Below are 136,916 nucleotides of genomic sequence, written 5' to 3' on the forward strand. Positions count from 1 at the left end.
AGAGCACTTTATATTATTTTAACAAGCTGTACCTAAACCAGGCTTCGTTTGGGTCCAATTCATTTCATGAAAAAAGTAACCAAATTAAAAGAAATAAAAGAGGCATTTTGTGAAACTATTCCACACCCTGAATGCATGTTTTACTTCAGTAGTTTTAAATGCAGGCAGCCCTCAACTGAGAAGCATTAGTTTAGCAGCTCTTCAAAGTCACAGTGGCCCTGAAAAAAGCGATTTGCAACAGATTTTTGGGCATCTTATCACTGTTACAGCACACACAACCCGCACATACACACATAGCCACGTGATCAAAATCTGGCAACTGGCAGATATCTATCAATGGTTGCAGTGTCCTGTAGTTTAAGTTAAGGGCTACCTATAATATTACTCACATAAATAGTTGAAGTTCAATTAAAAATGAATTGAACAGTGATGACACATTTCAGATTCAAAGCTCTATTCAAAATATTTATAAATATTTTAAAATAACCTTATTTATATATTTTAGAAATTGGAGATAAATCTCCAAGTGGTTCACATTCTGACTTTACTGATAGGTACAAATCACATATATACATTAAATATAGTTTTAAAAATGGCCACCTGAGAAGTTAAATTCAGTTTTGATTTGGGATTGGATTCATTCCAGAATTCATCTTTTTCATGCATTTTCCAGAACCGTCTGAAACTGTCCCACGTGACGGAGCTTGGGTTTCCCTTGGCTTTAAATTAACCCATTCCCTGTTCCCTCCACACGAATGGGATTTTCATTAGGCTTTACTTAGCAAACAGCCAGCTTGCCATGGAAATTTTGTCTTTGCCCGAGGGAGTGAACAGGTTTCGAATGAATTGATAGAATGAAAATTGTGAACAGTGGAGCCATGGAAACCCAAAATCCATGCTTGTTGTGAAACCCAACCAGTGGCATTGTCACACTCATTGAAATAGACCAGTCACCTGTACTTAAATGTTAGGTGGCCTGTAGAAGAAACCTCAGCCTTGTGTTTTCTGCATCCCTGTCTTGGCCACACTAAGCTTCTGTCTTGGATTATTAAACCTCCGTTTGTGGCGTTATTATCCAGTACAAATCCTAGGTGAGAGTAGCTAGTGGAATATGAAATTATCCCATGGACTATAAACTGATGTTTACTGCCACTAATCCTAATACCAGTAAAAGTAGCTACGTTTTTCACAAACATTAGTAAGCAGAGCAGACAGCTAATTAAAAAGAGAAGCCAAAGCTGTTGAATCTGGCAGCAGTGCCAGGGGGGGTGGGGGGGGGAGCATAAATCCCAAGGGTTCTCAGAAAACATCCCCATATCACCAAACGGGTATTTATTTAAAATGTAAAAACAGGAATTTCTAAACAAAAAAATGCACACGTTTTAGCACTTTCTCAGTTGCTATTATTTTTAGAATTGGACGGTTTTAACCCAGGATGGAAGGCAGTTCCTTAGGGTGCTTGTTGAGCTTTCCTGGAGGATTTAAATCCTCAATGTGTGAAAAGGCTCCGTGCTCCAGTAGGGTCCAGTCTTGGCAAGGAATGGCACAAGTTGCACTGGCATTATTGGGGATTGACAGGATAGAGCTGTGATTTAACTAATTATTGGCACTCCTGTATGGAGATATTTCCCCCCTAAACATATAACAATAGCTTCCTTTAAAAAAATTTGGTAATAACAGTAGCCCTTTGACTTATGTACTGCTCCATAGTGTTTTACAGCACTCTTGAGAGGTTCACAAAGGAGTGAGTGGTTTACAAGATCAATGGAGCAATGCAACTATGTGGCCAATAATTCTGGGTCTAACATAAAACTAGGCCTCTGCTGTCCAGTGGGGAAAGTTTTGTATTCTTATCAGGGAAGCTGATTTTTAGACATGACTGGAATATCATTAGGGCTGCATTGGGATTGCTCTTACAGCTATCGTTTATTTGTTGCTATGTGGCAACATAAGCTTTGGTGATCCAAGGCAGAGCGCAATTTGAATAGACCGATGGCTTATGTTCACAATATGGGGAATAACAGGAATACATTTCCTCAGTTTACCACGTTAAGTGGTATGTTTTAAACTTAGATTCTTCTTTTCTGAGAGATTCCTAAGAGGTCTAGTATCAGGTATAGAAATATTATTAATCTTTGTATACCACCATTACGTAATTGACCAAACAAACAAACAAACAAACAAACAAATAAATAGAGTTCTTAAATAGTGGCTTAAATAAGTAAGCCAGGTTACATGCATACAAAAGAGTTGTTAAAAATAACATAGGAATGTCTTTAGAGGCGGGGGGGGGGGGGTAGGAGATTGGTCTTAATTTGCCATAAATAGAAATCGTGAGACCTATTATTTGTGGAGGTTTTTTGATTTTATAAACATTGCAGAAATGTGTTGAATTTCTGAGTGTACAACTTTCATTTTTAACTGTGTTACCTCTTCAGCCATCCATGATAGCAAATAAGGTCGTATAAGTCAGATTTCAGAAGACTGGAGCCGAACCCTTCTGGTATGCTTTCAGAAGCATTTGCCAAGACACTTGAAAGGATGCAAGAATTGTTGGCTTCATTCTAGCAAGTGTCCCTAGCTGTTCAAAAGTCAACTGGTACACCCAGTAAAAATTAAATAATGAAAATGACAGGTGTGTTATACATCCTTAGGCAGCAACATGACTTATATGTTTTAAAAATAGCTGCCATGTTGTGAAAACATCCATATACGGATGTTAATTTTAGCTGATTTGGTCATCTTGATAATGTATACACTCCTTTTAAAAGCCCACTTAGTATGGAAGGATATATTGCAGCTAGAACTGTTTTGAATTCCACCTCTGATTGAACATGAAACTATTTTTAAAGCTAGATGCAATAATTACTAGTATCATATTAAATAACCAGATCTAGTTAAACATTGCCATTCTTGATGAGTGTTCATTTCCTCCCAGCCAATTAAGCATTTTCCCCATTAACTTTTTTGCTTTTATTTGTGTTTTGAATTGTCTTTAGCTTCCATAGGAGACATGCCTTCAAATATTTGAAGTAGCATATGAGCCTTTTATTTCCATTGTGTGTTACTTAAAAGCACAGCAGTCCAAAAGTGAGAATGTTGATGGGTTAATTCTTCAGAAACAGGTTTGTAGATGAATACACAGGTTGGGTAAGATCTTTTACGTATTTTCTGCCTTCTAGCTGTGGCAAAAGATTGTAGAAAGATTGACGTTTTGTTGCTGTTGCTAAGGTACTTGTTCTCAGGTTCAGGTGTTAAACAATGCAAAAGAAGCTAAGTAATCATGGGCCACACAGCACCAAACAGGATCTTTTCCAGATGGTGTGATGAAACCTTCCAGGAATAACGGCTTGAAATATCCCCTCTCTTTACTCATAGATACCTGGACGAACAAAAAGCTGAGAATGGGAAGGACAAAGAGCAGAAATTGACCAATGTGGAAAAGGACAAAATGAAAGAGAAAGGAAGCTTTTCTGAGATGGGGTTAGCGGATGGTAAAACAAAGTTGGATCCTTATGCCTCTAAGGCTGATGCAGAGAAGATGTATCGCGGGAATCAGTCCCCAAAGCGCTACAAGGCCCGAGATGATTTTGAAAAGAAAATGGCTGAGTTCCACAAGGAGGCCCATTATGGCAAAGAGGATCCAGAGGAGCCAGAGAAGAAGGTCAAGGGCAAAGGACGGAAGGAGTCCAATTTTGATGAGGATGACGATGAGGAGCCCAAGTTTGTGAAGACGGTGCCTGCTTCCAGCAAAGGCCTCCAGGACGAAGACCGGGCAGGCAAGTGGGAAGGCCTGGTGTATTTACCTGCAGGCAAGGAGAAGCCCAGGAAGGCGGAAGAGATGGCGGAGGAGGCCTATGCCGACTCCTCCAAGAAAGACGAGAGGCAGGCGGCCAAGAGAGCAGAGGCCGGGCACCGGGGGTTCGTCCCAGAGAAGAATTTCCGGGTCACCACCTACAAAGCAGGCCCGGAAAAAATGGCCACTTCCCCCCCACTCCGAAAGGTCCCCGAGAGCAGAGAGAAGCCGGGCCTGCGGGGAGAGGGCCTGGCTGCGGGCAAGTCCTCCTTTTCCATTACTCGTGAAACCCAGGTCAACCTTCGGATGGATTCTTTTGACGAGGACCTTGCTCGGTGAGGCATTCGTTCGGCCGTCTGGCTTTTTAGGGAAAGGAAGAAAACGGGGGGGGGGGGGGGGGAGGAGAGAGGTTGGGGAAGATATATGGATGTTTCTCCTATTCCCTCTCTCAATAGGATAGATCAGGAGCCGTTTAAAAATAAGCCTAAATTTATATTTATAGAGCACTGTACTCATTCTTGCTGCTAAAAATAAATGGGTGCCAGTTGCTTCGTAAAGAAAGTAGTATGAACTAAATATAACATTTAGTGTTAACACAAAAAATGGGGGCTTTTTTAGCACGCAATCAAAAGTAAAATGTTGGCCAAGGAAAAGTTGCGTGGACCTGGGTTACACTCTGTTTAAAATGAAAACTGAAAAAGATCCTTACTGAAGCCCCATAAGAGGGGCTATTATTGTTTTATTTACTTGATTTAAATAGCCATTCATTGACTTACATTAAAATACATAAAACATTTAAAAACCGATGTCGGAGCTCTACCAAGCAAGCCATGGAAGGGACCTCGGAGGTCCTCTAGTCCAGCCCCCTACTCGAGCAGGGGACCCTAGGCCAGCGGTGGCACGTGAGGCATCGGCCACTTGTCAGACCCAGGGCGCGTGGGCACGCGGCTCAGCTGATTTCCAGCCGTTAGGAAAACCTCCTGGGGATGGAGAAAAACAGGCCAACCAGACGCCTGAGGCTGGTGCGCATGTACGGGAGGGGGGGCAGTGCAGAGGTGGCATGCATGTGCGGGGGGAGGGCTTGGCGTTATGGGGGTGGACACGCACAACCCAAAAAGGATGTTTGCCCTCAGTGCCACAGGGACACGGCCATTTCAGAGGGAGGGAGGGGCTGTCCCGTCTCTTCCTAAAAGCCTCCCGCCATGGAGCACCTTCCGGAGGGAACCTGTCGCTCTGGTTGATTGTGCGCAGTGTCAGGAGGTTTCCCCTCAATCCCAGGCGGCTCCTCTCGTTCGCTCCTTTCCACCCATTGATTCTTGTCCTGCCTTCTAGAACTTTGGAAAATAAAATTGATCTCCTCCTCTTTGGAGCAAACCCTGGGGTGCTGCTGCCCTGCCTCCCCTGGCCCCCCTTTTCTCCAGGCTACCTGGACCCAAATCCTGAGACTGTCCTTCGTATATTTTAGACTCCAGACTTTAGAAATAGCCCAGTTGGGAGGGACCTTGGAGGTCTTCTAGTCCACTCCCCTGCTTAGGCAGGAAACCCTACACCATTTCAGACAAATGGTTATCCATCATCTTAAGGTACCTCTAGTCACCTTTGCACTTTTTCCAAAGTCCCAACATATTTTTTGTAATGTGGCCAAAACTGAATGCAAGATTCCAAGGCTTTATAGAGCGGTACTAGTAGTAGCTCTCACACCTGGAATTCCACTCTTGGTTTAGTTATAGGTAAATTATGCATGTCTAAAAAAAATAACCAATGCCTATTATTTCCCTTTTGAAATCTGAACTGATGTCATGGTTATACACACCCACTCTAATGCTTCACTTACCTTTTTATACTAAAGCAACACTGTGCTTGTTGTTTACCGAAACAACACATAAGTCTAAATGCTGTTGCTGGTGGCTTAATGGGCAGCGTTGGTCCCTAAGGGCTGTGAAATAAAAGCTCTTAGTGTGGGTCTTGATTTAGAGAAATAATGCCAGAAGAATAATCCTCAGAAGCTGGGTATACCCTAAACTCTTGACCTTTATATAGAGTGCCACGTTTTACTTGATTTCTCGTCTGGAAGTGGCCCTCTGTGGCAGGTGTCACTGTTCATACATGATCTTTTACGTGTGTCTTCACAGCCCAAGTGGGATTTTGGCACAGGAGCGCAAGTTGTGTCGTGATTTGGTGCACAGCAATAAAAAGGAACAGGAGTTCCGTTCCATTTTCCATCACATCCAGTCGGCCCAGTCTCAGCGAAGTCCCTCGGAGCTTTTTGCTCAGCACATAGTGACCATCGTCCATCACGTGAAAGGTGAGTCCCCTGGACTTTGTCGGCCATCCCAGCACTGCTGCTTCCTCAGTGGTCTGCAAACTTTCCTGTGTCTTTTTGGTGGAACAAACGGAGAAATTCTTCCATAGGGAGATTAGATTGATAACTGGCCAGGGCAGTGGGTTGGACTAGAGGACCTCCGAGGTCCCTCCTGGCCCTATAATTCATTTCTATATTTTATAGGAAGTATTTCTGAAAGATTCTGGAACAATTTCTTCATTTTACCTCTTAGATTATTTTGATTCAGTTCCAGTTGAACTTCTATTTAGTTGTTCTAAGATGAGTCAAACAGAAATAAATTAACCCAAATCATATTATCTATTCCTGATTATTGCAAATTATTTATGTATTTACAGTTTTCATATATCAGTATTTTAGATAGAAATCACAGCAGTAGTTGAGGGTGTTATAAACTCTGCAGAGGCTGTTTTGAAAAGAAAGTCCGTAGTCTGAGGTTGCTGGCCCGGCATCCCAGCCTCTCGGACGAGGGAGTTTTATGCATCGTTCTCTTTGAAAGAGACTAGAAATATCTGGGAATGAAGCTGTAAAAATATCACAAGTTAAGACTCGTATTTTGAATGGTGTTCATAAACCTGGAGGCAGCCATTGTGGCATCTGTAAAACCACAGTTACTCACCCGGCAGCTGTAGGCCACACCAACCTTTGTGCTAATTGAACTTCCCCAACAGTCTTGCGAGTAGCTCGACTAGTGGGAGCCAATAGGAAAGAGCCCGTCCAGAGTGGGGGCGTGTGGAATGTGGCTGTTTGGTACTGACAGGTACGGTGACCTGCCCCGGAACTGAACCGCTTCACACCCCTAGACATGAGGACCTTTGTGGACAATTGGTCACAAGGAGAAGACTGGCGGCTGAGAACCTAGGTAGCCCTGAAGATGCACAGTGCAGGATTCTGAAGCCTTGAACCATTGAGCTGCAGCAGCCTCATTAGGAAAGGCAATAATATGGAACGGAACAGAACAGAGCTTCATTGTTGCTTTAAATGTGCAATAGTCAGCGTACATGAAAAGGAAATTTCTTTGTCTTCCGCTCCCAAAAGACAACCATTATACATAGACCCACATACACACACACATATATGACCCAGAGAGAGGGATTAGGGTGGGGAAAACAGCTACTGGCCTGTCGCCCCAGGGAGCAGCTGGCCTTCCCTGAGCCAAGAGAAAGAGAATGAGTATTTACACATGGTTTGGCATTATTGTTCCCCTTCTTCTTTGTCTGCTTCTACCTAAGCAGTGAAAAGATGGATTAGAGTGACTGGAATAAAAAGTCTAGGAGCCAGGATGGCTGCGCAAGGGGAGAGGGGCCGGAGGCTCCCACTCCACGTCACACTGGGCAGCATCAGGTGGCCGTAGTGCCGGGAGGAGCGTCCAGTGGAGAGACCTTTGCGTGTCTAAGCAGTGAGGCGGATCCTCTCCCTCTTCCTCTCCTCAGCCCCCTCTTCACTTCTCCACTGTTTGCTTCTTGAATCTGTTGCAGAGCCCACTTTTATCTTGTCCTAAAGTCTGTGTACAATATTAATAATGTGGTGTTTCCTCATCGCAAACCCACAGAGCATCACTTTGGGTCTTCAGGAATGACGTTGAATGAACGCTTTACAAAATACCTCAAGCGGGCAGAGCAGGAGTCGGCCAAGGGCAAAAGCCCTGAAATCCACAGGTGGGTGGAACCTGGCATGAAGGCAGAGGAGGGGGCTCGAGTGGGAGGGCGGGGGGAGCTTGCATTAAAGTGGGACCCAGGGGGCCTTTTAAAAGGTGCAGAACTGGGCGTGTGAGGGGGAAAGGGTCGGGGAACCGGGGAGACGGCGGACTGCTGGGGGGGGGGGACCATGTACACGCTCACACAGAACTTTCAGCAACCTCATAACCGAAAGAAGCCCACACAAACCCTATGAAAGCTGGTCTTTTGAAATAATTTCTGAAACAAAATTTAAATCATGAAAAATACTAAGAAATAGTAGTAAAAAGCAGGAGAAGTTATATGCCTAGTATTTGATTTTACTTTACAGTTGAAAATCACGAAGGCTTTGAGAGCCTTTGTGGTCCTTGCACAGCACAACCAGCCGGTCAGTTGACTGCTTGGTGTTAGGCAGCTGACCAGGAGCAAGCACCGCTTGACTGAAGGAGCATGTCGGGGAGAGGTTGCGTTTGTGTGGGGAGATGTATTTTTACCTGATTGTCCTGACCTGCTCTTCCCAGACCCAACACCTCACAGGTTAAAACTCCTACCACCGGGGCCACAGATTCTGTGCAAAAATGTCAATAATTGGATAAGAAAGTGCTGAATGAGGGCTGAAGCTCTATCAAATCCCCTGTACATTTCGCAGGATGAATGGCATTCCCATAAGTTGAGACATGTTTTCCCAATGTGAAGGACCGAAAGCAAACAGAGACTTCAAGGAAGCCCAATTCTGGAACATTTGGTCGTTCCATGTTCTGTGTTCATAAGCTTTGCAGCATCGCAAGAAAATTCACAATATTTGCCTTCCCCCCAGGTTTGGCAATGGCAGCTTCTCCGCGGCCATGAGGGGTCTCACAATCAGGGCCCCAAAAGATGGCCTACCACCCAGGGTTATAGGTACCCTTATATGAGCTCATTTATTACAGTCCTTTGTATCTACCCGCTACAAGATACCAGGTGGTTCAGTCATTCAAACCTCATAAGATGCTATAAGGCTGAAGCTCATTCCAGCCAGACCTCTGGGGCTGCAGGCCATCTAGTCCCAGCTCCAGCTGTTGCTCAGCTTCCCAGATGGGCCCAGTGCAGAGTCTTGCTCAAGCAGAAGTGACCAAGAAAGCTTTTGCCCTTTCCTGGGTTATTATGTGGCTCTTTTCATAGTCCCTTATGGGATGTCTTGTTTCTGGATTGCAGGTAGTCCTTAGCCCATCTACCTTCCTTTGGTGAAGAGGTCATTTTTATTCTCTTGGTTGTATTGTTTTTAACCATTGGAAGGCACTGGGAGATACGCATCAGTGCACAACCCTAGCAGTGGGGAAAGAAATAAGGACCCCCCCCTCCCACCAAAGGCCCAACATAACAATCTCAATGAAAATGCAGTTAACATCAAAGAGGTATACACTGAAAATCAAGTCATTAAAACTAAACAGCCTCCTAACTTCCCGTAGAGCTATGGCAGCTTAGATTGAGACAGGGGGTTTGCTGAAAAACAGTCTGAAGGAAGCCACCTCCTCCCTCCGCCCTTCAAGAGTGGGAGGAGAGTTGTTTCCCTCTGAGATGACTTTACTCCCAGTCTTAAAATCCCCCAAAATGCTGGTAAGAGGGTGGATCAGGTTTGTTCATAATCTGAACATCAGAAAAGACAAAACACAAACGTGTCCCTTAATTGTGGCTTGCCTTTCTTGTGTTTAGGAGGATAGACATTTCTCCAAGTTCTTTTAGAAAACATGGATTCTCACAAGAGGAGATCAAAAGTTCCAAAGAAGCAAGCTACAAGGTAAACAAATGCTCTTGATCTGGGTTCATCTGTGTGCGTTGGGCATGAACTTTGGGTTTTTTAAAAAAAGTAATTTTTTTTTAATTTAACTTGCTCTCTACTTAAGTTTGTGTTTTTCTTTCAAGGATGGGCATAATTCTAAAAATGAACTACAAAGGGTTAATTTTTATTAAAAAAAAATGTATCAACAACCTTTGTGAAGTGGTTAGAAATATGGTAAATGACCACAAAGTCAATTGAGGTTGAGCTTGAGCTTGAGACAAAAAGTGGATTTTTGGAAACAAGTGACCTTGATGATGGAAGAGACTTTTTGTGATATTTTGATGCTTGTAAGTATAACTAAATCACTTGTCTTACCCGTGATATTTCCCAACCATGTTTTTAAAAAGACATGCATGTCAGAAAGAGGAAATTAAATCAAATTGTAAATAAGCCAAATCAAAGAACGTTTTTGCTAATGTGTCATTTCCTGTTGAATTCTATTCATTTATTTTAAAATGCTGTTGAAAATGGAAGCCTTTTACATATGCACCGTGAAATTTCAGTAGGCCCTTTATTTTAATACTGTTTACAGTTTTTAAACAAAAGTATTTCATCTTTAAGCATTGTCTCTTCACCTCCATGCAAGTTTGTTTTCAAGTATTTTATAACAATGCTATGAAACTGTTTACTTTCCTTTCATGCCTGTGTTCTCTGTTTATGGAAACCCTGTTGCTTCTGAGAGACAATAGATGAGCCTCGAAGGTGAACGCAAAGGTTAAGTTATGTGCAGGTGGACACAGGAATAGGGACGTTCTTCTGATTTGCAAACAGGAGCTTCTTAGCTCTGTGAGGAATGGAATGGATGGAATAATGGCTACATCTCCCGGTTTGGATGGTGACATTGGGTGACAAACCAGTTTCCACTGTGATGATAAAGCCATCTTTGTCTTCTGGACTGCAAAGGGTTGTTTTTCACCTGTGGAATTCACAAGCGCAAAAAAAAACAAAAACCCCTCCCAAGAACAACAAGTGCCATTTTTGTGCTCTGGTGGGGCTATCCTACACTTTAGCCGGGAAGGGCACTAGAGTGTAAGTCCTCCTTTAACAACCGAGAGCCTCTACTGCTTCTCTGCTCTGGCCTGTTCTTATGCAGTCTTGCCTTGTGCCAGAGTGGAAGCTGCTAAGGCCCCGCGTGGATCAACCGTTCCAGTAATGAGCAGCAAGATTTGTACACATCTAAAATGATTCCTTGGATGGGTAATTGCAGTGCTTCCTGTGAAGGCTGGGCTTTGCCATAACATTTAATGTTTTCGGCTATAGTACTTTCTCTGGTCCTTGCTTATTCCTTTCTCCTTTTCTGCTCTGGAGAAAATCTCTCAGTCTCCAAGGGTCTCTGACAGTTACACGCAGTTCCATTTATTACGCAGGTGCTAAATAAACATGACAATATTTAAGCAGCAGCAGTTAGTGGCATATTTATTGTACTTTCAAAGTTCAGAGTCTCAAAGAAGTTCTATGTCCAATAACAAATAGTAGTTTTGGCAAGAAGGAAGCGAGGGGAGGGAGGATCCAGGGGTCTTTTGGGCAACAAACGCTGCCTCCTGGGCCCAGGCTGCGGCCTCCCTCTTTTCAGGCCTGTTTTTGTGTGCGTGTGCTTGACATATTGTCTTGTGCTTGCAGTGCACAAAACTGAGCTTAAGTGGTGATTCTTAGCAAGAGTCTTCAAAATGCACAAGTGTTGGAGAGAGAGTGGACCAAAACACGGGCTTGTTGGGTTGCTCCCACACACCAATCGATCCAGGGCGGGACTTTCCTGCTCCCCTTTCTGGTTTCCTCTCAGTGTCCACAGCCAGGCCAAGGTATCTTCTTTTTAGGAAGAGGGGGATTCCATGGGTTTAAATCCATTTCCTGCAGCCTATGACAAGTATTTCCCCCCTGCCCCAAATAGAAGTGATAGGCGGCCCCTGAGGTTGCACAGAAGGGTCTTGGCTTTGGCTGAGCTTCTCTCTCACCTGACCCGGTTTCATCACTTGGCCAAGACCTTCCTGTCCTCCGGCTGGGAGAGAAGCGAGTGCAGCAGAAAGAGGGGGGGGGGAGTTCCCCTGTTTTCAGACAATTTGTTTGCAAGCAGCAACATCCTCGGTGGTTCCTCTCCCAAGTAAGATCAAGTATTGGATTTATTGTATATTGTTCATGATTGTTGTTAGCCGCCCCGAGTTTTCGGAGAGGGGCGGCATATAAATCCAATAAAACTTGAAACTCAAGGCTGCTGCGTCTGTGGAGAAGCTGCTAAAGGCCGGTTTTAAAACCCTCCCCCTTGCTGTTTTTCTTCTTCCAGGCTGAGAGCAAATACAAAGATGACCCAGTTGACCTGCGCCTGGACATTGAAAGACGTAAAAAACATAAGGAGAAAGATAAGCGAGGGAAGTCGAGAGAGTCTGTGGAGTCCCGGCCTTCCAGTCACTCCAGAGAACGGTCAGCAGAGAAAACAGAGAGGCCTCACAAAGGCTCCAAAAAGAAGTAGGTTGCCTACTCACCCCCTTTGCCCCCCCCCCCTTAGAATGAATCCCTCCATGTGTTCTTTTAAGAACTTGGATATTGAAGGACCTGTAAAGAAGACCAAGTGACAGGCTGCCTTGCGCAATACATGCGCCCTTTTTTACTTCAACAGCTGCTTTGCGGCCCTGAGGAGCTGCTTTCAAGCGGAACGTGGGGCTCTCTGGGGACCCCTGCACTGGGTTAAAGCAGCCGTCCATGGGGGGGGGGGGCTCTGATGACATGCAGGTTTCATACATGAGCAGTACAGACCACAGTCAGTTCCTTCCCTTCCGTAGCTATGAAAATAAAACGTTGACGAGGAAGAAGAGAAAAGCCCAGTGTTTCTGCTCAGGTTCCTCAAGACTGGGATTAGAACAAGGAGAACCCGAGACCTAAACTTCCTGGCCCATTTGTTCCTGCGGTGCCGTCTATAGGAACATTGGCACCTGTGGACTTATTCTGGATGCTGTAGAAGGAAGAGGGTTGACCGAGTGGTGGTGGTTTTGTCTTCAGGAATTAGATCTTTTCCTTGGGAGAAAGAGGGGCCGAGGCAGCTACCTACGCCTGGCTCCTCTTGACCCCAAACCGGGTCACCCAAGTGGTGGGTGCGCGACCAAAGCCATATTTTCTCCCTCCCCGCTGCCTTCCTCGTCTGCAGGGTCGGCTGCTCTAGGCTTCAGTTTCCCCCAGGACAAAGGGCAGTGTGGGCCCTGACCCGTTTTTAAGGCAGCCCCCCCCCCCCCCTCTGCAAAAGTAAAGGGGGCGACGGTGGTTGTGCCTGGAGCCAGCTCTTCTGTGTCTTTCTTTCCCAGGAAGCACCGCCGTGTCCGGGAGAGGTCGAGGTCAAGCTCTTCGTCCTCACAGTCTTCTCGCTCCTATAAAGCGGAGGAGTATCCTGAGGAAACTGAGGAACGGGAGGAGGCCCCCGCCCCTGGCTTTGACAAATCCCGCCTTGGCACCAAGGAGTTTGCCGGCCCGAGTGACCGGGGCAGAGCCCGAGGAACCTTTGTGAGTGACCTTTGAGAGAATTGTCTTATCAGCTGCCACTAATTCCTTTTAATTAAACTTCATCTAGATTTCATCCGGGCCCAGCCTGCTTTCTAGTGCTCCTGGCCGGGTGCCACCCTGGGCCCTAAAGGGGCCTCGCTCTTTAAGCCCCTGCGTGAAAATATCCCAAGGTCTCCAAGTTCTGGTGGAGCACAGACACGGACAGGTCACCCCAGAGGGGGTTTCTTTAAAGTGGAACCTAGTCAAAGCAGCCGGTGACTTCCAGGCGTCTTGAGGTTCTTTCCAGAGGCGCCCCCCCCCCCCAGGTCTAGGTTTCCCTTTCCCTTTTAAGTAACTGCCCCCCCCTACCCAAATCCCAGAGCAACTGGGCAGAGGGGGCGCTTCTTCAGCCCTGCTCTGCCCCCTCCTCTCTAGCAGCAGTTCCGGGCCAGAGGCCGCGGCTGGGGAAGGGGCACCTTTTCCGCCAACACCAACACCAACAACAGCGGCACCAGCGCTGACTTCCAGAAGCGAAGCCGGGAGGAGGACTGGGACCCCGAATACACCCCCAAGAGCAAGAAGTACTACCTGGTGCGTGAACTCCTCCTCCCGTGGGGGGGGGGCAGGCGATCCTGACCGGTTTGGGCAGAGCCTGCCTGCTTGCGCTTGAGGGCCCCCCCCAGCCATAGCCAGGCTCCCGTTTGCGTCGGAGGGCAGAGGAGGACTGGGGGGGGGGAGTGGGGGGTCCGAGTGGCCAGAGCTTACCAGCTGACTCCCTTTCCTCCTCCAGCACGATGACCGGGAGGGCGAAGGGGGCGAGAAGTGGGCCGGCCGTGGCCGTGGCCGTGGCCTCTTCCCCCGGGGACGGGGACGGTTCCTGTACCGCAAGTCCAGCACCAGCCCCAAGTGGGCCCACGACAAGTTCAGTGGCGAGGAGGGCGAGATTGAGGACGACGAGAGTGGGCCGGAGAACAGGGAGGACAAGGAGGCCCTCCCACCCGTGGCCGAGTAGGGCAGGGGCGTGTGTGCGTGCGCGGGGTCTTCAGTCTGATTGTCTAGTTGGATGTTTCCCTGCTCTTTGATTTCTCAGTGACCCTGGAGGGGGCAGAGCGGTGCCCCCTGTTTTTGGCCATCAGTTCTGTCTTTTTTTAAATGTGGTGATAGAGACGAGTGACGTCTTGCTCTTTCGTTTTACTTTTCCCTGTTGGGGATTCAAAAAAACCCCTTTAAGCATTTACATATATATATATATTACCAATATGCCCCTAAATGGTTAATTTCAGAAAGGTCTTGACGAGCATCTAGACACGTGTAGTGGAGGGAGAGAATAAACCCCGAGTGGAAACTATTGGGACCAAAAACTCTGCAGTGTTTTTAATTTACAGGAATTTCCCCCCAACTGAATTTAGAATTATATCTTTTAAAGGTCCCCCCCTCCCCCCCTCTTTTCTGCTGAAATTTTAAAGGCAGCCTGGCACAGTGGGGAGATTCACTTCCCTCCGTCCCCCCAATGACAGATCTCTTCTTGAGTGACATTGGCACCTTCCTTTCATTCTTTCCCTCCCCAATGTCAAATTGAACAAATTTTCAGGATCTGAGTTTTGTAAGAAACTTCTGAATATATAGTAGGTTTAAAAAAGGCCTGTAGCATGAATACCAATGAGAATTCTTATCCTATTAGTCTTTTTTATAAAGCAGCTTTGATTTACTTGTGTGGTGGCCACGGTCACTTGCTGACCATGAGCTTTTCATCCTTTTCAGCTTTAAGTCTGCAGCGCTTTAGAGACGCTCGGTAGAGGTCCCGGTTCTGCCCCCCAGGCCCACGAGAGGGAGGGGTCCCGGTCGCTGTGTGGAGAGATTACTCCCCCCCCCCTTTGAGTTCATTTTGTGGGACGGGGGGGCCAGTTCCTGCTTAGCAGAGCAAATTCTTAGCAAATTCCTGTTTTGCCTCCTTGTTAAAATAAAACTACGTTGGATTGGACTCGGTGCCTCTTCATTCTGCTTCCGCAGCCACCGTTGTGCTTCTTCACGGCTGCTCTTGACCAGTCGCCTGGCAAAAAGGAAGGACCCCAAAAAGGTCCTCGGAAGTGGTGGGCGTGAGGCTTCCTTCTGTGCCCCCAGTGACCGGCATCCCCCCACTGGGTGGTGGAGCACGACCCCCCCATGGCCACCCCCCACCCGCTGCTGGCCTTCGGGGGCTTGGTCGGGCTTCTTTCAATACTTGTGCCACGCAAGGCTCAGTGGCAGAGCCAGACTGGCCCAACCACCGGGCTGCCATGGGTCCCCGGAAAGTTGCGGCAAGGGAGGGAAGGTGCAAATGGGCCAAAACTCCCTTTGGCAAAATAAATTTTGGGCACAATTGTAAGTTGAGGACTAGCTGCGCAAGAAATGAGGTCAACTGTTTGCTGTGCCAGGAGAGTTTTGACAAGAGGAGCCAGGGTGTATTCCTGGGGGGGGGGGAAAGAGGACCTGGGTGAGGACTTGAGACCACCCAGGAATCCAGCCTGCACCAATGGTCACAATGGAATCCTGCAAAGGGGGGGGGGGTCTTGCGTTTCCTGAGGCTGGGCCTGGTGGCCTCCTTTCCCGCCCCAGCTCAGCCAAGGGACCCCGGAAGAGCCCCATTCCGGCCTTCCCCTCTGGCCAGCCTTTCACGCCTTCCGTGGGAGCCGAAGTAGCCCTTTGACCCCCTTCCCCTGAGGCCCCTGGGAGGGGGGGTGGAAGCCCCAAGAGAAGAAAAACGAGAAGCGCAAGATGGAGGCTCTCTGGGCGGGGGGGCTCCAGCCTCCTGGACCCTCTTGGCAGGAAACGGAAACATCTGGCCAACATCTGGCTCCAGTTACCACAGGAGGGAGCGGGAAGGCTATTTTTAACCCAGGGCTCTGGGGGAGGGAAGGGGGGGGCTTCTTTATCCCAGGAGCAGCGAGCAACACCCCCCCAACCTCCTCCAGCCCCCCCCCCCCCCAGAGAAAATTAACTGCCGGTTTCCCAAATTCTGAAAATAATTTTTTCTACAGCTACTTATTTGCATGAACTGCGCCTGGACACGCTGTACACACACACACACACACTCACACACGCCTGGTCCGTCCTCTCCCTGGCTGGGAAACCGGAATCTCTGGGAGGGGGTGGGGGTCCCCCTGGGTGGGAGGAGCAGAGCTGGCCTCTCACAGACCAAGGCGGCTCTGTCCATCTGGGGGGGGGGAGGCATCCACCCCCCCCCCCAATGAAAGCCTGGGAAGAACCAAAGCTTCTCAGGAAAGTCTCCTGTGTCCCCCACGGAAAAGGGGGGGGGGAGGCTGGACCGGCCCGATTCAAGTGTCGTTGTGCTATACGAGCCCCCTTGGAAGGCCGGCACGGAGGCTCCTCTTTGAAAGCCATAGGAAACTGGGGGCTCTCTCCCCTCCCCAGCCCTGGGCCTGCTTGACAGACGAGAGCCCCCCCACCCCACCCAAGCCGAAGGGACCGAGCGCTGAGCCCCACAACTGCTGCTGCTGTCCTGGAATGATTCCGTTTAATAAAAGTGAAGGCAAAGTTTTCCACACTAAACAAACTGGAGTGCTGTGCTCCCCTGCGTCCCACCCCTGCCCGCCCACCTTTGCTCCACAAGGGGGCGCTTTCGAGAAGAGCCAGATAGCGGGGGGGGGGGCACAGGGCGCAGAGCCCACCCCGGGCAGGCAGCTCAGCTAGGATTGGCCCTGGGCTCTTCGTCCTGAGCTCAGCTGCTTCCGCGGTTGGAGGCCCTTCGCCCCAAAGGTCTTGCGTCCTCCCACCGAGGGGACCCCAAGGCCCTCAAGCCTCCTCCCAGGCCCACCGGGGATGCCGTCAGAACTCTCTGGGAGCTGTGAGAGACCCCCTTCTTCCCCACCCGCCCGCCTGGGGGCCAGAGGGGCTGGGAGCTGACACAGTCCTCCTGCCCCACTGACCCTGGAAGCTCCCACTCAGACCCACCCGCCTTGGTCCCTCTGAGTCCACGCCCCATGGCTGCCGCAGGGCCTCCAGGAGGGCAGGGCCGTGGAGGAGGAGGCTGGTCAATAGTAGTGGACTCTCCCGATGGTCCCAGTGCCCAGGACGTCCGGCTGCCCATTGCGCCAGATTTCCCGGAGGATCCTCTCGCGCTCCTCCAGGCGCTGGGCCCGCTCCAGCTCCTCGGCCGAAGCAAAGACGTTGAGGGCGAGGGTCCCGTCGGGGGTGCTGGGGGAGTCCCCCAGGGGCAGCTCCGTCATGGCCAGGGGGGGCACCGAGAGCGCGTGGTCGGTGGTGTCTTCCTCCTCCTCCTCCTCCTCCTCCTCACTCAGGTCCTGTGGGCTCTTTGGGCGCTTGGCCGGGGGAGGCGGAGGGTGCCAGGAGATGTGGATGACCAGCAGGCAGAGGGTCAGCACCAGGCCAAAGCAGACGCCCAGCACAAAGTAGAGGCCCACGCTCTCCAGGTTATCTAGGCGAGACAAAGAGGAGACGGTCAGAAAGGTGGGGGAGGGGGGCTCCCTGGACAACTCTTTCCCCATCGGTGCCTGGACGGGCCTTCTGGGCAGTGAAGGGTGACCAAGGGTGGGCGGGGCTTATGCACTTCCTTCCAACATCTTTCAGTGCAAATTGTTTGCTCTGGGGTGGAGCTCCATTTTCACTACCCCACTGCGTTCCCCCCCCCCCCAGCCCTCCCGGGCGTCTTTCCAGGCCGCCCTTCAAGCAGGCTGCAAGGAGGGAACAGCCCCCTCCCCCTGAAAACGAAAGGAGGACTGAAGGGATTAAGCCCGGCTGCCCCCCACCTTTTCTCCCCCCCCCCCGGGGAAAGACTTCCCAGAGGAAAATCCGAAACAGCCTCCAAACCACAACAAGAGGCAAGTTCGTTTCAAGACTCGGGGAAGCAAAGCCACGGCCACGGCCACTTTTGCCCCTGAAGCAGCCGCAGCCCATCGGTGGGTGAAAAGGGGGGATTTTCCAGGGTCTCCGGAGAAACAGTGAAAACTGCCGTAATCCAAGCAGGGGCTGCAACGCTTCCACTGGGCCAAGGCCCCCTAGGCAAGGCTGCCACCTGCTTCTGGGGTGGTCCAGGGGAAGAGAGCCCCCCGTCCAGGGTCACAGCAGGGGGCCTATCACCGGGGCTGCCGGAGGAGGGAAAAGCAAGGGCTCCCCATCCAAACCTTTGGGGCCTCTTAGGGGTTCAGTTAGCGCTGCACAGCATTCCCTGCCTGGAGGGAAATGGGTGCATAACTCCAGGCCACTGGATGGCCTCCCCAGCAGTTTAGTTTTAAAGAGGGGAGCTCAAAAAAGACTCAAGCCCGGGGGGCCCCCACTGCCAGGCTCTGGGACGGGGCCCAGCTGCGAAGGAAGAACTCTCACCCCAACACCCCCCACCTCCATGCCAGTCCAGGAAGGTACCGCATTTGATGGTACCCAAAGGGGCCAGGAGGGCCAGAATAGTTGCACCGGCCTCCTCCGGTGCCCTGGACGTCATCTGCAAGAGCCACAAGCTTCAGTTTTGTAACCTGGTCTGACTTCAGAGTGAACGTGATCGACCCACTGGATTCCACCCAGGGCTTTGTAGTTGAGGGCCCGCCCCCCGCTGAGGGACCCTGCCTATCCAGGGAAGTGTGGAGGCTGGTGGAAGTTGTCTCCCACTCCTGGGGTAGGACGTCCTCTTGAGGAAGGGTCCAACGTGGCCTCCTTCAAGACAGGTGGTGGCACCCATTCCCCTCGCAAAGAGGCACTGAACCACCGCACAGCCCAAATACACAACCTCTCCTGGCATCCCCATCAACCAGGAGGGGCAGGGGTCCATGGGGCCGTATAGCCACAAGGGCCCTAGAATTGGGCCCAGTCCCTTCCGAGAGAGCCTGCCAAGCCAGACCGAGGACGTCGCGCAGCCACCAGGCGCTGGCAAACAGGATCTGGTGGGGGGGCAGACACACCTCTCAACCAGGGAAGGGCTGCAAGAGCTTTTACTACCACGCGGTGGGCGTGGCTTATTTTGTGGGTGTGGCATGCCGGCCACGTGACCAGGTGGGAGAGGCTTAAAGGTCACGTGACTGGCTTAAAGGTGGCCAAGTTGACGTCACTCTCCTGGCCTCAAAGAGACAAAATCTCCCTCTCTATTGACTATGACGGAACATGAAAACACACTCTTTCATTCTATGTATATGTGCCATACATATTACACACACACACACACACACACGCAGTTCTTCTTAAATTCAGCCTCATTTACTCTGATAGGAAAAACGCACCCAGAGCCCAGAAGGGGGAAAAGACAAAAATTCAACATTTTTCTGCCTTCAGTCGTAGGGGCCCCTCCCTGCTCCCAGCCCAGGCCCCGTGTCCCGCCTACCTCGGATGTGCGCGTAGGCTGCCATGCTGCTGCTCAGCAGTTCCATTTCCCCTTCGCCGTCGGCTTCCATGGCGGATGCCCTGGTGGTACCTGGAGGGGGGGAGGTTTGTGGTCACGCTGGGCCTTGCAGAGCCCCCGCCTGCCTTGTCTTTTAAAATAAAAGGTCATCTGCTCCTTACGTGTCCCTCCGTGGCTCAGGGGAGCTCAGGGGCCGATGGCCTTTCGTGGGATCCCGAGCGGTGAGGCAGGTGGGGCGGCTCAGAGAAGGCCAGGAGCCTCCGAGGCTGAAAGTGGGTGGCAGGTGAGCGCAACGCTTCACAGGGAATTAAGATCTGGAGTTAATGTTTTACCTCCTGGCCACCAGATGACCATCAGCTGAGTTCTGAATGCGGCCATGCTTACTGGGGGGAGGGGGAACCTTGGAGGGCCCCCAGGGACCCTCTGCCACCTAGTGGCCAGGCAGGGTCAACTCAGCCATTCCGCAAAGGTGACTTTTTTGGGGGGGGGTAGTGTACGTTATTTTCTTTTGTGTTACAAAAGGGGCAGAATGGGGGCACCAGGCTTCCCGCAAGGCCAAACGCATCCTCTGGCGCAGGGGTGGGCAACTCCGGCCCTTCCACCACCAGGCAGGCTCCGGGGGCCGAGATCCGCCCCTTGAAGTGAAGGGGATCCCCAGTGGAGGGGCTGCTTTCCTCTCTTCACGCAGGGAGTGCTGCGGCAGGGGCTCCCTCCCACCTGCCCGTCCCAGAGGGGGGGAGCTGGGCCCCAACCACAGTGCAGCCTCTGACCAGGGAAAGAAGTCCGGCCAGTCAAAAGTACGCAGCCACTTTTTCCGTAGCGCTCAGTGGAATAAAAGGAGCTTTGAAGCCAGGATGGCAGCAAAACAGGGTCCTTTTAACCAGCAAGTACAGCCCGACCCCCCTCCCACATCCGCCCCCTTCCCCCCCCCTGCAGAGGCGTCATGGGAGTCCTGGCAGAGGCGGCCAAATCCTGCCACAGCCGCCCAGCCCAACTGCCCTCTTCAGGCAGGCCAAGAGGAAACCGAGGCCAGCAGCCAAATCGGGCAGGAAGTGGATTATTTGAGCCCTTGAAAAAGTGTTTTCCGAGCTGCAGCTGCAGAGCAGGCAAGGGAGGGCGGACGCCTCTGGGAGCTTCCTGGCTGAAGTGGGATCCGAAACAGCCCCTGCCGCCCTGCCAGCGGCCCTCGGAGTCGCCCCTTTGTGGCTGGACGATGGCCCTCCCCCGGCTTCTCTAGCCCACACCTCCTCCTGGGGCTTCCCGTCAATGCCTAGGAAGGGCTCCATCTCAGAGGGACAACAACTGGCTTGGGGCTGAGGCTTCTGTGCCTGCTGCCTGCACATCTGCCCAACATGTGGCAGAACCTTCCGTGCCCCTGTGGGCCTCACCAGCCTCTGCAGACACACTGTGGGCAGCCCACAACCCGCTAGCTGTCCAGGTCCCCTTCCAAAATGGTAGAGACGGACGGACCCCCTCCGCCTGCTGCCACCCAGGCTGGGTCGCGTGGCCGCGTGTCAAGGACCCTTACAGAACAGCCTGGTGGCAACAGATGTTGCTGCGATGGCCACTGCAAAGGCCAGGCCCCCCCTCCCCGGTGGGCTTTGGGACCTGGCTCGAAACATCTCCATTCAAGAAAGGGAAAACGCTACAAGCTCAGTTCATGGGGAGGAAGGGCTCGTAGGGGGCGGCAGGGCTCTGGGTGTGACGTTGAAATGGCCTGGGCTCTGCTGCTGCCTGAGGAAACCTCCCAAGTCCCGTCCAGCTTCGCTTCTCTCCTTTTGTCCAGAAGACCTCTGGATCTGTGGCCAGCAGAGTTTCAAGCGGCCTCTGCCAGGGCCGGGGATGGAGACACGGGAGCCCTTTGCATAAGGACGTGTGGCACTGCAGGAGAGAGACAGTAGCCGAACTCTTAGGACCCTCTGTGGAAACCAAGGAGGAGGAAGAAGAAGATGGTGAAGTAACAAGGGTTGTGGCTGTCACCTCCACTGTAATGCTGAGAGGATGGGAAGGGTCATTCCAGGAAGAAAGAAACATTTGACGGGTGTCACAAATTTGGCAGGATGATCCCAATGGTTAGAATTCAGCAACTGAGCAGCATCACTGGGACAAAAGGGAACAGGGGGGAGGACCAGAGATTGCACTATATATTATAAATATGTTATATTATCCTATTCACACTCCAGAAATCTAAGGATGCCTCAGTCAGACAATGGTGGGGTGAGTTAAAATTAAGCCATGGGCCAGTTAGATACATTACCTGGCAAACAAAAGATGTGAAAGATGTTGTAGATCTGTCAAAGAAGTAGGAAGGAATCTCCATGCAGGACAAAGGGCAACTTCAAACTCCCCCACCTCACTCAGGGCTCAGCTGCCCTTCCACCCACGCTGACCAGCAGGGAAGAGCCCAGAGCTGCAGGAAACAGCAGGAAGACTCCGCACTCGACAGCAGACGGAAGAGGGTGCAGGGGAAAGGGCCGCAAAAGTCCCTAAAAAGCAGGAAAGGGTTAAGGAGACGCTCGCAAACTACTCCAGCCAGGGAGGGGGGGGACGAGGGAGCCCAGGAAGCGCCGCCTCGACGGCAACCAGGCCGAGGGTCGGGCCGCCAAAGACCCCCACGGACGGAGGCCCCGTGCCAGGGAACGGCTGCAGCGGCGGGTGGGCGAGCGCTGGCGGCCGGGCCGGGGAGGAGAGCCGGGCGGGGCGGGGGGCGCGTCCCTGCTGCGGCCGCCTTCCCCCGCCCGAGCCCGCGCCTTCCTCCCCCGCGCGCCGCCGCCCCCAAAGCCCCCAGAAGAGGCGGCGGAGCGCTCCGGGGCCGCTACTGTCCAGGCCCCGCGGCAGCCTCGGCAGCGCCCCACAGCCGACGGCGACTTCTCCTGCGCCCCCAGGCGGCGGGGCCTCAGCTGGGACGGGCCGCGGGACGGGCGGGCGGGAAGTCCCCGGCAGGGAAGCCGCCCAGAGCCCGAGCGGGGGACGGGGCGCCTCTTGGGAGGCTCCGGGGAGCGTGGCGGCCCCTCCAGGCGGCCCGGGGGGGGGGGGCGAGAAGGCGCGGGCGAGCGGCTGCTGGGCGGGAGGAGGCCGGGGGGGGGGCAGCCTGGCCTTCGCCGCCCCCGCCCAACGCCCGCGGCCCCATCCGACAGGCGAGCTGGTCCGGTGGTGGTGGAGGGAGCCCGCCTGGCCACGTCCGCCGTCGGGGCAGCCTTGGCGGTCCTGGAAGGCGCCCCTCGTCTCAGCGTCCCGGGCCTTACCTGATGCCTTGGGGGCTGCGGGCGGGGGCTGCCCGGGGCGGCGCGGGAGGCTCCTGTGGGCGGCGAGGCGCTCGGGGCAGCCGGGGGCGGGAAGCGGGCGGGGAAGAGAGGCGCCGGCGCCGCCCCGGAGCCCCTTGCAGCCGCCTTTCAGGACGGGAGCCCCTCCTGCCGCTTCGACGGCCTCCGGGGGGCGCTGCCCGCCCGGCCCTGCCCGGCCCTTCCCCTCACGCGCAGCCGGGGAGCCTCGTGGGGGACGGGGGAGAAGGCGGGCTCGGCCCCTGCGGCCCCCTCAGCCGCCGCCACGGCCCTTCCGGAGGTCGCGTCCCCGAGGGGCCTCGGCGACTCCCAAGCGAGCCCGCCGCCCCCGGCTGGACAGAGCAGGCCCGGGCCTCCTCGTCCTCGCTCTCCCGTCGGGCCCAGGCCCCCCAACCGGCTCCTCTGCTTCGGGGGAAGCTCCGGGCGGGGCAGAAGGGAAGGGGCGGCTCCTCCGGGAGGCCTCGGCCTCGCCTGGACTAGGGGGCCGCGGGGAGGGGGACCGTCTTGGGCTGCCGCTTAAATGGGGTCCCGGTTCCCCAGTTTGGGCCCAGCCCTGACCTGCAGCAAGTGGAGCCCCATCCACAGGAGGAGGAGGGGGGAGAAAAGCCTCCCCCCCCAGAGGTCCCCGTTGAGGGAGGGGCTCTAACATACACAAGGCCCTTAATGGGCATAAATAGGAAGCCAGCTGAGTGGGGGGGGGGTCCGGGGAGTCTCTCTGGTGCCTGCCTGCAGTTTGGCCCCTCAGGCTCCAGGGGGTCTCAGCCTTCCCTCCTTCCGAGGGGGGTCCGGTGAGGGCCCAGGGGGTTAGGGGCCAGGAGGCCAACTCTCTGCCAACCGCTTAGAGGAGGCTGTGGAAGCACCGTGCAGCGGTCCAAAGTCCACACACTGTTGCCATTGTCCAGGGTGGACACGCCTGCCCTGGAGGTCCTGGAAGTGGGAATTCCGGGAAAGCCGATCAGAAAGACCCCCTGCTTTCCCTTCAGGGAGGGGAGGGGGAAGCCAAGACTCTCAAGGGGGACAGGAGCCTCCCCCCCCCCCAGCTGCTTACCTGGGGGCCTAGGAGGAGAAGGACCTAGAACGCCCGGACTCTCCCCGCCGTCCGTCCCCTCCTCCGGAATGCAGAAGGAGGCTCCGGGTTGGGGTCTGGTTTGCATTAAGGCTGCAGAACGTAACAGGAAATGGCTGCTGGTGGGGGCCAGAGCCCCCCCTCCTCTTCGATACTGGCCTGGTGGGAAGATGCTTTGCCTTAGAACTTGGGCAGGACCCACCCACTCAGCAGCTGCCAAGCGAAGCCAAGCGAGCTGGACAAGAGCCCCCGCCTCAAGCCTGCTCCTCAGCCGGAAGGTCAGTTGTGGCCTTTTTGTTAAAAGCCCTAAAGGGCTCCTGTTAATTGAGATGGAAGTCGTCCCCCCCCCCCGCTCAGATCCCCCTCCAGGGCTCCAGGTAAATCTCCCTGCGGACCCGTCTTCGGGGGGGGGGGGCTTTGTGGCTTTCAGTGCCCTGTTTTCTCTTTTGGGGACCGTCCTGCAAACAGGACTCTGTCCTGCCTGCCAGGCCGTCCAGCCCTCCGGGGCTCTTTTGGGTCTAAAGAAGGTCCAGCCTTCCAGCACTGGGAGGGGAAGAATCCTGGAGGGCAGCAGGCGGGGTGGGGGGTGTCCAAAGGAGACCCCAGAGAGACAGTGGTCCTGGATCAGAGGTGGGATTCAGCCGGGCCTTGCAGACCAGTAGCGGAGACTTTGCCTGGTTTGGAGAACTGGTAAATGCCACCTCTGGCTAGCCCCGCCCACCCTGCCCCGCCCCTTCCAGGACTCTCCCCCCCCCCCCCATGCACCGCTTTGGCTCCCAGGTGAGCAGTTGGCACTTGATGCTGCTAAGTGAAACGTCTGTTAAGTGAGTTTGCCCCATTTTACAACTTTCTTTGCCCCAGTCGCTAAGTGAATCGCTGCCTTTGTAACACATGCAGGGGGTAGAAAAGGTGGTGGGGGGACAATCCTTTTCCCTATCACTCAACACTAGGACGAGGCCCCTCCCCAAAGCTCACAGGTGAGAAAGGGAGGGCAAATCAAGGGGGATATTTTTCCTTCCCCCAGAGGGTCCTGGGTTGGTGGGATTCCCTTCCAGGAGAGGTCGTGACAGCTGTCAGCCTGGAGAGCTTCAAGGCAGGATGAGACAGATTCAGGGATGCCAAGCGTATCATAGGTGGTGATTGGAAGGGATGTCCAAGTGCCGCCTCTATGTGGGTTGAGGCAGGCAGGGTTCCCTTGGGTCCCATCAGTTGGGGGTCAAAGGAAAGGGAAGGTCTTGCCTTATCTTTCTGCTCAAGATCCCCCTGGACAATTGGGGGGCCACTGGGGGCACAGAAGGCTGGACTCGATGGGTTCTTAGCTTTTAAGAGAACCCAGATTCCCCGTTGGCTTTGCTTGTCAGAAGGTTGCGAAAGAGGACGACGCGACCCTGGGACGCTGTGATGTCATAAGTCTGAGCCAATCACCAAGCGTCTGGTTTTAACCACGTGACCCCGAGGAGGCTGCAGCGGGCGCGGGAGGAAGGGTCCTGAGTCACTTTTTCTACTTTGCCATTGCGGCCAAACGGACACTAAGTGAACTGATGCCGGCGGAGGGCTGCCTGCAGCCGTTGTCGGTTGGGGAGATGCCATTGGCCTCCTGTCTTCCACAGAGCCCTCGGTGGGTGGGACGGCAGGACTTTGTGGGCGCTTAGCCTGGACCCCTGGCCAAGCTGGTGCTCTTCCCCCTCACATAACTACAACTGGGAGAAAGACGGCTATTCCGTCGGAGGAGGAGCTGCTTCGGTGTCAGAGCGAAGCAAAGGAGGGAAAATGGGATGCAGGCAAACAGAAGGAAGTTTAACCAGAGAAATTAAATGTATAGGAAATTTAAAAATCCAGACTCATAGGAGCAGTGTTGTTTGGCTTCAGTTCTGACCAAACCTGTGAAAAATCTCTGGAAATGGAAGTTAATTTCAAACAATGTGTAAGCAACATTAAGCTGAGTAAGAAATAGCTCAAAAAAACTAAGGCATGAGAGAAAAGAAAATATCACTAAATCTAATTTGCACTATTTACCCTTATTTAGCTTTCTAGTTTTGAATCTGTCATGTATCTGCCAATCTGTTTTCTGGTTTATCCTTTAAGTGTCTCCCCCTTTTGTTAGGCTCATCCACCCTGTCCAGCCACGACTTTGATTTATTGCTTCCTTCACCCACTAACCTTCCCCCCCATACTTTTTTGCAGCCCTTTAAGCCCTTGATAGAAACATAGAAACATAGAAGTCTGACAGCAGAAAAAGACCTCATGGTCCATCTAGTCTGCCCTTACACTATTTTCTGTATTTTATCTTAGGATGGATATATGTTTATCCCAGGCAGGTTTAAATTCAGTTACTGTGGATTTATCTACCACGTCTGCTGGAAGTTTGTTCCAAGCATCTACGACTCTTTCAGTAGAATAATATTTTCTCATGTTGCTTTTGATCTTTCCCCCAACTAACTTCAGATTGTGTCCCCTTGTTCTTGTGTTCACTTTCCTATTAAAAACACTTCCCTCCTGAACCTTATTTAACCCTTTAATATATTTAAATGTTTCTATCATGTCCCCCTTTTCCTTCTGTCCTCCAGACTATACAGATTGAGTCCATGAAGTCTTTCCTGATACGTTTTATGCTTAAGACCTCCCACCATTCTTGTAGCCCGTCTTTGGACCCGTTCAATTTTGTCAATATCGTGTTGTAGATGAGGTCTCCAGAACTGAACACAATACTCCAAATGTGGTCTCACCAGCGCTCTATATAGCGGGATCATAATCTCCCTCTTCCTAGCTATGCAGCCAAGCATCCTACTTGCTTTCCCTACCGCCTGACTGCACTGTTCACCCATTTTGAGACTGTCAGAAATCTGACAGTCTGATCTGATCTGACTAAGCAACCTCCTCATCTTCCTTCTTTCAGTTTGATAATTCAATTAACATCCATTCAACCTAGGCTTCTTGTTTCAAGTGTCATTCCTTGCCTACAGACTTTGCAAATTTTACTACATCTTAATTGTACTCCATATTGCCATATTTAGTAAACATTGCACCCAGATTTACAGTTCCTTCTGCACTTTTGTTAGATATTCTGATCAATTCTTTTGTTGAAAAGTTTTACCTGGCATTATTAGGATAGAGAAGTAGATAAAAATATATACAAAGGGTTCTGATTAAAGAAATTGATATATACTGTTCAAACAAATAAAGGAAACACTTAACACAACATAACTCCAAGTAAATCAAACTTCTGAGAAATCCAACTGTCCCCTTAGGAAGCAACACTGATTGACCATCAATTTCACCTGCTGTTGTGCATATTCAACTCTGTACAGAACAAAGGATTCTACGGGAATACGTCATTCATTCAGACCGAGGACGGGTTCTTGGAGTGTTTCCTCTATTCTTTTGAGCAGTATACATTGGCTATTTCAAGATAATGTGATTTTTTAATGATTTTGGTCTATCCTAAGAATCGTACAATCAGTGTAATGTTTGTTTCAGCCATGGGTCCATCTTTGGTCAGACTCTACTACAGGGTGGCCCCAGTGGGAACGGGGGAGGAGGGCAGGGAGTAAATCTTACAACACTCTTGCATGAGACCCGAAACCTGAGGCTGCTGGCACCTGGAGGAGAGGAATCCTGAGGGCAGGCGAAAGAGGGCCGGGTGCACCCATCCCCTTACATGCCATAGAGACATTAAACCGCCCCGAGAACCTCGTGGTGCAGACTTGTCGGACTCATTGCTCAGGGCGGGGCTCCACTGCTCCGTCTTTGTGCAGCCCCCCCCCCTCCCGACGGTGCTGGCTGATCCTGGTTGTGCCTACCCGGAAGGAGGGTCAGCAGTGCTGGTGTCCCTTCAGCTTTGGCACTTTCCCCAGGTCTACTTACTGGACACACCAGCCGCAAGTGTCTCCTCTGTGCTTCCTCCTGATGGGTGCGTGTGTTGTCGTCGTCCCCCCCCCTGCCAAGAAGGGAGCTGCTCTTCCCAAAGGTTGCTCAGGGGTCAATTTTTTGGACCCCTTCAGTTCAAATTCTGCCTGACCCCTTGGAGGCCAGGGAGCTTTTCCTTTTCCTAAGGGAAAGGCTGCTAGAGGAGAAGGAACAGTTGGGACCAAACAAGGCACAGGAAGTGCTTCGGTTCTGATCCAAATGAGTTGTTCAGGAAGGAGAAAAGGGCCGAAGCGAAGCTTCTTCTAGCAAAGTGAACAGAATTTAAAAGTTCTAAAGCTTTGTAGCCAAAGAACGGAGGTGAACTGAATGCTATCAACAAAGCAAAGAAATACTGACAGAGGATGTTGGAAATGCCACGAGAGGATTAAAAAGGAAAGATTGTGGAAAGGCCACACAACCAGAGAAACGACAAGATGTGGGTGGGTGCGACTGGCCGGATCGGCTCGGGACGAGGCGGCGCTGCCCGGCAACCTGATGGGATCCTGTTGTGGCGCTTTGGAGTTGGCACACTTCGCTTTCTCTCTCACATGGTTAGTTTTATTTTAATTGAATTTTAAATTTATGACCCATATTTAATGTTTTGTAGTTCATTTTAATTGAATGGAAGCCACAGAGATTGCAAGATGGGCAGCATGCAAGTTTTTAAAAATAGATTAAAACTATTAAAAGATCAGGGTGTCCAGCAAAATCAGGGAATTATCAGGGAATTCATGAAAAAAAATGGAATAAATCAGTGAAAAACCAAACTATTAAAATGTTTAAAATTCGGAGTCTTCGGAGAGGGGCGGCATACAAATCTAATAAATAAATAAATAAATAAATAAATAAAATCAGGGTAAATAATGTAAAAAACGCACAAAACCACGGCTGAAGCAAAAATGAGCACAACTGTGGCAACAACTTGCTTCCTCCACGGCTCAGCCGTGTGGTAGGACGTCATCTACGGCCGTGGCCTTCACTATCTCGCCTGTTACAGGGAAATGTCAGGGGATTTCAAAATTGTTTGTTTGTTTAGATTTGTATGCCGCTCCCCCACCCACCGGGCACTCTGTAAAAGGCACAGACATTATAAAAACCACCTGCCCCTAAATGAGGCTGCCCTCCTGCAGCCCCCTCCCCATCTCAGCACTTGGGTGAAGAAAAGCTGTGAGCCCCCCCCCTGTGATTTTGGGGAGGTTAAGAGGCCTTGAGGGACATGAGACGCATGCCTCCGTTGCCCCCACTAGGTGGCAGTCTTCAAGGGCGAGGAGCCCGCCCTCTCTAGTAGTTCCATGGCAGGGCAAGGCAGGGGGGGGCATGGCCCCTCCAACCGCCACCTTGGAGATGAGTGCTGCCACCTGCCCTTCTCCAGAGGTGCAGAAACAGCTGTGAAGAGGAGGGGAAAAGCTCTTGCAGAGGTGAGCTCTCCATCCCTCAGCCTGCCCAGTGTGTGTGTGTGTGTTTTCTTTGGGGGCGGGGGCTGTTCAAATAACCACCAGAGTTCTGAGTGAGTGGATTCTACATTATGAAACTTTATTGCTGGCATGCTGGAGTAGGTGGGTGGAATACAAAAATAGGTCTCTATACAAACGTTCTTTGAGAGTTTTTTTTACAGTAGGGATATTTTGTCTGTGGGGTCTCCCCAAGCCAACCCAGCAGCCCCCTCGCCCCCCCCTGCAGGGCCCCCCTCGGTCTCTTCCCAGCCAGCTCTTTATTGCAGCAGATGGTGGAAACCCCCCCCCCAACCAGTGGAGTATTGCTATTTGTGTGGGGGGAGGACCGGGCCATTCAGGCGCATCATTAACTCCCTTGGGGAAGGGGGCCAGGAAGGGAGCAGTCCAGGGGTCACCTCCCCCCACGCCCCCCCCAGTGCCTTCAGGGGAAGATGGGAACTGGGGGGTGGAACTTAAAAGCAGGCCGGGAAGGCCCCCAGGGACCCCCCCCAAGGACTCTGTCTGCGTGGGCCCCACATCCGCATCTCACAGCTGAGAATCAGAGCCGTGGGGGGAAGAAGCAGCAGCAGCCCAGGGTCCAAGCCCACCGCTTCCCACTTTACGTCTCGGGCCACGGGGGCTGCGGCTGCCGGGAAAGGAGGCGGCTTGATGGCCCGGAGTCCACAGCTGCCGAGAGAGGAGGGGTGCGTGGGGGAGGGTCCCACCAGATTCCCAGACCTTTGGGCAACTGTAGTTTCTCTCCTGTGCAAGAGAGTCAGAAACCTGCTTGCACCCCCTTCAGTCGTGCGGACCCTCCCCTCCCCTCGGGGGAAGGGGCTTTCTGCCGCTTCCGAAGGGTCCCTCTGCTTACCCCCCCCCTTTCCAGGAAAGATGGGACTGCGCCAGCCCCCCCCCCCCCAAGGGCCGCACGCTTGGAGAGCCCCCGTTGCTGGAAAATGAGCCACTCAGGGTGGGGAAGGAAATGGGAGGCTCGGAACAACACTGACCTCCACGGGATGCTGCTGTGCGCGTGACGTATCTGGCAAGAAAGGCATCCGGCCCCCCCACCCCCCCCAAGGCTCAGGCATCACACAGACCCTCCCCCTGCCCCGCAACCCAGGGGAGGGCTGCGACCAGAGACAGTGGGGGGAGCGTGCCAAGGGCTGAGGTGAGGTCTGTAATGGGGGTGGGGGGGTGGGTGGGGTGGAACAGAAGGAAGAGGGGAGGGACGACTCCCCCTTTCACATTATCAAAACATTATCCCTTCGAACACGCCTCCTCCTCCTCCTCCTCCGTGGGGCAGGAGATCGAAACAGAATTAATGCAACGTAGCTGCACTTTCCAAAAGCGACCATTGAAAAATGTCAAAACCAAAAGGAAACACCCGGAAGTCCCAAAACAACGGAGACTTTGGCCTCCAGGAAAAGCTACATTTTAAACAGCTCTGGGCCGAAACCTCCCCAGCTGGAATCCGCAAGCAAATTTTCTCAGCCCCAGAAGCTCAGAGGGAAGACGGGGCACACTGCAAGGCGGTCAGCACATCGGTGTCCAAAATTAATGCCTGCACAGATGAACTCGACCTGGGGCTCAAAGTGGAAACGGAGCCCGGGGCGCTGAGGACAAACGGGCGCTTGGAGCCGGGCTGAAGGACGAGTAAGCTTATTCAAACCGCGTGGAGCAAACTGCAGCCCCCCTGCTTCCCAGAGTGTGTGTGTGTGTGTGTGTGTGTGTGTGTGTGAGTGAGCAGAGGAGCCTTGGTGGCCACAACCGCCCTCCGCCTCGGCCGGGAGAGCAACAGGGTCAGAAAAGGCAGAGAGGTAGATTTCGGAGTCACGAGTCAAAGCGGGCGACCATCTGGGGGGGTGGGGGAGGAGTTCAGGTCAGGAAGTGGTGGTCCAAGCCGGGGGTCTCTTCCGCTTGTCCTCTCGGGGCAACCCTGGCAAGCAAGCCCCCCCCCCCCCAGCACCGACAGGCGGCTCCCTCGCTCGGCTCCTGTGCCAGGCTGGGCGGGAGGGAGGGGTGTGACTCCCACCTGCCAGGGCAGCTACTTCCGCAGGTAGCGCTGGGCGAGGACGGCCGCCTCCAGGGCGCTCATGGGCTGGGCGTCGTGGCCGAGGCGCCTGACGGGCGGGACGCTGCCGAAGTGCCGCTTGTGCAGGGCGCTCTTGGCCTCGTGCAGCAGGCTCTTCTCTTCCGCCAGCAGGAGCTGCTGCCGCATGTAGGTCTCGAACTCGTACTGGGAACACTCCTCGGCCACCTTAGCCTGCAGGGAGGACAGCGTCCACTGGGCCCCGGGCGTGGCTCCGGCCCTCCCTGCCTTTGGCCCGCAGGAGACCCAACACCGCTGCCCCGAGCGCTGCCTCGGCCCCCGGGAACAAGCAGGGCGGGCAGCCTGACCAGGAGCTTTCAGGGGACCCCGGCAGCAGAGGGGGCAGCCTGCGGGAGGAGGTGGGGCAGCAACAGGCACAGGAACCTCAGCCGCTGGGACCAACCCCCGGCTCCCCCTGCAGCCGCACGGAAGGGACCGGGAGCAGACGGGCCAGACCAGCCGCAGCAGGTGGGGGGCAGGCCTTACCTCGTGTGTGTGTTCTGGGCTGACCACCTGATCGTCGACATCGGGCACCACCTGCAAGGGCCCACTGAGGGTGGACATCGACTGCCTGCGGGGCAGACAAAGTCTTGCAAAAGCCACTGGGCTCAGGCCAGGGAGCCTCAGAGCGCGGAAAGGGGGGGGGGCTCCGTAGCACCCCTCCCTCCTTGTCCTCAGGGGGTGGGGTGGGGGTCTGGGACAAGGCCCTGGGCAGAGCAACCCAAAGGCTGGCATCCTGCCTCCCACTGAAACTCTGCTACCCAACCACAAACGCGCTGAGACCCGAATCTCCTTCGGCCGCTTGGCCGGAGACCCCCGGAGTAGCTCTCCTGGTTCTTCCTCTGCCAAGGCAGCCTCGGGGGGTGGGGGGTGGGGTAGAAAATGGCCCCCTTGCAGAGGAAAAGGTGGGAGGAGGGGGACGCCAAGCGCTGTGGAGGATTCCTCCTCAAAGAGGCCCCTTCAGATGGGCAAAGGGGGGGCAGCCCACCCCCCCACCCTCCATCCAGTAAGGCAGACTGGGCAGAGCCGCTCCAACCCTCCCGCCCCCTCCCCACTTACCAAGACGCAATGATGGCGCTCAGGGACTCCAGCACTTCCGAGGCCGCCAGGCGCTGTTGCGGATCCAAGACCAGCAGCTTCCGGATCAAGCAGACGGTGTTTTCGGACACCCGCCCGTCCCTGCTGGAGGAGAGGGAGGAGCTGGAGGGGCAGCTGGGGCCTGAACCCCCTCCCGTCAGAGGCAGGGGGAGGCGGGAGGAGGAGGGAGGAGGGTGCGGGGTGGCGGTCACTCACTCTGGGATGGCGTACTCGGCCGCCTTGATCTTGCGGAAGAGCTCCTGGGGGACGCTGTCGTAGAAGGGGAACTGCCCGTAGAGCATGGTGAAGAGCACCACCCCCAGCGCCCACATGTCACTGGGCTTGCCGCGGTACGGCCGACCTGCCGGGCAGAGGAGGGGGGTGGGGAGGCACCTGCAGGCTAGCCTGGCCCTCTAGCAGGCAGGAGCTGCTGCCCCCAACCCACCACACTGCCTCCCTCCAGCCTCTGTGCCCCTCCCTCCCTCCCAGCCACAGCCAGCGGGGGTCTCTCCTCCACCCACCAGGCTGCCACCCAGCCCAGCAAAAGAGGGCAAGCGGGCAAAAGGCCTGGGAGTGTCCCCCCCCACTCCCAGGCACCCGAGAAGCTTCAGAAACGGGAGCCCAGGGCAGAGAGGAGCCTGGGGGGCTACGTACCGCTGAGGACGTCGGGGCTAATGTAGGCGGGGCTCCCCCGCTGGTCCTTCAGCAGGTCATCTTCGCTGACCAAGTGCTTCCCGAGACAGAAGTTGGTGATCGTAATTCGGTGGGTCCTGAAGCAAAGGCAGAATTGGGGGGGGGGGGGGGGGGGGGATTCAGAGGCCAAAGACTGACGGAAGGCAGGGAAGCCGTGATAGCCACGTGTCAATCACAGAGAAGACAGTTGTCAGCTCTTTTCCAGGACCACCAGAAATTACTGATGCCAGCTGTGGTTGCCTCGATCTCATTTAAATGGAAGAGTCTGTCCATGGGGATTATGGGCTTGGAATCTCTCTGATCCTCGGGGTCCCTCCCAACTCTATGGTTCGATGGTTGTGGGACACATAAGATCCTCCAGCCTCCTTCCTGGGGGCGGGGGGGGGGAGGGGGGAGGCGAAGACCACCTTTCTTTCCAGTTCACACCGCTGGGGGCAAATCGCTGCCATATAAACGCGGCACCTTTAGCCAGAATTCCCCAAGAAAGACCCTCGATGCGAGTCTGAACTGAAGGACCAATGGGAAGGGTCCACGCGAGGAGGAGGAGGAGGAGGAGGAATATTCTGGCCTTCCATCTCCACCTCCACTCGCTCAGAAAGGAGAGAAACTCAAGGCAAACCTCCCACCAAGCAGGACCAGGGGTTTTTTCCCCCAGCTACGGGGTCAGAACCAAGGAAAGAGCTGCTTCTTCAAGGGCGGCCGAGGGATCAAACGCACACGGACCGAGATTTCTGCCATCCAGGACGAGGCCAGAATTCAGCCACAAAGAGGGTCCAGATTTCAGGGGCTGCCAGAAAGCGCCCCCCCCCCCCACGGAGCCAGAGGGAAACCCAGCCTTGTGACCCACTGCAGATAGGTGCCCGGCCTGTCCGAAGACCTCCAGGGGAGGCCAGCCGAGAGCCCCTTGACCCTCCTTCCCTGCAGGCGCCAACCCTCCACTCACTGCCCCTGGCCCGGAGGTCCACCCTCCTCCCTGTCCTGCCCTTCCTGCCAGCAAGGGGAGTGGTGGGCTTCTCCCCTGGGCCCTTCCCTCCTGCAAGGCCATCCTGGCCAGCTGCTCCCCCCCCTCCTTCACTGGGGGGCCCAGAGGTCTCCTCAGAAGAGGCTCCAATGCAGCCGACACACGGAAGCCCACGAGAGAGACCACCACTCACCACTCAGCTGAGAGGGGGGGGCCGCCCTGCAGCCTCCCTGGTCTCAAGCGGCGGGGAGCCCTCTGTGCTGCTCAGGGGCCCCCAATCTTCCGGGCAGCTTCCCCAGAGAGCAAACTGGCTGCAGCCACCTTGCCTGTCCATGGCCACCAACGGGGCCAGAAGAAGTGGCAGGGGGCCCCCGTTGGCCTGGGCTTCTCTTCTCTGAGGCTGGGACGGGGGGTTGGGGGCCCTGCTTGCCCACCCCCACAAAGGGGCGAATTCCAGCCTCTAAGGAAGAACAGCTGCTTCTTCCTCCAAAGCCCCCCGGGAGCCCCCCGCCTCCTGCCCAAGGCCATTCAGGAATCCTTACGGTCCGGCTGGGGGCCCCACCAGGTCTTCCCGCCCAGGGTCCTGCGAGGCTTTTGGGGTGCTTTCCCCACCGGTCCCTCACTTGGCCTGCCTGCAAGACCCCCCAGCCCCCCTGCCCTTCCTCGGGACCGGCCGTCGCCCTCAAAGGGTTGCTTGACTGAAGGCACGTCCACCGGTCAGTGGCTGAAACAAGCCGTCTGTCCGCCTGCATGAAGGACAGGAGCGCTGACGGGGCCAACCTCCCAACGGGCTCTTCCGCTGCCCCTAACGGCCCCCGACGGAAGCCTCACCCGCGCGGGGACTTTGCCCGCCAGAGAAGAGGACGAGGGGAGGCAGGCCATCTGCCCCGGGGACGGTGGGCCAGCTGAAACCTTTCGGGGGTGGGTGGGGTGTCTCTGCAGAAGACCTGCCACCCCCGTCCCCAGCTGCGTGCAAAGGGTGAGGAAAGGAACCCCGGAGACCCCCCCCCGCCCCCCCATGGCTGAGCCATTGGCGGAAGGAGGACACACCCACCTCTTGTTCAACACCATGTTGCCCAGTTTCAAGTCTCTGTGGACGATGTTCTTCTGCAGAAACAGAGCCCCCCTCCTGTCAGCACAGCGGAGGGGATTCTGCCCCGTGCAAGGAGAGCCGGGCGAAGCAGGCAGCCCACTCCCCCGAGAGGCCAGTCTGGCTCTGGCTCCGGTCCCGGGGGGGGGGGGGGGGGGGGAGGGGAGAATCGGCTCTCGGCCTGCCCTCAACGGTGCTCTGGCTCCACCAGAAGACAGGGGGGAGGGGGAGGGGTCACCTTGTGCAAGGCCTCCACCACCCGCACGACGTCGTAGAAGATGACCACTGTCTCCCGCTCGCTCAGCCGCTTCTCCTTGATGACATAGTGCTGGAGGTTGATGAGTTCGGCCGTCCTGTCGCTGAAGTCGTGGGCGCAGAGGGAGTCCAGCACCAGGCAGAGGCGCTTCTTCGTCTTGCGCACCATCCGGCCGGACTCCAGGTCTTCCACCAGCTCACAGGTCCGGTCCTGCGCAGGTCACAGGGGGCAGAGTTAGCGGAGACCCTCCCCCCCCTCTGGGCCGCAGGTTTTGCACCCGTGCACCGTGGCCGCTCCTCACAACCATCCATGGAATCCTCAGGGATTTCGGGAGGGAGTGGGGTGGGTGGGGGAGGTGTTCAAACTCTTCCCAGACCCTCCAAGGTCTCCCCGAGGGCAGCCCCCCCCCCCCGGCCTGGCTTGAGCAACTGTGACTCCACTGGCCGCACTGGAGGGGCAGAACCCCAAGGCTCTGGGGCCGGGGCAGCTCCTGCAAGCAGGTCCCCCAAACCGCCCCCCCCCGGCCCGGGCTGCCCCACTGGACGGGGGAAGCAGGCCCCTACCTGGAAGAGGCCATGGTGGTGGACCACCCCGTCCTGGCTGTGCAGCAGGGAGAGGAGGGAGAACTCGGTGTGCAGAAGCATTTTGCCCTGTCGCTCCTCCTGGGTCTCCGCGGCCTGGTCACTCTTGTCCTCCAGGGTCAGGATCTGGGCGAGGGAGGCAAAGGCAGCGGAAGCCCCACCCTCACCCACGAAGGCCCAGCAGGCCCCTCCCTCGGGGCCCCTCTTTCCCCGGGGGGGGGGGGAAGGCCAGCCTCTGGACCAACCTCAGCGGGTCAAAGAGGCTGCCATGGCCTTGGGGGCCGGGCAGCTGCAGAAGGTGTCCCTCCTGGAAAGGACTGAGCGCCCACCAAGGCTTGGATTGCGGGGCCACCACTGCAGAAGGCCGACCGTCGGGCCTTGCCTGCCTGGCTCCTTTTTAGCGAACTAGCATTTGGAGGACCCAGATGGCCGGGGGGGTGGGGTGGGGTGGGCCAAGGCTGACCCTGCGAGCGGCTCAGAGAGGGCTGTGAAGCACGAGGAAGCGGCACAGACTGTGTGTTCTTTCTCTCTCTCTCCCTCCCCGCCTGGCCTGCCCCCCCCCCCCAAATTGCGCCCCACCGCCAGACGCCTGTCGCTCTGTCACGTTCCTGGGTGTTGTGGCCACTGTCCAAGAAAACTCCCCGGGTTCCAGAAGTTTGATTGAACTCGCATGAAGCCCCCCCCCCCCCCATGGGCTTCTCTGGACGCAACACACAACACACACATCCCAGGCAGGAGGTGCGTCTCGCGGCCCGGCGTGTCCCACCTGCCAGAAAGGGGCCTCGGTGGGACTCGGCAAGGGTTGCGGTGCAGGTGTGAGTGGCAGCGCTGCCGCCCGGTTCGGCACACCGGCACAGCACCCGCTGCGAGGGGCAGGAGGCCTGGGGGTGCCAGTGGCAGGAAGCTCGCGGCAGACCGGGGGGGGGGGGGGCGCGAGGACAGGGAAGGGAGGCGGCAGCAATGGGACATAAAACCCCATGGTCGCTGCCTGCTGCACCCCCAAAACAATCAGGGGTTGAAAAGAAAATAAGACCCCCACCTTATTATCGGGGAACCTAGCAACAACGTGTGTCCTTCACTGCGCGTCCAGTAAAGCATTATTTGCACGCCCCTCCCCCACACAATTTGGTCTTCATTGTCCTGACTTCAGAAGGCTGCAGCCCCCTTAGGACCCAACCCCCGGCTGTGGGCAGAGTTGGTCTGCAAGGCTAGGTCACCCAGGCTCCGGCCAGCATTCTCTGCGTCCGATTCCACCTGCAAAGACTCTGCAGTCCGGGGGGGGGGGGGGAGGGGGGAGTAGTCTTTAGGGCCTGAGGGCTCCTCACCTTCAGCTGATAGAAGTCGTCCGTCCCATCCTTTCTTGCCAAACACTGGACAATGCTGGGCACTGGGGAGTTGCCCAAACGTGGGCCTGGGAACATAAAAGCGGAACACCTGCCCTGTGAGCCTTTCCCCCAAAGCCCCCTCCCTGCCCAGCCAGCTGCGTTTTCCCTCCAGCCACCAGGAAGTGGGAAAGGAGGCAGCCCTGGTGTGCAACCCCGGCCGGGCACAAGAGTCGGACAACGCCCTGGGCCTCTGCGCTGGAACCGGAAGTGTCAGGCACAACCAAAAGCCTAGACACCGTCAGCGCGTGGCTCTCCTCCCTGAGAAAGTGCAACTCGTGGTGACCTTGGTGGTGGCAAGGTTAGTGGGGCCCCGAGGGACAACGGTGCCTGCAGTGAGCCCAGCCGAAAGGGACTCAAAACCTTGGCTCACAAATGCTGCGAACAGAGACAGATCCTCAAACCGGAAACGGGCCCGGAGGCCTCCCAGGAGTTCTGCAGGTCCTGGCTGAACAGACGGTCGGTTGGGAGCCGGGAATTCCGCCCTGTTTGACGGCCGAAGTCCTTGGGCCAAGGGAGCCTCCTGCCTGCCCGAGGGTCTCACAGCACCGAGTGGGCCAGGCAGGCAAGTCCCGGTGCCCCGGGGGTGGTGGTGGTGGTGGGGAGCATCCCTCCTTACTCACCCAGGATGAAGGGTCCGGCTCTTTTGGTGCTGCTGCTGCTGCTGGGAATCCCCGGGCAGAGGAGCTTGGCTGACGTTTCCCCTCCGCCCCTCTCGGAGGCTCGGCGCTTCATCCTGAGTTCTGCAAAGGAAAGGCCGGCACGGCTTCAGGCCCCACTCATTTCCTCCAAGGAGCCTCACACACGCACGCACACACGCGGAAGCAGCGCATAGACTTGCACACCGTTCCTTGCCCACAGATGGCCTCGAGGGAGGAGGAGGAGGGGAAGAGCGGCTGGCCAGAGGAGCCCCCAAAGTGGGTGAGACTTCAATGAAGGGGGACCATGAGGGCAGGGAAGACCCTGCCAGTGCAGAAGACTTCTGGGGAGGAAGGACACAGGTCAGCCTCACACGCCCCTCTGCCCGCGCGAGATTGCTGGAGCGCAAGAAGAAGGTGCCCAGATGCCCAGGGAAGACCCTGCCAATGCAGAAGACTTCTGGGGAGCCTCACATGCCCCTCTGCCCGCGCGAGATCACTGGAGCGCAAGAAGAAGGTGCCCACATGCCCACGTTTCCCTGCGTGTCCCTTTTAAGGACTTCATTGCAGCAACAAAGCGTCCCAGCTGGAGCACAGGAGCATCGCCTGCAGCAATGTCATAGAAAGGCCCACACAGGCACCACAAGCCCTAAAGACCCCCCTCCTGGGAACACTCAATGGAACGCGGACGTGGTTTTGAGGCTGAGCGAAGCACAAAAGCTCGCTGGGAACAGCAGGCCTGGCCCTTGCTCCAAAGTCACCCAGGGCAGCTAAGCGAGGGTGCGAAGGGCAGGAGTTCAGGCTGCGCTGCTTCGATAGCTTCTCAAATCTCATGTGGGACAGCAGCGCAAGGAGGCGCAGGTCTTAGCTGCTCTGACCTCTGAGTGCAGAAAACCCACAGCTGAGCTATGTGCAAATGCCGGCACACGAGAGCAATGAACTCCAGTGAATGCCAGATATTCTCCAAGTTTTGATCTTTGCTCTGGGCCTGGTTGTGCCCAGTACACAAATTCAAACCTTTGCTTTGCCGTATGGCCCACAGCCAAGATGCAAAGCTCACTCTGCTCCGGAGCCTTCTCTGCGATGGCCGAGTGGCCTCTTTTAAGTCTGGGCAGGTCAGACAGTCGTCTGGTCCGATGCAAATGACAACCGATTAGAGGCTGCACCTTGGAATTGGAAGAGAGAGAGAAAAAGAGAGAGAGGGAGAGAAAGAGAGGAACAGAGAGAAAAAGAGAGAAACAGAGGGAGAAAAAGAGAAAGAGGAACAGAGAAAGAGAGAGAGGGAAAGAGAGGAACAGAGAGAGAAAAAGAGAAAGAGGAAAACAGAGGAAAAGAGAGAGAGGGAGAAAGAAAGAAAGAGAGGAACAGAGAGAAAAAGAGAGTAACAGAGGGAGAAAAAGAGAAAGAGGAACAGAGAAAGAGAGAGAGGGAAAGAGAAGAACAGAGAGAAAAAAAGAGAAAGAGAGGAAAAGAGAGAGAGGGAGAGAGAAAGAGAGGAACAGAGAGAGAGAGAGAAAGACCTAGACCAGCTGCCTGCAGCACCCAGGTATCCGACCGCAGGCCAGCTAGAGCCACTCAGCCCATCCAACCTGCACTTGCATCAAGTTTCACTCTCACAGGTTGGAGACAATTCTGGACGGCCGGAAAGAAAAGCAGAACTGGGCTGGTTCTCAAAATGCCATCATTTTACATTATTGTATGTGGAAGGTGCACTTGTATTTGTATTTTACCAAGCGTCTGTACTGATACCAGCAGGATGAGTAAAGAAATGAATTCACGAGTATTGTATTTCCTAGTCAAGCGTCCTCAGGTCTTGAGCTGCAATCAGCTCACAAAGGGAAGGAAAACATTGATCTTAGTTCAGTGGGACAATTCTAAGAAATGTGGGAAAGGACAAGCTAGGAGGCAAAGAAGGAGCCTTGCTCAGCTATTCAATCCCTGACCAACAAACATAGATCCAATTCCTACTTATCCACCTTGACAGAATGCAAGTGTATGTTAACATCTTCACGGGACTGTAGAAAATTGGCTCCTCTCCATCTTAACAACAAAGAAGAGGAGGCGCTGGCAGGGCCCCTTTCCCAAGCAGGCACCGGGGGGGGGGGGGCAGGCCGTCGCCCGGCAATCTCGGCTCAGAGCTGCTCGCTGGCAGGAGGCCCAGTGGGGGGGCTGTGCCGGGCCCGGAGATCCCCCCCCTCCTCCTCCTGGGTTTCAGCCGCCCCCGTCCCTGCCACCGGCCCAGGCTCGATCGGGAACGTCACTCAACGCAGCCACGGGGGGGGGGGGGGTCGCTCCTCGACGGTCAGGCCCGGCCTGAGGGGTTTTGGAACCCTGGAATACGCGCTGGGCCTTGTGGCCCCGCTACGGTGGGGGGAGGGATATGCCCCCCCCCCTAGACGCGTGAGGCCGTTCTCGGGCCCCAGGCGGGGAGCGGGCAGAGGAGCCGCCTTGCTCAGCCCAGCCCCGGCCTCCCTCCCCTGGGCAGCGCGGAGCCTCCTCCTCCTCCCACCCGGCGCTGCTCGCTGCGCCTTCTCTGCCCCGGAGACCCCCCCTCACGTCCCCCCTCCCACAACCGCCGCTTCCCCGGACGGCCCAGGGAGGGACTCCGCAGGGGAGGGAGGGGCCGCCGAGGACGAGCCCCCTTCCGGCTGCGCCCGCTCACCCATCGCTGCTGCCGCCGCCTCCGGGCCCGGCCCCGCCGGCCCCGCTCGCCAGGCCGCCTCCCGCTCGGGCGCCCGCCTCGGCCCCTCACGGCGGACGTGACGCAGGGGGAAGTGGCCCCGCCCGCCCCGTTCTCGGATTGGCCGTCCTCGCCCCGCCCCTTCGCCCGGGGGCTTCCGGGACTGCGCTGGGCGGAAGGCGTCACCGGAAGGGGAGGAGCTCGTCAACGCGGTGGGCGGGAGGCGCACTCAGGCAAACTCAGCTAAGCCCTCCGGCGGGGCTCTGTGGCACTCCCCGCCACAAGAGCTGCCGCCCGCCGAGCGAGGAAACTCCCGGGGCCCAGCCGCCGCTTTGGCGGGGAGGAAGACTGGGTGGGAGTGAGGGAGGGGGCCGGCGGAAATTCCTGCGAGGCAGCTTCATCGGGGGAGAATAACGGGGCGGTTGGGGCGCTCGGGCGAGGAAGTGGCCATTCCTGGCAGAGAGTTTCTTCTCCTGGATTCCAGGGCGCCTCCTCTCCAGCCGCCCCCCCCCCGGTCAGAGGATGGGAGCTCAAAGGCTGAGCGCCTGACGGCTACCGGTGCCCAGAGGGAAGGCGCCCCCCTGGAGGGAAAGGCTCTCCGTCCGCTGGGGCTCCGGCCTTTGGGTAGCCAAGGCGGAGGGGGAAGGAACTGGGCTGGGTAGGAAGGGGGGGGGCGGCGGAGGAAAGCGAGGGGAGCGGGGAGGCAGGAGGGCGCCCCCCGCTGGAGCTCCCCCAGGGGAAGGTCTCGCGTGCCCCGTCTGCCCCCGGTTCGCCCCCACGGAGCGCGGCCTCTTGCTTGAGCACGGGGTCAGGTAGAGCAGAGCTGTCAAACGCGCGTCTCTTTGGGGGCAGCTCCAACTAATGATTTCGTTGACGCAATGAGACAAAGCGGAACTCAGGTGAATGAAGTGGAACCGTGCAAAAAATGAGGTGGTGACCTGAGAGAAGGGCCTTCCTCGGCCACGCAAGCCCCGTCGCCCGCTGCCCTCCCATGTCGTGCAGGGACTGAGCCACGTTGGCGTAGGCAGGTTTTTTACAGGCCCGGGACCGTCAAGGGGGCTCGAGGTTACGTGAAGCCCAACCAGGCCTGGAATTCCTTGTCGCGTGTCTGGCTTTTCCCCCGAGAAGACAGAGGCGTTTGGCCTCCTTCGTTTGTACATGAAACACACAAGACACAAAAGACTCCAGGAACCAAAACCAGCTTTCATTTCTGACTGACCAGCGAGAGACCGCGGTGGTCCCAGAGCCTCCGCCGGGGAGGGGGGCAGGGGGAGGCTGTGGCCTTTCAGTCCCGGCTCCGTTCTCGGGCGGCCAGCGGGGCTCACTTGCCGGTGGGCTTCGGCCGGAGGAACTCGGTCCTGCCGCGGCCGCCGAAGCTGCGCACGCGCTGGATGAGCCGCAGCTGCTGCTCGAGGGTGGCGCGGATGTCGACCTCGTCGGGGATGTGGACGTAGCGGACGTTCCTGCCGGCGATGAAGAGGTCCTGCAGGCGGCAGGCGCGGCCGTGGCGGTCGGTGAAGGCGGCCTCGGCCAGGCGGACGTTCATGAAGGCGTCCACGTTGACCACGCGGCCCACCGCCACGCTCTCGTCGCGCAGCTCCACGGTGGTGACGCGGCTGTGCAGGCCCTGCAGGAGCAGCACCAGGCTGTTCTCCGCGATGGTCCGCTCCTTCACCGAGTGGCTCACCTCCATGGCGGGCCCCAGACCGGAAGGCCAGCCCGCTCGCCCGCCCGAGGAACCGGAGAGCCCCGCCTCCAAGGCCCCCATGCCATTGGCTGGCCAGTTCGCCCGCCCGCCTCGCAGCGACGCCATTGGCTCGGCTGTGTGGCGGGAGCACGAATGGCTGGAGCGGATATCCTGTCCCTCGACGGAACTCTCACTTTCCGCGCTTGCGCAGGAGGAGGCAGAACGGGGTTGGGAGGGCGCCTGCGCAGTGATTTCCGAAGTGGCTTCCAAAGCTGCTGTCCGGGGCAAGGAGAGGCGGGTCGGGCTTCAGCCCCCCCCCCCCCCCGCTCAAGTGTCTCGTGATGCTGCGGGGGGGTGGTGGGGGGAGGCGCACGGCGCTCTTCCCCGGCCTCTCACCGCCTGTCCCCCGCCTCTTGACGGCCTTCATCCTGGCCAACCGGAGAACTGCTCACCTCTAATTTTGTGAATTTTAATTTTTCAATTTTTATTGGATTTGTATGCCGCCCCTCTCTGAGGACTCGGGGCGGCTCACGACATAACAAACAATACACAGTGTACAAACCTAAAAATACAATTTCGCTAGAAAAAAACTTTAAAACTCTACTAACATTGGTCAACGTCGGGGGGGGGGGGCACACCTGGCATCGCCCCTCCCCAGCCAGCCTCGACCGCTGGATGGCTCTATGGAGAGGTGGCTGCCCTTTTCCCGGCTTCATTACCTGCATGCCACAGACAGACAGACAGACAGACAGACAGACAGACGTCTGAGCGGAGGGAAGGGCTCCCCTGCTTTGCCCAAGAGGGTAACAGGCAGGAGGCAAAGCAGCCTTCAGAGGCCGGACGAAGCCTTTTCCAAAGAAGCAGAAGAGAAAACTAAGGAGAAACTTCCCGACAGAACCAATATGGGGTCAGACATATTTCAGTCATAATTTCACATATAAAATAGCCATTCGTGCTATACACCGGGCGTATTGTTCAAAACTGATTAGTATTATGGCTGATGTTTGACAGCATAAAAGTCAAATATCACAAGAGTGCTGCTTTCTTTGTATGAATGCAAAGCATCACATACCAGGAATAGCCTATTAGAAACATAGAAACAAAGAAGAAAAAGATCATTTTTGGCACTGATGATGGTAAGGGGGGGGGGCTGGGGGCGTCAGAGAAAACATAACACAACCAGAACCTCAGTTGCCTGAAATGCCCTGGGTGTAACAGCTGAAAAAACGAGGCTGTCCTAGAACAATCCGTTTGTTATGGGGCTCCAAGATAATTTTAGTTTTGGACTAGTATATTATGTGAACTCTAACCAACTATATGATACCAAGAAAAAATATACACCTAGGAGAGTCAAATCTGCTCTGGGAGAGTAATAGCTTTCTTTAATCAGATTTCGATTACAAAAACGTACAGGAGTGAGCACTGCAAGGAAACCAGGTTGTCTTATTTACAGCTGCAGCTAAAAGGACTTGTTACTTCATAGTATGTATTTTTATTTACAGAACTTGCCTGGGGATTTATGGGCTTTCTTTTTAACAACACGAGCAGGGCCATCGATAGCACAGGAACAAAACTACTGTCCAGTAGAAGCCCCTCCCACACTGCTAATGCAGGAGAAAAAACAGTTCCAGTTAAATGGATCTCAGGCAGTTCCCAAATTTCATGTCAACAAAAAATGGATCGCTTAAGAATCGATTCTGTTCTAATATCAAGCTTGCATTGCTTGCATTAAAGCTGTGTGGCTCTTCAGGGCTGAGGTTATAGCTTGTCCATCATCGCCAACAAATCACAATCTTTGCTATTTGCCTCATTGTGCTGTTCCGACATCTCAAATTCCCCCATGATACGATCCAGCTCCTCGTTCCGTTGCTGGTTCTGTTTCAATGAATGGGGCAAGTAAGTATGTAAGAATAGAAGTGTGGACAAAAGACAATGTTACCCTAACACAATATGAATGAAAATGGAAGGATTCCAAACATCTTTAAAAAACCAATCCACTCTATCAAGAGCCACAGTGGTGCAACAGCTGGAGTGCAGCCTCACAGGCTACTTCTGCCTGCAGTTGGTCAGATAAAATCTCGCCCTGTGTAGGGTGACCTGCTCCCTCCTGGACGCAGGGGAAGCGGTGGAGTCCTTGCAGGGTGGAGCTGAGGAACTGAATTAGTTTCTCGAGGATGAAATCGCTCAGATCTGGACTGACCTGGACTCCAATTGGGCAGAGTGGACAAGGCCATAGGAGCTGTTTATTGGACCCGTGTCCCTCCTGCCTGGTCTTGGCCAGTAAAGAGGTGACACGAGTTACTTATTTATTTACTTATTTAGACTTATTTATTTGATAGGATTTTGAGCCACGGTGTACTGCCTTCCTTTAATCTAGCTTATTATTAAAAGAAGCTTCTGGAAGTCCTAGCTACATGACTAACTCCCCCCCCTCCCCCATTCTTACAAGCCATGGAGAAAGTGGGGCCTCTCAATCTCTATGGGTTATAATGACTCGCTATGTTTGGGAACAATGCTATATTTCGTCGAATGTCAGTCACAAGGAACAACCAATCGGGACTGGCATGGAAGCTTTTAACTATTTTGCACAGAAACATGACTGTCACACTAATCCACACATACAGTGGAATATTTCTTATGAATGTCTGTTGCTTAAAAAACATCTTGTTTTTGTATATTTATTAACTGGAACAAAAAACATTAAGAGGTATATGAAACTTAAAATATACAAATGAAAGTTGGACCAGTTAAAAGAAAACCTGCGTTACTCATTTTTTGAAGAAAGAATAAGATGCAACAACAAATGTCTACCTGGTCTGCGTGGATATTGAGCACTTGATCGGACGCCTCTTCTGGACGCGTCAGGGCAGCGTGTCTTAAGAGATCAGAATAAATACAACTGGTTAATTCATTCATTCATTAATCTTCATGTATTGACTTCTGGAGTATGACCCCTGGTATTTCCAAAGCCAAGGGCAACTCTGGTTATACGGAAGACCCACCACCATTGCTACCAAAGCCAAGTTTCATACTCTTCCTCCTCATCAGTGGTGAAAAGATTCAGACGGAAACCAGCCTCCTTGGCCAGGGGCTTCTTGACCTCCGAGCCACCCATCAGCCTGGCTAATAAATTCAGCTCTTCTTTAGCGAGAGGGTTGGGAGCAGCATTCTCCTGCATTGACAACAAAATCTCTAAGCTCTATGCAAAGAAACACATAGGTTATACCCTCCGAACTACTGTGAAATGTTATTGGTGCTAATTGCTGGTTTCCCAATTTCTGCTATCTGGAAACCAGCAGGCTTGAAATGCCACTACTTCCCCCTCCCTCCCTCCCTCCCTCCCTCCCACCTTCACTTAGCAAGCAGCCCTGGAGTAAAGCAGAATCCATCTCAACAGTAGTTGTAAGCCGCCTTGAGTCTAAGGAGAAGGGCAGCATTAAAAAAATTGAATAAATCAATAAATATAGTCAGTCCCAACAGAAGTTTTGCAGAATATTCTGAACAAATAGCTCCCAGACAGACAGAGTGTCTATACCAGTGCAGTAATCCAGGGATTTGGAATATTAACCCTGAAACAAACAAATGAACTGAATGAAATGGGAAGCGAAACAGACCCAGGCTCTGTGTTTCCGAGGGTAAATCAAGGACACTGACCTTAACACGAGAGGCCAGGTTTTTGATGGGCCCTGATGCGTCTGTCTCTGCAGGCCGGCTGATGCTGTATCTGGAGATGAATTGAGTGGGCGTCCATAAGAGGCACAGAGGAAAGCTGCTGAAAGTCCCAAGCCGAAAGGCTGCCGACCACACTTACATGTTTGTGCCCAGTCTAGTGACTCTGTCCCCATGAAGGTCAAAGGAGCCTTCCCGATACGGGAGAGCGTAATTCCCGCCACTGCTGAACTCTGTCCTCTGAATTTCATCTCCCTTGGTGTTAAAGAGTCTGTAACATTGGAAAATGTAAATGCTATTTCCTTTTCTCTTATGCAATAGGTGGGAGAGTTTGGGGACTGAAAGATCCACTCATCAACCCAGCTTTGCAAACACACTGCTATCCCCCCAAAGACAGCCTGCAGTATGAAGCTGGGGTTCCACATCCCTGTGGACTGGGGATCAGCACCTGATCCAGGTGAGGAGAGTTTTACGAACAAGGCAAGTCGAAGTGTTCACCTGATGAGCCCAGGGATCTCTGTCCCCCAAGGGACCGGGCCGGAGGTGGGCAGCACAAAATGGCCGTTGGAATTCTGCACTTTGTCTTTTAAGAGAATGGAAACCTACGAAGAAATAATAGCAAGGCTTGTCAATAGAGCTGCTTCGCCTGGGAAATCATTTATGCTAAACGTTTTCCCTTCCACCACTGCCACCCCATGTGAAGTGAAGTGAACACGCAGACCCTGATGTGAATGTCCTGGAAAAAGATGAGCAGCGTTTGCCGGACGAGCTGAAGTTCCCCCGCAGAGAGCAAGGCGTAGGTCTAGGGGAAAGAATAGGAAGCGACAACATCCGGGTGAGTTCGTTTGGCCTGGGACCAGATTATCATCATATTTATTTTGCAAGACCCCAATTTTAAACCAAATCTCTCCGTTCCAATGACAAAACTGTAGATCCCGATGCAGATGCATCAAGCTTATGAGATTTAGAATTTATTTCACAATCTTTTAAATATTTAAGATACACTTTTAATATGGATAGAACTCTGATAAGCATATAGGTAAATGAGGCGATGGTCCCATTTAATCTTGCACTGACGTTGTATCACTCAACCATCATTGCTCACTCTATGCTGGTGATGGTGAACCTATGGCACGAGGGCCACACGTGGCACACATGGAGCCGTATCTGCTGGGATGCGAGCCATTGCCCTCGCTCAGCTCCAACGTGCACGTGTGTGCCGGCCAGCAGGTTTTTGGCTGGCACAGAGGCCCCGGGAGGGCCTTTTGGGCTTCCAGAGAGTCTCCGGGGGTGGTGGGGGAGGGCTCCGGGGAGGGCGAAACATGAGCCTACTGGGCCCACCAGAAGTTGGGCAACAGGCCATTTCCGGCCTCCAGGGGGCCTCCAGGTGTGGACAGGGGAAGCTGTTTCCACCCTCCCCAGGCACTGAATTATGGGTGGGGGCACTCGTGCTTGCACAATAGTGCATGCGCATGCTCTTTTGGCACCCGACGGGAAAAAGGTTCGCCACCACTGTTCTATGCCATGGCTGTTTATCTACAGTATAGCTAACTAAAACATAGTGATTTTATTTAATTTTCCAAGACTTTTGGATGGGCACGAGAGATTAAAGCATAAACTAACTATCATAAGGGCATATGCATAACGTGCCAGGTTGAAGTGGTGAGTGGTTACTTAGGAATTTAGTGTGGCACGAACTCGGCTCATCTGCAATTCACTTCTTCCTTCCATTAACTTTATTCCCAGAAAGCAAAACCTACTGCTGATAAAGCTATAATTCTTCCTGTAATTTTCTTTGCCTTTTATTCTTTTATACTTTTTCTGTATAGAAGGTAGAAGGTGTTCGTACATCAATGAACTTGCGCACGGTAACATCAATTTGGTTCAGAATTTTGGGTGATTCATAGACAAAATCCTTAATGGCATCCAGGTGGTTGAAAGTGATGAGCAGAAGGTCTTTGGGTCGAGGGCAGAGGAGAAGTTGGTACTTGAAAGCCATAGTCATTAGGTCATAAAGCTACAGAATAAGCAAGAGGTGTCAGTTAATCATAGAGGGAGGTCAGGGTGGCAGCATTCATACAGTTACTTATATTTTGTTGGAACACGGTAACTGACTTAGCATTTCATTTTAATACAGCTAGCAGGATTTTACTTGAAGAACACCCAAAATTCTGGCCAGCTTTCAGTGCAACGTTTGTTGAAATGCAGGAAATACACTTCACGTTCATGCCCACGACCTACCAACAATATATTGCACATTATTTATTTAAATGCATATGGTGATGGTTGGGATTAAAGCTACTAAGGTGTACAGATAGTCCTTGACTTGCAGCAGTTCATTTAGTGACTATTAAAGTTACAACGACATTGAAAAAAGTGATTTATGACCATTTTCCATATGACTGCTGCAGCATTCCCAGGATCACAGGATCAGCTTGGCAACTGGCGTGAAGCATTCCAGGATCCTGTGATCCCCTTTGGAGACCTCCTGGTAAGCAAAGCCAGTGGGGAAGCAACAAGACATTCTCTGCATTCAGATATGCACCTATACGGAGATCTTAAACATGTACGTGTATTTTATATAATATAAGTAGGTAAGCATTCACTTACCACGTAGCTTCTTGAAAAAGATTCCAAGTAGTCCATTGAATAATACACACGTAAACACATTGAGGAAATATTCTGATGCTCTTTTCCCTTAGCCAAGAACATCTGGGCAGCTGTTTTGTTCAATAACACGACTGATATGAATGGAAGTCAGCCAAGTGAGAATTGAACACACCTATGAGTGAAGCTGAAGCCGGGAGTTCAGGCTGACGCTGCCATTGGGGAAGGCTGATGGGGACAAGCCATGGGATGGAGCAGCCCAGGGAGGGACGTGTTTCAAGGGCCAAGGCCCTTGATGGTGAAGGAAGCAGAAAAAGACAGGCGGTCTTAAGAGATAAGGCTACAGGACACCATCTTTTGTCCTGAACTGTAAAGCCAGTAGGCATTGATGTGGTTAAATACATGCACTGAAAATCAGTTTCTCCCCTTCCATGTACACTTATGTTTCAAGGTGTGTGAACTTAACAGTGGCCTTTGTTGATTTTTTAAAGAAAAAAAAGGGGGGGGGTTTACCCAGATTCATAAGAAAGGTTTGGCCTCACCTTGTCCATACTGGGGTCATTCAGCCTCATGATGGACGCATGAACCAACCGCTCAAAAACTGCCCTCAGGGCTTTCCTGGAATACAGTTCCTGCGGCTTAAACAGCTCATCCATAAAGTTTTTATTGAAGATGCCCCCAATGATGTCATTCATCACTGAAAAGATAAAACAATCCTAATGGTGAGAAATCAATTGTTTTCATTCCCCCAGGAAGAAGCAGGTGTTTTGCAATTCAGAAGACAAGGGCTGCTGAGGGGGCTTTTTCGCAGAAGACGACTCCCTTATTTCTTGCTGGGGATTTCACTGGACTAATAGCAGTACAGGATTTGGAAAACATTTTCTTATATTTGGAAAGGAGATGCTCAAAACTGCTTCACCAGGTGAAATTCCTTCTTCCAACAAGACGGAAAGGAAATGTTTGCGAAATCCAAGAGGTAGGGGCCTCCTTTTAAACTGGGGGTTCCTGAATTGTTCCAGGCCCTGCAGCAGAAGTCTGCTGCAATTGGCACTCGGGGTGCCCTGAGACTGCCCCCCCCCACAGCAGGCGGTTAAAAGAGAAGAATGCTGCGCCACCACTGCATCGTATCTTTGCCATTCGAAGCCGAGTTCTTTTTAGAAACCTGTTGCTCAAATCTAAGCAAGCTCAGTGTTTTCCCCCCTAAATAAATGATTATCCCCTGCTCCTTGTTTACCTGTAAGACTATGGTACAGCACAGTAAGCGGATCAAAGGTCGGAAGACCACTGGGGTAACCATTGTGGCTGCCACGAGTGCCCACCACAAATGGCAAGGATGCCCAAGGCCACCATTAGTCCATACATCGGATACCGCACCCAAGAGGCAGGCAGGCGTTTGCGTGATCATGCCACACACGCACTATTATTTAGGTCGTCAGAGACAGGCATTGTTGCCGTCTGCTTTGCACCACCATCGGTTAAACTGATTACACAGACACAACGTTTATGACACTATGAACCAATGTGGCAAAGTCATACTGAATGGTACTGAAAAGATCCCCAAAGGATAAATTTCGGGACAGAGCCGATTCCCTGTCCTGGTCTTCCCAGATGCCTTAGAGTGGACATGTCACCACTCCCAACCTTGCCCAAGGTCTCGGAGGAGGATGGAAAGCCAACCTACAGGTCTGGAGGGCACCGGTTTGTGAAGGGGTCAGAAGCAGCAGATTAAGGCAGCGGTCTGCAAGAAACGGTGCCCTGGTCATTAATGCCACAGCAGAAGCAATTGATGGGCCGGGTGCAGCGCGGTGGGGGGGGGGGAACTGGACCAAAACTGTTTGCATTCTGCACATGAACCATTAGACATTATTCATGTAACCCAGAGTGTTTCATAGCATTTTGGAGTTGGAAGGCATCCTTGAGGCCATATGCGCATTACACAGGGCTACATTTGAAAACGTGGAGGCTAAAACTGGGACATAATGCAGTGACTGTATCATGCCTGTACGTATGTATATTTGTATGTATATTTGTATGTACTTATTCGATTTCTATGCTGCCCTTCTCCTGGGACTCAGGGCAGCTTACAGCAAATGTACCGAAGCAGTGGAAGTGATGTGCCGGTGCCTGGAGGCTGTTGGGGCCTGGATGGGTGTCAACAGACTCAAACTCAACCCGGATAAGACGGAGTGGCTGTGGGTTCTGCCTCCCAAGGACAATTCCATCTGTCCGTCCATCACCCTGGGGGGGGAATTATTGACCCCCTCAGAGGGTCCGCAACTTGGGCGTCCTCCTCGATCCACAGCTCACATTAGAAAACCATCTCTCAGCTGTGGCGAGGGGGGCGTTTGCCCAGGTTCGCCTGGTGCACCAGTTGCGGCCCTATCTGGACCGGGACTCATTGCTCACAGTCACTCATGCCCTCATCACCTCGAGGTTCGACTACTGTAATGCTCTCTACATGGGGCTACCCTTGAAAAGTGTTCGGAAACTTCAGATCGTGCAGAATGCGGCTGCGAGAGCAGTCATGGGCTTACCTAGGTACACCCATGTTTCACCATCACTCCGCAGTCTGCATTGGCTGCCGATCAATTTCCGGTCACAATTCAAAGTGTTGGTTATGACCTTTGAAGCCCTTCATGGCATCGGACCAGAATATCTCCGAGACCGCCTCCTGCCGCACGAATCCCAGCGACCGATTAGGTCCCACAGAGTGGGCCTTCTCCGGGTCCCGTCAACTAAACAATGCCGGTTGGCGGGTCCCAGGGGAAGAGCCTTCCCTGTGGCGGCACCGGCTCTCTGGAACCAACTCCCCCCGGAGATTAGAACTGCCCCTACTCTTCCTGCCTTCCGAAAACTCCTTAAGACCCACCTTTGCCGTCAGGCATGGGGAAACTAAACATCTCCCCTGGGCACGTTAAATTTATATATGGTATGTTTGTGTGTGTGTTTGCTATTACATGGGGTTTTCTTAAAGCGTTAAATATTTTAATTAATTGGATTGTTGTGACTGTTTTACTTGTTGTGAGCCGCCCCGAGTCTTCGGAGAGGGGCGGCATACAAGTCCAACTAATAAATAAATAAATAAATAAATAAAGTATGAAAAACACATGAGAAATCTGCAATAAATCTACATTAAAACACTGTCTTGGAGCCCCAATGCAGTGGCACCTCTAGTTAAGAACTTCATTCCTTCCGTCACTGGGTTCGTAAGGAGAAAGGTTCATAAGAAGCAGCAATTTTCCCCATAAGAATTGATGTAAAAGCAGATAAGGCCTGCGAACCCCTCTGTGAATTGTATTTAAGCACCGCCGACATTCTGACCCTTGTTTCGGGGCAGGTGGAGGAAGTGGGTGGGGGGGGTAGAGAGAACGGAGGCTGCGTCACGGGTGGATTGACACTGCCTGGAGTGACCCTGGTTGGAGCTGCCTGGCGGTTTATCAGCCGGCCGGCTGGCCGGCAGGGGTTCTGCCCTCCATGACGGCCCCGCTGCTCTGCCGGCCTTGGCCCTAATCCTGCCTTAAGGGGGCGCGTAAGGGGCCTTTAACCCCAGCCCACCTTTAAAGCCAGAGTCACGAAGGAGGCGAAGGAAGCTCTCCTCTTCCCCATTTGCTCTCTATGGGTCCTCCAGTTTTCACGGAGGGTTTCCAAGCATCATAATCATCATAAAATACATTCATCATAAATCATATCTTAGTGATAATCATAGGATAGTAAATAAGCAATCAGCATAAATCATACCAGGATGCTGAATAAAAAAATAATATAATTCATAAAATACAAGCAACAAAGTTACAGTCATAAGGAGAAAAGGAAATAGATGATGGGAAAGAGGAAAGGGACAATACTAGCAATACACTCCTGCCTGGGCGTTTGACAGTATTGTGGGCACTAGTTGTTTAGCAGAGCGATGGTGATGTTGGTGTGTGATGCCCTATCGTGTTCTCTTGAGGGAAGAAGCTGAAACCACTTATGTCCAGGCTGTGAGGGGTCTGTGGATATCTCCACAGGCCCCTTTCTGGCTAAGAGGCTGACGAGCTCCTCACCGGTTCTCTTTCTTCATTCTGATTCTCCTCCTGGGTCTGTTCAAGGCTTCATCATCTTGGCAGAAAGGGGTCAGTGGAAAAGAAGGCGGCCTTTCTGCGTGGCCAATCCTCGTGCTTTGGTATTTATTCCAAGTATTGACGTTGTACAGCAGTGTAAAAACACTTTTTCCCTGTCGACCTTTGAAGCTTAATAGTGATTGTGTTTGCTACGGATTCTTCCTGTATATATTTTATATAAAATGTGATGAGCATGGTTATGATGTTTCATTAAGTAGGCTTTTACAGGACTCTGACTCTTAAATTTGGTGCTATCAGTTAAATGTGTGAAAGAATTAACTGCCAAACGTCTTATAATGAAAGTGTAAGATGATAGAGGGGATGCTTGTAGTTGTGACTGCGTTTGCTTCAATATCGATCCATACTGATTTAAAATCCATACGTTTGTTCATATGGTGGGGAAAGAGTAACGTGTTAAAGATATGAACATGATTCTGAATTATGTAGCAAAATGCAGAATCTATCATTGTTTTGAAAACTATGTAACTACAAAATGAAGCATATCAAAAATATTACTCTTTTATAATGGAAAGGCAATGCCATTGTAAAATGAGATTCTGGATTTAACTGTTTACGAATGGTTTTCCTTTCAATGCAATGGAAAGCCTGTCCAATAGTACTATGAGTGGCTAATATTTAATGCTGTGTTTAGAATGGGTTTCCTTTTTGTTGTATTTTTTAATGTTTTTCTATATATTTTTCTTTATTTTTAAATATTAAAGCAAATAAATAGAAGAAAACAAGTAGAACTTGGAATTTCAAATATCATCTTAATTCTGTCAGTCTATAGTCAAATTAGACAAAGAGCCGGGGTGGCGCAGCAAGTAGAGTGCTTTACTGCAGGCCACTGGAGCTGACTGTAGATCTGTAGGTCAGCGGTTCAAATCTCATCACTGGCTCAAGGTTGACTCAGCCTTCCATCCTTCTGAGGTGGGTCAAATGAGGACCTGGATTGTGGGGGCAATAGGCAGGCTCTGTTTAAAAAAAAAGTGCTATTGCTAACATGTTGTAAGCCGCCCTGAGTCTAAGGAGAAAGGCGGTATAAAAATTGAATAAATAAATAAATAAAATAAATAAATTAGAGCAGGGAATTTCACTGGCTAAAAAGATCTGATTAAATTTATTGTCAAATAAAGTGCAGACATTTATAAAGCATTATCTTGAGTGCAAGACATATACAGCTAGTAGAATGCTTATTGCCAAAAAGTATATTAAGTACTACTATGAGAATAGGCAGTGTTTTAAAAACAAAATGGTTATTAATTAAAAATATATTTTCACTCCTGGAATTCTCTTTCTTTTTCCTGGGTCATGAATGCAAATTATCACCCTCCAAATTTATCCTTGAAAACTGTGTCCCAATGAGTGCTCTGGCTGCATGAGGATTGGAACTCAACCTCACAAACCTCAGCTGGTGTTTCCGCCACACTGGCTTTTCCAGGCCTGTCTGACTATGTCTGTCTGACCATCTCCAGACTTTGGCTAGAGTCTGAAAGGAGCTGAACTTCATGGCAGCTTCCAGACTGGAGAAGACGGCTAGATGCAGGCTTTTTCTCCCTGTTGCTTTTGCAGCCTATTATGGGAGGTAGCCACTGTTGTCATTATGCTTATTTGGACCCATCATTCTTCCTAAGGGGAAGCCCCCCTTCGCTTCTTCCTGTGCTGGAACCATAATAATCAGTGGTAGGAAATTATTTTCAAAGGGACGGGAGCCACCTTCTGTGGGAAACCAACAACAAATTTCATAGGATATCAACAACAAATACAGAATATAGCATACGTGTTCCTGGATAATCTGCATATCAGACATGAATAGATTAAAAAGCGAAGCCAAAAACAGCACAATTAGTATTTTTACGATGTTTTACAATAGGTCAAATTTGCCATGTCTATTGGCAATATTTAACCTGTCAACTGATTTACACCTTACCTCAAAGTCTTCTTGGAGTAACAAACTGGCCTGTTCAACAATGATTCCAATAATTTTTCTATTTTATTTTTTTGATATCTATAGCTGCCTACCTCAACAAGTTTTTGAGCCCAATATGTTGATGGATTTGCCTTACAATACATAAATAAAACAGACCATATACTTCCACAACTTGAACACAACATTTTTTTGTAATTGAATAACTGCTCTGAAGAGATTTTCTGGCAGCATCCTTCAACATACTGCATATACATAGTTTGGAATCTCAGTGCAGGTCTAAAAATGTTACAGTACCTCGTCTCCTGTCCACATCAGTCCATTCATCTACACGAAGCATAAAACAGAAAAAATGGCGGGTCAAGTACTAAAAACACACTGAGAACAACTCGGAAAAGAGAAAAGAATTGGATGTACATTTTTTTACTCTTCCACTTAATAAGATGTTGCACTGCAGAAGAGTATCCTATTGAGAATATTTTAAATGGCACTGATATAGGTGTCATGAAATGGGATTGTATCACTTTTCAAGCCCATTTCACACTCTGGAGAAGAACTGCATTTTCACAGCATTAAAAATTCCTGAAAATAAAGGAACAGCTAAGCAGCAGTTCAGCTTGAATGGTGTCCTACCACAAACAAACACATTATTCCCAGAGAACCAAGCTAGGCTGAGACATCCTCAGATCCACATGGATGGGCTATTGTTTTAGACTCTGAAATTTAGAGTGATTCCATGTTTCTCAACAAGAAGAATCTGCAGAACCCAATTGTTCAATTTCACCCAAAGAGGTAGAAAAATGAAGCACAACCTGGTCAAACAACCAAACTTTACTGTTTTGTTATTTTTCAGTCTCTCCATTTCTCATAGAGTTTTGTTTTCAGAACAAGTACAGAGGTAAAGAAACAAGAGTTTGCCCAGCAGTAAACAAAGCTAAACTAAGCTCAGGTGGTTTTGGATCCAGAGATCCTGAATGACTGGAAACTAATCAAAGAGAGAAGCAACCTGGAATTAAGGAAAAACCTACTAATAGTGAGGCCAATTACAATCCACAATCTCTTGAACCAACTACAGCCCAGCCCAGCCCCAATCTGTACTGGCCCCTGGCTGGAGGAAGGCCTTGGAGACCTGACTTTGCTGGCAGGCCTGGGGGCTGTGAGAAATGGACACTTCGCAGCTCCGGCCCCAATATGGTAGGATGTGGTATGTATGATATAGTAGGACGGCATTAACGGGATACTATTTTATCCTTATAAGCCGCCCAGAGCACACACATCTGATTAATAAACAAATAAATAATAATCATTTGGCCCGTGGACCATCTCGTCTCCAGAAACCACGCAGGAGGCTTCATCCCTGGGTGGCAAAAGAAGAGATGGGGCCGTCGCTTGCCTGAGACCGAGGCGTGGATGGATGGGACCTCTAGGCCGCCCCTCTCCGAAGACTCGGGGCAGCTCACCACGTGTAAGAAACAGCGGTTGCAATAAAATTGAATCCAATTCAATGAAACGCTACACAACCACCTGAAACCCCCGGTGGAGCTTCTCCTGCGCGAGGCCTCCGCGGCCCCTTCTCCCAACCGGAGCCCCGCGCGTGTGCGGAGGTCTTCCCGCGAGGCCCCTCCGTTCGCTCCCGACTCCCCCACCCCCCCGGGCGGCCCCCTGACCTTGGCGCGCCTTGTCTCCCGGGATGCTCTGCGCGCGCAGCCGCTGGTCCACGATGTACAGCATCTCCCCGCCCAGATTGAGGACGAGCAGCGGCAGAGTCCGCAGCGACATGGCGGGCAGAAAGCAGCCCCGGCCGGCGTCCCGAGTCGGCGAGAGGGGCGTCGCGGCGTCGCCAAGGCAACGGGAGAGGGCTTCCGGTCGAGGGAGGCGCGTTTTCTTCCGGGGCGGCCTGAGGGAGAAAGGAGGGGGACGGAAGAGGAGGAGTTAACGAAGGCCAATCGGGCGAGAAGGGGGCGGGGGCCATCCTCCCCGCCCCCTCCGGCTTCCCACCTGCTCCGCTGCTTGTATTGCGGGGCGTCTCCGACTTGCGGCCACCCGGAGCGTCGTCGTCGTCGGCTGTTAAGGGAGCTCGGCCCCGTTTTGCGACTTTTACGGCCGCGCTTGTGGAGCGGATCTCCGCAGTTGCTCCTTTAGCCCCGCGGCTGCCGAGAGAGTCCGTCCGCCCCGCCGGCGTTGCTGCTCAGGGGGCGGCGCGGTCCGCAGCGCCTGCAGGGAAGGAAGGGCCATGGCCGGAGCGACGCAACTCACCTGACAGCTGCCGGGCTCTCCCTCCGGGGAAGGCAGCCTTGCTGGAGCGGAGGGCCCGCTTGGTGGTGGCACCTTCTGACCCTCACTCCCCCCCCCGGGCGTCCCGCTGGGCCCTTTAGGGTCGAGAGCGAGTGTGCAGATCTGCCCCCAGCCACAGAGGCACATCGGGAGCCCTGCACGGTTCAAGCCAAGGAGAGCGGGTCGGGTTCGCAGGCTTGGGCCTCCTGCGCGCACAGTCAGCCGGGGGCGGCAGGAAGCCCCCTCTCAGGCCCTCACGGGGGAGGGGAAGTGCCAGGCGTCTTGATTGACGTCTCTGCTCTTCCAAGAGCCGGGGAAGCATCTGAGCGAAGGCTGACCAGGCCCATTCAGGCAGACCACCCTCTCCACCTGGGAATTCCATGGAGTGGCTAAGATCCAGCATAAATTTAGTCCCGTTTCCCCTACAAAGCCCTGCTTAGAATACCTGGAGAAGCATCAGGGAGCCCATTAACTAATTTTTACAGCTGGAGACAGGAGAGGAAATTTGGGGATGCTCCCCAAATTTCACCTATTTCAGCAGTAGTAGGTGGCTCAGTGACTAAGACAGTGGGGACAATTAACCAGTGGAACGACTGGCCTCCAGAAGCTGTGGCTAATCTGTCACAGGAGGGTTTTAAGAAGAGATCTGACAGCCATTTGTCCAGGATGGTACAGGGCAGTGAAGGTAAGCCTGTGGCATGTGGGCCAAAGGTGGCACATAGATCCCCCTCTGTGAGCAGGTGCGCATGCCGGAACCCAGAAGAGGAGAGGGCCCCCGCACGTAAAGGCACCATGCAGCTGCCCTCTTCTGGGTTCTGGGGCACGCATGCGCTCCAGTTTTGGCACTCGGTGTGGAAAAGGTTCTCCATCCCTGGTACGGAGTCTCTAGAAGACCTCCAAAGTCCTTCCAACTCTGTTCTAGGGCTGCAAAGACAGGGAAGTAAAAAAACCTAAGAAGGTAAATATTTTGGCTTGAGCATTTCCAGGTTTTTCCCCTTAATTTCACATTATCATCTATTGAAAATGAAAAAGCAAGTTTTGTGAAATAAAATCCCTGAGACATCCAATAGGCCCTGTGCAAAAAAAGAGAGAGCCTTGGTTGTGCTCCTATTTCTTAGGCTGCATCCGGCCATGTTTTTCAGTACTTTAATATGGGCTACTGAGGAAAACAATGAAGCTGGAATATTTTTGAGTCGTAAATTAAGGCTCTCCACTTCCATGTCAAAAAGGAAACAGAGGCTTACAAGAAGAAGGGGCCACTGGGCCGAGTCCTGCAGGACGAGGACAGAGAATCAAAATGCTTTGGGTGAAATCAAATTTGGTGGTTCTCCTGCCCGGGACTCTGAGAATGGCAGAACAATCTCCATTAATATTTAGGTAACTGGAACACTAAGTAATACCTAACACGAGGGTCTCTGGACGTGGCAATTTTAAGACTTGTGGACACTGGGGAATTCTGAAAGTTAAAGTGCACAAATCTTAAAATTAACAAGTTTGAAGATTCCCGATCTAACATCCTTATTACTGCACCATATGCATGAAGTTAAAAAAAAAAGAGGACATGTGCCCATTTGCGCACAGAGATACAGATGAAAAACTGCTACTCAATGTTTTATTATCTTTTAAGATTTGTTCCTTGGTTTACGCTTTTCCTCCCGTCAACCTGGGGTCTCCTCCTTCGGCTGAGCCTGCGCCTTTAGTTCTTCATCTGGATTTTCCATCTGCTTCAATCTTTCCAGAGCTCTTAACTTTTGCTTCTCTTTGTAGACCTGCATATTAATGGGGAGAGATTTAGTGGGGAGTTTAGCTGCCCTGGAGAAGCCTGTGCTTCCACTGCCACCATACATGGAAGGTCCCCATCCCTTCGACTGCAGCTGCTGCAATGGGACAGAAAGGACCAAGCCATACGGAGCCTGCTCACCCCAAGCCCCATCGCCAGCCAATTCCCTACGCTACAGAAGCTGCCGGGGCCCAGGCTGTTGGCGTAGGTCCCCTCCGGCCAGCCCTTCTTAACCTACCAGATCTCGAAATTCCTTCTTGATAGCTGCGCGCCGTGTGATTTTCCGCCGGTATTGTGGAGGAGGCGCGTACTCAAGTTCCAGCTCCCGGCACGTCTTCTCAAAGATCTCATAGCGGGTGTTACGTAGGTATGTCAGCAACACGGTCCGCCGGTCAGTGGCTATCATCATACGGTTAAGGTTCTCCTTGTCCTAGAAAGTTGTAGCCTCTTCAGTGAATTATCCATGGATCCAAGTCTTTTAATTTTAATAACTTTCTGGTTATTAATTTAGTGGCAACATTTGCAAGTTTATTGAAAGACCAACACAGTGAACAGAAATAAACAACAGCAGTCATTCACCCTTAGGACCAACCGCAGAGACAGTGCAATATTTCCCCTGCCTATTTGCCCCTCCCCCTCACCGCCCCGAGACTCACTCGCGAGGCAAAGATCCCCATTATCAAGCCAGCCATCTCCTCTCCAGCCGTTCTCTGCCGGCTCCAGGAGCTCCGGTTGCAAAGCAGTGAGAGCAGGCCCGGAGCAGGACGAGGGCCCCCGAAGCCTCCTCCAGACTCACTGAGGCTGCCTGAGCTGGGCACTCAATCCGCCTTTGGAGCGCCAGGCAGCCTCGGTGAGTCTGGAGGAGGTTGGGATCGCGCCCCTGTCGGCTTCCATTCTCTATACGTCATGCCAAAAGCTTTTGCTCTGGAAAGTGGAAGCCTGCAGGGGAGCAAGATTGCGCCCTCGAAGGCTTCCGTTCCCCAGATTGGTCACACACGGCAGAGAATGAATGAAGATTGAATTGCAAAGTAAGTATGTGAACGGGTTGTGAGGAAAGGAAGACCAAGGGGAGCAAGACAAGGTCTAAGGCAGTTTAGGAAACCCTCAAAAAAGGTGGCTGTTGAGACTCTCAATCATCCAGGTTGGTTTTTTTCCCTTGAAGGTGTTTTGCTTCTCATGCAAGATAACTTCAATGAGAACTGAAACATCTTCAAGGAAAAAAGGAGGAGGCCCAGTTGCCTTTTGAAAAAAAGCACCTTTGGGTTCTCAAAACGGAAAAGCTCAGAATTTTAATGAACAATGTCCAACAAAATGATCGATGGACACGATGGAAGCAAGTACAGTTTGCAAGGTGAGAACACAGTGGTCAGCAATGGCCATTGGTTTCACTTCCCCCCCTTCTCTCACGCCTCCAGCTTTCTTCCCTTAAGGAACGTCACCTAACTCCCCAAGAAAAGGACGGTGTGGTGGGTCTGCCTCTGTGGTGGATGTGGCGAGGGTCAAGGATGAAGGATGAAGCACGTGGCGCCTGAAGATACCTGCATTCAGTAAGGGCCGCCAGAAATCCACCTCCCTGCCCCCCATTGGTTCCAACAAAATCTGCTGACTTAGAAGACAGAGTTTAGGGAGGCTGCACGACTGGCAGCTTAAACGCTGTGGGGACTCGTACCTTGGGGTGCAGGTGCAGGTGTTCTTTGAGGGTGCAGATCATGGCTGTCAAGTAGGCAACTAGAACATTGAAGAAAAAAAGTTAGAAAAGCTGCCGTTACATTTTCTTCTCCTATTCGAGAGGGTGCACCCGAACGTCAGCAGCCAGGCACACCTTGCAGAGGCGGGATTTCTTCCTGGGGAAAGGAAGTGACACGTGGGAATAGAATCCCCGGTTGCTGCTTCCGCGTCCTGCTGAAAGGAGGCAGAGCGATTCGCAACCATCGCAAGCCACACATTCTTCAAGGACCCTGTGTCTTCTTCCTTCTCCAATTCCTTCCGTGTTGCAATTTTTTGATACAAAAAGCATTGAGATAGGTACAATTACGATTGATTTTATTTTTCAAAATTAGATTTTACATCCTTTTTAACAACATTTGTGCAAGATGATGCACACCATGCTCCCACCTCCTATTTGCCCCGGAACAACAACCCTGTGAGGTGGGCTGAGAGACAGTGGTGGTCCCAAAGTCACCCAGATGCCTCTGTGCCTCAAGAAAGACTTTAATTGAAACGGTATTGAAACTGACGGTCTTGTATGTGTTTTCAAGAAATTGTTTTGGTTGAAGTTTACAGCCAACCTTCCAAGGCCGGATCTAAGGTTTACCTAACCAGAGGCACAAAGGGGTGGGGGGTGGGGCTACCACACCCCTCCCCCGCCTTGAATGCCCTGCCAATGTAATAAGCCTCATCACCCATGGGGTTAATGAGGACGACTGCAAGCTTTCTACCGCGTCTCCCTTCCAGTGAGGAGGAACAGCAGATGAACCCCAAGCACAATTTTCAGGTCCAATTTCTAGTCACTGCATGCCAACAATGTAGGAGGTGGGGCACAGATGGCCTAGCTGTGAGGGTGACACTGGTGTGGGGCACGTGGGCCCAATCCACCAAGCCCCTGCCTCGCCTCATGGCTGCAACACTGGATGTTGCTCAGCCTCCCGCCCCACGGTGGCTGCAAGCCAGCAGAAGGAGTGGGCCTGGGTGGGGTTGCCGGAGCCGCTGGGCTGAGCCAAGGCAGAGGTCAGAGCTTGGGTGGCCTGGCTGCGGAGGCCCCGAGGGGAGCCCATGCAGGACATGTGTGGCAGCTCCACCCCACTGCCTCACAGCAGACGCGCCACATGGCCTCCTGCCCCACTGCAAGAAAAGAATGTCGTGTACATGCCGCGGGGGGGGGGGGGGGGAAGGACAACTCACCCCCCCCCCCCAAAATAAAATAAGACCTCTTATTTTCAGGGAAAGGTAAGTAACTTTGTGATTTTACTCAAATCACCTACATTCTAAGCTTAGAGGCCATGAAAACATATACCTTCTCATTAGTCACAGAAGGCGACTGAATCCAATTACACTGACAGAAGTGCAGACCATGAGATTGGGAAAATAGAAAGAAGACATATGAATTCTTTTATATGAAAAGGAGTGAGTCAACTTCTAGAAGTTTCCAACAATACTTCACATCTCACCATTCCACAGATATTGCCGCTACTGTGGTGGTGTTTTTCCCCCTTCTGCTTGACCAGTTTCTGAGAACAGTAAGAAATGGAAAATCAAAACTGCCCAGATTTCCACGATGCCCTTGCAAACACAATGAGGTGACGCCAACCGTCTCCCTGGCAGCCATGGAGCGAAGGGGGAAGAGGGACAGCTTCCTCTTTCCTGCCTACCTTGAACTTCTGCAGATCCACAGTCATTGCTGCTCCTGCGCACTTTGGCTGCTAGCTGCTCTTTCTTCATTTTCACCTTTTCCTTCTGCAGGCACAAGCAGACGTTGGGGAATGGAAGTCAACAGATAAAAGGAAAATGCAAGTACACTTTCTCAACAAGTGCCGTACGTTAGTACTTCTCCATCTAGGGCTTCAGATGAAAATCCTGAGCGAAAGAGCCTCAAAGTTACTTGGTTACTGTAGAAGAAAGTGGGAGTTTTTCTGTCCTAGAACTCATAAAATTATGCTCAAACTTAATCACATCTGTTGCAACTGAGATTTGTAAAGCATGCTAAGATTCTTTTCATTCAAAAACTTTCATTACAACTGTTCTGGCTTGGTATTACTGTACTAACCAAGCTTAGAATTAAGAAGAATGATACAACTCAGAAATGGGTTGATTTGATCACCTGATTGTGTTCTGCAAACACAGTCACGAAGGACAATGAAGGGTCACAAACATCAAGGCTGTTGGTATACTGTAAAGGTTACAACAGCAATTGGGACCAGGAATTCTGTTGCTATGCAATGCAATTGTAAAGCATGTGACATAATCACAGCATTTAACAAGAGCAATTCCAGTAGTCTTGGCTATTATTGTGAGGACTGCAATTATAAATTGTTGATTATAGATCAAATGGACCTAGTATGTAAAATCCGGCATTAAACTTTAGTATTAATATAGCCTGATGCCTGTTTTCTATCCAGATCAGGCACTTACCTGAGGCCATATAATTGTAATCCAGTCCTCCTGCTGCATTATGCCGGCCAAAAATGGGCTGAGAGAGGCTCTGTGCAGCTGCAGCGTGGCCTGTTTTCAGCTGGCAAAGTGCTGCAGGAGGTTGAAAATGGACCATAGAGGGGTTGCACGCAGCCCCTCTACCCCCACAGCCCTTTTTGGCTGGCAGAGGCACTGCAGGGCAGTCCCTTTGGTATTTCCAGGCCAGCCCCCACAGGCCTGATTTAAGCATCCCGTGGGCCACATCCAACTCACATTCCTCGAGTTTGACACTCCTGCTCTAAAACAATAAAATAAGTGTTTTGGTAGCTCCTGTGATGTTTGTTCCCTGACCTAAGGTGATCTGAAGGGTTATTGGGTAGCAGTATTTGCTCCTAAATCTCAAATTTTCTATAAAAGGAAAACAAAAACTAACCTGGCTTGCCATTTCCAGAGACAGCATTCTTTTGACAACATCATTCACCCTGCAGGAAAGCACAGAGTTTCCCTGGATTTATTTTATTTTTTTAATTTCCTGAGAGGCTTAGCATTTGCCAGCGGCCTCAGATGGTTTTACAATATGGCAAAGGAATTAAAAGTAACGCTGAAGGGACTATTTTTTCCAGAGAATATTAACAGAGCTTATATTAAGGGTGGGTATTTTCTGAGCTTGTATTGCGGGAGCTCTTGTTCTTCCAACTGTAAAATAAGGTCACTAAGAGGCATTAGAAACCACACCCCCTCCACACCCATTTCCCTCTAATCCCTGCAAATCTTACTTGTCTACAGCTGAGACATTGGCGTAATCTTTCCTCAACATTGTAACAGGCAGATCATCCAGATGACTTGGGGTAGCTGAAAAGAAAGAAAGAATTGCTCTCCTGCTATACATTTTTGTTCAGCAATTATTTTTTCAATACTGATCAATATCTGTACTCCCCAAAATGGAATTTCAATATTTTCAAGATCCTTCTCAATTCCCTGCTGGCAAGGAGAAAGAAGGAAGTGGAAGAAAATTCCTAACTAAGACCAGTTGTTCAGAGGTCAGAAGTAAACCCAGCTCTCCAAATTTTGGAGCCAATGTGTCTGTTGATATGAAAAGGAAGGGAGGTACCACAGTTTACTTCTATCACCTTTTATTTTCCCATTTCGATGGATGAGGGTTTGGGATTACGAACAATGTTCAAATCCACAAACGAAAACATCCTCAGCAACCTAACTCCAAAGCAACCATCGTTTATTTAATTTACGGTCTTTCCACCCAGAAGGAACAATGAGGACCAAGCAGAACAATTTATAATACGTACCTTCTTTTTTTTTCCGGACAGGCCTGGCATATTCTCTGACTATTTGGAGAACAGGGCTCTTCCCTGAAAAGACAAAACATGCAAAACCAGTTCAGAACACCACACTGGGCAATGCAGTTCCATCTTCTTGCTGTAAGTCATGTAGTAACAAAAAATGTTACTTGACTCTCTCTTGATGTCTGCGGACATTAAGCAGCCTGTCCATCCAAGACAAGCACCACACGGAGAGCATATTTTCCGGTTTTCAAGAACCGGCTGTCGCCCCCCCCCCTTGCCTGCCGTTCTAAAACGCGGAGAGGAAGAAAAAAAGGCTTGTTTGGAAGCTCAGGGCGGCGTTTTCGAGACAGCTTTGCCCACCGCCGAGGTTTATTCAACGAAAGCGCCGGCGGGTTCCCGGAGACGCGAGACTGAAACCAGGCAGGGGTTAATCGGCTCCTGCCCCCTTTCCACCAAGCCGACGAGGCGCCCAGGGATGAGAACCGCCACGAGCCTCCCTCAAGCCCACCAGGCCGCGCTACTTCCCGCCAGAAATGGGGCAGCTCCATCGTAGCCCAGGCCGAAAGGGCCCCTCCGCCCGCCCGTCCTCCCCCCCCCGCATCCGCCGCTCGAGGCAGGGCAGAGGGGGCCGCCCGCCCGCCCTTCCTCACCGAGCCCCTGGCGCGCCTCTACCCCCGCCACGAGCTCGGGGCGGCTTCCCCCGGCGAGCGCAGAGGCGCCGCGCAGCACCAGTCGCAGCATCGCCGCCGGTCACGGACTGGGCGCCGCCATCTTGCGCGTCAGACGGCGCGCCACGAGGACCGAGTGCGGCGCGTAGAAAGGGCCGGCGGGGTCGCGCATGCGCTCTGGTTCAGCGGGAGGCGGTGGGAGGCGGCAGGGAGCGTCTCCTTGGGCGCCGTCCGTTGGGAGGGGCCTCGCCGGTCATCTAGTCCAGCCCCGCAGGGTCCCGTCAGCGGTGGCGGTGGGCGCAACCCTTTTAGGCTTCCCGCGCACGAGGAGAACTGGGGCCGCGCATGTGTGTGGGCCTTCCGTCCCTCCCCTGACTGTTTCTTTATGTTTACCTGTTTCATGCATTTGAACGTTAAGACATTTACTTGTACCTCCTTGTATGTTAACATTATATGACAAAATAAACATATGCCACGCGGGCGGGGGGGAGGGGGCTTTCAGAGCTGCTCAGGTGGGGCCTGGCCAGGGGGGGCTGCCGAGGTGGACGGGGGAGGTAATACAGGCGATGACCCCAACCTCCCAGATAGTAGCTAAGGCCCTCACACACTCTCGGGTGAAGAACGACCCCTCCACCCTAGATAATGCCTCATTACCACAGGTTTCAAAAAAGCCTTAGAAAGGGATGAGTGGTTAATAAACATACCTGCATAATAAAAGAGGAGTTAGATTGGGTGGGGAATAAGTTGTATGTCCCAGCTAGGGAAAGACTGAGAAGTATGCGAGCTTGTCAGGACTCCAAATTAGCTGGTCACTTTGGTTTTGCAAAAAGATTACATTTACTGAAATGGCAATTCTGGAGGCCTTGAGGGCATAGAAAGTTGATTAGCAAATTGTCCATTTGCGCCACCACTAAATGCAGGCAGGGAGCATCTCCCCCCCCCCCCCCAGGGTCTACTGCAGCTGGTGGCCGACTCTTCAGCACCATGGAGAGAGGTCTCCATGGATTTCATTGTTGAATTGGATCTGGGTGGCCACAGACCTTTTCTCAAAACAGGTTCATTCCATTCCATGCCAAAAGATCCCTACGGCTAGCGTCTTGGCTAAACATTTTAGTCCACATTCACTGCTTGCATATTTCAGGAAGAGAGGTCCAATTCACGCCCCAAAATGGAAGCTTTTGAAAATCTAGTTCGAACTGAGCAGGGAGTTCATTCTCGTCATAACCCAAATGGGGCCATGGAACGAACACACTCAGTTCTGAAACAGTACATGCACTGCTTTATTAATAACCGGCAGGACAACTGGACCGAACTACTGCCTTTTGCAGAAGTAACCTATAATGCAGTTCACGCTAGCAGAGGCTTTCCACAGGGCGAGAATTTGATGCTATGCCTGTGTTAGCCTCACACGAAGCAGCTATACTGCCTTTGAAACATTGGATCAGTCATTTGCAAACCATATGTCCAGTGGTCTGCAAATGTGATTTGCCCAGCTATCTTTTTATTTTTTAACCTGACAGGGAAGGAAATGTGTGTGTGTGTATGTGTGTGTGAATTCAGCAAACATACCTATCACGCCTATTTCCCCCACAACAACCCGGTGAGGGAGGCTGGCCTAAGAGTGAGTGATTGGCCGAAAGTCACCGGCCAGCCTTCACATCCAAGGGAGCCCAGAATTCAGTCTCTTGGTTTCTAGGCCGGCATCTCCTGCACGGCACCAAGTGGACTCTTTTGAACTGTTTACCTGAATGATACTGACAGAGGACGTGGTGGGGAGGCCTGACCTGAAAAGGCTTCACCTGGAATTATGGCAGGTGTTGAAAAGGAGCCAGAGAGACACAGCCGGATCCCTCCGTCCTGGGTAATTTGTGTTCAGTTGGGATCAGATGAAGAGGCAGGACAAGCAGGGCGCCATCTATTCCGGTCTTGTGGCATCTCTCTCTGTGCGTGTGTGCCCCCCCCCCCACTCTCTTATACGGAGCTCTTGAGGTCAGGCAGCTCAGCCCCCCCGGAGGCTGCTCTCTCCCCCCCCTTTCTTTGGGGGCCAATCCAAAGAGTATAAATATGATCAATATGAACAAAAAATTAAACCAATCCACTCCACTGCGGCCAGAATACATTTCAGCATCTTCATTATGAAGATATTGAGGTATTTCCTTTTGAAAAATTGGAGAAACTGCTCCACATTGTAAGTTTTAAAATTTGGATGCATCTTTTGGGGTTCATGTATCCCTGCTCTCTTCCCCCCCCCCCTTTCGTTGGGGCCAATCCCTTTGAACCCTGTGCTTTTTTCCTGCTTCAAGGCAGACCTCAGTGAAGGCTCTCCTCCCCATCACCATGTTACAACACCTTCATCAGCAGTAGAGAAGGCAGGGGCACCTCATTCAGGCACTCCTGCCTTGGTCATCTATTCTATTATTCACTCATCACAAAACCTCCACAACTGTAAAACCTACAAACCTGAAACCTGGCACCTACATTCCTCTCGGCTTTAGGTGCTCGCTAAGAAAGGTTTTTTTAAAATGACCATCACATCTTTAGTATTCCTTATACAGTATTATATTAACACGCTCTGATGCTAAGGAGTTAAGACATTCTACTCCCCCTCCCCACCTGAAAAGAACTCTGTTCCAACTGCCACTTGTCTTATATTAACACGCTCTGATGCTACCCCTTAGCTAAACTGGACATGGGCGTGACTTTTAACTGTAAATTAAAAGTTTCTATATTTTTAAAATAATACAATTTAATGCAAAACCTGAGTCAACAGATTTGCCTGCATACCAATTGCAGGCCGCTAATTCCTTAAGCATTCCTTCTACACCTTTCTGAAAAGGTGGTTTACGTGTTTACTCTCTGCAGTGTTTATAGGTTCAAAATAAGGAAAAATGTAAAAGTATGAACGTAGCAAAAAGGTGCCCCAAGAGAAATACACAGCACTGCGTGGCAAAAACAGCTGGTTAGTTTTGCTTACAAGTTGAAAGAAAACATGGTAAAGCAGAACCTATAAGGTGTTTATTAGAATCTGGGACTACAGCCACTAATTTATTCCGCCACAATATATGTGTATTCACAACTTCCCCCTGGACACTAAAGCCTGTCTTTCCCTGTATTTAATTCAGAGGAGAAGCACTTGTCCAGATAAAGATCTTTTATTAAAATAGTTTGGGAACATATCCGCTCCGGACAGAACCTTCCGGCAGAATGCAAACACCTGTGAAGAGGGTTAAAGCCTGTTAACTCTTCAACAAACTCCCACTGACATTTTGAGTCAAGAACAGAGTCTGGGGCTCTGGAAGCGCTGCCACCATTAAGAGAATGGCATTTACCTGCCCAAACACAGAGGATTCACAGAAAACATTTCAGCAGATGGAAAGTATTCCTATGCAAGGGAGTTTCACCCGTGGTGGAAAATGAGCAAAATTGTGGCCAACTTCTAGCAACCCAAACCTAGAATCGCTCCGCTCTCGTCAAAGCCGTACGTATTTTTAAAAAAATAAACCGACCCTCTAGGTGACCACGTGGCCTCAAGGATGAGATACAGAATGAATTCTAGCCACATCAGCCACAGCCGGATGGAATGGGATGATCCGGGAAGAGCGCGAAGGTTCCTCCCGATCAGTCGGGCCGCATTCTCGGGCAGGGCGCTCACCTCCGCCCCCCCGCTGAGGGCGCCAGCGCTGCCCAAAGCGGCTTCAGACCAACCGTGTAAAGGAATGAGTCAGAAAAGAGGGCGGGGACGAACGCAGGAGCCTGGCAACGCAAGACAGGACACTTCACGCAGCTCTGAGCACAGTGAGCGCTAGGAAAGCAGGCAAGCGCTCTCCTCCCGTGGGTTTGCAGAGGCGGCGTCACAGGAGAGATTACTTTTTTCAGGCACTGCCACAAAACCGTGCGATAACGCGGGTGGAATGTGTTGAGCAGGTCCTCAAAGAAATGAGGAACCCCGCTAGAATTTCAGAGCCTCTGGAGCACGCGGCCTGATCCTGGAACAAGCGAGGAAGCTCCCCCATGGAGGAGGGGCCGCCTGCCTCCTCCCACCGAAAGGCGCCACTCTGCATCTCGGCTTCCCCTCGGTCACTCCCGGGGGTCCGGGTGAGCCGTGACAACAAGGCCCCAAGGCAGACTCCGCTTGCTCCAAAGGAAAGGGAAGGCATCGTGCTGCCGGCCCTCCGTGCTGCGGCTCCAGCCCCCATCCAGACCCAGGGGAGACAAGCAAGCCCCAGGCCGTCCCCACTCAGTCCTCCTTCGGGGTGCCGTTGTGAGTCACTGCTTTCAGGTTGGGAATGTTGGCTGGATGGCCGCAGGGGCGGTGGGAGGAAACGCCCACTTCAAAGACCTCGTGGATGGCCTTTTGGAAGCAGTGGAAATTATAGTCTATGAGGCCTGCGAAGAAAAGAGGAGGGGGGGGAGGAGGGGAGGGAAGAGAGGCATCAGTTGGGAAGAGCCCAGGAAACGAGAGGTGTGATGTGGAAGCTTCCGAGACTGAGAGGCGCTGGATTCTCCTGAGCTGGGATGGGAAGCAACCCACTTCGGGTGCAGAACAGCTGTCTTAAGCCCCCCATCTCTCCTACTCCCTTGCCCTGCCCCTCCCACAGAAAACCCCTGGTTTCCAATTCCCCTCCTGCCCTCTTGCGAGGAAGCAGCTCGTAAGAAGATACTGGTTTTATCGTTGTTGTGGGCCGCCCCGAGTCTTCGGAGAGGGGCGGCATACAAATCTAATAAATTATTATTATTATTATTATTATTATTATTATTATTATTATTATTATTATTATTATTATCCTCCTTACAAAAAGAGACCCGCCTGAAAGCGAAAAGTGATCTCGGCCCCCCGAGACTTGATAAGCAGCACAGCCGGCGATGCTGCACTCAAGCAGGCACTCTCTTCCCAATGGGCAGTTGCAAAAAAGGTCCTCAATATGTCCATATGCCGAAGCTATGATTCTCTACTAAGAGAGGCTGCACTCGGCTTCCAACCCTCTCCAAAGCAACTGCACTGACACTTACTTATATACTGGTCCCTCGTGCTTCCCAGCACTCTCTGAGCACCCTCTTCATATGGGATCAAGCAATTAGAATAATTCCAGAACGCTGAACTGAGCAGGGTCTCCCGGGAAATTGTTTGAAAGTTGGGTTGGGCAAAGAAAAGCAGGCTTCTTAGCAGATGCCCGAGGCATTTCCAAAGACACAGCAGGAAGGTTTGACTTTTTAGAGGTTTCTTATAGAAAAAAAGTGGAAAAGGCAAACAACTACTTCTAAGAGAGATTATTATTATTATTATTATTATTATTATTATTATTATTATTATTATTAATTAGATTTGTATGCCACCCCTCAAAGAATGTATGGCAAGCAAGCTTTTCCGAGGATTCCCGACCTCTTCTTCTCCTGGCTTACCAAAAATGTTCTATCAACTGTGGGGCACCTACTCAACAAAACATCTCCAAGAAGCATTTTGGAAAACACACAGAATTTTGTGCAAATATTTGAACATTTATATTAGTGTTCTAACTACAGACCGACTGACGCATAGTCAGGGGACAGATTCCGATTATATCAATCCAAGCAATTTTCAACCAGTTCCATTTGCCATAATTCTAGGATTCCCAATGCTGTCTGGCATTTAATGTAATTTTAGGATAATGCCCTTTTTCTTGATTGCCATTTGCCCAAGGGTACAAACACTTGCTATAGATAGGTTATATGGCCACCCCCTCCCTCTGTGACTCTGGGTGGTAATTTATGACGTGGCTCTCTAGCTAATGTATTACAGCAGCGGTCTCCAAGCTTCCTGGCACCAGGGACCAGTTTCGGAAGAAAAAGTGTCTTCCATGGACTGGGCGGAGATGGTTTCCCATGCAACCAACATCCTCTCCCTGTGCAGATGAAGCTTTGCTCGCTCACCCACTGCTCGTATGGCCCAGTTCCTAAGAGGCTGTGGACGGACACCAGGAATTGGGGATCCCTGGGTTAGAGAAATTGCCCTCCCTCCCTCCCAGCCTAGAATAATTATCCCATTGCGTGTTGGGGCAATGTTTAATGCAGTTTTAATTTGTCTTGATAGTTTTGTGGAGCTAATAGATGAAACAAAAGGACATTCCGAACAGCCACTGCTTCCAATCATTTCTAACGTTGCTCCTTATACGATACTTGGAACACTTGTAGTATATTCCAACTTTTACCTCACTAGGGCACAGCCAGCTCAGACTAAATATTTCAGATGAAACTGTTTTGCCCTGAGTTTGAAGCAGAGCGTATTTTTTATTTTGGAAATAATAACAAAACTATGATTAGTGTTTTTAATGGTGTTGTTTGTGCTGCTGGTCCGTGAAAGTTGGATTGATTCACGGAACAAAATTATGAGGTGCGGAAGCCCATTTTACTCACCTTTGCGTTCAAAGCTTTCTTCTCTGAGGATACACACCAAGGCTAGGAATTTTGTCACTTCTTTTAAATATAAAACAGTTGTGTTGTTGAGTTTAATAATTGCCATTGATTCCTCGTCATATGCACTACCGCTGCCATCTTCTTTTAACCTGGAGGAGGTGGAAGGAGAAAGGCTGCTCAGCACACCGAGGTTCGGACTGAGCACGTAGCAACTCAGATGCCTCATTTACATTTAAGCAACTGAACAGAATTTTATAAGAAGTTTACAATCTTTACGACAACTTCAGAAATGTACATTTGCTTTTTAGCTTACAAATCTTTTCTATCCTTAAAAAGGTAAAGGTTCCCCTCGCAGAGATGTCCTAGTTGTTCCCAACTCTAGGGGGCGGTGCGCTAACTAAGCGCCAAAGGCGCACGGAACGCTATTGTATATCCTTACATTTATATTCATATTAATTTGCATTAATATAAAAGTCATCCTGTTATTTTATTTATTCATTAAATGTATAGGCTGCCCATTTCATTGACAAGGTAACTCTGGGCAGCAGTTATATTTTGACAGAAATACCCGTACTGTGATCATGACGCGAGACATACCAGGCTTCATAAAGACGCCTGCTCAGGATTCTAGACAAAATTATGCCAACAATAAGCAAGGCCGAATAGCATCCCCCGGCTCATAAACTAAATCCTTCACAATTTTAAGGTTAACCTGCACTTCTCAAAATATCCCTGGACAGTAAATGATCTTAGATGTCAGTGGCTTCTTTCACGGCTGTTGTTCCATACTCCTACAGCATTTACTTACCCATATATGCAAGAAACATCAATGACAACGTCAATCATGTCGCAGCATAACTCGTAGGACTGCATGTCAACAGGAGAACTGTCTGTTGCAATATAGATCTTGCTGACAACATCAAAAAGGAAAGCTTTCTCAATCCCCGAGTTCTTCAGAAAATGAAAAGACAAGTTTAAATTAAGATTACATCTCACAAATGCCCACATTTGTCCCAAGATCCATTTGCTTTTATTCATTTTGCAATACTTTATTGCATATACTTAGGAGGTAAAAATATCCACGCTATAAAGGAATTATTAAACACAGCACGCATTTTAATAATTTTACTAGCGTGCAAACCAAATCTTTTGACAAATGAAGATTATTAGTTTAAAATGTCTAATATAAACCAGATAATCTGTTAAAGCTCAACAAGACCGAGCAGTTTCCAACCCACCTCTGCTTCTGAGGCAAAAGGTCTTTCCAAGATCTCTCGGTGTCAATTTCACCATCTCCTAAACGAAAACTACCCATTGGCTGAATTTCACCACATTATTCGCCCTTTCCAGATGTGGAGTAATTAACTGTCACTTACTGATATAAAGATGTTCAGCAAGTTTTCCAAAGTGGGCAGCTGAGGGATGAGCTTTTGCACCACTTTGCTGAAGGCTTCAAATATTGAGTGATCATAGATGCTGGTCAAATAAAAGCTAAAAAAAACCATAAACAAGAACTTTATAATTAGTTCAACTGGAATCTGTTGAAATCCACTTCTTTGTGTGATTCACAATTAACTAACAGAAATTCAAAAAAACCCGACACCGTCAGAAAAATACCAGATGAGAAAAAGTAGACTTGCTAATTGTGACAGCATTTGAGATTCAGAAAATTCTGGGCCTCGGCTGTTCCCCTCCCCACCCCAAAATTAGAGGAGAGTCATTAAACAAGGGTGCGTGGGGAAGGCCCCTGGAAGCTGAGCAGAGGCCCAGGCCCAGCTGCCCTGGCCCTCCCAAGGCCTCCTGCACCAGGAAGCCGCACGCGCCCCCTCCTGCCCCCTGGCCTCACAGGCCTTTCTTTCCCCACGCTCACTGGGTCTCCCCAGGGCTGATTCCCACCCAGCGGCCCAAACACCCTCCTCCTCTTCCAGAGCACTAGAATGGATCGCTTTGTCGCACGGCCGCATGGCACAATTCTGGAGGTTGCTGCCACTTTGTGTGTGAGACCAAATGGCAGCCACAGTTGTGCAGCCGGGGAACAAGGTGTGCCATTTTGCTGCTTCAGGCCGAGTGCAGAGTGCTTTCTGCCGCATTCAGGCCTTGTGAAGGCCGCAAAACGCAGCACTTTGGGGTCGGGCCCTCGGCAGCGGCATCTTGCGGCCAGGGGGAAATGGCGGCCCCTTCTGGAGTCCTGCCACGGGTGCCATCAGAAGAGCCTTTCTTTGAGGAAAGAGGCCTCCTTGCTCTTCCCACCTCCCGGACACTGCAGACGTTTCGCTTGCCTGAGATGTAGTTTCTCCAAGCCGGCATCGGCCAGGTCATCGTTGGCTCTTTGGTGGATGTCCCTCTGCGTCTCAATTTTATGGTCATCCGATAAGCCGTCCACTTTGTGGATGAAGACTTCAAAGTTCATTTCCGGATTGATTTTGTAGGCTTTGGAAACCGTCACGTGCAGCCTGGTCAATGCCTCCACGTAGTCGTCCTGCGGAGGAAGCGGGAGAGGCCTGTAGAAGCTGCTGGGCTCCTCCTTGAGTGGGTGGGGGGATGAGTGGGTGGGGGGCCCCGGCCTTCCCCTCCGGCCCCCCCACCTGGGCGTCGATGACGTAGATGAGGGCCCCGGTGCCGCGGAAGATCATCTCGTAGTCGAAGGTGGGGTCGAAGAAGTCCATCTGGCCGGGGAAGTCCCAGATCTGGAAGTTGACGAAGGAGCTGCTGGAGACGTCGTCCTTGTAGATCTTGTTGGTGCTCTCCAGGAAGAGCGTCTCGTTGGGGGACATCTTGTGGAAGACCACCTGCCATGGGGGGGAGGGAGAGGGAGGGGCACAGAGGAGGTTCAGCCCCGCCCGCCCCGCCCCCCTTACGCCCCCCCGCCCCTCCCCCCCACGGCACCTTCTGGATGGAGGACTTCCCGCTGCGCCGCAGCCCCATCAGCAGGATGCGGGGCTGCTTGGAGGCGTCGCCCCCGCCGGCCCCCAGCCCGCCCCCCGCCAGGCCCAGCCCGGCCCCGCCGCCGCCCCCCGCCGGGCCCCCCTCGCCCGCCCCCTCCCCCTCCTCGCCCTCCTCGGCGCCGTAGCCGAAGTCTTTGGGGAAGGCCTCGCCCGCGCCCAGGCTGCCCGCGGACAAAGCGCCGCCCGACAGCCCCGCCGGCTCCTCGGCCGCCCCGAACGGCATGGCCGCCATGACCAGCCGGGCCCCAGGCGGACGCCCAGCCGATTGGCCCGCGACCGCGCCGCCCCCACGTGACCGCCTCCCCGCCTCCCGCAGGGCTGCTTCCGGGCCCTGGCCGCCGCGGGCGCCCCCTCCGGCCGGGTGGTGGCAGGGCAGCCAAGCGCCAGGCCCCCCCACCCCTTCGGAGTCCCCGAGAACGAGGGGGGGGGGGGGAGATGACTGCAATTAGATTTAAATTGACTCTCACAGCTGTGCATACTTATCCAATAGCCGTATAAACCTAGCGAATTGCAACTACTAGTTTGTTAACATTTGTAATTGTGAAAAATATATTTGCGTTGTTAGCAAACTCCCTTACTTTACACCTGTAATTCTCAGCCTCTTATTTTCTTTCCCCAGAACCCTTTATTCCATCTAAACTTGATTTTTTTTCATCCTTTTTATCTACTCTTCCTCCCAATTCTAGGCAGGTTTCATCTTGTGAAGTAGTAAATATCTTAACTCTGTAATGAGCAATTATTTCAAAATATTACTCTCACTCATTAAAACTTTGGACTGAAAGACGAATATATTCCTATGGGGGTATATCTATACCTTCCATAGCTAGACATACAGGCCATGGTCAACTGACAATGAGGACTCGATAAATTGGGATGTTGTCCTTGAGTGATGCTCTCATGGCTTTTTCACCTACCCTTTAAGCATGGCAATCTGTCTGGTCCCAGGTGCCATTATTAACCTAATCCCACATTATTAGGTGTCACCATTTCCTGCTGGCTTCGTGGAGAAGCCGGACAAAACTTCCAAGTCCAAGGAGAGCAAGTGGCTCCTGCCCACTGGGAGAGGGGACAAGGGTGTGCGCTGCAGGTCAGGACGGGCGAAAGGGGCAGCAGTACCATCAGGAAGGAACAGCCCACATAGACTGCTTGAGTGAAGGTGCACAGGTGGATCATGGGGAAGGTTGCAAATGGGGAAAAAGCAATGATGGCTGCAAATGTCCAGACTGTGACCACAGCTGTGCTGGGATGGCCAGAATCCCAAGGGTCAGCCGCACTGGACCTTCAACGGGTTGCAGAACAAGCTGCGCAGCTTTGCACCGAAAGGGGCCCACGGTCTGAACTGCCCCCCAAGTGAAGCCACCATGGTCCCAAGAAAAAGCCACAAGAGCCCAAGTTGCGTCCTTCCAGAGCTTTTATTGAGGTGCCTACAAGGCTTATTCTCCCCGCTTCTCTTCTTGCGGCGGTTCGTACTGGGCCAGCTGCAAAGGAGGAGGAGGAGGGCCAGGCGGTTAGTCTCCCGGCCAGAGCGACAGGCCGAGGCCACTGCCGGGGACACCCCCCCACCCCGCTTTACCTTGGCCTTCAGCTTCCGGTTCTCGTCCAAGAGGGCCTCGTACTTCTCCTTCATCTCCGCCACCTCCAGGCGCAGGGCTTCCACCTCCGGGTTCTCGGGCGCCGCCGCTCCCAGGTGATGCTTCAGGAAGCTGAGATGCCGGAGTCAAGGGCCGCCGCGCCACCCCGAGGACCCCGCCCGCCCCCCGCCCCCCGCCCGCCCCTCCCGGCCTGGCCGTGCAAGGATACTCGAGGGCGCAGCTGGGCTTCTCGGGCTCCTCGTAGAGCGCCACCAGCACTGCGGGCGACAAAGCGGAAGCGGCGCTGGGCACCCGGAGGGCGGAACACCCCCCCGCCGCCCCCGACTCGCCGCCGCCCCCGTCCCCCCCTCACCTTTGGTCAGCGTGTCCATCACGCCGGACTTCTCCAGGTAGCGCCGGAACTGCTCCCGCTTGGAGTCGGCGGCCTACACCGCAGGGCGGGCGGGGAGGGAGGGAGGAGTCAGGCGCGGCCCGCTCCTCCCCCAAAAACCCGGGCCCGTCCCCCGCCCCCCTCCCCCACTTACCTTGTAGGTGGCCATGAGTGACTTCGGCTCCTCTCGCTGCTTCTGCGGCTGCTGCTGCTGCTCCCGGGCCAGCCGCGCAGGAAACGGGAGGACGCGTGCGCCGCCGCCCGCCTCTTGAGCGCGCCGCGGCGTCCGCGCGTCGCCATGGACACCAGTGGCACCGCCCCCACGGGCCCCTCCCCTTCCGCCGCCGGCTTCCCCCTCTGCGCTTCTTTGGGACGGAGGAGGAGGAAGAGGGCGGGGCCGAGGCGCTTTTTTCCGGTGGGGGGCGGGGTACTTTGCGGGAGGGGGAGGAGCCGCGCGAGGCGGGGGCGGGGGCAGGGGAAGGCTCTGTGCCGGAGGAGGCCGCAGGCCGTGGGCGCACGCGCTAGCGCAGCGCTGCCCATTAGAACAGTGATTTTCAACCTTTTTTGAGCCGCGGCACATTTTTTACATTTATAAAACCCTGGGGCACATTGACTGGGAGGAGGGAGGGGGCTAAAAAAAGTTTGGGCAAAAAAATTATCTCTCTCTCTTCCACCCTTTCCCTCTATTTCCCTCTCCCTCCCTCTTTCTCTCCCTTCCTTCTTTCTCTCTCCATCCCTCTTTCTTTCTCTTCCTTCCTCTTTTTTGCTCTCTTTCTCTCTCCCTCCCTACCTCTCTCTATGTCTTTCTCTCTCTCCTTCCCTCCCTCTCTCTCTCTCTTGCTTTCTCTCTCTCTTGTTCTCTTTCTCTCTCTTTCTTTCTCTCTCTGAGCTTCGCGGCACACCTGACCATGTCTCACGGCACACTAGTGTGCCGCGGCACACTGGTTGAAAAACACTGCATTAGAAGCAGGGGCGGAAGCGGCAGCCCTCCCGCCCTCGCTATGTGGGAAAGAAGCGACGTCAAGCTACAGCCACACTGTGGCTTCAGGGCCGGGTGTGCAAGCGCCGCGCTGCTCCCCTCGGTGGGCCGCGCGAGACCCACCTCCAGCGCGGGGGAGGGAGGCGAGCAGGCCAGGGACCGCGGGGCCAGAGGAGCCCGGCCTGGAAGGAGGAGAGGCGGGCGGAGGGGTGGGAGTGGGGGCTGGAGCCGGGAGAAGCGGGTGAGGCGGCGCCGGGCCTTTGTGACCGGGCAAGGCAGCGAGTCCCTCCCGGAGCTGTCAGGTTTGAAGGCGAGGGGCGAGTGGACTTCCACGCCCATTTCTGAGCCAGCGTGACTGGGGAGGGATTCTGGGAGTTGGAGTCCACAAGCCTTGAAGTCCTTGAAGCTGCCAAGTTTGAAGTTTGTGAAAAGTGTTCTGCTACACTGGTATTTTATCAAACAATATAACACTACACCATTTGGTTCAGAATACTTTTTCCCCTAGTTTTCTTGCTTCTTATACACCGAAACATGGTTGTGTGTGTGTGTGTATTCATAAAAGTTTGATTTACTTGGAGTCATATTCTGTTCTTTAAGTGTTCTCTTTATTTTTTTGAGCAGTGTATATATACACATACATTATATATTCATTTTCAATTCAGCAAAAATGTTACACACACACAAAATCAGCCACCTAATACAAGGTAGTTCCAGAAACCACTGTTCACCAACCTTTGCCCCCATGCCTAGGAAAACAGACATTCTGCACCTTCTGGGAGGTAACAGAGGACCAGCCAAACTTTGGACCGATGGGGCTTCAGGAGGCAGACACAAGTAACGAATCAGTGCTTCCTGGGACATTGCGAATAACAATCCATGATGGACAGGGCCTAGAGCATTGGTATCAAGCTTGCCACGTCATGTTGTCATCTTGTGATGTTTTGTGGCATTTTTCCCATTTGTGGAGCTGGAGTAGGCGTGGCCTGTGCATGATGCACCCGGCCCACGGCCCCCCCCGTTTGCCACCCCCTGGCCTTGAGCGAGCTCTTTCTGCTGGACCTAATGCTATGGACAAAGAACAACCCGGGACAAGGCCATCCTTCAAACGCCTGGCCCAGTCTCCTGTAAGACTTCACAGGTAATAACAAGCACTGTGGTTGCAGCTCCTGGAAGCAAATTGGAAGCCGGTGCAGATTTTAAAGCCCCAAGGTGTAAGAGGGCCAGAGTGAAACACGCCCATAACTCTCCCTGCTTTTGCATTCTGGACCAGGTGAACCTTGTGCGGGGTCTTCAAGGGCAGTCCCATGTAAAGTGCACTGCAGTAATCCATTTGAGGGGTGATCAGAGCCTGAGTGGCCCCATACAGGCCTCTTCACCCAGGAAAGGGAGCGACTGGCATTTGACATGAAGTTGTGGACATCCTCCCTCCACTTCCTACCCTCCCGTCAACACTGATTGTAACCAATTCCTGAGAAAGGAGAATCGGCAGCGCACTGCCCACCTAACACCTGCATCGTGTTCAGAAGAATATCCTGGACAGTAAGTACCAAAGTCCCCGGAGAGTAAGGACAGGCCCGCGGCCCCCATCTTTCAACCAAGAGGGCAGTCGGTGGCGTTTCAGATCCATCTCCCAGCCTGGAACATCCGTTGAAGAAAAATGTGTTGGCCTCCTTTCAAAATTTACTTGTCCACTCAAATCAGCCTATTACCATTTATGAGGTATGAATTGATGCTTGACAGCTGGAGGAAATGCAAGCTGATGATCGTCGGCACGTTTTCACCTTTCCCAAGGTAGCCCCCTCTGCACACGGTCGGCCTGTCAGTTATCAGCAAGAGTTTGCACAAGTGAAAGTATGGCACAGCACTGCCAATCATTTGCCTCACGTAGTTCAAAGGCCAGAGTCCTTGGAGCAGCTTCGCAGTGCTTAGAAAAATCAAGTCACAAAGGAAGGGGACAGAAGACCTGGCAGCTAGATACCCACACTGGTGATATAAGCAGGAGCTACAAACTCCAATCCATTAACGACAAAAACTTCTAGCAAAAGACTGTCCATAAAATCATAACGACTCTGAAAGTCTGAACAATTTAGCAATTAAAAAGCTTCATATTACAATATATTGTCATACAAAGTATAAGGTGATACTATGAAAATACAAAAACAAAACAAAGATTTTAAAAATATTTTTAAAATTAGCCTTCAGAATTACACAATGTCATCAAATGTTGCATTCTACTGATTTGCTGGTGAGAAAAACACATTGAACAATACAGCAAGTACCACAAAGATTAAAAATGCACTTATACAAATCCAGAATCTAGGATCTTTAATGAAATTTTTATCAAAATTGCTGAATATGACATAACCTACTGACATTCCAGCAAGGCCTCCTGCAATGTGGGCCACAAAGGAAACCTTAAGGGGGGGGGGGAAACAAAACACACACACACACACATTTTTAGTGGCTGTTTTTCTGCTTGGAGTGTCAACCTTTGATGCAAATAGCGAAAGGACAACACGAAGATTGTTGCAGCATTAGTGAAAACTAAACCAGCAATATTGGCAAAGATGCAGTTTTTGGTGCTTCCAGCATTGCAAAGCATGGAGAAGGACAGCTGCAAAGGGGTTTGCAAGAACAGCTCCCCAGTATCAGACTCTCCCTTAACCGAACAGGGATAAAGGCTGGACGAAGGACATTGGAAGATGAGGAGGAGGTTTCCAGAGAGCAAAGAAGCCCCTCTCTCCCACCCACCTCCCTCTAGATTCAGGGGCTCTGTGAAATAATTGCTTTCCTCTTAAAAACACACCTCCAAACTGCTGCCCTGAATAGGAGGCTCTCCTCGCTCTCCTACTCATTCGATTCATGCCACCGAGAGATAGGCAGGATTTCTAGCACTGAGTTGCCAGCAGGGACCCGATTAGTTCTCATCCCAATGCCATTGCATAGGTCTACAAGTGTGCTTACAGACCCAATTCAAAGTATTACTTGTTATCTTTGAGGCTCTGTACGGCAGGGAGCCAAGGTACCTACATCTCTGCCAATGGGACGTAGGCTGCGATGGGTCCCTTCTGCTAAGGAATTCCGCAGGCAGGTTCAAAGAGAAGAACCTTTTCTGCTGTGGAACACTCTACCACTGGAGGGGAGAACTATTCCTGCCCTTTTGGTGTTCTGAAGGCTGTTAAACTCTGTCGGTTGGTTTGGGATCCTGAGGGGCGGGGGGGGGGGGTTCACTGCTAGAGATTATTGACCTCCTCCCCGTGCTGCCCATTTCTTAATTTGGGTTTTTGTGTAGACTTTAAAATTTTAATCTTCATGTTTTTGATAATATATTTTACTTGTTTTACAACCTGCGAGCCTCCCAGAGCCACTTTATAGAGGACATAAAAATGTAATTTTTAATAATTAATCAATTATCCTGAGGTTTGTGCTGAAAAGGGAAAAGAGGAGAGAACAAGTCAGTGCAATACAAGGTACAGAGGGAGAAAATGCAACATTCAGATAAAGTGGTAAGAAAAAGTACCTGGTGTAAGTTTGCATTGAAAATAAATAAGAAAATGCCCGGTTATTGATCAGAATCAGCAAAATGAACCAGCAAGCGAAGAGAGCGAAGGTAGTTTTAACAGGAAATATGCACTTACCTGAATCCCAGTGGAAGGAGAGAGGAATCTTCTGTACAAAGCAAATCCTACATCTGTTCCAACTAAGAATTTAATGCAAATGGTCAGTGTGGTGCGTTAACCGAGAGATTGCTCCCAAAGGAATGAGTAGACAGGTATCATTCAAAAAGGGAGGGCGCCCTGGAATCAAGCCCAAGACCCTCCATGAAAGGCCATACAAAGCTGGAGCCCCCTCCTCTGAAATTGCCCCATCTGCTTCTTCATCTCTCTTGCCCCAAACACATCGTGCAGCGACCGAGAGACGGTTTTTCCAGGAGCAAAGACCGGAGTGGTTTTTCCGTTAATACTGGTAGCTTGGGTGGACCCAGGAATGGGGACTTTGGGGGATGCAGTGCCGCTATTTGTGCCGTCTACAAGGCCCCCCACGGAGCCTGCCTTCATCTGCAGAATAGGCTACACTCACAGATCCCACAAGAGGGGAAGGGAATGTTATGGATAACCATCTATGATTTAAAAAGGCATAGGTGGAAAAACCTTTGGTGAGACGGTACCTAAGGATCTGATCCCAGGCGGAGAAAATGGAATGGACCTTTGGTTTCTTAACAGAGCCTCTTCCATGAAATGCCATTTATAATTTCCTCAAGGCCATTAAGGTGAGTTTTACCCATTGAAATAACTTCCAATTTGCTGCTGTGGCCAGGGCACCATGACACGGCACTGTTCCTCATTGGGAAAACCAAGATCAGTCTCCCTCAAAGGCTGGTTCAAACACATCTGCCCATTTTCCTGAAACCAAAGTGCCTAAAAGCCCCCGGAACAGACTCCCAGGTGACATCTGCTAAAACCCCAGGATTGGTCAGAGGGGCAACAAGTGACTGCTTTGGGTGGCTTGGCTGGATTGGTTTTACTTGGGATCCACTCGGTTTTTGCATATTTTCCTTTCTCCAATAAACGTTTTTTTCTATCCATAGATTGGCTTCAAATGCATTATAAAGGTCTTCCCTCTCCTCTCCTTTCCTCTCTCCTTTCCTCTCCCCTCTCTCCTCTCCTCCCCTCTCTCCTCCCTTCTCCCGTTCTTTCCTCTCCCCTCCCCTCTACTCTCCTGTCTCCTCCCCTGTCTCCTCTCTTCTCCTGTCCTTTCCATCCTCTCCTCTCTCTCCTCCCCTCTCCTTCCCTCTCTCCTCTCCTCCCCTCCCCTCTCTCCTCCCCTCTCCTCTCCCCTCTCCTTTCCTCTCTCCTCCCTTCTCCTGTCCTTTCCTCTCCCCTCTCTCCTCCCCTCTCCTTTCCTCTCTCCTCCCCTCTCCTTCCCTCTCTCCTTTCCTCTCCCCTCTCTCCTCTCCTCCCCTCTCTCCTCCCTTATCCTGTCCTTTCCTTTCCTCTCCTCTCTCTCCTCCCCTCTCCTTCCCTCTCTCCTCTCCTCCCCTCCCCTCTCTCCTCCCCTCTCTCCTCTCCCCTCTCCTTTCCTCTCTCCTCCCTTCTCCTGTCCTTTCCTCTCCCCTCTCTCCTCCCCTCTCCTTTCCTCTCTCCTCCCCTCTCCTTTCCTCTCTCCTTTCCTCTCTTCTCTCCTCCCCTCCCCTCTCTCCTCCCCTCTCTCCTCTCCTGTCCTGTCCTCTCCTCTAGCCCTGGGCCAAACGAAAAAGCTCTGGGAAGGAAGGCCAGGAACTCCCAGCTAGCGAGAGGATGCCAGGGTGTTCTGAGGGACCATTCCGTAAAGATCTTTCATTGGAGAGTCTCTGGATGAAGAAAGTGGGCAAATTTCCTTTTTTCCCTTTTCACCCACCCAGTTTATATCTGCATGCAGCCAACAGGTACTTTTTAAATTTCCAAATTTTAATAACAAATTCCACACGGTCATTTTTCTTTTACTTTTGCAAAGCAAAAATGAAAGTGAGAAGCACCGTAATGCACTGTTGTCATGGTCACCACTCCAAATTCCCTTTCCAAATTCCCCACGATTGAAGCAGACCAATCCCTTCAGTTCAAAATTTGTCCCCAAAGTTATTATTAAAAATAACATTAACGGCTCCATTGCAGATCTATTCTATTCTTTGAAGAATACAAGTGTACATGTGCTTCACCAAGGACAGCGAAGAAAAGCAGGATGGTGAATTCTCCAATTTTAGCTCAGAGAAAGAACCTTTTAAAACAGTTACCTATGGAGCCAATTAATAGCAGTCTTGCAATTCCAAAGAGAGGAATCATTTCTCGGAAGTTCTGAAAGAAAAAAAAGATACGAACAAACTCTAAACCAATTCCGTTTCAAGCTACTTACACGAATGTAAAATTATACGACCAAAGAATTAAATCAAGATCAGAAAATTGTTGAAGATGCTCCTCCCCCCCATGGTCCTGGTCAGGACTGGAGGTAAATGTGGCCACCACTAGATGAAGCCTCAGCCTCAGCTGGTTATGTCTATCCGGATGGTGCATATAGATATTTGACCTTTTTCTTTTTATAAGAAGCCCCCGCAGAGGGGGATATACAATGCATCACAATGTTATCTCTATTGTATACGGCCTCCTGAAGGGTCGTCTTCTTAAAGCGCTCAAATCTCTATATACACCATAAAAACAGACAGAACTGAGGCCCCTGCACCCAGCTGATCATGGGATTTGAACCCACAACCTCAGGGAGAACTCTAGTATTTATATTATTAACTATATGTATAATATGTACTGTGTCAGAGTGTCATTTTGTGTCATTTCGGTTGGTGGTGTGCCCCAGGATTTTGTAAATATAAAAAATGTGCCGTGGCTCAGAAAAGGTTGAAAATCACTGCTGTAACTAGTCCAAAGTCTCCCAGCTGCCTTTCATGCCTCAGGCAGGACTAGTGTCCTGTTTCGACCCTGGTGCCTTCACCACTAAACCAGACCGCCCTGTTTTTATCCCCAAGCAAGCCCTCCTTTGACGTGGCTGTGGGACCTGCCTGCTGGGCAAGAGGACAGCTCTGCCGGAGTTGCAACCACACTAGTGGGCAGTTCCCATAGGACGAGAGGAGGAGCCTCTAGAGCCTGGAGCCTTTAGGATGAGACCCAACTGCAGCCTCTGCTCTCAGCCCCTGGTCCCTTCGCTTGCCCTCAGTTCTGCCCAACCTTATCAGCGGAGTTTGGCCCTTGGCAGAAATTCTGTCCGTGCAGCTTTTCTACACGCTGTCAAAGGTTTTTTGGGTGTGCTAATAACTATGCCCTAATCTCAGTTTGGATTTTCAGATCTTGATCTATTCTATTAGAATTTTATTCTCCATTTCTTCTCTTATCTCTATTATCCCTGCTTTCCTCTTTTCAACCATAGTTCAACCTAGTCTGTTCCGAGCCAAGACTTTATCAGTCCGCATTCAGTGATCCCACAATACTTTAACCTGCTCATTTTTGACAACTATTTCAACTATTTTCCATTATGTTTCACTCTTTGTTTCACTGGGGAAAAACTCTTCCTTCAATTTTTCACTACGGAAGCCTTGTTTGTGCTGCCTGTGGAGCCACCGCAACCAACGGAGCCCAAGGGAGCAGAGGACTCCAAACTTGGCAGCTCTAAGACTTCAACTCCCAGAATCCTCCAGCCACATGGGCCACGCAATAAACAAAGGGCCCTGGTGCCCCGAGGCAGCCGCTGGAGGAAAGCCGGACCTCCCCCCCTGGCACAGCGTCGGCCGGCTGGGTCCGTTACGGGCCTATGTCAGGGGCTGCCTCCATAGGGCTTCCCACAGATCTCCCCAAGACTGGGTGGCTCCTTAATGTATTCGTTTTTCAAAATGTCTATTGCCATTTACATTTTGGCACAATCTCCTCTGGCTTGATTGAAATAGCGGATTTTGATTAAATTGGACGGTTTATCCCTCAAAGCCATCAATTGTCTTAGTTCCTGCTGTTAATTGTTCCTTTATGGTTTCCTAAGATTCTTTCCTTCCCTTTCTTGGCATCCAGTCTGGTCTCCCACTGGCACTGAATGCAACTTTGGTTTTGGTTTTCTAATTTCAGTACCCAGCTGTTCTGTAGCCACCACTGCTGTGCTTCAGAGAAGCTGACTGGCCTGTTCGGCTGATGTTGTTTCAATCCTTCCCAACGCCCTGTTCGCTCCCTTTGTTATAGGTCTGTTTTGGGCCTGGCTTTCCACGCTAGCAGCCTTGGCCTTTCTACCGGTCATTCTGCCCATGCCACAATCTTCTCTCTTCCTTCTTCTTGCCAGGAGGTTGGTTCCTGTGCCAGTTCTGCTGCTATCACTTCTTCTGAGCATTAATGTCTTCAATTCAATTAGTAGCTTTCTTTATGCAATTTCTCTTACCTGAGTTTCATTCTACTATTGGCTTTGGGTCTTTTACTTCCATAATTTTTCTGAATCTCTTCCAGTTCTGCTTCCCTGAACATTTATTTCTTGTAATGAATCTCTGATCTGCTAATTGTTGTTCAGTACTATTTGAATCTGGATCAATTATTTTCCAATGTTCAAACATTCACTTTTAGTCCTGATTTGTTGGCTCTGATTTATAATTGCAGTCCAGAATGGTGTGACTTTGAAACCCAGTCCAGCTTTGTCTTGTCCTGCAGGCCTGGGCCCCAACATCCCAGGGGGTCCTGGTCAACCTGGCTGAAGAAGGCTGCTGCGGTGCAGGATTCGTGTCCTGCTTTCTTACCATAACAAATGGGTTCCAAGCTTAGCCTTGACCCTTCTAGGACAACACATTCCGGCCAATGTTGCTCTCAGTTTCTCAGAGCATTGCAAGCACAAGGGGGGGGGGTGTTGCACACCATGCTTCCCTGGACACAACGGTGAGGGACGTGATGGATAAAGAGACTGGAAGAGGAGGCGAGGGGGGAAGCAGCCAGGCTGCTATTGCCATTGGGCCAAGGTGGGAGGGGTTCGGCCACGAGACACGCACGCCCCACCCCATCTGCCACCCCCAAGTTGCACCCCACCAGGAGACGCGCATCTTACCGCAGTCTGGCAGCTCCGCCACGTCTCTCGGCCAGTGTGTGCAGGGGAAACACCTTGCACAGAAAAGAAAAAAAATTCACGAGTGCAAGAAATTGTTAATTGCTGACACTTCCCAGAATTGTTTCTTCACTGTGCAAGGTGTTTCCCCTGCACAGAGTGGCCGAGAGACGTGACGGAGAAGATGCCCCTCTTGTGACCTGCCCCCCCCCCGCCCCATCTCCTGCCAATAATAAGGTCATGGACATATTTTGGGGGTCAAAAGAAAATAAGACTGTGTCTTATTTGGGGGGAAACACATTAAGTATCAACTAAGCACCTTTTGAAGATGCGCCAAGTAGCGCAGTTTTTTGCCGTTCCGCTGTTGTTGTTGGAGGAAGCTGTAATTTCTTGATGTATTTTATAAAATTCTTGCACATGGTGGAAGTGCCACAATGACCATGGGTATCACTGTCACACGTTTCATCCATAATCACATAGTTTCGATGGTCAGGTCACAATATTCCATTATTATTTTTTAGTTCCTTTTCTTAGATTCTGGTGTCTCCTGGTGCTGCGATACCGATAAATTGTATGCTTCTGTTTCCGACAACTGTATTATCTGGCGTGTTGTGTTCCAAATGATGATCTGTCTGTATTCAAGAAGATCTTCACCTTCTCATTTTCAGTGAGAGATTATCAGTGCTCTTGTATGTCTTCCATTTTCTAATTATGGCTCCCAGAGTTGATTTATTCACACCAACCTGAGTGCCTGGTGCAGATTCAGTCTTCCCAGCCTGGTGCAGGGCTACAATTTTGTTTCTGGTGTCCTTCCACAGCTCTTGGGTCTTCACCATAGTGGAGTTTGGAGTGTGATGGTTTGAGGTTCTGGACAGGTGTTTTTTATACTGATAACAAATTCAAACAGGTGCCATTACTACAGGTAATGAGTGGAGGACAGAGGAACCTCTTAAATAAGATGTTACAGGTCTGCGAGAGCCAGAAATCTTGCTTGTTTGCAGGTGAGCAAATACTTATTTTCCACCATAATTTGCAAAGAAATTCGTTAAAAATCAGACAATCATGTTGTTTCTCATGATTGAGGTCTACCTATGAGGCCAATTACAGGCCTCTCTCATCATTTTAAGTGGGAGAACTTGCACAATTGGTGTCTGACTAAATACTCCCCCCCCCCCACTGTAATAGGAAGTACTGTAAACCGCACACTGATTCACGCTGATGGTGTTACGTACTTACACACTTACCTAGCAAGCAAACAAACAACCAAGCTTAGAGAGAAGAAAGGAATCCACTTCATAATCCTTACTGTCTTACTGTTTCTTCTAAATTAATTTCCATCTCGGGACATTTGTTTCTCTGGAGACCCACAAAGAACCAGCTCCTGGATGATAGTCTGAGACTGTAAACCCAGGTTCAGCTCATGAAAACTTTGGCCAGTGACCCCCAAGAGGGATAGTTTTCTTTCAGAGTTCTACCTCCACAGGGCGTCCTGGCTCAATGACCCTGGTTTCCAACTAGGGACATTCTGCAACCTGGCCGCATTGCTGCAATGGGACATCTTCCTCCCCCTCCCATGCCCAAGCAACCCCCTTACCACTAGAATATTCATGAAGTATCCTCCAATCAGAGCATAGACACCTCCCGAGGCTCCCACCAGACCCAGCAGAGGATCACAGATGGAACTGGCCAAAGAACCTAAAGAGAATTAGGCCAATTAGCCAAGACGAAGCTGGCAGTTTGGAGGACCAGGTCCTCACCCAAAGGTCTAATTAAACTGCCCTGTTGCATTGATGCCTATGCACATAAATATCAATGGAATCCAAGGTGGGGTTGGACTTTATCTGCTTGTGGCCACACAGAGACTCTGGGCAGTCCACTCTTTTCACTCCAGCTGCAGCTTCTGCTCCTCCCCCTCCTACAACTAAGCAGCTGTTCACTTTGGTTATTGACATGCAAGTTAAAATGTTTGTCTCCAAAAGTGGCTCCACTGCTCCCAAGCCTTTTTCTGGCATGACTCACCTGCAACCACACCTGCAAGATACACAGCCCCCACTCTGTGTCCTTTGTGGACTAATTCCAGGGGGATCCCCAGGCAGAGCTGGAGAACAAGGTTCCCTATAATATGTTCAAGGCTGCAGAAGGAAAGAGGAATTTGAAATTAATACTTATGTTCTCTAGGGGAAAAAACATAGCACACTGAGATGATGTTAATGATAAAACGGGATACAAATTTAATGAATATATAAATACTCAGCCTAATTAAAACAAGCAACTGAAGTGGCAGTGAAGTAATTAAGTGCAATCAGACTGGCAGTGTTTCCCTGGGTTCTAGGTGTGTTCTTCGCCCAGGGCCACAAAGCAGCTTCCATCCCAATGGAGACCCAAGTAGAATAACAAAGCCCAGCCCAGGGCCTCCTCCTTCGGCAGCACCTGTCCAAATGGAGGCAACAGGCCTCTTACCCAGCATGCAGGAACATGTAAGACAAAAATCTCCAGGCTTCCTTCCGCTTCTCAGGCCTGTAGATAAGTGGACTTTCCCAGATTCCCACTTCCAGTGTGACCCACTGAGTCTGGGGCTTCCAAACAGCATAATAAATGAACACGGACAGCTAGAAGTAAACAAGAGGAAGCCCTTCATCCATGCCTGTCTGGGGAGGAGGCAGGTGAGCCTGGGACTTTTCCGCCAGGGTCAGCATCAGGACTTCCCCCCCCTCTAGAAACCCCCGGGGGGAGAGAAGAGCTTCGGACCTCTGCCAAGCTGACGGCCAGGATGAAAACGGGCGGCGGGATGCAGCTGGCCCTCCCCAGGTAGGTTGCTCTGGCCGCCCCAGGGAGCATCCACTTGGAGACGGCTCGGTGGAGGCGGCTGCAGCCGAGGGGGGTCCCGGAGGGGCTGCCGCTCTCCTCCGCCTCCTCTTCCCGCCAGGGCTCCGGCCGGCCTTCCAGGCTGAGTGGCTGCAGCTCCATGACGCCCTCAGGGGCCGCCACCAAGGAGCCTCTTCATGGGCGGGCTGCCTGCAAGGGAGGATGGAGAGGGGGGGGGGGCCCTGGAAGAAACGCCGCCCGGGGTCCAGGCCGAGAGCCCCCCACCCGCACCCGGTCTCCTCCTCCTCCCCGCGGGGCTCTCGGGGAGCGCTCGGCCCGTTGCCTGCCCCGGGCGGGAGCCCCTTCCTCGCCGGGGCCGCTCCTGCGGGGGAATCGCTTGCCCGCTCCGCCGGGCCACCCGCAAACCCTTCTCGGCCCCGGACGGGACGGGGCTCGGCCCGCGAGGCTCCCGGGGAACGCCAGGCTGCCCGCCCCCCCCGGGAGACGCCGCGTGGCCCGCCCGGCGCTGCGACGGAGGAAGGGACCGGGCGGCCGCGCCAAGGGAGGCCGGGCACGAAGGCGCCTCGTCCCGCCAGCCCCGGGAGCAGCTCGCCCCGACGGCCGCAGAAGTCCGCCTTACCTGGGCGCCTCGGTCGGGTGCTCTGCCGGCGCCTCGGCGGGGAAAGGCGAGCGGGGCGGGCGGCGGGACGGGGCGGGGACGCGGCGCAGGGAGGAGCGGCGGCGGGGAAGGGCCGGGACGGGACGGGGGAGCCCCCAGAGCGGCTGTTCCCCGGGGCGGCAGACGGCCGGACAAGAACCAGCGGATGGAGGCGAATCCAAGCTCTCGGCTCCACCTGGAGATGAAGAGCGGCTGCCTTCGGCCCTTGCGTGGCCAGCAGATGGGGCTCCGCCGGCCGCCTGTGGCCCCCGTGCCATAGGTTCCCCATCACTGCGGTGTAGGGTCTCCTGTTTGGCCGAGCGGTTGGACTATGTGACCTCCAAGGCCCCTTCCAATTCTGTTCTTCTCATCTGGTGCTGCCCCCCCATCACTGTCCCCCGGCCAACAGCCCCTCCCCTCGGCCGTCCTGTCCGTGGCCTCCAGCAGATCTAAGTCCGGGCTGGTCCACCTGGCGGTGCTGGGAGCAGGGAAGCCCCCCCTCTGCCCCCCCAGCCTGCCCAGGGGCCCCTCCAGGCCTGCTAAGGGCCTGCTGAGGGGACAGCCAGATGGGCTCCAGCTGGCCTGGCACCCTGAGATGATCTCATTACAAACCATCTCGGCCACTGCAATGCGCTAGAAAAGCATTCGGAGACTTCAGCTGGTGCAAAATGCAGCCGTGTGAGCAGTTGTGTGTGTGTGTGTAGGTGCAACCACATCACACCAACACTCCACCGGCTGCACTGGCTTCCAGTCGGACTCGGAACACAATTCAAGGTGTTGTTCATCACCTATGAAGCCCTACAGGGCTCAGGACCAGACTATTTGCAGGACCACCTTCTGCCACCCCCCACCCCCCCAGCGGCCTTCTCCGTCCTGGGTCCCTGGGAAAGAGCCTACTCGGTGGCGGCCCCAACTCTATGGAACCAACTGCCTCCAGAGATTCGTATGCCGCCCGCCTTGGCAGCCTTCCACAAAGCTGTCAAGACCTGACTCTTTGGCTTCTTCTATTGACTTTGCTTGTCAGAAGGTCCAAGTTACCGCTGTAATGTTGAATGGTCACTAAATGACTGTTTCCACCGTATGTCAAGGACCCCCTGGAGTGAATTGCTGCACCGACGGAGGGTGGGTGTTTCTGACCCCCCCCCCCCTCAAACGTCTCTCCCCAAAACGGGTCAGGTTTATTCATGCTCAGCTGGTATATACATCGGCAAAGGTATATACGAAGCTAATCCCAACAAGGGCACCTGGAAACTTGGTTGCAATTCGCTAGGTTTATACGGCTATTGGATAAGTATGCACAGCTGTGAGAGTCAATTTAAATCTAATTGCAGTCAGCTCCCCCCCCCCTCGTTCTCGGGGACTCCGAAGGGGTGGGGGGGCCTGGCGCTTGGCTGCCCTGCCACCACCCGGCCGGAGGGGGCGCCCGCGGCGGCCAGGGCCCGGAAGCAGCCCTGCGGGAGGCGGGGAGGCGGTCACGTGGGGGCGGCGCGGTCGCGGGCCAATCGGCTGGGCGTCCGCCTGGGGCCCGGCTGGTCATGGCGGCCATGCCGTTCGGGGCGGCCGAGGAGCCGGCGGGGCTGTCGGGCGGCGCTTTGTCCGCGGGCAGCCTGGGCGCGGGCGAGGCCTTCCCCAAAGACTTCGGCTACGGCGCCGAGGAGGGCGAGGAGGGGGAGGGGGCGGGCGAGGGGGGCCCGGCGGGGGGCGGCGGCGGGGCCGGGCTGGGCCTGGCGGGGGGCGGGCTGGGGGCCGGCGGGGGCGACGCCTCCAAGCAGCCCCGCATCCTGCTGATGGGGCTGCGGCGCAGCGGGAAGTCCTCCATCCAGAAGGTGCCGTGGGGGGGAGGGGCGGGGGGGCGTAAGGGGGGCGGGGCGGGCGGGGCTGAACCTCCTCTGTGCCCCTCCCTCTCCCTCCCCCCCATGGCAGGTGGTCTTCCACAAGATGTCCCCCAACGAGACGCTCTTCCTGGAGAGCACCAACAAGATCTACAAGGACGACGTCTCCAGCAGCTCCTTCGTCAACTTCCAGATCTGGGACTTCCCCGGCCAGATGGACTTCTTCGACCCCACCTTCGACTACGAGATGATCTTCCGCGGCACCGGGGCCCTCATCTACGTCATCGACGCCCAGGTGGGGGGGCCGGAGGGGAAGGCCGGGGGCCCCCCACCCACTCATCCCCCCACCCACTCAAGGAGGAGCCCGGCAGCTTCTACCGGCCTCTCCCGCTTCCTCCGCAGGACGACTACGTGGAGGCATTGACCAGGCTGCACGTGACGGTTTCCAAAGCCTACAAAATCAATCCGGAAATGAACTTTGAAGTCTTCATCCACAAAGTGGACGGCTTATCGGATGACCATAAAATTGAGACGCAGAGGGACATCCACCAAAGAGCCAACGATGACCTGGCCGATGCCGGCTTGGAGAAACTACATCTCAGGCAAGCGAAACGTCTGCAGTGTCCGGGAGGTGGGAAGAGCAAGGAGGCCTCTTTCCTCAAAGAAAGGCTCTTCTGATGGCACCCGTGGCAGGACTCCAGAAGGGGCCGCCATTTCCCCCTGGCCGCAAGATGCCGCTGCCGAGGGCCCGACCCCAAAGTGCTGCGTTTTGCGGCCTTCACAAGGCCTGAATGCGGCAGAAAGCACTCTGCACTCGGCCTGAAGCAGCAAAATGGCACACCTTGTTCCCCGGCTGCACAACTGTGGCTGCCATTTGGTCTCACACACAAAGTGGCAGCAACCTCCAGAATTGTGCCATGCGGCCGTGCGACAAAGCGATCCATTCTAGTGCTCTGGAAGAGGAGGAGGGTGTTTGGGCCGCTGGGTGGGAATCAGCCCTGGGGAGACCCAGTGAGCGTGGGGAAAGAAAGGCCTGTGAGGCCAGGGGGCAGGAGGGGGCGCGTGCGGCTTCCTGGTGCAGGAGGCCTTGGGAGGGCCAGGGCAGCTGGGCCTGGGCCTCTGCTCAGCTTCCAGGGGCCTTCCCCACGCACCCTTGTTTAATGACTCTCCTCTAATTTTGGGGTGGGGAGGGGAACAGCCGAGGCCCAGAATTTTCTGAATCTCAAATGCTGTCACAATTAGCAAGTCTACTTTTTCTCATCTGGTATTTTTCTGACGGTGTCGGGTTTTTTTATAATTTCTGTTAGTTAATTGTGAATCACACAAAGAAGTGGATTTCAACAGATTCCAGTTGAACTAATTATAAAGTTCTTGTTTATGGTTTTTTTTAGCTTTTATTTGACCAGCATCTATGATCACTCAATATTTGAAGCCTTCAGCAAAGTGGTGCAAAAGCTCATCCCTCAGCTGCCCACTTTGGAAAACTTGCTGAACATCTTTATATCAGTAAGTGACAGTTAATTACTCCACATCTGGAAAGGGCGAATAATGTGGTGAAATTCAGCCAATGGGTAGTTTTCGTTTAGGAGATGGTGAAATTGACACCGAGAGATCTTGGAAAGACCTTTTGCCTCAGAAGCAGAGGTGGGTTGGAAACTGCTCGGTCTTGTTGAGCTTTAACAGATTATCTGGTTTATATTAGACATTTTAAACTAATAATCTTCATTTGTCAAAAGATTTGGTTTGCACGCTAGTAAAATTATTAAAATGCGTGCTGTGTTTAATAATTCCTTTATAGCGTGGATATTTTTACCTCCTAAGTATATGCAATAAAGTATTGCAAAATGAATAAAAGCAAATGGATCTTGGGACAAATGTGGGCATTTGTGAGATGTAATCTTAATTTAAACTTGTCTTTTCATTTTCTGAAGAACTCGGGGATTGAGAAAGCTTTCCTTTTTGATGTTGTCAGCAAGATCTATATTGCAACAGACAGTTCTCCTGTTGACATGCAGTCCTACGAGTTATGCTGCGACATGATTGACGTTGTCATTGATGTTTCTTGCATATATGGGTAAGTAAATGCTGTAGGAGTATGGAACAACAGCCGTGAAAGAAGCCACTGACATCTAAGATCATTTACTGTCCAGGGATATTTTGAGAAGTGCAGGTTAACCTTAAAATTGTGAAGGATTTAGTTTATGAGCCGGGGGATGCTATTCGGCCTTGCTTATTGTTGGCATAATTTTGTCTAGAATCCTGAGCAGGCGTCTTTATGAAGCCTGGTATGTCTCGCGTCATGATCACAGTACGGGTATTTCTGTCAAAATATAACTGCTGCCCAGAGTTACCTTGTCAATGAAATGGGCAGCCTATACATTTAATGAATAAATAAAATAACAGGATGACTTTTATATTAATGCAAATTAATATGAATATAAATGTAAGGATATACAATAGCGTTCCGTGCGCCTTTGGCGCTTAGTTAGCGCACCGCCCCCTAGAGTTGGGAACAACTAGGACATCTCTGCGAGGGGAACCTTTACCTTTTTAAGGATAGAAAAGATTTGTAAGCTAAAAAGCAAATGTACATTTCTGAAGTTGTCGTAAAGATTGTAAACTTCTTATAAAATTCTGTTCAGTTGCTTAAATGTAAATGAGGCATCTGAGTTGCTACGTGCTCAGTCCGAACCTCGGTGTGCTGAGCAGCCTTTCTCCTTCCACCTCCTCCAGGTTAAAAGAAGATGGCAGCGGTAGTGCATATGACGAGGAATCAATGGCAATTATTAAACTCAACAACACAACTGTTTTATATTTAAAAGAAGTGACAAAATTCCTAGCCTTGGTGTGTATCCTCAGAGAAGAAAGCTTTGAACGCAAAGGTGAGTAAAATGGGCTTCCGCACCTCATAATTTTGTTCCGTGAATCAATCCAACTTTCACGGACCAGCAGCACAAACAACACCATTAAAAACACTAATCATAGTTTTGTTATTATTTCCAAAATAAAAAATACGCTCTGCTTCAAACTCAGGGCAAAACAGTTTCATCTGAAATATTTAGTCTGAGCTGGCTGTGCCCTAGTGAGGTAAAAGTTGGAATATACTACAAGTGTTCCAAGTATCGTATAAGGAGCAACGTTAGAAATGATTGGAAGCAGTGGCTGTTCGGAATGTCCTTTTGTTTCATCTATTAGCTCCACAAAACTATCAAGACAAATTAAAACTGCATTAAACATTGCCCCAACACGCAATGGGATAATTATTCTAGGCTGGGAGGGAGGGAGGGCAATTTCTCTAACCCAGGGATCCCCAATTCCTGGTGTCCGTCCACAGCCTCTTAGGAACTGGGCCATACGAGCAGTGGGTGAGCGAGCAAAGCTTCATCTGCACAGGGAGAGGATGTTGGTTGCATGGGAAACCATCTCCGCCCAGTCCATGGAAGACACTTTTTCTTCCGAAACTGGTCCCTGGTGCCAGGAAGCTTGGAGACCGCTGCTGTAATACATTAGCTAGAGAGCCACGTCATAAATTACCACCCAGAGTCACAGAGGGAGGGGGTGGCCATATAACCTATCTATAGCAAGTGTTTGTACCCTTGGGCAAATGGCAATCAAGAAAAAGGGCATTATCCTAAAATTACATTAAATGCCAGACAGCATTGGGAATCCTAGAATTATGGCAAATGGAACTGGTTGAAAATTGCTTGGATTGATATAATCGGAATCTGTCCCCTGACTATGCGTCAGTCGGTCTGTAGTTAGAACACTAATATAAATGTTCAAATATTTGCACAAAATTCTGTGTGTTTTCCAAAATGCTTCTTGGAGATGTTTTGTTGAGTAGGTGCCCCACAGTTGATAGAACATTTTTGGTAAGCCAGGAGAAGAAGAGGTCGGGAATCCTCGGAAAAGCTTGCTTGCCATACATTCTTTGAGGGGTGGCATACAAATCTAATTAATAATAATAATAATAATAATAATAATAATAATAATAATAATAATAATAATAATAATAATCTCTCTTAGAAGTAGTTGTTTGCCTTTTCCACTTTTTTTCTATAAGAAACCTCTAAAAAGTCAAACCTTCCTGCTGTGTCTTTGGAAATGCCTCGGGCATCTGCTAAGAAGCCTGCTTTTCTTTGCCCAACCCAACTTTCAAACAATTTCCCGGGAGACCCTGCTCAGTTCAGCGTTCTGGAATTATTCTAATTGCTTGATCCCATATGAAGAGGGTGCTCAGAGAGTGCTGGGAAGCACGAGGGACCAGTATATAAGTAAGTGTCAGTGCAGTTGCTTTGGAGAGGGTTGGAAGCCGAGTGCAGCCTCTCTTAGTAGAGAATCATAGCTTCGGCATATGGACATATTGAGGACCTTTTTTGCAACTGCCCATTGGGAAGAGAGTGCCTGCTTGAGTGCAGCATCGCCGGCTGTGCTGCTTATCAAGTCTCGGGGGGCCGAGATCACTTTTCGCTTTCAGGCGGGTCTCTTTTTGTAAGGAGGATAATAATAATAATAATAATAATAATAATAATAATAATAATTTATTAGATTTGTATGCCGCCCCTCTCCGAAGACTCGGGGCGGCCCACAACAACGATAAAACCAGTATCTTCTTACGAGCTGCTTCCTCGCAAGAGGGCAGGAGGGGAATTGGAAACCAGGGGTTTTCTGTGGGAGGGGCAGGGCAAGGGAGTAGGAGAGATGGGGGGCTTAAGACAGCTGTTCTGCACCCGAAGTGGGTTGCTTCCCATCCCAGCTCAGGAGAATCCAGCGCCTCTCAGTCTCGGAAGCTTCCACATCACACCTCTCGTTTCCTGGGCTCTTCCCAACTGATGCCTCTCTTCCCTCCCCTCCTCCCCCCCCTCCTCTTTTCTTCGCAGGCCTCATAGACTATAATTTCCACTGCTTCCGGAAGGCCATCCACGAGGTCTTTGAAGTGGGCGTTTCCTCCCACCGCCCCTGCGGCCATCCAGCCAACATTCCCAACCTGAAAGCAGTGACTCACAACGGCACCCCGAAGGAGGACTGAGTGGGGACGGCCTGGGGCTTGCTTGTCTCCCCTGGGTCTGGATGGGGGCTGGAGCCGCAGCACGGAGGGCCGGCAGCACGATGCCTTCCCTTTCCTTTGGAGCAAGCGGAGTCTGCCTTGGGGCCTTGTTGTCACGGCTCACCCGGACCCCCGGGAGTGACCGAGGGGAAGCCGAGATGCAGAGTGGCGCCTTTCGGTGGGAGGAGGCAGGCGGCCCCTCCTCCATGGGGGAGCTTCCTCGCTTGTTCCAGGATCAGGCCGCGTGCTCCAGAGGCTCTGAAATTCTAGCGGGGTTCCTCATTTCTTTGAGGACCTGCTCAACACATTCCACCCGCGTTATCGCACGGTTTTGTGGCAGTGCCTGAAAAAAGTAATCTCTCCTGTGACGCCGCCTCTGCAAACCCACGGGAGGAGAGCGCTTGCCTGCTTTCCTAGCGCTCACTGTGCTCAGAGCTGCGTGAAGTGTCCTGTCTTGCGTTGCCAGGCTCCTGCGTTCGTCCCCGCCCTCTTTTCTGACTCATTCCTTTACACGGTTGGTCTGAAGCCGCTTTGGGCAGCGCTGGCGCCCTCAGCGGGGGGGCGGAGGTGAGCGCCCTGCCCGAGAATGCGGCCCGACTGATCGGGAGGAACCTTCGCGCTCTTCCCGGATCATCCCATTCCATCCGGCTGTGGCTGATGTGGCTAGAATTCATTCTGTATCTCATCCTTGAGGCCACGTGGTCACCTAGAGGGTCGGTTTATTTTTTTAAAAATACGTACGGCTTTGACGAGAGCGGAGCGATTCTAGGTTTGGGTTGCTAGAAGTTGGCCACAATTTTGCTCATTTTCCACCACGGGTGAAACTCCCTTGCATAGGAATACTTTCCATCTGCTGAAATGTTTTCTGTGAATCCTCTGTGTTTGGGCAGGTAAATGCCATTCTCTTAATGGTGGCAGCGCTTCCAGAGCCCCAGACTCTGTTCTTGACTCAAAATGTCAGTGGGAGTTTGTTGAAGAGTTAACAGGCTTTAACCCTCTTCACAGGTGTTTGCATTCTGCCGGAAGGTTCTGTCCGGAGCGGATATGTTCCCAAACTATTTTAATAAAAGATCTTTATCTGGACAAGTGCTTCTCCTCTGAATTAAATACAGGGAAAGACAGGCTTTAGTGTCCAGGGGGAAGTTGTGAATACACATATATTGTGGCGGAATAAATTAGTGGCTGTAGTCCCAGATTCTAATAAACACCTTATAGGTTCTGCTTTACCATGTTTTCTTTCAACTTGTAAGCAAAACTAACCAGCTGTTTTTGCCACGCAGTGCTGTGTATTTCTCTTGGGGCACCTTTTTGCTACGTTCATACTTTTACATTTTTCCTTATTTTGAACCTATAAACACTGCAGAGAGTAAACACGTAAACCACCTTTTCAGAAAGGTGTAGAAGGAATGCTTAAGGAATTAGCGGCCTGCAATTGGTATGCAGGCAAATCTGTTGACTCAGGTTTTGCATTAAATTGTATTATTTTAAAAATATAGAAACTTTTAATTTACAGTTCGTTTTGCTTTTGCTAGTAAGTTCGTGTATTACAGTGATTTGATCACAAGTACCATATACTCTGTACCAGTAGATGAATACCCATGCTTTGCTACAAAGCTGTGTGATTGGGCTTCATACATTGTCATTTAAAGCTTGAAAATGTATGCAGAATATGTAAGTCCTTAGCATCAGAGCGTCTTAATATAAGGCAGCTGGCATGACAGACGTCTTTTCAGGTGCGGAGGGGGAATAGAATGTCTAAACTCCCGGCCTGCAAGCTAGATGAGTTACACGCTGGTCACGCCCATGCCCAGTTTAGCTAAGGGGTAGCATCAGAGCGTCTTAATATAAGACAAGTGGCAGTTGGAACAGAGTTCTTTTCAGGTGGGGAGGGGGAGTAGAACTTCTTAACACCTTAGCATCAGAGCGTGTTAATATAATACTGTATAAGGAATACTAAAGATGTGATGGTCATTTTAAAAAAAACACCTTTCTTAGCGAGCACCGAAAGCCGAGAGGAATGTAGGTGCCAGGTTTCATGTTTGTAGGTTTTACAGTTGTGGAGATTTTGTGATGAGTGAATAATACTTGGCTCTTATATATATATAGATGTGTAGCAGGGATACATGAACCCCAAAAAATGCATCAAAAGTTTTAAACCTTAAATGTGGAGCAATTTCTCTTCATTCAATCTCAACACTGGCAACGAAGGTGGGATTGGAAGAGAACAAAGGAGAAGGGAGCTGAAGTGAACTGGGCATTCACGTGTCGTCAGCACCATCTTCGCAGCAAGTCGGGATTCTGCACCTACCATTCCACGATGACCACACGTGCCCCACCAACTTCATACACTCCAGCTAAAGAAGATTGGCCATCATATATGGATTGATTGCAGATTGATTGCATTGATTCCACCTGGCTAGCAATGGTCAAGCTGAGAGAATGGTGCGGTCAACCAAAGAGGCGCTAACTAGAATGGGCCCCAGAGACTGGCAGGCTACAATCGATAACTTCCTTCTAGTACAACACATAACCCCTAGCGCCACCACAAACCGGAGCCCAGCTGAATTATTAATGGGACGCAAGTAAGATCACAACTAGATTAGACTAAATCCAAATTACAGTGCTGAGGCACCAACAGGTTTGATCAGCCAGCACTGATAATTTAAAATAAGGAACTTAGTAGATACCCACAAATATGCTGGGGGTTGGTGCTGGGTTCCGGCTCAAGTAATCACAATTACTGGTCCGCGTTCCTATTGAGTGGAATTGGAAGACGGCACCATATGGAGGAGACACTGTCCCAAGGCAACAAGAAGATACCCAAACAACTAAAACACCCCTGAATCCCTCGGGATTGGGCGGCCTAGAAGTCAAATAAAATAGATAGATAGATAGATAGATAGATAGATAGATAGATAGATAGATAGATAGATAGATAGATAGATAGATGATAGAGAGAGACTGCAACGCACAACCTGGAGACCCACATGCATGTATCCACCCACCTGCGGAGCCAGGAATCCAGCGGAGGCTTCTGGAGGAGCCAGCCAGGCCCCAGGGGAGCTTCCAGGCGGTTCCGCTGGCTGACTCCAGAGCGGCAGCAGGCTTGACTCTCCAGGCCGCCACCACTGCACCAATTGGACTGTGCAGGCCAGGTTGCGCCCACCCATGCCCCGCCTACCTGAGTGATTATGTCAGTTGAACATTGCTGATTGGATGGCGTTCTTTCCAGGAGGGGAGGAGTGAAGCCTGGGGTTCAAGGCAGAAGCCGGGTTTAAAGTGATCGGCCCAAACGAAGAGAGTGGAGCAGCCTCGGTGGCTGAGCTGTGTCCTTTAAAAGAGGGAAACTGCCGGACTGCCCATGCAGAGAGAGATGCAACAAGACTGGAATAAAGAGCTGAAGTCACACACACACGCACATCTGGACTTCTACAGCTGGTGGCTGATCCTGCTGTAGAAAATAGTTGGGAAAATCACATTTCTAATTTTTTTTAATGTACCGCCCAGAATCCACCAGAGTGGGGCTGCCAATAAATTTTAATAATAATTGTAGCAGTTTAAAGCAAGATGTTTACTAGTAAATCCTTTATCAGTGAAGAATGCAACATCATGTTACAACAGTCCTAGTTGGCAAACAACCCGCTACTAATTAACTCCAGTAGCAGTTGGTATTAGTTCAAAGGTCCTAAACAATGAGGAGCCAATTGAGTCCAGTTACCTTACGGAGCTTCTTCAGTTTGGCAAATTTCCCAGAATTCACGCTCTGATTAGAAGCCATGACAGAGGAACACAAGACAGATATCAGGGAAACAAACTCTGACCAAGTGGGATTCCCCAAAGTTCTTTTCTGCAGCCTCCCAGCTACATGGACTCTTCTTAAATAGACTAGGGGAGGAAAGTGGCCAATTGGCCTCAAGTCTTACTCCCGAGTAGACCTCCTTGAGAGTAGACCTTTCTGCCTCTTGCCAGCCCTACCATGGGAGGTTCCTACCGGTGCAGTAGGTGACTCCACACTGGTAGTGGCTGCCAGATTGTGCAATTTGCATGTGACCGCTCTGGTGCTGGTCCGTTGAGAGGCACCATCTTTTTTCCTGAATTTTTTGGCTTTTTTAATTTCTGTGCATGTGCAGAACCAAAATCTCAGGAGGGGACGCTCACGTGCACAGGATTTTGGCATTTTTTTGCTTCTGCGCATGCTGTCTGGGAATCTTGCACATGGCCTGAGAGGGATGCCAGGGTCACCTGGTGGACCAGGGTTCGCCCTGTTCTTGCCTTCCTCTGCGGAAGACAATGGATCCTCCCCAGCCCCACCCTGAGCTGCACTATAGGCCTGATGTGGCCCTCAGTGAAATTGAGTTTGACACCTCTTGGTTTGGAGAACTTGGACATCCAACGTTCCCTGTCACTGCTACACTGAATGGCTTTTCCTACGTACAACATCTTGGTGGTTTGTCTAGTTACAAGAAACACAGCTTTTTCTGCAAAAGCAGTTGTAAAATTTGCATTCAGGAAAAGTTGTAACAGCTCTAATTAGCACAAAGACTATTTTTTAAAAAAATGTAAGCACTATATTTTGAAAATTACAGTACAGTACTGTATATACAATAAATTTCAATCTAGCAAGTTACAATAAATACCTGTATACATCACAAGATGGCAGTAGAGGTCCACAAATATTTTAGTTTCACACTTTTCCTTGGCTAAAGGTTCATTCTACAGCAGGGGTCCCCAACCTTTTGCCCCTCCAGGACCACCAAATTCATAATTTTAGATCTTGGGGACCATTGGGGGAGGGGCGGCTCAGGCACCTTTCAGTCTCTGCGAGTCCTGCAGGTGGGCGGCCTGAGAAGAAACGCCGGGCCCAGGCACTCAGCTCAGACGCCTCGTCCGTTTCCCTTCTCTGAAGAATCTGGGCGAATGTTTCCGCAAGGGTTGCCGCTCCGTCCAGCATACGGAACAGAGGGGAAAAGCCTCTCAGTCAAAGCAACGTCTTGGTAAAACGGGTGGACTCCAGCTCACCCACCCCCCTCCATCGGTTTGCTTCCTCCCGTGCCACGTGTCATCCGTGGCCTGGCACTGACGGAACCAGCTCTGGGATGTCACCAGCAGTTTGCTATAGGTTCTATAGGTCAGGTACGAAGTGGGAGGAGGAAGCCCCTCTGGCGGGAGACCCCCAACCATTCTAGGCCGAGGCTGTGCAGTCCTTTCCTGAAGGCCTCCCGTGCTGGAGCACCACGGCCGCTGGAGGGAAGCCTGGTGACACAGGTGAGTCTTCAGACTCTTTCGGAAGGCGAGAAGGGCGGGGGCAGTACGAATCTCCCGGGGGAGCTGATTCCAGAGGGCCGGGCCCCCCACAGAGAAGACTCTTCCCCTCGGCCACGCCAAGTGACATTGTCTAGTTGACAGCACCCGGAGAAGGCCGACTCTGTGGGACCTGCCGGTCTCTGTGATTCATGTGGCAGAAGGTGGACCCGCAGGTAATCTGGCCCGATGCCATGTAGGGCTTTACGGGTCATAACCAACACTTTGAACTGCGTCCAGAAAACAATTGGCAGCCAGTGCAGTCTGCAGAGTGTTGGACAGAGATGTGTCTGTCCGGGCAAGCCCATGGCTGCTCGCGTGGCTGCGTTCTGCACAATTTGCTCTGCAAAGGTAGCCCCATAACATACTACTACTAAAACAAATACAGTGGTACCTCTACCTACACAGGCCTCTACTTATGAACTTTTCTAGATAAGAACCGGGTGTTCAAGATTTTTTTGCCTCTTCTCAAGAACCATTTTCCACTTACAAACCTGAGCCTCCAAAACTGTAACTTCCGTGGGGCCTCTCTAGGAATCTCCTGGGAGGAAACAGGGCTGGAAAAGGCAGGGAGAAACCTCTGTGGGGCTTCTCTAGGAATCTCCTGGGAGGAAACAGGGCCTCCACCCTCCCTGTGGTTTCCCCAATTGCACATTGATTCCTATGGGAAAAATTGCTTCTTCTTACAAACTTTTCTACTTAAGAACCTGGACACGGAATGAATGAGGTTCGTATGTAGAGGCATCACTGTATCGTATGGCGTTTCCGGACCCCTGCGTAAGTGGATATCTGTTTCTATCAAACAGGCAACAAGTAGTCAAAATAGGGAACACCCTGTCAAACCTTGCACCTGTTAACAGCAATGCCCCCCCACCCAAAGTGGCATTTTAGGACCCACACTTCATACTTTACATAAATGACCTTTGTGATCATATAAGCAGTGGTGTCCTCTTTGCTGATGATTTAAAATTATTCACAAGTGACAACTCCAAAGCTCAGCCAACAGAGGCTCTGTTTTACACATTGGCAAAAAGAATCAGAATGCAAAATACAAGCTGAGTATAACGTGGACCCCTTCCACGCCAACCCTTCTCTCATGGTTAGGATATCCTTGTTATCATTAAGCCAGGGATTGCTAGGCAAAGCTGCCTTAAATTTCTCAGTCCACTCTCCCTGGTCTCGGTCACTCAACTGTTGGATGTGGTGACGACAGGGGCTGCCAGTTCCCTCTTTGAGGAAAAAGTGCCTGCTTCTTCTTCTGATGACGTGGGAATCACAGAGTGGAACTCTTCTTCTCTTTGACTGTCATACTGCAGTTTTCTGGACAACATTTCAGCCAATAGGTTCTTCCCTGCAAGGATGTGTTAGATTTGAGAGAAGCATACTATCGCATCCGAGTCAGGGAGGTGGATGAATGGAAAACTGCATTCAACTGCCCGCTGGGAAGCTTCCAATTCAAGGTGATGCCTTTTGGACTGCAGGGAAGGGTTATGCAGTTTTCATGCAGTACATCAATGAGGTGCTCCACCCCCACTTGAAAATGGGGTGCTCATCTATTTAGATGATATTCTCATCTTTAGTGAGACGCTGGAAGAGCACATGAAGCTGGTGCGACAAGTCTTGAAAAAACTCTTAGCTGCCAAATTATATGCGAAACTTCCCAAATGCAAGTTCCACAAGACTTCACTGGACTAGTGATGCTGCTCAGAGGAGTCTACATTGCATGCCAGCAGTGGGCAACTTCTAACAGATCTGTTTAATTTGTTGTTTGAATCCCTATAACACCCCTTTGGCTTTGATTTCCCGAGGAAAATTTGGACACCACTCAACCATTGCAGGTGCCAACAGTGGAAATATAAATTTGGGTTGTGATAATCCTGACTGTGATTGTGGGAATGTCCTGCAAACTTTACATCATATTGCTGGATTCCTGTCTGAAATACAGGCTCTTGGGGTCAGTGCTGTCCAGTAGCTAAACAATCCAGATATCCTGCCTTGGGTTTAGCCACTCTAGTAACAGCTGATACATAATTTAATTTTACACATAATTTTATTCACCACCAGCACTGTGTGTTTTTAAAATAAGGCACTGTTCTGATATTTTATATTTTGACATACATTTTATATGCTGTTTTGTGAATGTTTTATGCATTAATGTTGTTATGTTACGCCATACGAAATATATATATAGAGAGAGCATTTTTAGAGAGGAGTCTAGGTTAGACAGATGGCATTCGCTTTGCATTTACAAGGAGGGGGGGTGTTTCAGTATAATTCCAACTAGCCCAACTTCTGCAGACTCTGCTCTATTCCCCTTGGTTTCCATATTTATGGACTGTTTAAGTCCAACTGTGCCACCTTTCCCCCTTTTCCACGGGGCTCTCCCCTGAGATGGAACTGTCCGCTGATCGCCAGAAAGTCCCCAGAACTGACCCCCTCAGGTGAGAGGAGGTGGAGCCTCCATGTTCTGGCAAGTTTTATTCCTCAGAACTGTCTGGTGGGAAAGGCAAGCTGGCCTTCCGAACGGTTGTGGCTGATGGACACGGCAAACACCGAAAGGCTGGACAGTCTCTCGGAAAGCAAATCCGAGTCACTGCAGATGGGGCAGAGAGAGGTTCCCTTGCTCTGAGTGACAGGACTTAATCATTAGTGACAATGATTGACAGATGTACTCCATCTGCTGCTCCGATGCCTAGGAGCATTTCTCCCACTCCGGTCTGTGGGTACAGTGAACTCCTGAGGGAGAGGAAGGCTGCCTGTGATTGACAGGTGCCTTGCAGAGAGACGGGCTGCTGACAGCAAGACAACCGAAACCTCCCAGTGCTTCATGGAAAGAAATCTCATGGGTCGTGCGCATTTATTCCACTTCATTTATCACGTCCAGAATGGGGTTAAATACGTTACCAGGAAACCTTCCAAGTTAAATCAGAGCCACATGTACCTTAATGCTACATTGGCTTCCTTTAAAAACACCCTGATCCCTCTGTGCACGGAAGGCACCAAGGGGCCCAAACGCTTCATGTCTTTCTGTAGGGGTGGGGGTGGGGGGGTGAAAATTCCGGGGCAGCCAAACTCCTGAATTGCCAGGTCAAGAGGGATTCTGTCACCCAGATGTGAGGAGGGAAACGGTTCCTTCACAGTCACTCCAGCCAGGTCATTAAAAAAAAAAAAAAAAAAAATTTTGCCTTGGGCCGCATTTCGGGTTGGGTAGGCGATCAATTATTTTGTGAATTAGTTTCTAGAGAAATCACACCTGTAAAGAAAATTCTACCCTTGTCACCATATCATAGCCGAACGCTTTGCAGCAGGTAATGTGTTTTTTTCTTATTGGTGCTTTAAAAGAAAAAAAAAATCTCATGCTGACCCTAAGGATGATTCTTTCCTCCTGAAGAAATATGTCTTGATCATTAAAGCCTCGGTGCAATTTTGTGCCATAGAAGATGGAGAACTTCAAATGAAAGGAAAGCAGAGGGCTACACAAGGGCTACACAAGTGCCAGGTAGATTCTTGGCTCTGTAAGCAAGGTGGCCAATATGGATATGGGACTGGGCTCGGTGACTGGTTTGGTTTGGCTGTCTTGGTACACACTTAATATGTTTATCACAACAGTTCAAGGACTCGGTATTGAGATTTGTCTACAGAGGCCTTGCTCCAATGGAAGGGACTGGAGGTGGCTGGTTTGGCTTCCTTGGCAAAGAAGAGTCTGGTTCTGCAGCCCCAGGAGGATCAAGGGCTCCTTTTTCTCCCCTTTTGCAATATTTAAATGCTTATTGCTATTATCATTGGATATAAAATGAATGTAGCTAAAAAGAGATATGAAGGTAAATAAAATGGAGAGGGAAACGTTTTAAATAGAAAATAATGGAAATGGAAGTGTGTGTGTGTGTGTGTTTCTGTTGAATCGCCTTTTCATTATCAGCAAAAATATTATATACACACACACACACATATGAAAATGGTGGTCAATGTAAAACATTGAGACAAAACGATGCTCTCAGATGATGCACCAGTTGATTCATGACGCAATGTATGTTAAGAGGAAAAAAGAATCCAAAATAAATAAACGCTTTTTACCCACAGATAATACAGGTGATTGCTGAGTTACCATCCTACATTTATCTTGCTAACATTGGTTAAGTGGCTTTGCCCCATGCTATGAACTCTCTTGCTGCTGTTTCTAAGGGAATAATTGCACTTGTTAAATGAGTAACCTGGTTGTAAAATTGAATCTGGATTCCCCGTTGACTTTGCTTGTCAGAGGATCACAAAAGGGGATCACCTTGCAACCGTCATAGATGTGATCCAGTGGCCAAACATCTGAATTCTGATTGCGTGCCCATTATCATCATTATCATTATTATTAGATTTGTATGCCGCCCTTCTCCGAAGACCTGCTAACATGGCTGGACTTGACCCTTTGCTTGTGCCATCTTCCAGTCCTCTGCCCCAAAGCAAACTGGGACCCTTTTGAGGGACTCCGAGGCTTCCAGGAAACGGCAGCCATCGGCCTGGCAGACGCTGGGGATTCAAGCCCCCCCCCCCCCTCGATGCTGCAGGCATTTCAAAGCTGCCACAGCCCTTAAATCCCGGACCAAGAACTTGTGGCCTTTGCTCCCCTTCCCCCCTTCCCCCTTCCTTACCCGCGTCCACCCGCGGCTGCCTGCTAGGAATAGTTTTGCCTTCCGAGCACCACAGCGTTGCCAGGGCTCTGCTTCCGGTGGGCAGCGATCAGCAGGGCGGCCACACACTCCCGTAACCCAAGAAGCGGCTCTGCTGGACAAAGGGCCCCAGAGAGGTGGAGGGAGCCTTTTGAAATACAACCATCACTTTCGAGAGCCAAACATTTATTTGAATCCAATTTCTTTGAAAGCTAATAGTGGCTGTTTCCTCAGATATTAAGTATCTTTGTCTTATGTGGGTATAAATAGTCCTCTAATTTAATTGAGAAAAAATGAATGGAAAATTTAATTGACTATCTTAAGGAAGGATAATGTGATGCGTTTTATCTAATAAATCTGAGAGGCCACGCTTACCTATTTGTGTGGTAAACAATTGAGCTGTGATTTGCTGAGTTTAAAATGCTATTATGTTGAAATTAAGACCTTAATATTTTTAGCAGCTTTAACAGACTTTGCATTTGACAAAACACCTGATTAGAGGCAATTACAGTTTATCTTACAGAAACTTTTACAGGCAAAACTGGTTCTCATCAGGTCAGCTGAATAATGACTCAAATGAAGGAAAGTCCATCAAGCAGGGGTCAGATGAAAGGGGACTCAGTCCGGGGCAGGAATGTGACCCTAGTAACCATCTCAGACAAGCACACTCCCCCCTCCCCAATTTTCACAAAGATAAACGGTGTGTGTGTGTGCTGCTGGTGGAAGGGAGAAGCCCATCCAAACTTACAAGATTCTTTTACTATAGCTTTACAGTAACAGCTCTATGGCGTTGGGTGGTCTACCTTGAAGGGTGGACACACGCCGGCGCTCCCTCTTGCCGGCATGAGCAAAAGAGAAGCGGGGGCCTTTTTCTTTCAGCTGGACTCTCCCGTCCTGCCCGTTGCTCACTCGGACACTCCAAGTACTTAAATCCCACCATTATGAAGGGAAGTTTATCTCTTGACCAGCGGTGGGTTGGACCGGATCTTAGAACCTGGAGCGCCGGGAGGCTCTGCTCACTCGACTGGGCTGCTGCTGCACGTGCACAGAAGTGTTGTGTGAGTGCACAAGTGTACACACAAATTGGCAGCAAAATTGTTTAGAACCCACCACTGAGCTGCTTGATGGACTTTCCTTCCTTTGAGGCATCGTTCCGCTGATCTGGTGGGGACCAGTTTTGCCGGTTTCGATCCAATAAGAAGGACCCTCCCCTGAATTAGCAAACGGGCTCCTGTCTAGATTGGTTTGTGCAGGTAAGCTGGTCATGCTCTGCAGATGTTGCTAAGATTACAAAGAGCCGCAAAATTAGGATCCTTCTTTTCGAAAGGCTCAGGGTGAATGAAAAGTGACCATGAGACCACTTAGAACCTCTGCTTTCCAAAGCATTACCAAAACTGTCCATGATGGTTTATTGCTTTTTATTGTTGTATGCCATCCAGGTCCACCTGTTTTGATTTGGGCAGCATCATAAACCCAGTAAAGAAATAAATAGCTTTTTGTTGAAGTGCTCTGCATGATGCCATATGGAAAAATACATTGGACTGGGAGCATTTATCTTCTGGGAACTTGTAGAAAGATGGACTCCCCATTTCAGAAGGACAAAAGCTGTAACAGAAGGCTATGCAGGAAGAGGCTTTTGGGACAAAAGGTTTATGCTGAGACCAATTTTCCTAGGAATATTTTTTCTGAGGAGTCTCCATTGGTAGACCATGTGCTAATTTCTGAGAATTCTGCCCAACATCCCCCACATTGTTGACCTTCAGCATTGACTTCTACCTCAATCATTGACCCTTTTCTGTTTTCTTCACTCTGAAGTGGGGCGTCAGCCCCCCCAGATTCAGCTGCATCCTTCACGGGACAGAGGCTGCCCAGTGCAATTTCTTGAATGGTCACCAGTCAACCATTCCAAACAAATTGTTGGCCAATTGATTCTGGTTTGGAATATCATGGCCACTCACTCCTGGTATTATTGTCTGTTGGCCCAGATAAAGCCTCTGGCAGTATTCCAATAAATACCCCCAACAAAAGAAGACTCTGAAGCTAGAAGTTTCTCAAAGTTCCAATTTATTAGAAATGCCGTGTTAGCAACATCTGGGACAACCTGAACCTGAAAGCACCCAAAACAGAAGAAGCCTTGAGACTTTGGAAGAAGTTCGGAGAAGAGCAACTGAGACAATCAAAGGCCTGGAGACCAGAAGGAATGAAGAACAGTCGCGGGGTTTGGGTTTGGCTAATCTAAAGAAAAGAATTAGTGAGGGGAGGGGGCATATATAGACGTATTCCAGTATTTGAGGGAATGACTTAAAGAAGAGAGGGGGGGTCAGTTTATTTTCCAAAGCACCAGAAGGCAGGACAAGAGACCATGGTTGGAAACTAATCAAAGAGAGAATTAAGGAGAAAAGACGAAGCAGAATCATTGCAGAAACACTGGCTGGAAAATAGCGAAGCTCTGATGAGCTTCATGATAATGATGATAATAATAATAATAATAATAATAATAATAATAATAATGATGATGATGATAAAAAAATTGTTCTTTGTCATTGCATGTATATACACAGTAGACCCATGCAACAAAATCCGTATGACACCAAACACCAATCTCAACATACATAACAATCCGAAAGAACTTGTTCAACCCAGCACAATTTCAGTCTCCAGGTCCTCAATGAAGGCAGATTGGCAGCCATTGTTTTTTCTGCAGTTCTGATTCTCCTCTGAAGTCTGTGTCGGCCTTGTTGGGTTGCAGAACCAAACCAGGCAGTTATAGAGGAGAAGATGACAGACTCAATGACCCCTCTGTAGACTGTATCAGCAGCTCCTTGGGCAGTTTGAGCTTCCTGAGTTGGCGCAGAAAGAACATTCTTTGTGGTGCTTTTTTGATGATGTTTTTGATGCTAGGTGACCATTTTTTTGATGCTAGGTGACACTCCGCAGTCTGCATTGGTTGCCGATCAGTTTCCCATCACAATTCAAAGTGTTGGTTATGACCTATAAAGCTCTTCATGGCACCGGACCAGATTATCTCAGGGACCACCTTCTGCTGCACGAATCCCAGCGACCAGTTAGGTCCCACAGAGTGGATCTTCTCCGGGTCCCGTCAACTAAAGAATGTCCCTTGGCGGGACCCAGGGGAAGAGCCTTCTCTGTGGTGGCCCCGGCCCTCTGGAACCAACTCCCCCCAAAGATTAGAATTGCCCCCACCCTCCTTGCCTTTCGTAAGCTGCTTAAAACCCACCTCTGCCGTCAGGCATGGGGGAATTGAGACCCTCTTCCCCCTAGGCCTTTACAATTCTATGCCTGGTATGTATGTATGTATGTTTGGTTTTTTATATTAATGGGTTTTTAATTGTTTCTAACATCAGATTGCTATTTTACATTGTTTTTATTGTTGCTGTTAGCCGCCCCGAGTCTCCGGAGAGGGGCGGCATACAAATCCAATAAATAAATAAATAAATAATAAATTTAAGGTCTTGAGATATGATAGAACCTAGAAATTTGAAGGTCTCTACTGTTGATACTGTGTTGTCCAGTATTGTGAGAGGTGGAAGGGTTTCTCCTAAAGTTTACCACTGTTTCTACGGTTTTGAGTGCGTTCAGTTCCAGGTTGTTCCAGTCACACCACGAGGCTAGTTGATCAACCTCCCCTCTGTACGTGGGTTCATCGTTGTGTACAAAACAACTTCATATGACTGTCTGTCTAGATTTTTTATTCTTGTGGGGCACTCTGTGTTCATTAAAATAAGTATTTATTTTATTTGTGTTCCACTGATGAACTTAAAGCCAACTATGAAAGGGCTTTGAAAAGATAAACCTCACAGTAAAGTGGTTCTTCCCTTAGGAAAACCAGACAGTAGAGGGGAGAGAAATCCTGTAATTTGGTTTGCTCCAGCAAGATTATAACTGAAATCAAAATACGGCTGCTGCTATTATTTTCCCCCTGATGCTTTTGGCCGAGTTTTATGGCATCCACAGCTTCCATGGCCGGCCGTCTCCACTTGGTAAAGTCATAATCTGCCTTAATATGTTCATTCTGATGTAATTTGCAGCCCCTGTTTTTTAAATATCTGCTCTGTAATAATGTTTAATTTCAGGGGTCACCCCGCCAAGGAGTATATTAAGGCTTATAAAACTCATTTTCAAAGCTCAAATATCAAACTGTGATCAGGTTAGAAGGGCAGCATCTCTGAATATTTCATCTTTTATCATGCTGATAATAAGGAGATGACAGAAACACATTATTACAATGAGAGAACTGCTCATTCCAGCCCAGACTGCTGGGGCTCTAGTGGATGTTACTCAATAAAAGCAATTCCGATAAGGAAACCAGGCTTATGGACTCACCATTGTGTCACATTTGATGGCAATGAATAATGGATGGAGCTGATGGGGGAAAGACACGTTTAAGTTTTAGTGGGGCCGCAGACTATGCGTTGAGCACAGCTTAGTAGATTCAGCATGAATTGGGCAAACCCAGCAGATAGGCATGGAGACTTTTGATAGCTCAGGTATCAGGTCAAAGTCCTTGGCTACTTGCCTTAACCACCCCACCTGTCCTTGCTTCCATGCTTCCCTAGACAGGTGCATGGCTGAATGCCAACAAGGAAGAGCGCAGGTAGCCCAGGGGGGAACTGAGGGGTCCGGGGGGGGGGTCGGTCTCCAAACCTGGTTACTTTCTTGCGGATGTTTCATTACACAGACTAGATAAGGTCATCAAGACATTACAGAATCCTTCAAGCTGAGCTTAGACACATTGGATATATACTGGGCCAATGTTTCCACACTACCCAGCTTTGATCTGTTTCCCCCATAGGGAAGTAAAACCCTTGACTCTATTTGACTGACATGAAAGGTACCTCTGCTGAGAGATGCTGATTGCATCAGAGTCAGGTGGAATCTGAAGTTCCCACGCAGCACCTCAAAACTGACCCCTTGGCTGCCCCATTCTCTCTGCACATCTGCAACCAACCCGGCACTGCTGGGATGTTTTGGGAAGCGCTAAGGAGTTTAGTGAAGTTCCACTCTTCTCAGGTAAACAACCTTGAAAATGCCAGCACGGACCAGATTCCTAAATGCTGGAAATGAGAAGAAATTTCCTGACAGGGAGAGCCATCAATCAATGGAACAGCGCACCAGTCCCAGAGTTGTGGTTGCTCGACAGCCAGGAGATATAAAGTCTCTGCCTTGGGTGGTGTTGGGACTAGAACAGGGATGGGAAACCTTTTTGGCCCAAACCAGAACGCGTGTGCATGTGCTGGAGTTCCAGAAACCCAAGGACCAGTTGGCCTGGGTGTGCATGCCTGGGTTTTGGCTGGCTTTGGCCATTATGGGGGCCACAACCCTAACCCCGCAAATGCCCTGAAAATACCCAGAGAAAGGCTCAGAAAACAGCCTGGGAAACAGCCTGCTTTGGGGGCATTTTGGGGCATTTTAAGGGCTGTTTTCAGGCCATTTCCCAAGCCATGTTCTGAGCCCAAAACAGCCTGAAAGAAGCCCAAACAGATGGCTCAAAAATAGCCTGAAAACAGACCAGAAAACGGCCTGTTTTGGGCAATTTTAAGTCTGTTTTCAGGCAGTTTTTCAGTGCTCCGGTGTTCTGTCCCAGCAATGAGCACCCCAAGAAATAGGCCCCCACACACTGATTTTACAAGATTTAAGCATGCAATTCTAATGTTTTAGGAGCAGGGAGGTTTGGATTTAGAAATCCAGCAACCAAAAAAGAAATAAGTCTGTCTGATGACAGCTGCCAATTAGAGTCCAAAACAGAAGCCAAAACTCACAGATATTTTCTTTGATCACCCAGATTTCATTAACTGACTCACTCTGAGTTGGCAGGAAGCCCAGAGACAATGATCCCAGCTCCCCAGTTTGTAGTTCATCATTGAAATAATATCCCAAGGGAAAAATCCCAGCGGACATCTGGAACATAACAAAAATTGACCTCTGCACTGAAGCATCATTTGGCTGGACCTTAAATAGCCTAAAGGCCAATTGTTCGAGAGATCTGTTCACGCAGAGACCTCCTCTTGCTTAGCCACTCGTGCCTTCTGACACTACTGCGCACCCTGGCATCAAGAAGAGGCTCCTCCTCTTCCCCTGAGTGTGCACCTTGGCAGGTGCGGAAGGTCCCGGTTGGCTTTCAGCCTCTGGCCCCACATCATCTCTGACCTCCTCGCTATCAGACTCGGGTGCCAGCTACACGGGCCACAGCCATCTCCCAATCCCCGGGATCCATGACCAGCTGCTTGGGATGTGGACGGGCTACAACACCCGGTGCCCACAAAGACCACCTGGCCAGTGTGTGTGCCCACGAGAGGGGTCTGCATGCCCTGGGTTTGCCATCATGGGACTAGGAGATCTGCAAGCTGCCTTCTAATCCTATAATTTTGTTCCGTTCCGTTCTGATCTAAATAAAATTGTTCCGAGATCATTCTTGCCACAGTTGCCATCTAGAAATCTAGATCTAGCAAGAGGAGGAGGCAGTAGAGATCCTAAGACTGCAGAAGAGATTGTTCAGGAAAATGTCACCTAAGAACAGGTTGCAACCACAGTCCGAGCACCGAGTTTCCTACTATCAGCATTTTCTCCTGATATAATATAAAGCCCTACAGTGTACAGACTTCTGGTTATATCCATTGCCCCCCCCCACTTCTAATGTCAGTCCCCCCCCACACAGCAGAGGTAGTGGAACCACTGGAAATGTCACCAACCTTTCGCTGTCCCCAGAATTAGACCTTTCTTAATATCATAAGACGCTTTGTTCTGAGAAACGAGAGCCTAAGGAATCAGATACAAAGGCTGTAGGTTTTTTTTTTTTAAAGTGTCCAAATCTCATGTTTTAAAGTTAATTGTGGAACTTGCTCATGTTTTGCTTCTCTGCCAGAGGAAGAAGAAACTGATGTTTGGAGGGGTTTTCAGAGATGAATTAGACATGCCCTTTTTCCTTCTTGACTATTTCACCAAGAGTTTGATCCCAACCTCAAAGCGGTCCAAGGAAGGCGACTTCAGGCAGACCCAAGAATAGTCCCTTTGTCTCTGCTTTGCCCCTCTTCAGCCGGCTGAGCTGGAAATGTCCGTTCTTAGGACACTGCCCACCTTCAGAAAGCATCCACCTGCCTCTGGGACAGTCAAGGCAAATCCCACCTGACAGTACGTGAGGGTCTAACGCTAGAGTTCTTCATATACAAGAAGTTCCTTCAGCATTTAGCATCTCAACTGGGCAATGCTTGTCTGTATCGATTTTTGTTGCCTCCGTACAAGAAGGGAGGGTGAGGTTTTGGTTCAGGAGTTGTGCCAGGGCTGGAAGCTGATGTTTTAACCCTCCAACATCAGTTGTCATGTTTTTAAGGGTAAGGAGGTGGCAGTTGACGTGAATCCAATACCTTTCCTCAAATAGGCCAAGAGGGAAGATGCTTTCAGTTATCTGTTTGTTTGTTTGTTTGTTTCCTTTGGGTTGCCCAACTCCAGAATGACTCTCAGTAAGTTTAAGAAGCACAAAAACAATAACAGTGTTCCCTTGACTTTTGCGGGTTCGATATTCGCGAAAAGTCTATACCATGGTTTTTCAAAAAATATTAATTAAAAAATACTTTGCGGGTTTTTTTCTACACCATGGTTTTTCCCACCTGTGATATCATAATTATTGTTAATAAATCATTATGTTAATAATTATCAGGATCATTAAGTATCTTCTTCAATGGTGAGTACCAGCAATAATCTAAAGGTTGTTAAGGGAGTGGGAAATTGTAATTTAAGGGTTTAAATTGTTAGGTCCCTGCGATACTGTTCATAGCCAAAAACAGTGTAATTCCTTCCAGATCTCTACTTCATGGAGATTTGACTTTCGCCGGCCGTCTTGGGACGCACCCCCCCCTGAAGGTCAAGGGAAACACTGTATATATAAAAAAGACGTGGTCACCCAAACAGTGGGAAAAAACCACACAACACCTTTTCCTATCAGGGCTAACCTAAAGGGGTCACTAACTATCCTAACCAAAGGCCGAAGGGGGTGACATCACAGATCCGGCTTGGTTGCTGCTTGAGTCTGTGAGCGCCGCCATGGGTTGGTTTTTTTTTTTGGATTTTTGAATTCTTTTTTTCCTCCCCCTATGCATGCACAGAGCCTGAGTTTCCAGCACTGCACATGCATCACCATCTTGATTTTGGCTTTTTTATTTTTAAAGTCTTTTTGCAGTGCGCATACACATTCCCATGAGGGGTGGCCATACAAGGTGGGAAGAAGCAAACCAGCAGGGAGGTAAGTTAAATCCCCTCCACCTATGTGCGCTACCAGGATCCAGAAGAGCAGCCGCCCGGTGTGCCTGCGCCAGACAAGAAGGTGGGTGCGTGCATGCACCCTGACCCCCTGCTCATGTGCACATTAAGACCAGCTGGCCAGTGCACATGCATGTGCCAGGAACCAGGAGGTCACCTTCTTGGCACGCACATGCACACCAGGCATCTTCCAAAGTTTCAGCACCCCCCCCCCCCCCGTTTGGTATCTCCTGCAAATTGGATGAGCCCCCCTTCCCTCCACGTCCTGTATGAAAAGGCTGAAGAGCCCTTGAGCTGCCCCACCTGCAGAGGGCGCTCCATTGAGGACGGCCAGCTAATTGCAGATCAATCTGGTGGTGATGCTATGCAACCCGCATTTCCCTTTCTAATCAGGAAGTGGGCTGTTGTGTCAAATGCCTTACTGAAGTCCAAGCATATTATGTGTTTCGCTGCACCACTAAGAACACGGTCTGCCATTTTTAGAAATAGGCAGCGCATTCAAGGTACAAATTTTTCATGTTAGATGTTGTTAATCTAGGACTAACTTTAGAGTTCAGTAAGTTAGCCAGACCATTCTTCGGTGCCCTTTTACAGTCTTTCACTTTTCTATCCAAAAATAATATAAGATGGATCAATGGAACGAGTGGAAGGCTTTCCGGTTCATGCGCAATATGTGTGTGATTCCCCTCAAGTCACACAGTGTCTGAAGTTCTTGACACAAAAGCAGAGGAACAGTAGGCTTCGTTTTTAAAAATCCTTTCAATCTAAGACAAAAAGCGCTGCCAGAATGACAGATCCAGGGAATGGCAAGAAATGCTTTAAAAGAAACTTTAAAGGTCTACATAGACTGGAAAACAAGGTGGAGAACTAAAGGGTTAATTGTAAAACATTTTGCCTCAAAAACTTGTCCAATTTAATTTTTAAAACCTTCCAGGGAAAATGAAACTGTCTGGTATCTTAGATTATTTTACTCTAGGAGGTTTCATAACAGACATCAAACTAGATTCCTTGTGACAGAAACTTTCGGAATTCTCTTGTATTGATTCATATTCTGTACCCTGTAACTACCAAGTTTCAAGGGAAGATTTTTTTTCTGTTATTATTACTGAATTTATATCCTGCCTTTCTGTTTATTCCAAACATAAAAATACAAGGAATAAAACACAGAATACTAATGCAATTAAACCAAAATTAAAATAATTAAAATAAAAAATGTCATCTTTGGCCTGCTACCCTTTATAGTAGTTTAATGTGCATTCTTTACTGTGGGAATTTTGGAGGGGGAATTGAATGAGGGCTGTCTGTACCTAGCCATAAAAAATTCTATCTAGATAGTCAAGGTCGTCCTTTATCTTCACACTCCTGCACCTGCACTGAAGGAGATGGGTGGATTCTTGCCAGGGTGGCAGTTGAAGATTGGTCAACATGATGGACTTGGGGGTATGTGGGGACAAAGGCCGGAACCCCCGGGGGCTTCAGATTTGGGTTTCTCCTAGATGTGCCAACAGGGCTCTGCTAATAAATTGGAACGTTGAGGAATACTTGGACTCTGCCCACACACTCTCTGAAAATGGAAGACTCCAGGCGCTGTCGTGTCGTTGGTTGGTGACGGATCTTCCTGACCGGGTTGATCCCTTAACCCTGAGTTGGAAAAGCCCTAAGCCAGAGTCCTCCTTCCCAGAAAGGCACCGGGCCCCCCTATTGAGCGGGGACACCTGTTCTTTCCGCAGGAGGGCAAGTGGAATCCCAGGGGGGGCCTCTCCACCGGGGTGAAGCCTCCTTGGACAACCCAATGCCCCCCTCCAAAAGCAGCCGAGCAGCCCAGCCTAGGGAGCCTCCAGCACTGGTAGTTGGGAGGAGGGAAAAGCATCGGCGGCAGCTGTGGCCAGCCCCACCAGGATGGGCTTTCTTCCCGGGAGTGGGGTGGGCTGCCCCCTGCAACCGAGCATCACACCATGGATGGGGGCAGCACAGCAGACCCCTGTGATGTCAAGCCTGGGTGCACCCGCCCCTCCACCAGTGGATGGGGCCACAGGGCGCCCAGTCCAACAGAGGCAGCAGGGAGGGGGTCACGTTGGAGGGCCTCCCCAGCAGGCTGCCACCCCACCGGCCACACCCAGGCCAACCACCGCCCCTCAAACCCAGAAGGCTGCACCTCGGTTCCGTGCCATTTTCAATGGCAACCCAGAGAAGTGGTCCTACTTCCTCCATCGAGTGTGAGCTATATGGACGAACACAGGGACTGCTAGCAGACAGATGGGCGGCTGTTTGGCAAGAGACTGAGGGCGTGAATGAGGGAGAAGCAGCTGAATGGCTGGCCAAACTCTATATGATGACCTCCAGATGACACAGGCAACTTCACCCAATTCCAGCAGGTAGATGCCAAGGAACAGATCCAAACGTAGAGGCAAGCAGGGCACCCAGTGTAGGAGCTGGTCTGGGAGTTCAGAAGAGCGGCCAGGAAGGGGCAGGACTGGCCCAAATGGCTTTTGGTGCGCACGCTCTGAGATGCGCTGAACCCAGAATTGAAAGAGGCGTGCAAGATCAGGGGGGTGCCATGCTGAGTCCAAGACTGGTATTCCACCACCACAGCTCCAGACTGGGTGACCAAAAAGCGAAAGGAACTCCCACCCCCACCCGCCAGCCAGAAAGCAGTTGGGTCGTACGGTTCCACCCAAGACTGCAGCAACCCTCTGCTTTGAGCCAAGGAGGGGCGTAAACTGCTATCGGTGTGGTCAGGCTGGACACCACACCACTGAGTGCCTAGCATCAGGTATTGTCCTTGGAAGGCAAAACCCACAACTGCTCCGTCTTGTCAGGATTGAGCCTGAGTTTGTTGACACCCATCCACCCATTCCTTTGAGGGACAGTCTCCCTCCGACTCTGGTTTAGCTTCCTTCCCCTGCACCATTACCATATATACATCAATACATATACCTTAAAATATATCAATAACGCCCATAATTACCATATTTTCCAGATTATAAAATGCACTGGAGTATAAAACAGAGCTTAGAAAACATTCTTCGCAGAGAGAAACAATGAAAGAGTCTGCAGGGTAAGACTGTTAGCAGCTGGTTAGGGCTTAAAAAAAGCTACATTCAGAGTATTAGAAGCACCCAAATTATCAGTCTCTTTGAGGGGGGGGGAAAGGTACATTTTATACTACAAAAAATATGCTATATATTTTATCCAATCAATCATAAATCGATATCCTATTTTGCACCTATTTTATGCTGTTATTTATCAGTTTTTCTTCATTTCTTTACATTCCCCCCTCTACTTTCATATTCCTCCCCCTTTCTTCTCCCCCCCCTCTTCTCTCCCTTCTAATTCCTTTTTCTCCCTCTTAACCTTTCCATTGTAATCCTAATTCATCTTATATTTAATAGACTGATAACATATTCCTGTACATCTTTAAACTATTGGTGTCTCTTCTAAAATTGAGCCGCCGATAGGATGACGATGTTGTTTTCCATCACTGCAAGCCGAGAGGACTTTTTTGGTTCCCTGAGGGGGGGTTGCTACTTTCTCAGCTTCCTGACAGGTGCCTCTCTTTCCCTCCCACCCCTCCAGGGAACTTCTGGCCTGTTGCCAATTGAGCTGGACTCCTAATGGCAGGGATATTGGGGTTCCCCTGCAGAGTGCGGGGAACTCTGTCTCACCACGACATCTGGCCACGGCCTCCCCCCCCCTTCTCTTCTTCCCTTTGTGGGCAGAAAAGTTTCCCCCACCCACCCACCCACCACCGTCCAGATGCCCTCGTTTCCCCCAAATTCCCCAAGCATTTCTTTGCGTATCTGACCTCCAGCTCCAACACATTTCTTGCCATCCTGTGCAGGGAAATGAAAGTTTGTGTAGCCCCCCCCTCAAAAAGGTCAACCAATCAATTCCAACTTCTTGTGAAAGAAAAAGATCTCGCAAAGTTGGGACTGATTGAGTGAGATTTTTTCATGGTCACACAAACGTTTCTTTCCGTGCAATGGCGAGAAATGTGATGGAGCTGAACATCGGGAAGGTGTGGAAGGCTGTGTGGCAGTAAAGTGCGCAGTGGAGCAAAAGGTCCGAGTGCTGACCGCACCTTCTTGTTGCCATCACTGTCACCACCAACACCAATGCCGTTCGCTGCCTGGAGAGCTGGAGTGAGCAGAAAGGGGAACATAAATCAAGTCTGAACAGATAAATTGTGCTGCGATGTTGCTTTCTTCGCAAGAGATCTTGAGTGGGGGTTCTTGAGTTTGCTCCCTTGTCGGAGGGGAGGATAGCTGCAGATGCGCAGAGAGGTTGAAGACCCCGATGGCTTCACTATGATGTTTATCCTGATTAATGATGTTGTCCTTAATGACCCCATTAACTCTATTATCAGCACTAGGTTTGCCCTGTTAAGTTTTGCTCTATTAGGCTACTCAGTTGTTTCCCTGGGAATAGGTGTAGTTGGCTGCCTGGGCACATTTTCATCAGTGAGGACTGTAGCAGGGGATGTGATGGTTGGAATGGAACATCCCTGACTCCCAATGAGCTGTTCCACTCCTTCACAGCCGGCATCAGGAAATCCCTCTGCCTGGCATTTCGGGTTTGGCTTTCTCTGTGTCTCTGTGTCTCTCTCTGTGTCTCTGTGTCTCTCTGTGTCTCTGTGTCTGTGTCTCTCCTGCCTGGTGGTTCTTGCCACGCCTTGAAGCACTGAGGGAGAGAATTCCAAATCCTCTTCTGTGGAACAGAGAGTGGAACTAAGCAGCCTAAGCCTTCAGTTTTGGGCTTAGCCTGCAAGACCCTCCACGTCTTCTTCTCAGCAGCTTTGCAATTGCTCAACAACCTCCAACGATTCCACAGAATGGGAAGATTTGCCATGACTAACCGGGGAGTGTCGTAAGCTCACTCTGGTTGGCAACATTGGGCGGCTGGCACCCTCGTCTCTTCCTGGCTTTGAATGATCCTCCTCCCCCCCACACACACATGCATTGCGTTGCCGAGGAAGCAGTTGCCTCACCAGGCAGGAAATTCAGCTGACGGCCTTGAATTTTCCCAGTCCAAAATCTCCCGACTGCTTTTGCCCGGCTTCTGTCAGGAGAGCCAGCAATATGCACCCATGTAAACGTTGCGAAGCTTTTAATTAATGTTTGTGTGTGCGCAGCACTTTCCAGGATTCTTCATAAGATTACAGACACAAAGTAGGATTAATCTCAGTTGCACCAGAGTATTTCCCAGAGGACCAGAAGACTCCTTAGTGCCGCCGGAGGCGTCCAGATTAATACCAAAGGGCTTTTGGTTTTCATTGTTGCATTAGCCTCCCTTCAAAAGAGACGGCGGGTGGGACCCTCGGGGTGAGCACGTCCACAAGGGGACAGCCAAGCGGGCGGCTTCTCATACCGTTGCATCACTGCACACCAACAGGCACTCCGAGTCACTTGGGCCTGTCGCAAAGCAACTTGGCATTGCCACCGGGGAGCCCTGGGTGCCCAGCTGGTCTCTGCACTGCCACGAAAGGCCCCGGCTTTGGTTCCATACAAAATCATGTCTAATAACTCGGCCTCCTGCCACAATATGGACTCTGAGGAAGGGGCAGGGTGTCTGTAGGCTAAAGGGCCCGAGGAAGAACGGCTGAAGGAATCAGGGACTCCTGGCCCATCGGAGGGAGAGGGCTGCCAGGAAAGCCCCCTCCCAGGACTTGCGGGGCTCTCCCAAAGAATGGGGGGGATCCTGAAAGGCCCCTTTGGGGGAGGAGACCCCGCGGCAGGAGTCAGGGCGGCAGCACAGTGGGCCTGCCCAGCCATTGACCCTAAGACTGGGACAAAACTCCTAGGGTAGAAAGGGGTGGGTGGATGCGGGAGAGAAATAGTGTTAAAAGCAGGAAGTGCTTTAAAAGCAGTTTCACTGAGAGCCTCTGGCTCAGGAAAGCCATCCAACCTTGGCCACTTTAAGACTTTAAGACTTTGTGGACTTCAACTCCCAGAGTTCCTCACTCAGCCTCACTGAGTCAGAGCCCTCCGCACCTCCACTTCCTGCCCACTGCGGTGTTCGAGTGAATGCCGAACCTGAACACGGACTTTTTTAAAAGTTTGGGTTCAGGTTCGGTATGCCGAACACCACAAAGTTCTGCATGGACCTGAACTATGCAAGTTTGGTTCTCCCAACACTACTTATCAACTTATGTAGCCATATTTCTGCAAAGTACCTTTGTTGCCAACCTAATTATACATCATCACATCCTTATATCATTACTTACTTTTATATATTTTAAATTCTTAATTTTGACTTCTATAAGCAATAGTATTATATCATCCTTTCAAATTTTTTCTTTAAGTCTTTTTCCTTAAAAGTGCTGTTATTTTGTGCTCCAATCTGTTTTTTATAGAGGGAAAAAAGAACAGTATGTGAAAGTTTATTCTCTTGCCAAATTATGTAACCATGTCTCTGCAAAGTTCCTCTGTTCCAAAACAATGCTGATATCATCCTTTCTACATATCAATGAAAGGCCATCCTTCCAGAGCCGTAGCCGATAAGGGACCATCCCTTGTGTTCTTTTACAAATACAAGCCTCAAGTCTCGATGCAATCGCTCCTCAAATCCAAAAGGTGGCAGACCATAAACAAAGCTGTTGCCTCTCTTCCTTGAATGCAAAGGGAAATAGTTTCGAGTAAAAAAAGAAACATAATCCAAATATGGTCCGAAAAAAATCCAAATTGAAGTTCGATATTTTAAGTCTTTAAAACTTCTGAAGAGAAGGGAAAATATTAGGCAATTTTTGCTGTGATTCCACACTTTCGCTATCTGCCTCCATAATGAGCAGCCACTACGATCTCATTTCCGGCGTTTCTATTTCCGTTAGTAAAAAGTATCCAAAATATCACTTTAAAATCTCTTAGCACTCCAAACTTACCAGCGCACCGCTTAGCTCTTCTTTACCTCGCCTAGGCTTAAAGTTTTTCCCTCTTCCCAGATGTTCCCACTCTTCTTCAATCTCCTGCGTTGCCTTGTCTCTCGCGGCTGGTGTCGGCACAGGCATGGCAGCCTGGCCGACCTCGCACCACCGCCAGTGCGACACCAGGTCGGTTCGCCTGGTGGGGGTTTGCCGACCCCAGCCAGGCCCCCAATAGCATCCCCTGTGTCATCTCCCCTTCCGGGAGGATTGGGCCTAGTTCAGCAGAACCGAGACCCACTGACGGTGGGGATTCGGGGCTACCCTCAAGAGAGAGAGGGCAGCCCCATGTTGCTGCGGCCATAGACCCCTCCCCTGGCAATTGTCAATGGAAGTTGCACAGACACACCGGTGGTCCTGAACCTTACAGCCATAGTTGAGCCCCAGATTTCTGTTGCTAAGCAAAACAGTTTTGCTCCATTTTACAGTTGTTAAGTGAATCACTACAGTTGCTAAGTTACCACATGGTTCGTTAAGCGAATCGGGCTTCCCCATTGACTTTGCTTGTCTGAAAATGGCAAGAGGGGATCACATAACAACCCCCCCCCCAGATTCTGTGGCCGCCATAAATACAAGTCAGGTGCCAGGCCTCCAAGAAGTTTGGATCCCGTGAAGCTGGGGATGCGGCGACAGGCAGACGTGGGGGAAATGGTCACAAGTCCCTTTTTTTCAGTGGTGTTGTGAGTTTGAATTTATTTATTTATTTTTTGGATTTGTATGCCGCCCCTCTCTGAGGACTCGGGGTGGCTTACAACATATCAAAACAATATACAATATACATATCTAAAAATCCAATTCATAGAAACATAGAAACATAGAAACATAGAAGTCTGACGGCAGAAAAAGACCTCCTGGTCCATCTAGTCTGCCCTTATACTATTTTCTGTATTTTATCTTAGGATGGATATACTGTATGTTTATCCCAGGCATGTTTAAATTCAGTTACTGTGGATTTATCTACCACGTCTGCTGGAAGTTTGTTCCAAGGATCTACTACTCTTTCAGTAAAATAATATTTTCTCATGTTGCTTTTGATCTTTCCCCCAACTAACTTCAGATTGTGTCCCCTTGTTCTTGTGTTCACTTTCCTATTAAAAACACTTCCCTCCTGAACCTTATTTAACCCTTTAACCTATTTAAAAGTTTTGATCATGTCCCCCCTTTCCCTTCTGTCCTCCAGACTATACAGATTGAGTTCATTAAGTCTTTCCTGATACGTTTTATGCTTAAGACCTTCCACCATTGTCTAGCCCGTCTTTGGACCCCTTCAATTTTGTCAATATCTTTTTGTAGGTGAGGTCTCCAGAACTGAACACAGTATTCCAAATGGGGTCTCACCAGCGCTCTATATAAGGGAATCATAATCTCCCTCTTCCTGCTTGTTATACCTCTAGCTATGCAGCCAAGCATCCTACTTGCTTTCCCTACCGCCTGACTGCACTGTTCACCCATTTTGAGACTGTCAGAAATCACTACCCCTAAATCCTTTTCTTCTGAAGTATTTGCTAACACAATTCATAATTAATTGTCACTACAGAAATGGTTGTAAGTTGAGAACCACCTGTGCTTACAAATTTTCTTTAAAATGTGGTGAAATACCTTCCTGTGCTTTAAATGATGTGGGCATGAAGGAAGAGCCCTTCCACCCCGACACATCTGCAAAGCCACCTGCTTTCCTGGGCTGTTTCTCCCGAATAGATTCTACTTGCTCACCAAAAGTTAATCTGTATTCTTTACAGTTCTGAAACAGTGAATCCTGCTTTGATGAATCCTCCAAGACAAGAAGACACGCAGGGAAGTCTGACCCTGGGCAGATAAACCCCGTTTCCTTCGCCAAGTCCTCCCTCCCTCCTATTTACATAGTCGTCCTTCTCAGAAACCCCTCACAGGTGAGTGTGAGGTGTACAAACTCCCTCACAATCTAAAAACAATCTAAAGTAAATAAGCATATAACCTAAACATGTAAAATATATAAAACCCGATAAAGTGCTAGAACAGACATTGCAAAGCCAGTTGTGTGCAAAGGGCACAAAGTCCAGAAGAGTTTGTAGGAAAAACTCCAAGGCTGATATTTATTTTGCCACCCAGAAACTTTCCTGTTTTGAAGATGCTGGAATATTTATAGCCGGAGTTAAAACAACTGCAGGGATGGTGTTGATTACCCCAGACCCACCTTCCATGGGGCGAGGGAGCACCTGGGAGCTTCCCTGGGATATGCAAATCCAGGTGAGTGTCTCCCTGCTGCTGCCTGGGAGCGGCTGGGTTGACGGCCCCCAGATGACTCTGCCGTGCTCATGAATTATGCAGCCTCCGCTTATTTATTCTCCAGCTGTGCCTGGAGGCCCTTTAGCTGTGTGTTAAATGCAAAAACAAAGGCACTACAGAGAACTGACACAACCCTGAGTGAGAATACACAAACAGCAACAGAGGAAGAGGAGGAGGAGGAGGAGGAGAGCACTTCCTAGATGGCCACATTAAACACCTTGGACCATTGGAAGGCAGGTGGACAGGGGTCCGACCAGTGATGAATTCTGCTCCCTCAAAGACATTGCTTGATTTCTACAGCCCTCATCTACACACATGACTTTGGGGCAGGGGGGACATACATCATAAGTCCCTTAATGCAGACTGGGAAAGGGAAGCTCGTAATGTGGCATTCGTATGACACTCGTGTGGCACTTATGTTGACATCAACCCCTGGGAGAATCCTGGAAAATATTATCAAGCAGCGGATTTGTGAGCATCTTGAACCTGAAAGCAATAACTGGAAGCCATCATGGGTTTGTTAAAAAGAGATCATGTCACACAAACCTTATTGCCTTCTTTGATAAACTGACTAAATTAGTGGATCAGGGAAATGCTGTGGACATAGTAAGTAAGGCATTTGACAAAGTAGACCATAGTCTATTCTTGTTAAGTCTAGACTATGGAATAGGCAGAACCATCATCAGATGGGTCCATAGTTGGCTGACCAACCATACTCAGCTGTAGTTCTCAGTGGAGCTACATCTGTGTGGAGGGAGGGAGACCGCAAGGGTTCTGCCTTAGGCCAAGTATTCTTCAACATCTTCACAAATGACCGAGAGAGGGGACAGAAGGGAAACTCAACAAATTTGCAGATGACACCAAGCCATTATTGGCCATTGTTCTATGTGATTTTAACAAAGGAAAGCTTCCAAAATATTTTCAACATGTCAATTGTCCCACCAGAGGCAAAACTACTTTAGACCACTGCTATACAACACTAAAAGATGCTTATTGGTCCCTACCATGAGCTCCTTAAAACCCACCTCTGTCGTCGGGCATGGGGGAATTGAAATTTCCCTTCCCCCTAGGCTTATAGAATTTATACATGGTATGCTTGTATGTATGATTGGTCTCTTAAATTGGGGTTTTTTAGATTGTTTTTAATATTATATTTGTTTACATTATCTTTTTACATTGTTGTTAGCAGCCCCGAGTCTTCGGAGAGGGGCGGCATACAAATAAATAAATAAATAAATTAATAGGATGTTAAATATATGATGGACAGTTACAAAGGAAACAGTGGTATTAGTCAAAAGGAATGATATGGGAGAATTTAGAGAAATAAAAGAAGCAGCAACAGTGAGCACTCGGGGAGTAATAGTTCTAGGTTGAAAGGATGCAACAAAATGGACCATACAAAATTGGTATCAGTACATGGTGGATCATATTCAGTTTGAGATTATGGACAAGAGGATGAATTCGGCCCATGAATAATCTGCGGGCACTGATGGGGCGATGGGACAAGGTAAGAGGATATGTGGTTAGTAGAATTCGAGACCAAGATACAAAGACTAAATTAGAATTACTTTATAATATGTAGATAGATATATTGCTCTTAAGTTAAAATGTCATGTAGAAAATATGCCCTCATCTTGGTGGAGGGGCATGAATGATGTTTTGGTGGTGGGCACTTTGAGCACTGACCACATTGTTACTTGTTGTGTGAATGTTTTATTATTACTATAAAAATAAATGAAATATTTTATTTTTAAAAACCTGATAGTATAAAAGGGAGAATTATGGTAAACCTTAGTGCAGAAGTTTAACGTTCCTATCCTGGTTTTTGGCTGCATTTGTGAGTACCTGTCAATTGCAAAAACTAATGACTTGAATTTACAGTATTACCTTATGTTGGACGCTCTAACTGTGCTGATATCGGTGGACTTTTGGCAGTCGGACTGACATTCCTATGATTTCATTGCTATTTCCAGCACATTTCTTTGTAAAGTAGACAAATATACATAGTAACTTTGTTTTTGAGTGTTCGTTGGGGATTAATTACTGATAATTAACCGGACAGAACAAAAACCAACAATTTACTCAGTGAGGATTTAGACTGAAAAGGCAAAGTTAAAGCTACAGGCTTGCTTTGACCGCACGGACCGGAACATTTTTGAAGACCCCTCTGCAGACCTGGATGAACTCACAGATACTGTAACACCATATGTCAGCTTCTGTGAAGACCCAGGAACTTGTGAATATACAGTGACAATAAACCTGGTTCACAGTTAAACCTAAGCAGCTACGTTGTTCCAAAGAGGAAGCCTACAGAAAAGGTGATAGAATGATATACAATCAGTCCGTCATCTGCACCTCTATCACTGTCTGGTTTGGTTCTGCAACCCAACAAGACTTCAGGGGATAATTAGAAGTGCAGAAAAAAACAATTGCTGCCAATCTGCCCTCCATTGAGGACCTGTGTACTGCACAAGTCCAAAAGAGGGCTGTGAAAATATTTACTGACCCCTTGCATCCTGGACATAAATTGTTTCAACTCCTACCCTCAAAACAATGCTATAGAGCCCTGCACACCAAGACAACTAGATACAAGAACAGTTTTTTTCTGGAATGCCATCACTCTGCTAAACAAATAATTCCCTTTGTGGTGAACAAAGGATGACCTTGAGCACCTAGAAGGAATTTGTTATGGCTAGTACTCTTCCCATTCATGCAACCCCCCCCCCAACCTCCTAAATTCCCACAGTACTAATTAATACATTCTACACTGTAGCATGTGGCAGGCCAAAGTCTGACCCTGGGCCAAGATGGAACCGCGTGGTATCCCACTGCTGATGGTATAATGACTCCTACCTTGGGCAGAAGTTGGACTTGAAGACCCCCCCCCCCATCCCTTCCAGGCCAAGGACTCAATGATTCTATTTCAAATCCTCCCAAAGGCTGCATGCTCAATGTCAGGTAGCCCAGGTAAAAATCTCCTTTTATAAAAGTTGAATTAAATGTGTTGTATCCTGTAATGGCTACCTTGTAACTCTGTAAATAGTTTGTTCCTCTTTCAGCGCTGTCTGAGCCCAAGCAGGAAGTCGCTCCTGATTGGCTCAGACGCGGCCGGCTCTAGCTTTGGCGGGAACCGCAAATATATAAAAGGAGCGGTTTCTCCAGGCAGAGTCAGTCGGTACTCGCTGAATTGTCACTTTACCTTGCTGAGCTGTCACTTGTTCTCTGAGCTGAATAAAAGTACCGATTGCTCCAAACCCTGTCTCTGGGTCTACTTCACTGGCGACGAACGGACGGAAGAAACTTCGCGTGCAACATGGACAAAATCCAGATCGGCCAGGCTCCGGAACTCTTCGATCCCGAGAAATCGACATGGGACGAGTACATGGCCACCTTCGAGATCTTCCTCGAGGCGGCGGGAATGCAGGACGCCGAAGCCGATCGCAGACGGGCTATTTTCCTTAACTACTGCGGCGCAGAAATCCGTAGACTTGCCCAAACTCTCACCGAACCGGAACAAGCAAGAGCCACAGCGTGGGACGTCCTACAACAAAAACTGGCGAGCCATTTCAAGCCGACCAAACCAGCCATGGTTTTTCGGCATCAATTCCACATGATGGCTCAGAGGGAAACCGAGTCGATCAGCCAGTTTACAACGCGGCTTCGAACGGTACTTGCTCAATGCAAGTTTAAAGACCCGGAAGCTCGCCTCACCGACGCCTTGGTTTTCGGCATGAAAAGCAGCAAGGTGAGAAATAAACTCCTCATCGAAGAAGAGCCGAGCCTACAAACCGTGATTAAACTGGCGCAAACCGCAGAAGCAGCCGACGCAGCGGCAAGAGAATTGAAAGAGCACGGAAGGCGAGAACTCATTGCAAAAATCGACTCCGCGTCTCCCAGCGCCGTGGAAACAGACAACAGCCAACAAATTCCCAGCGGAGACAACTGCCTCCTGGTGCAAGACCAGCCGAGACACCTGAGAGCTACTCACCCAGCCCCCTGCGCGGGCTGCCGGGGAAATCACCAGCGCCATCGATGCCCCTTCCGAGACGCTACATGCCGCCGTTGCAACCGGAGAGGCCACATCGCCATCGCATGCAGAGCAACAGCGCCAGAGGAAACATTTGCCACACCGCAATACCAGCGACCTCAAAACCAGACCCCCCAAGCGCGAGAAAGGAGATCATTCCGCAACGCGGGTCAAAGGAACTACTCAACCGCTAACCGCGACTACTATAGAGGTAACTCTCAATTTTCCGTGAATAACACGGCAACCAAAAAAGGGGCTAAAATTGTTATATCACTGTTACTCAATAACCAACCTTGCTCAATGGAGCTGGATACGGGCTCTAGATATACCATCATGCCCTGGGAAAAATTTAAACTGTATATGCCTAATGTATCTAAGGCTGACCTAAATCAAACCTCTTTGGTGATTAGAGACTTTCAGGGGGGAGTAATCTCGGTCTTGGGAACAGCAAATGTACCTATCGCATTCAAGAATGTTAAATGTACCCTTCCCATGCTTATTGTAACAGGGGCCAAGCACTCCCTTCTGGGTTTAGCATGGATGGAACCACTGGGGATCGAGATTTCGGGTGTGTGTAATGTAAACTGTTATGATATGCCTAACTTTGTGAAAGAGTTCCCCGAAGTGTTCAGCCCCACACTGGGATTGTATAAAGGGCCCCCTATATCTTTCTCTATTGACCCCAAGGTCCCACCGATCAGACTAAAACCTCGCAGGGTCCCCCTGCCGCTCCTCCCCAAACTAGACATACAGCTGGACAAACTCATTAGCCAAGGTATTTTGGTCCCTGTGGAGCAGGGGCCATGGGAAACTCCCATAGTTACCCCTCTGAAGCCAGATGGCTCTTTAAGAGTTTGCGCTGATTACAAATCGACCCTAAACAAGGCACTCCAACACCACCCCTACCCCATCCCGGTTGTGCAACAACTGCTACACTCCCTGGGGGAGGGGAAAAGGTTCACAAAGATCGACCTGGCGCAAGCTTACCAGCAACTTCCGGTCGATGAACAAACAGCAAACGCTCAAACAATTGTAACGCACAGGGGGGCTTTCAAATGCACGAGGTTACAGTTTGGGGTAAGCATAGCCCCAGGAATATTCCAGAGCATTATGGAACGCCTATTGTCAGGGGTAAATGGGGCCATTCCATACTTTGATGACATCTTAATTGCAGGGGAAAACCAGGAACAAGTAAACAAAAGAATAAGGGAAGTACTTAAGAGGTTACAGGACAAAGGTTTAAGAATCAAGCCTGATAAATGTGTCTGGGGAACCAACAGTATAGAATTCCTAGGATATAAAATAGATAAGGAAGGTATCCACCCCACAACAGAGAAGCTGAGAGCAATTAGAGAAGCCCCAGAGCCACGAGATAAGAATGAGTTGCAGGCATTTTTGGGCCTCCTTAATTTTTATTCCGTTTTTTTAAAGCAGAAGGCAACAGTAGCAGAGCCTCTCCATCGTTTACTCCAGAAGGAAGCCCGCTGGACATGGGGGAAAACTGAACGTGAAGCTTTTTCTCAAATAAAAAATTTATTAACTTCTAAAAGTGTAGTAGTCCAATATAGTGCTTCACTACCCATTAGGCTCACGTGCGACGCTTCGCCGTACGGCATAGGAGGAGTCCTAGCTCACGTTCTACCTAATAAGACAGAGGCCCCAATAGCATTTTTTTCAAGAACCATGACCAGCACAGAAAGGAATTATAGCCAGTTAGACAAGGAGGCTCTAGCATTAGTGGCAGGGGTAAAGAAGTTTCACAATTACATATTTGGAAGAAGCTTTGAGCTAGTCACTGACCACAAACCCCTACTAGGCCTGCTAGCCCCCAACAAGCCCACTCCACCTTTTATGTCTCCAAGACTAATCAGATGGGCTCTGTTCCTCTCAGGGTATCAGTATGAGCTCACCCACAAGGGGGGGAAGGAAATCAATCATGCAGACGGTCTCAGCAGATGCCCCATAACAGACTTAGTGGAAGACCCTGTTCCTTCCACAGATGTGTTAATGATAGAACTCGAGGAAAACCCACTAACCACAGCAAAAGAGGTAGCTGCACACACGCAGCAAGATCAAATCCTTAAACAAGTGGTGAACTGTGTTCTAAAGGGATGGCAAAATGATGTTGTGAAACCTGAATTGTGTGACTTTAAAAACAAGAGACTTGAGTTATCGTATGTAAAAGGTTGTTTGCTGTGGGGGGATAGAGTGATCATCCCCAAAAGCCTAAGGGGAAAGGTACTCAAAATGTTACATGTGGGTCATCCTGGGATTGTCAGGATGAAGAGCCTGGCAAGGGGGCATTTATGGTGGCCAGGGCTGGATGCTGATATTGAAAGTTGGGTTTCAAAGTGTGACCCGTGCCAAGAGTCACGGCCCAGTCCCCCCAAAACAACTCCGGCTGAGTGGGAACAGCCTGCTGGTCCTTGGTCTAGAATCCACATTGATTTTGCTGGCCCAGTGGGGTCTCAGTATTTTTTAATAGTGGTTGATGCCTTCTCCAAATGGTTGGAAATAATAGCAATGAACAACATAACCACAAGTGCCACTATCAAGGTATTGAGCAGACTGTTTGCATCCCATGGGTGCCCAGATCTCTTAGTGTCTGACAATGGGCCACAGCTAACAGCCAGGCAATTCGAATTGTTCCTAGATGGCCTAGGGGTCAGGCATGCCCTCATCTCGCCTTATTCGCCCTGGGCTAACGGATTGGCAGAACGTTACGTACGGGTGGCAAAGGAGGCATTGCGCAGGTCAGGCCCTGGGGATGTGCAACAGAACTTGGACCAATTCTTACTCACCCAACACATTACCCCTAACTCGCACACACATGTAAGCCCTGCAGAGTTATTGATGGGAAGGAAGTTGAGGTCACCACTAGACAGGTTAAACCCAAGGTTCTGTGTTAATAATAACCAAATGTGTACAAAACCTGAAAGAGAAATGTATTTGGGACAAAATGTATATGTAAAAAGTTTTGATGGAAATGTAAACTGGATGAAGGGAATTATTGTTAAGCAAAATGCACCTAAGACCTATGTTGTTAAACTAGAGGATGGTCGTTTGTGGAAACGACACATAGACCACATTCGGAAGCGAACAGAAAATCAATTGCCACAAACCGCTGACATGGACTCTCCCCCTTCAACAGACTTTAGTACATTGCCCGAAATAAGAGACACGCAAAGAGACTTATCGGGCCAGGGGGAACCATCCAGCGACGCCGAACCATCCTCGTCCTCCGAAGCCTTCGTTGGGCCCGCCAGGCCAAGTCCGCCACACCGGGAGAACAGCGGCGAGCCATCCTCCACAGTCGGTGGCGAAGGAGAAATTGAACTGCGCAGGTCAGCGCGAGCTCCTCAGAGGCCCCACCGATTGGACGACTTTGTCACATGGCTTTCTTGATGGATGTGTCCAACTATGAGGGGAGGGGTGTTGTATCCTGTAATGGCTACCTTGTAACTCTGTAAATAGTTTGTTCCTCTTTCAGCGCTGTCTGAGCCCAAGCAGGAAGTCGCTCCTGATTGGCTCAGACGCGGCCGGCTCTAGCTTTGGCGGGAACCGCAAATATATAAAAGGAGCGGTTTCTCCAGGCAGAGTCAGTCGGTACTCGCTGAATTGTCACTTTACCTTGCTGAGCTGTCACTTGTTCTCTGAGCTGAATAAAAGTACCGATTGCTCCAAACCCTGTCTCTGGGTCTACTTCAAAATGTATTAATGTATTTTGAAAGTTTCTCATGTCACATGGAGCAAAGAAATTCTGACCAGGCTTGGTGAGGGCTTCGAAGGGGGCTTCCATGCGCTGCACCTCGTCGGGATATGTGCCCTGCTTTCCACCTTGCAAATGCCAACAAGTAATTGCCATTCCCCAAATGTACTTAATTGCTGCTGAGTCTCCTGTATACGGCCTCGTTCCCTGAGTTCAGAGACTGACAATGGAATGTGAGTGGGTGGCACCTGAGTTAGTACACAGGGTTTCATGGGAGTTCCTCTGGTTAAGCATGGCCAGGTCCAAATGTCTGGTCCCCATGGTTCCCTGAACCCTCAGCTGATCACAGCAGTTGCATTTGTTCAGAAGTCAGGCCAGAGGCAGTTGGCTTATTCCTGGTTCAGGGTTTTGTGCCACCACCACCACCACCACCACTCACTCGAGGCCAGGGAGATTCTCTCAGGATGCCCCAAGTCAGAGAAACCAGGGAGATTGTGCAGCTTTACCTAGAGAGATGACTGGAGGGAGATATTGCTTCAACAAGGAACAAAAGTAATTGTATAACTACACTCTAGGTAGGTGGATGAAATATGTCTCGTGGGATCTTTCTAAACAGCTAGAAATCTCACTTTTGCAGCCTTCAACTTCTGTAAAGCTGGAAGGAGCATCGCTGGGAGTCACTTTTGAGCCCAAAGGCTGTTTTGGAGAGGGCTGCCCTGCCTGCCCTGCCAGCCTCTAGATTGTGGCTAGATGGGGAAGAGGCTGTTATTATTATTATTATTATTATTATTATTATTATTATTATTATTATTACTACTATTATTATTATTATTATTATTATTATTGTTATTATTATTTATTGGATTTGTATGCCGCCCCTCTCTGTAGACTCGGGGCGGCTAACATCTCTGCTGCCCCCTGGTGTCGATCAGTCTCCGGGCACAATTCAGGGTGTTAGTTATTACCTATAAAGCCCTACATGGCTCAGGGCCAGACTATTTATGGGACCCTCCCTTGCCGCATACCTCCCAGAGACCAATAAGAGCTCCCAGAGTTGGCCTCCTCCGGGCCCTGTCGACTAAGCAATGCAGGTTGGCAGGACCACGGGGGAGGCCTTCTCGGTGGCTGCCCCAGCTCTATGGAATCAACCCCCCCCGAAGTCTGTACTGCTCCCACCCTGCTGGCCTTCCAAAAGGCTGTGAAGACCTGGGGGCCGTGAATACTTACATCTGCCATGGCTGAATTGTGTTGAATGGTATGTATGTGTATTTTTGGATGGGTTATTTGTTTTGTGGATTTTTATAAATGGCGTTTTATGGGTTTAGTAATTAATATTTGACTTCTTTTTATTGTATTGTATTTGTTATATTGGGCAGCATAGAAGAATGGATGGATGGATGGATGGATGGATGGATGGTCAGCGTGATCTTCTTCTCTGTTACCTCCACCATCTGCTTCAGCACCGAGTTCAGAGTGAGCAGAAAGTACTTAGCAAAGTCCTCACAGAGGCTGCAAGGAGGAGACGTCGCCCTACTGGCTGGTCCTCCAGAGACACCAGGGGTGGAGAAACGTGGCACCACGAGGTCAGCCTGAACGTGGGATCCCAGCCCTGTCCCGTCCCGTCCACTCCTTGTCTTTTGCCACAGAGCCTCCAGGCGTCTCTTTAGGCCCTTCAAAGGGTCCTTCAGGTGGGGGAACAAAGACAGCACCTCCTCCGAACTGCCGTGTTCCCTCTGAGGAAGCTGGTTTCTGGGGAGGAGCGATGTTGCAAGGAAGAGCCAGACTAGTGCAGACCTGCTGATGGACTTGAAATGGGTTGGCTAGTCAGCTTGGTGCTGATACCAATTTTTTTTTTTTTAAAGGCAGATAATATTAATTAATTAATTAATCCCTCAGTTTGTAAGCATTTAGAAAGGAGCCAGAATGGATTTATCACAAGCAAGTTGACCAGATTAGCTGTCATGGGAGTATGGTGGACATGCCATGCCCAGCCTATGCAATCTCAATAGACGTTACAGTTGAGAAGGTGGCCGTGGGAGAGCTGGACTTTGCCCCCAGGCTGCAAGGGAATGGACAGCGGTCTTCAAAAGCTGCCATGCAGAATCATCTGGTTGTTATCTAGGAATAAGAAGAGTGGATTTAAATTCCAGGGAATAAGATTTTGGCTGACCATCGGGAAGACTTTCTCCCCTGTGCTAGAGATGCTTAAAGTGAGACAACCCCCCCTTTCTGTAACAGGGGGTGCTTTCGTTAGGCAGACGTCTAGACTGGGCTGTCTCCATCCTACCATCATGACCACCACCACCACGTGGTGGAATCGGCAAATAGCTGTTCTAGGCTGCACCGAACCCCACGTGGGGAAGGAGGCCCTCGGGGTCACTGGTTTCACTGACATGGCGATGAGGAAGCCCTCTTCTGCCATTTGCCCCTATTTCAGATGCTGCTGTGGGAGGCCTCCGTGGCTTCCAGGTAAGGTGCCCAGCTCTGCCCCACTGGGAATCAACAGACTCTGGAGCTGTGGAACTCCTTGCCGAGGGACTCTCAAAATCTGCACGGCCAGAACAAGTGGAGAGCGTGACTGTCTACTCAGCAGCAGTCTGACGGTGGGACGGATCCCCCTTAATCAGCAGGAAAAGGGAAGCTGTGAGCAGAGGTTTTGCCCAGCTGTGACTGCTGCTGCACTTGCAACCCTTCTATATAATGGGAGGCTCTGGCAACATTCGCCCATGGCATAATTGAATTAGATTATTAAAAGGTGTCTTTCCTGGGGCGGCCCTTGAGGACTACCCAGAACTGCAGCTGGTGCACAAAACGGCAGCCCACGGCCTGATTAGGATGCGCCAGTTCAGCAGCACAACACCTCTTGGTCTCCTCTTTCAGGGGAGGAAGCGTTGCGTCTCTGTTCAGCTGGAGGAGAGGGACTCTTACAGAAAGAATCTGGCGTCCCTGCACAAAGCTGTTCTTCCCAGCCTCCAACGCCTCCAACCATGACCAGACACACACACACACACACACACACACACACAGCCAATACGATCCCAGCAAAATGTTCTGAGAAGGGTCTGTGGTGTCAAAAAGACCTAGACTCTGTCTCTGATCAGTCTAACACCTGGCAGCTCCAAATCTCAACCAGCAAATGCTCTGTCCTCCACATCAGCAATAAGAACCAGTACTCCAAATACAAACTGAATAAACAAATGATCACAGATAACCCCCACTCGGTTAAGGACCTCACAGTACTAATAACAAAAGACCTAAGTGCCAAAGCCCACTGCAACAATATCGCCAAAAAGGCTTCAAGTGTTGTTAACCTAATCCTACGTAGCTTCTGCTCCGGCAATCTCACACTACTTACCAGAGCTTACAAAACTTTTGCCAGACCCATCCTCGAATATAGCTCATCTGTTTAAAACACATACCGCATCTCGGACATCAACATCCTCAAAAATGTCCAGAGATACTTCACCAGAAGAGCCCTTCACTCCTCCACTCGAAACAGAATACCCTACGAAAATAGACTTAGAATCCTGGGTCTAGAAAGCTTAGAACTACGATGCGTTAAACATGATCTAAGTATTGCCCACAATATCATATGCTGCAACATCTAACGACTACCTCAGCTTCAACCACAACAAAACAAGAGCACACAACAGATTCAAACTTAATATTAACTGCTCCAAACTTGACTGTAAAAAATTAGACTTTGGTAATCAAGTTGTCGAAGTGTGGAACTCATTACCGGACTCCATAGTGTCATCCCCTAATCCCCAACATTTTACCCTTAGACTATCCATGGTTGACCTCTCCAGATTCCTAAGAGGTCAGTAAGGGGCGTGCATAAGTGCACCAGTGTGCCTTCTGTTAGCTGTCCTATTGTCTCTCCTATATCTCCTATATCTTTTCCCCTATCTTTCATTGACATATTTTATTCTTATATCTTCTCTTCTCTTCTTTCTCTGATATATTCTACTACGAGTATATTCCCCTGCCACGCCCACCAAGCCACACCCACAGAACCATTGGGGAAAATGTTTTGAGTTTCACTCCTAGTTTGAAGTCATAGCCACGGCCCCCAATAAAGCCCCCTCCCCTCTCCTGCTCCAATGGCGCAAAGCTTTTGCTGCCTCTCTGAGCACAGACATTTGTTGCAGAAGAAGAAATGATAACAGGGGGAGAGAAAGAAAAACACAAAGCAGTTCAGCCAGAATGCTACTCACGGTGAGCGTGATGCTGGTGGTGGAGTCATTTCAGAAATTTCCAGAAGCTTTAACGTAGCCCCGGGAGGAGGAAAGTCTTTCCATGTGATTAAATGCGGCATCTTCCCTCAGTTCCAAAGTGCGGCTCCCCTTCGATCACGAGGGGAAGGTTTTGGTAGAGAGATGGCGTGGAGGTTGGCATAGAGGTGAGCGGTCCATAGTTCTTTCAGTGTAGCCCTCACTAGCTTTAAATGCTGTGCCACCCTTTTGGAGTAAATTGATATGTCATCCAAGTACACAAGCCCCCCTTTGTGGAAGTGGTCACGTAGCAGCACCTCATTTATCAGCTGCATGGTGACAATGGGGTCCCTTGTGGGCCAAAGGTGGGAACGCCGCATAGAGAGCATCCCGGGGGGCATCCGAAGGCCATTTCCCATTCACCCCTTCCTTAGTCCTAACGTGGTGGCAGGTGTCCCACAGGCCCCGTTCTGGTGAGGGAGCTTTAGGCAAGGCCTTCCCCTACAGCACTGGGCCTCCTCCTGATCGCTGCCTGGAGCCAACATCGTGCGCGCAGCCCCCACACTAGAGGGGATGCCCTCTCGGGCACGGTTTCAGATTCTGCCTAACATCAGACCAGCCCCAGCTTCTCTCTCAGGAAACAAAGAGTTGAAGCAAAGGGACTTTTATTGAAAGAAACTGATTGCAGAAAAGTCAGGCGGGAACACATCATCCTGTGCAAAATACAGAGCCATCCTTTTCACTTTCCACTCCCTCTCGCCATGACCAGAACCCCGGCCAGCCAATGCGGTGCCAGGAAGATGTTTTGAGAAATTCTCAAGTGTTGAACTGGTAATGTTCCATTCTCAGGGCAAGCGGCCTTGAAGATCCTGGTGCGAGCTCCTTCCACTGTTGCTCCCCTCTCCCTGTTTCCCACCTTTGAAGTTAGAGCAATAGCACCCAATAGACGCCCTCCCCCTCCCCAGCAAAGCTGCAAGCAATGGTGAGCCTGGCACCTCTCCTGTGGCTGCTGCCCTGACTTCAACCGGTCTCTCAGCATTATTCAAGGTGCTATTTTAGTCTAGCAAGCTCTGCAGGGAATAAATGCACTCCCCTTGTGCTCTTCCAGGGTGACCCTCACAGGCCTGTCGGTTCTGCTTGCAAGGGTCTCTCTTGGGTGGGAAGGAGCCTGGAAGCTGCAGAGAGTCACTTGCTGGCTGAGGAATCCTGGGGGTCTGAACGTCCACAGGTCTTAACGTTGCCTCACCTGGAGAGGCCTGTCCTAGAAGATGCTGGTCCCTTCTTGACACCCTTTCTTTGGTTACTTTCCATAGAGCCACCCAACCCCCTGTTTGCTCTGAATAGAACAGCAGAGGTGGGAGGGACCTTGGGGGTCTCCTAGTTCTGAAGCAGAAGACATTTTGGACATCCAATCCATATGTTCTGCCATTTGTTTGGCAATATGCTTCCTTAATGCTTTTATTGCTTGTAATTAGCATTCATGTGATTTCATTGGTTTTACTGTTTTATGAGATAGGTTTGTGACTCAGCTAGAGATGAGGAATTCTGGCAGCATACGGGATGCAGGAAACTCAAGGCCAACAAACTGCCCAGCACCTTCCTGTCTTCTAGTGTGTTATGATCTGGCTCTTACTTGTTACATTTTTTTAGATATTTGAAGAATGTTATATTCA

At 50.5% G+C, this 136,916-nt stretch overlaps 10 protein-coding genes across 23 annotated transcripts in view; 2 read left to right on the forward strand and 8 right to left on the reverse strand.

The window, feature by feature from the left end:
• THRAP3 (thyroid hormone receptor associated protein 3) overlaps positions 1-15,078 on the forward strand; it is a 30,234-nt gene extending 15,156 nt beyond the window's left edge. For 2 of the 6 annotated variants that reach the window (XM_070764128.1, XM_070764132.1), the window contains exons 5-12: positions 3,379-4,131; positions 5,929-6,101; positions 7,690-7,795; positions 9,506-9,590; positions 11,911-12,092; positions 12,923-13,118; positions 13,533-13,688; positions 13,888-15,078. In XM_070764128.1, the coding sequence (XP_070620229.1) occupies positions 3,379-4,131; positions 5,929-6,101; positions 7,690-7,795; positions 9,506-9,590; positions 11,911-12,092; positions 12,923-13,118; positions 13,533-13,688; positions 13,888-14,109 (1,873 nt within the window). In that variant the 3' untranslated portion in view covers positions 14,110-15,078. The remainder of the gene's footprint in view (positions 1-3,378; positions 4,132-5,928; positions 6,102-7,689; positions 7,796-9,505; positions 9,591-11,910; positions 12,093-12,922; positions 13,119-13,532; positions 13,689-13,887) is intronic. The other 4 variants (XM_070764129.1, XM_070764133.1, XM_070764130.1 and 1 more) reach the window with 2 other exon arrangements.
• Positions 15,079-16,589: 1,511 nt separating this feature from the next.
• Positions 16,590-23,827, reverse strand: EVA1B (eva-1 homolog B). 5 transcript variants are annotated; one of them, XM_070763907.1, is made up of 5 exons: positions 22,686-23,216; positions 21,698-21,926; positions 21,421-21,540; positions 19,423-19,512; positions 16,590-17,532 (listed from the first exon to the last, which is right to left on the reverse strand). In XM_070763907.1, the coding sequence occupies exons 4-5, from the start codon at positions 19,490-19,492 to the stop codon at positions 17,129-17,131; spliced, it is 474 nt and encodes a 157-aa protein (XP_070620008.1). In that variant the 5' UTR covers positions 19,493-19,512; positions 21,421-21,540; positions 21,698-21,926; positions 22,686-23,216; the 3' UTR covers positions 16,590-17,128. The 5 variants fall into 5 exon arrangements, with proteins under 5 accessions (XP_070620008.1, XP_070620007.1, XP_070620005.1 ...); XM_070763906.1 differs by lacking the exons at positions 21,421-21,540; positions 22,686-23,216 and adding an exon at positions 23,770-23,827; XM_070763904.1 differs by lacking the exon at positions 21,421-21,540 and having other exon boundaries at positions 22,686-23,214.
• Positions 23,828-29,205: 5,378 nt separating this feature from the next.
• Positions 29,206-40,658, reverse strand: STK40 (serine/threonine kinase 40). Of its 3 annotated transcripts, XM_070764474.1 has the most exons (12): positions 40,556-40,635; positions 37,879-37,998; positions 37,199-37,284; positions 35,856-35,999; positions 35,275-35,502; positions 35,001-35,053; positions 32,947-33,062; positions 32,509-32,653; positions 32,275-32,397; positions 31,702-31,786; positions 31,159-31,389; positions 30,896-30,980 (listed from the first exon to the last, which is right to left on the reverse strand). In XM_070764474.1, the coding sequence occupies exons 1-11, from the start codon at positions 40,557-40,559 to the stop codon at positions 31,171-31,173; spliced, it is 1,323 nt and encodes a 440-aa protein (XP_070620575.1). In that variant the 5' UTR covers positions 40,560-40,635; the 3' UTR covers positions 30,896-30,980; positions 31,159-31,170. The 3 variants fall into 3 exon arrangements, with proteins under 3 accessions (XP_070620577.1, XP_070620576.1, XP_070620575.1); XM_070764476.1 differs by having other exon boundaries at positions 29,206-31,389; positions 40,556-40,658; XM_070764475.1 differs by having other exon boundaries at positions 29,206-31,389; positions 32,275-32,394.
• Positions 40,659-41,756: 1,098 nt separating this feature from the next.
• Positions 41,757-42,337, reverse strand: LSM10 (LSM10, U7 small nuclear RNA associated). Its single transcript, XM_070763678.1, has one exon. The coding sequence runs from the start codon at positions 42,264-42,266 to the stop codon at positions 41,895-41,897; it is 372 nt and encodes a 123-aa protein (XP_070619779.1). The 5' UTR covers positions 42,267-42,337; the 3' UTR covers positions 41,757-41,894.
• Positions 42,338-43,617: 1,280 nt separating this feature from the next.
• OSCP1 (organic solute carrier partner 1) lies at positions 43,618-56,824 on the reverse strand. 2 transcript variants are annotated; one of them, XM_070763681.1, is made up of 11 exons: positions 56,562-56,824; positions 56,231-56,460; positions 49,079-49,233; positions 47,779-47,946; positions 46,651-46,731; positions 46,428-46,531; positions 46,072-46,200; positions 45,915-45,984; positions 45,293-45,432; positions 45,072-45,135; positions 43,618-44,135 (listed from the first exon to the last, which is right to left on the reverse strand). In XM_070763681.1, the coding sequence occupies exons 2-11, from the start codon at positions 56,340-56,342 to the stop codon at positions 44,019-44,021; spliced, it is 1,140 nt and encodes a 379-aa protein (XP_070619782.1). In that variant the 5' UTR covers positions 56,343-56,460; positions 56,562-56,824; the 3' UTR covers positions 43,618-44,018. The 2 variants fall into 2 exon arrangements, 1 of the variants encoding a protein (XP_070619782.1); XR_011560241.1 differs by lacking the exon at positions 56,562-56,824 and having other exon boundaries at positions 45,263-45,432; positions 56,231-56,435.
• A 1,611-nt stretch (positions 56,825-58,435) lies between these two features.
• MRPS15 (mitochondrial ribosomal protein S15) lies at positions 58,436-64,851 on the reverse strand. Its single transcript, XM_070764499.1, has 8 exons — positions 64,697-64,851; positions 64,050-64,112; positions 63,522-63,597; positions 63,179-63,227; positions 61,986-62,070; positions 60,287-60,345; positions 58,856-59,047; positions 58,436-58,606 (listed from the first exon to the last, which is right to left on the reverse strand). Exons 1-8 carry the CDS (start codon positions 64,785-64,787, stop codon positions 58,496-58,498), a joined length of 726 nt encoding a protein of 241 aa, XP_070620600.1. The 5' UTR covers positions 64,788-64,851; the 3' UTR covers positions 58,436-58,495.
• A 2,996-nt stretch (positions 64,852-67,847) lies between these two features.
• Positions 67,848-74,315, reverse strand: LOC139174245 (ras-related GTP-binding protein C-like). The gene is made up of 7 exons (XM_070764500.1): positions 73,991-74,315; positions 73,690-73,893; positions 73,384-73,583; positions 72,481-72,595; positions 71,913-72,055; positions 71,105-71,253; positions 67,848-69,100 (listed from the first exon to the last, which is right to left on the reverse strand). Exons 1-7 carry the CDS (start codon positions 74,279-74,281, stop codon positions 68,952-68,954), a joined length of 1,251 nt encoding a protein of 416 aa, XP_070620601.1. The 5' UTR covers positions 74,282-74,315; the 3' UTR covers positions 67,848-68,951.
• A 1,127-nt stretch (positions 74,316-75,442) lies between these two features.
• Positions 75,443-76,293, reverse strand: MYCBP (MYC binding protein). Its single transcript, XM_070764503.1, has 5 exons — positions 76,166-76,293; positions 75,994-76,066; positions 75,850-75,898; positions 75,623-75,752; positions 75,443-75,527 (listed from the first exon to the last, which is right to left on the reverse strand). The coding sequence occupies exons 1-5, from the start codon at positions 76,178-76,180 to the stop codon at positions 75,483-75,485; spliced, it is 312 nt and encodes a 103-aa protein (XP_070620604.1). The 5' UTR covers positions 76,181-76,293; the 3' UTR covers positions 75,443-75,482.
• A 1,283-nt stretch (positions 76,294-77,576) lies between these two features.
• On the reverse strand, positions 77,577-89,061 carry RHBDL2 (rhomboid like 2). Of its 2 annotated transcripts, none has more exons than XM_070764501.1 (8): positions 88,983-89,061; positions 88,286-88,552; positions 87,998-88,146; positions 87,557-87,669; positions 87,132-87,232; positions 82,761-82,821; positions 80,629-80,690; positions 77,577-79,404 (listed from the first exon to the last, which is right to left on the reverse strand). In XM_070764501.1, exons 2-8 carry the CDS (start codon positions 88,502-88,504, stop codon positions 79,222-79,224), a joined length of 888 nt encoding a protein of 295 aa, XP_070620602.1. In that variant the 5' UTR covers positions 88,505-88,552; positions 88,983-89,061; the 3' UTR covers positions 77,577-79,221. The 2 variants fall into 2 exon arrangements, with proteins under 2 accessions (XP_070620602.1, XP_070620603.1); XM_070764502.1 differs by having other exon boundaries at positions 77,577-80,417.
• Positions 89,062-90,501: 1,440 nt separating this feature from the next.
• LOC139174280 (ras-related GTP-binding protein C) lies at positions 90,502-96,965 on the forward strand. Its single transcript, XM_070764561.1, has 7 exons — positions 90,502-90,826; positions 90,924-91,127; positions 91,235-91,434; positions 92,224-92,338; positions 92,764-92,906; positions 93,566-93,714; positions 95,713-96,965. The coding sequence occupies exons 1-7, from the start codon at positions 90,536-90,538 to the stop codon at positions 95,859-95,861; spliced, it is 1,251 nt and encodes a 416-aa protein (XP_070620662.1). The 5' UTR covers positions 90,502-90,535; the 3' UTR covers positions 95,862-96,965.
• Positions 96,966-136,916: the final 39,951 nt, after the last annotated feature.

The sequence above is a fragment of the Erythrolamprus reginae genome, chromosome 11 (genome assembly GCF_031021105.1).
Source record: "Erythrolamprus reginae isolate rEryReg1 chromosome 11, rEryReg1.hap1, whole genome shotgun sequence".
NCBI classification, from domain to species: domain Eukaryota; kingdom Metazoa; phylum Chordata; class Lepidosauria; order Squamata; family Dipsadidae; genus Erythrolamprus; species Erythrolamprus reginae.

Bases quoted from the DNA above. Each gene is read 5' to 3' on its own strand.
- LOC139174280 (XM_070764561.1), top strand. From the start codon at position 90,536: ATGGCGGCCATGCCGTTCGGGGCGGCCGAGGAGCCGGCGGGGCTGTCG. The intron at 90,827-90,923 runs GTGCCGTGGGGG...CCCCCATGGCAG, and splicing joins GGAAGTCCTCCATCCAGAAG to GTGGTCTTCCACAAGATGTC. The intron at 93,715-95,712 runs GTGAGTAAAATG...TTTTCTTCGCAG, and splicing joins AGAAAGCTTTGAACGCAAAG to GCCTCATAGACTATAATTTC.
- STK40 (XM_070764476.1), bottom strand. The intron at 36,000-37,198 runs GTGAGGAGCCCT...TCCCTCGCCCAG, and splicing joins ACGACTTCTATCAGCTGAAG to ATCCTGACCCTGGAGGACAA. The intron at 33,063-35,000 runs GTGGGTGTGTCC...CCTTTGCTTCAG, and splicing joins AACATGGTGTTGAACAAGAG to GACCCACCGAATTACGATCA.
- MYCBP (XM_070764503.1), bottom strand. The intron at 75,899-75,993 runs GTGAGGGGGGGA...TGTCGCCCGCAG, and splicing joins GATGGACACGCTGACCAAAG to TGCTGGTGGCGCTCTACGAG. The intron at 75,528-75,622 runs GTAAAGCGGGGT...CCTCCTTTGCAG, and splicing joins ACCGGAAGCTGAAGGCCAAG to CTGGCCCAGTACGAACCGCC.
- EVA1B (XM_070763906.1), bottom strand. From the start codon at position 19,492: ATGGAAGCCGACGGCGAAGGGGAAATGGAACTGCTGAGCAGCAGCATG. The intron at 17,533-19,422 runs GTAGGCGGGACA...TGTCTCGCCTAG, and splicing joins AGCCTACGCGCACATCCGAG to ATAACCTGGAGAGCGTGGGC.
- LOC139174245 (XM_070764500.1), bottom strand. From the start codon at position 74,281: ATGGCGGCCATGCCGTTCGGGGCGGCCGAGGAGCCGGCGGGGCTGTCG. The intron at 73,894-73,990 runs GTGCCGTGGGGG...CCCCCATGGCAG, and splicing joins GGAAGTCCTCCATCCAGAAG to GTGGTCTTCCACAAGATGTC. The intron at 71,254-71,912 runs GTAAGTAAATGC...CACCTCCTCCAG, and splicing joins GATGTTTCTTGCATATATGG to GTTAAAAGAAGATGGCAGCG.
- OSCP1 (XM_070763681.1), bottom strand. From the start codon at position 56,342: ATGTCGCTGCGGACTCTGCCGCTGCTCGTCCTCAATCTGGGCGGGGAG. The intron at 49,234-56,230 runs GTCAGGGGGCCG...TTATCTTTTCAG, and splicing joins GGGAGACAAGGCGCGCCAAG to TGATGAATGACATCATTGGG. The intron at 46,532-46,650 runs GTCTGCGTGTTC...ATTTCTTCGTAG, and splicing joins TCCAGGACATTCACATCAGG to GTTTCCATTCTCTTAAAAGA.
- MRPS15 (XM_070764499.1), bottom strand. From the start codon at position 64,787: ATGCTGCGACTGGTGCTGCGCGGCGCCTCTGCGCTCGCCGGGGGAAGC. The intron at 63,598-64,049 runs GTACGTATTATA...CTTTCTTTTCAG, and splicing joins TGTCCGGAAAAAAAAAGAAG to CTACCCCAAGTCATCTGGAT. The intron at 59,048-60,286 runs GTACGAGTCCCC...ACAACTTTCTAG, and splicing joins ACCTGCACCTGCACCCCAAG to GACAAGGAGAACCTTAACCG.
- RHBDL2 (XM_070764501.1), bottom strand. From the start codon at position 88,504: ATGGAGCTGCAGCCACTCAGCCTGGAAGGCCGGCCGGAGCCCTGGCGG. The intron at 82,822-87,131 runs GTAAGGGGGTTG...TTTTTCTTTCAG, and splicing joins ACTTCATGAATATTCTAGTG to AACTTCCGAGAAATGATTCC. The intron at 79,405-80,628 runs GTAAGTGCATAT...CCCCCCCTTAAG, and splicing joins CTCCTTCCACTGGGATTCAG to GTTTCCTTTGTGGCCCACAT.
- LSM10 (XM_070763678.1), bottom strand. From the start codon at position 42,266: ATGGAGGTGAGCCACTCGGTGAAGGAGCGGACCATCGCGGAGAACAGC.